We start from the raw sequence: 121,896 nt of genomic DNA, 5'->3' as shown, positions 1-121,896 counted from the left end.
GCCTGATAGATAATTTAATCATTTCAATAATATTATAGGTAAGAAAGATAAGACAATACTTTATTACAAAAGGAAATCCACAACATAGATTACTATGAGTAATTTCTGAAAGACTACATCGGAGGAGAGAAATTATAAACATGAAAAGGGATAAGTGCAAAAAATAAGCAAGTCCAACAAAGTACTTCAAAGAGTAAACAGGTTTTAATAAGAAACAATATCAAAACCATATTTTCTACGTAATAAAACTGTAAACACATAGGTAATTTTCCCCTCTTTCTAACAGCGATACCTATCGTCCAAGATACCAATCCTATGGCCACAGGGGAGCCCGGTATCCCTGCGGTCCTTCGCATGCGGAAATCATCACCAAGGCCACATAACCAGTTTCTACTACCGGTATCTTTATACTATAGACCTACAGCCCTTCTCCCACACCATAATGATTCTTATGCGTTTAGAATTAAGGGTGTTTTGTGCGTGGTTTGTTAAAAGATTGTCGGTGCGTCAGGCTGGGTCCACTTTGACTAATGTTGGAATGTAGTTTTTTAGTGGTGATAGGTTCGGCTTATGAGTGAAATCTAGGATTTCACGTTGGTGCATTTTTAGTGTTTCTAAGACAATGAATGTCTTTTATATCCGTTATATATCAAGCTTTTACGTAATATAAGATATTATTATTGTTGTTATAAGACTAATATTATTGTTTCACCAGTTTTAGGTATCTAGAGTGAATCGCAGTAATTTGACTTGTCTATCAAAATTAATGCTATTGTTTAATGTTATCTAAATATCTTTTCATTTTGTCTAAAATGACCTTGTTTTCAAATAGAGATACGATGGTGGTGCACCCGAGTCCCCGTTCTTCTATGGGAAATCAGATCTATTCAATAATATCCTACTAATATTACAAAAATGCGAAAGTTTGTGAGTATGTGTGTGTATGTAAGTTTGTTACGTCTTCACAAAAACGGCTGAACCGATTTTAATGAACTTTTTTACTTATGGATTAAACTGAAACCCTGGATTAACACATAGGCTACTTTTTATTCCGGAATTACCACGGCAAATCATTTTTAAGGCGAAGCGAAGCTCGCGGAGACATCTAGTACCTTCATAAGTCTGCCTCGACAGATAAAATCCACCTACAATAAAATTATACTGAAAATGAAGTACCTAGGTAGATTTGCAGAGGACAATATACCCCCACCATAGCAATAAGGTAGGTACCTACCCCAAATTGTATGGTCAATGAAAAGGGGGCTTATTGAGCGTGTGTAGTGAACCTCTTTTGTCATTTACCCTCGTGCCAACTGTTGTTCCTTGTGTCGATCCTACGGGGTCACTCTACGTTACGAAAAACCGAATTTTCGGAGCGATTCTGCGCTAACTAATACTCTACCTTTCTCTTTGCAACCGTAAAACTATAAAGTCCTGAAAACGGAAGTGGATTCTAACTAATTGCTACAGACCGTATTTAATCGATGTATTTATTAAATTAAATTATATTTATTAAAGGACAAATCCGTTAAAAATCCATACCCAAACGGTATTTTATTTTTAAATAACTGATAGTGATAAAAAGTCTTAGCAAAATCGCACTCTTTACTGTCATGACTTTATAGTTGGACTGAGGACTGTACCGATGGCACGAAAGCCTTTTTTTGGAAAGAAAAAGAAAGAAATTAGAAGTTTGCTTGTTTTTACCCGACTGCCGAAGGAGGAGGGTAATGTTTTATGTCAACGTAGATCAACCCTACTGTACGTGATTACGTTGTGAAGACCGTCCTATTGAGCACTCTTCATGGAAATATAATATGTACTTACACCTATCTAAGAATAGGAATAGAGATAGTAAACTTGATGAATTTATATTTAACTAATTAATCAGACAAATAGATAGGTGCATGCGCCTCGCGATCCCATAAGTAGATAAACTCTTGCGGCCTAATAAAAATTATAAGTACTAATGTTATGTTTTAAATTTTAACAATGAGATTCCGGTTCATGGTACAGCCACGGAACTATGACGACAGGTGCACCTACCTTGAACACAGAAAACTTGCCAAATTACCCCAAATGACCAATCAATTTGGGCAAACGCCAAATTATGAGAATCATTGAGCCTGATTCGTCTGCGATCGTAAACACTTCGCTTTAAATTCTTTTTAAATTCGGGCGTGAAACCCTCCTAATTAATTATAGTAGGCGATGTCGACTGAACTCAGCGTTCAAGAGCCTAATGGGTTAATTTCGACATTCCGCGCTTATGGCGCACATGACATGCACGCGATATGTGTCCGCCAGCAGTGTCGTAAATTCATTGTGTAGACGGAGCATGCGTTGAATTAGGCCGCCTCTCCCAGAAGTGCCCCCCCATTCTAGCCATTATCTCTAGTCTGAAACGCATCTTGAAAACGCAGCGAGTTGTAACGATCGCTAACGTCTAGCGCCATCTAGTAGAGGAGTTGCGAACTATCAAGCACGTTGGTGCACACATACAGTGAAGTAGTTAGTAGGGTTATCTATAAAAAAATCGTGACGCCATTTGTAGGGCTCGCATCGCACTGCGGAAATAATAATGCACGATATTTATAAAGGTCATACGACCCATTTGAGTTAGATATAGTTATGTAGTGAGTAGGTAAGTAAGTACCTAGTTTATCTCATCAAATTGAGTGAGTTATGGTACCGCTAAGTAGTTTGAAGGAAACGACGCCATTATAATGTAGGTCAGAATTGTTCTGAATCAGTATCAGGGTTTCATTTAAAAACATTTTCGTTCAGTGTTTAGCTAACCGCTGCCTAAACCATTTTTTTTTATAAGTAGGTAAGGTACCTACATTAGATCCTAGTAGTATTTGGAACCTGCCTAAAACATAATAATTATATAAACGAACGAAGTCGGTTAACGCATCGTTTAGTAGCTAGGTAACGTCTGCCTGAGGTCTCGAGTTCTATTCCCTGCCGAAGCACAACAAAATTACAGCATGTTAAGTACCTACTTACCTTCCTCCAATACCCTCGTTTGAGCTTTAATCCTCGGCCATCGAAGTAGAAAAAATCTTCTTCTACTTCCATGTCCTCGGCATTCCACATCCAGAAACCACCAGGGCCACCGATCCAAGTTCATCGTGTCGGGCCAACCTACCATCATCGCATTCTGAAAAACTCAAATGCTTGTACCCGCGCAAAGTTTCTAGACACCTGGCCCAAAAATCTACCCCTCCCCCGCTTCCCCGCGCGAGGCCCCGCTCTCGTCCTTTTGTAGCGTCAGCATAAGTCCGTCGCAATTTTATCGAAGAATTATCAGACGATTAACAATAATTATTTTTTTATCGCATACTTTTTTGTTACTACATTAACAAGTAGGTAGGTATCAACTTAAATACTTATATAAACAAATATTTATAAATTTTATTTGCGATGCGATGTCTATGTTTGCGAGTAGCGTCTGCCGATATTGAACTCAGACTGACCGATCAACAGATGTGAGGTTGCTTGTAGAGATTTGTCTGCAGATGCATTCGAGTACGTCTGCAGATGCATCCGCAGACGTGTAGTGGTGCCATTATATGTTTACGTTCTCGCAACAATTTTCTTAAGAAAATTATTTCTATTAGAACTGCGCAGTATGGCGAGGTTCATTATTTTTCTAGCCGAGTTTAATTATAAAAATACTGATAGCAAAGAGGAAGAAAAGAAATATTTTTGGTAATATCGATATTAGTTTTTTTGCACTCAGTACTAAAGACAAATGTCATTTAACCCAGGTGTCTAGTTATCTCGCCCGCCTAAAACTGTATCGTAGCGCCATCTGGCAAAAGGATCCGTAACTATTAAATCGATCTTTATGATTATTACCTGGCTATTTTTATATACATTTATATATACCTAATGAACACGGCTAGAAATACTTAAAAGGAAATTATGCTTATTTGTTTTCTAAAAGTATAGAAATCAAAGGTTAAAAGATAAATTATAACATTAAATTTATAGTTGAAACGAAACACACTTTTTCCTAATTTTTTAATAACATTGCCATAAATAAAATACGTTTATTTTTTATTTCGTATACTAAACAATATTTTTAGTAGAATATGAAATGTATTAATTTGATCATAACGAAAATAAAATTTTTACTAAAATATCATCAGAAAATATTTTTTTAAGTAAATCACTCTAAGAACTTCTATATAAAATTAAAATGATACAATTTTAATTGGCAGGCTGGCAACACCGAATTTTGACATTTCCTTCTGCTGCGAACTTGTGCCTTCTCGATAAATTCGCAATTTTTGCGTTGTTTAGAAGGTAAAAGATGACTTCTGTTGTTGTGAGGTCAGGGCATTTGGCCCCCTACTTCAAAGCCACATCCAGTGTAGTGAGCAATGGCCTGAAGCCTCTTGTGGCTGTCCCAACAACCTCTGAGAAGTTGGTGTCTCAGCCTCTCCCGAAAACTTCGACAGTGCAATCCCTGCATGGATCGCTGCCTATTCAAGGGCTGAAGGTCAGGAGTGGACCATCAGGTATGTATCTTTCTTTCTACCCATAACCTTGACAATGAAGAGAATAATTTTCCAAGATTTTGGTTACATAACGTTGGATAACACTTGTGGTTTCAGTGCCAACTCAGGTGCGTTTTGCGCACACTGACATCGCCGTGCCCGACTTCACGGCGTACCGCCGCAAGGACAACCAGGACCCGACCTCCAAGCAGGCGGAGACCAGCGATGGCCGCCACGGATTCACTTACCTCATTGCCGGAGGTCAGTAAACGGTTCTATAGCATTCAGTTGTGATAAGTGGTACATTATTTAGTGTACTTATAGTTTTGTTACTTTCAATCATAGCATGGTCTGGTCATATACTGAGCATAAAAAATAGTAGTCACAAGAAAATTTTGTTCTTGCACAATAACAGGAAAGTTAATACAGTTCTCTTGTATAAAAAACTAAACCTGCTCCCGTTGCATGACATCTTTATTGTGATCTGCATTAAATAGTAGCCAAATTTCTTTGTGGTGAGTCACAGTGTTGGTTTGTTTACAATGATACTGTAAACTTCATGTTTACCGAGTTATCATACATCTTAATATGTGTCTGAATAAGTACAATTAGACTTTTCCTTTTTATTCAAATCATTTTTCAACAATTGCGGATAGAGTGTTGTGGGCCACAAGAGGTCCATTGTCCAGCAGTGGAAAGATGATGTATTACTGCCTAATATTGTAATCTTACCTACACCCCATCATTCTCAGTCACAATAATAATTTGGTGCATTTTGTCTTAGAGTCACTTAGAGCGCGCCAGATAAGTCTGGGTGTTACTGCTGTGGGAAATTGCTTACCAATCATACGTAAATAGGAGATGAGGATAAATCTAACTATCTAAATAAAGAGAACTACGGCCTTATGAATAATTCAAAATAATAGAGATATAATTGATATTATGAAAGTAAAACCAATTTTGAATTTTGACAGACTTATTACTTATCGCACTGTGACTTACACATTTTGACACTTCTTTATTCTATGCATTCCAGGTGGTGTGATGGCCAGCGCCTACGCAGCCAAGTCTGTGGTCACCCACTTTGTATCTTCCATGTCGGCCGCCGCTGATGTGTTGGCATTGGCCAAGATTGAGATCAAGCTGGCCGAGATCCCCGAGGGCAAGTCCGTCACCTTCAAGTGGCGTGGAAAGCCGCTGTTCATCCGACACAGGTAATTATTTGAAATAAATAAGGTTTTCCACCACAAAAATGTGCGAATATTTTCGAACTATAAAGACAGTGTCTTCTGTGCATTAGTCAAGTTATGTGATTCCCAGTGAACATACAGTAACACAGCTACATTATGCACGTAGGCACATAGAAAGCTGACCAACAGTGTCAAATTAAGAATGTTTAGTTAGTGGAGACAGTCAGTATGGTACTCCTCAGTCCTGGTTAAGGATGTAGAGATGATTGGTAGGACAAGTCTCTGTTTTGCTAACCCACACTACAATATGGGCAATTTGATCCAGACAAATTGGTAGTTTCATACATAATTAATGCATATTCAAAATCAAATCTTGTGGCGAATGGCTCAGTATCACCATTTTCGGGCCTGGAGGGTCTAAACTCTAAACTAAAGGAAGCGTTGAGGACCACACATTAAAAAAGAAACATTTGAAAACTTATTATTGGCTGATTGATGAATAACAACTACTGCAGATAAACAATCTGTCAGTTCTGGTGAACCACATTGCTTTTATTTAGGAACTTGCCTTTTAAAATGTATTTAACTACTTACAAAAAATAACACATTTTCCCTAAAATTCCAGGACAGCAGCCGAGATCGCTGCCGAACAAGCTGTGGCTGTCGAATCCCTGCGCGACCCACAACACGACAACCAGCGCACGATCCAGCCCGAGTGGCTCGTGGTCATCGGAGTGTGCACCCACTTGGGCTGCGTCCCTGTAGCCAACGCCGGGGACTTCGGAGGCTACTACTGCCCTTGCCACGGGAGCCACTACGACGCATCCGGACGCATCCGCAAAGGACCCGCCCCGCTTAACTTGGAAGTCCCTCCGGTTGCTTTCATGGATGAGGGAACCCTAGTTGTAGGTTAAACGTATTTATTCACGGTTGCGCTCAGTAAGCGATCTTTTGCTGCGGGTTTTAGTAGTATCGGCAGGATATTATGTTAAATGCGGTGGGAAAAGATCGGTTGTTGGGGACAGACGGTAATCTACTAGACAATTTAATTTATGTAAGCGTAAGTGTTACTGTACGCCCATTCTGTACAATAGAACATCAAATGGAATAAAAGAATGTTACCTGAAATTTTTATTTGTTGTTTTTCTTAGTTCTGTGTAGGTGTTTCGGCTAATTTATTTTGAAATATTAATAATGTAATATTGAAATTAAATAAATAGTTGACGAGCAGTAAACTCTATCTTTTGAATACTTAAGAAGCATACCTAGTAATCCAAATAATAGGGACATTAGAATGAAATTTAACAGGAACAGCTGAGCCTCGGCCGATCCAGTTGCTGCTACACGGGTTCGTTATCGACATAGATAAACGTAACTTTATCTCGATTCTCCATAAATACGGCGCTGTGATTGGTGGAAAGCGCATTAAACTAGTTTGTCGATAACGAAGCCGTGTAGTAGCCGCAGATGCAAAAGAAGGATAAAGGGGCAAAGGGATCTGCTCTCGCCCTAAAGCTTCATACTGTTTACTCTTCTTATGCAATGCAAAATTTGCTCAATAATTGAGCAAATTTTGCAAATAATTGGGTAAACAGTATGGAGCTTTAGGTTAGAGTTACTGCTTAGCATAGTTAGCGGTAAGATTTATATAAGTTGGGCGACCTTGCATGGCATTTTCGGATCCCAACTGCATCGCTGTAAGGTTTCATAATTCATTTATTTTAATTTACATAGAGATTGGAGAAGGTGCATCTATTCGTTGCAATAGTTGAATGGTCTTGTTTTTAAAAATTATATAGGTATTTTTCAATTTATGTTGCCCTTGACCGCGATATCTGCATGCGGAGTGTGAGTTTTTACACCGCTCGAGAAGGGGCGAGTAAACATGAATTTCAATACAATTTTGCAGTAGGTTTCACTGCTCGATCGATTATGAAAAAACTACACTAGGTCCCTCTGTATCACAGTATCATCTTGAGACAGTGAAGTGTCGAAATACGGAGATAGAGTCCCACAACGCTAACTTTGCAACAGGTAAAAGATAGCCAACATATTTAAGTAAGGTCAACTGGGGCAATTGTGTGGTAGTTTTCGATCACTAAAAGTTATCAGAATATTGAGAGCGAATGTATGGAAATATCTAACTTTTAGAAACTGACGACTACTGAACAACTATTTCTGAACAAATTTATAGTATTGATTTCTTTGCTGGAATCTTAGAAAGGTTTCGAAATTATTGTTTTTTAAAATTTTTTTTTTTATTATGTAACTATGCAATAGGTAAGTTTTTCATGCAAAAATTAAGGTAGTTTTGTTCAGTAATTTTTTTATGCAATATTATGTCAGTTAAATCAGCCAAATAATAATTGACGCATTCACAGGGGATTTAGTAGAAATGGGGGAAATGCGTAAAATTTTTAATGACGCATTTACCCTGTGATAAATCCAGATGTTGTCAACCTTTTTTGAAAAATGAACAAAATGAACTACAACTACAACTTCCAACAAAAATCGTGTATTTTGTATCATTGCGTTATCCATGATAAAATGTTTAGGAATATTGGGTATTACGTTCGTTGGTTGTCTACATCCTAAACACATAAATGATAAATTAAAATGTGTATTTTGCCAAGGCCATATAAATCTTTGTTGTATGAACTCAACATCCATGTAATTAAGTACCACCATCTTACACGTTAATGGGCAGATAAGTACACTTATATTTTTTATCTGAAAAAAATTGATGTTCATATTAAAATGTGAGGATATAAAAAGGTTTTCCTTTTTGGGGCAAATGCGTGGCAGCAATCGCTTTAGCCCCATTACGGCTCGCGCATTTACCCCAAGACATAAAACATAACTTAGAAAATGGCAACATCATTTATTCGTCAGATAAAGCTATTTAATTGAAAATGATGGCATAAATAAGTAACCCAATGCATATTCCTTACAATCAGTACTACTACCTACCAGCGACCGCGACCAAGGCAGGTGCGGCGGCAGCGACGGCTGAGGCGGCTAAAAGGCGCAAGTATGCAGCCCTAGGACAAGGCTACATGTTTGTGCCTTTCGGCGTAGAGACGCTGGGTCCGTGGGGGCCGGATGCAAAACTTATATACAAGGAAATTGCGACACGGCTCATCGACGCCTCCGGCGACCAAAGGGCTGGCACATACCTTGGACAAAGGATAAGCCTCGCCATTCAGCGGGGCAATGCGGCCAGCCTCTTGGAAACCTTGCCAAACGACGGCGGTGACCTAGAAAATATTTTTTACCTATTAAGGTAGGTAGTGCCCTATGGCCTACTTATTTAATTTATTAAAATATATACCTAGTAGGTAGTTTAGTATAAGTAGATAAGGTACCTTCCAATACTTATGTATGTTTAGTAAATAAAGTTACCCATCAGTACTGAATAAAACCAATTAAATTGAGAAAACTTAAGATTAACTTGGATTTTTCACTCACCTGTCACAAAACCAAACTATTCACTCAACGTGCAATTCACAAAATGGCTGATTACTTGGATATGTTGACCACAACGCCATCACTACGCAATTCATTTAAAGTATTTAGTTTAAGCCTACGTAACTAGATGTCATTTTTCTTCTTTGATTAAGCCGTTTTCAAATGGGATCGAAAATACGCATTTACCCCATTGACGCATTTGGCCTAGATGACCATATTTTCTTTTAGGTAACAAGTTACTTACTCGCATTTACCTAAATGAATGAAGAAGAGTAAGAGACGGACTAAATTATCGTTGAAGAGAATATAATTATTATGTTGTCGCCTAAGGGCCGAAACTGAGTTAGGCGCGCGCACGCGCGTGTCATACAAAATTAATACGCGGCAGGAGCACGCGCTTGCTGCGAAACTCGGTTTCGGCCCTAACTATTGCACGATGCACGCGCCAAACGTATAAAACCACTGTTTCACAGTGCCTTCGTGATAAAGCCTTTTTTGGTTACATCGGCATCTATCCTAATTAAGACAATCTTCTTCATTAATTTGACTTTGAAAATTCAGGGCCAAATGCACAGAATATTCTAAATTGTATTTACATAACTAACACCTACATAAATCAATGTAAGTATTTAGATAAGGTTTATATTGCGGATCTATATAATATTTATTACATGAGTGAAGTAACATGTCTTTGAATAGGAAACCCCACCATTATAGTTTAACTTATAAGGAGAGGATCAAATGGTTAGAGATTAGTAAAGTATAAAATCGTCCGAAGTTGGACTCTATACTTTTATTTATTGAGAGTAGGTATTTCGCTTGTTATTATTTTTCTCGAGATATTATAAAGGAGTTTATGCAAATCCTATCAGAAGTGCCTTCTTATGCGCCCACGTGGTAGAAAACAAAAGCCTACCGCATTCCTGATTTTTATTTATGAGATCAGCACCATTATTCAACTTCATCGACTTCGATCGTCGACTAGGAAGGTCCTAACTAGCCTATTGGTTTCACTTTTCCAAATTAGGTTAACTATCGGGATATGCGGGATTCATCATCCAGCCATCTGAAAACTATGGGTTCTGCTCTCTGGAGCTAGAGTGTCCCAATGAAGGAGGGTGTATTTACAATAAGTAAACGTTCTTTAGAAGATATTCAGTCCTTTGCAACTCCAGATTTCAGATTTTATGTAAGTTTTTCTAACTCTTTACGTACTCATATTAGGTATTATTAGTTAGGTACTCATTTTGCGCATAAACCTGCGGGGCACTGGGCACCATTACCGGCATCGGCAGGACGGGATGATGCTTAAAACGAAAAAACGTTTAAGCCGTTTCGTTTGATGATTATTCTCTAAAAGACGGTCATACGTACCTCACTTCCTGCCTGTAAAGTAGTGTTTATAACTATTCTGTCTACCTCTTCACTCCAATAAATTTAATTAATTGTATTAGTTATTCAACATTTTAATTTTTATTGCCAATATTTGTTTACAGATTTATGCTTATGCGGCCTTCCGCACTGCCAAGAGTGGGGGTCATCTAGGTTTTAATCTCTCGGACTGACTGGAAACAAAAAGACCAGAGAAAGATCCCAAGCCAGACGCACACATCGGTGGCAATGAATGGCTACTGGCGGATCTTCACAAAATACAGGTAAAAGTTTGGATTGATTTCATGTTTGTAGCTAGCAGTAGCCTATGTAAATCCTGCTGATGTATAGAATTTTAAGGGCAAATTCAGAGTAATCTTCAGGAACGTTAGAGGGTAAGTATAAAACAGTTTTTTTCAGTTATCAGGAGCATTAAAAATATTATCAGCTGTTTGCATTCAAGATAAGTACAATCTTACTTCTTTCCCACCACATCAGTCCCAGGGTGACCCAAACCCAACAGCCAATATTACAGGCAATAAGCAAAACGATAATGTAGTTGTAACGAGTTTTATGCACGCCCGAAGTAATTCAAATGCCAAATTTGAGATATTTTATTACCAAAATACCCCAACAAAAGATTGATCCAATTTTCAAGTCCGACTAGTGACCGATTCGTCGGATGGTCCATACAAGGCAGTAATGCTAATGTCGCTATAAAACTGGGTACGATCTTCGATCTTCGGTCATTCGACGTTTGGCTCTTATCAATACTGAAGATGGCAGCTAAGGTATGTATTGGAAAACTTATTATCTTCGTGTCTTTATAAAATATTAATTTGTTAGGTAACTATAAAGTACAATCGTATAATTTATGTATATCACATTCTACAGCATGTTTTGTGATATATTTCGATCCTTCAAAGTACTAACCTGGATCGGAAAATTCGGAAAATAGGTTTACATTATGGACTTTTCTGTCGTATGCTGTGATTGATGACAATATTTTTTTTAAATGAATTTATTTTCATTTTTATAAAAACACAGCTAAGTAACTACTTATAAAGCTTTAAAAGTTATTTAAGTTTTCAGTAACATTCCTAAATTTTTCAGAATTTGAGAATTTTTTAATAATTTTATATATTTTTTTAAAGTTCAACTGTGTCTTTATAAACTACGTAATTTATACCTGTTTTCAACAAGATATCCTAAACAGTCTCCTATGTAAAATATATTAAATTTTGAGTGTACATTTGAATTTTGCCTAAACCCTTCCTTCATTGGAAGGAGACCCGTGCCCCAGCAGTGGGGACGTAATGGGTCGTGATGATTTGAATTTTGCACGTGCCGGTGGGTGTGTCGGTTTTTTCAGTAAAATGCTAGAAAATTTTACAAAAGTCATCATTGAAGTTGAATTTTATAGAGAGAGGCAGAAGTTTACGAAGAGGGTGCTAATGTGATTTAAATCTCTTTCAGCAATGAGGCTGTAGATACAAAGCTGAAGGTACATTGTGATTTAACCATAAAACCATACCATAAAGAAAATAATAATAATGATGGGGACTGTGATCAATAGCAGGGTTATACAGGTGATGCAACACCAAAAAAATACTAATAATATGGAAATTTGTACCGGCGGCACGCAAAAAAGTGAGCCAAGGTGTCGATTTTCACAAAATTTATAAAAGTGTCAATATCTCGAAAGTTAGTGAATTTTTACTGAGGTCATATTATGATATTCTGGCTACTCATGAGCTGGTCTATCAGCCCTCCAAGGCATATCGTTGACTTTTGGGACACCCTGTATAATATGGCCTAAAGTAGGTACCTACATAGATAAATGAAATGTAATTTTGAATGATTCATATTGATACGTTACCTACTTAATTATTTATTAGATGATCTAGTATCCAAATATAAACCTAGGTAAACGAGATAATTCACAAGGACGTAAATGAAATGAAATACTACACAGTGTGTAGGGTAGCCTGGGTACGGTTGAAACAATTTCAATAATATCGTCCACAATGTTGCCGTTTATAAGCCGAGCGATGATGAAGATATCTTATATAAGAGAGCGTGTTTCTACCTACCAAAAGGCATTGCCGTTTTATTACCAGCTACGTTATTTTTTTAGTAAAACCAAATCGAAATAAAAAAAGAATTTGTTTCAACCGTCCCCATACCAGGGACGGTTGAAACAGTGACTGGGGTCAGTTGAAACATATGCAAATGATACAAAAATAATACATTTGAACAAGTTTTAATCATCATTTATTGTAATTCTTAATAATTATAGCATTTTAACATCAGTCTTCAATGTTTTAATAAACTTAACGATAACTTTAATCACAGTCTTCAATGTTTTAATAAACTTAACGATAACTTTAATCAGCCTTAACCTAACGTTCTCAGTGACAATATTAAAACTAAATAATAAAAAAAAAACGTAGTTAACAAAAGCAACAGAACTAATAACACTTTTCAATTAAAATTAACCAAACAAAAATAAATTGTAAAAATTATCTTCATTGTTTTAATAAACTTAACGTTAACTTTAATCAGCCTTTACACTGTCAGTGACAAATTGACAATCTTAAAACTAAACATAAAAAATATAGTTAACAAAACCAACCTAAATTCCAATCCAAATTTAGAAAAAAGAAAGAAAATATAATGTTTTCAAGTCATAAATTTAACATAAACTAAGATTTGGGATTAATCTGAGTCACAGTTGTGGCAAACATAGCTAAGCCCACCTTCTGTGCACTCTTCGTGAGCCCATAGTTTACAAGAGGCGCATTGTATCCACTTTTCTCTAGATCTGCTCTCTGAATACGGTGACATACAAACAAGGCAGAAACATTCCTCTTCTTCTGATGATGATTCCTGCTGTGTATTATTTTTTGACCCCTTTGTGGTGATTTTCCTTGTTTTTACTCCATCAAATCTTTTCTTAACTTGCTTAGCTTTGGTCCGTTTCATTCTTATTTCATGTTCCATTCTTATCTCTTCTTTCTCGGGTGTATCAGTGTAAATAGTTGACTTCCTGAGTTTTCGCCCTTTTTTAGATTTCCTTGGAGGAGCTTTTGGTAAAGGTCGTATTTGTTCTGGTGAAAATACTTCATTATCTCTCAAACACATTGGTTGAGCACTTGTAGATGGTTTTGGCGAAGATTGCTGAACATTTATGCTGCTTTGACATCTAGGTGGTGTTTTAAAAGCTTGCGTTTGCCCTTCAGCAATATGTTCCTGTTCTGTTCTTAGGACTGGTGAACTATTTATAGCATAAAATTCAACCGCTGTCTCTACCGGTGGTTCATTACTCAAGATAGAAGGCGATAATGGCGGCGTTTCATCTTCAGTTGGCCTAGTATTAATTATAGGAGCAAACTCAGCCTCTGTAATATTTTCGGGGTTTGGCCTATCTGTTACAAATGCAGGCGCATAATCGAGTTCAGTAAATAGATTCCGATTATATGGGTAAATTCCCGTTTTACGAAATCCAGCTTGAATGTTTGATGGTGTAAGAGCAACTGGCATAGCAGACGCTACAATACCTGGGATGTCATAAATTGACATTGTCTTTCCTGGATTGTTACGCATCCATGCATCAGAGGTTGAATTTATAGCTTTCTTTAAAGGGCCGTATGCAGATCGATCAAGCGGCTGGAGCTTGTGTGAGCAATGGGGAGGGAAACTTAGTAAGACAATGCCATTGACCTTGCAAAAGTCCAGTGAGTTAATATGTATGTGCGACGAGTGGTTATCGAGCACAAGTAACACTTTATGTAAAGGGGATGCATTTGTATATTTTTTAAAGTGCTCCAAAAATTTTAAAAATGTCTCGTCTTGCATCCAGCCAGAGGGGTTTGCACCTCCAGCAGATCCTACGGGTCCATCTCTAACAAAATGTTCTTGAAAGCGCACTCTTGGAAAGACGAAGAAGGGAGGAATGACATTTCCGATGGCATTCCCCGCAAAGGCAACTGTGACAAGTGTGCCCCTTTCGGCTGAAGTCACAGAACCCACTTGTCTAGCACCCCGCCTTGCTACCACTCTATTGGGCTTCTGTACTGTGGTAATGCCTGTTTCGTCGGCGTTATATATATCTTGTGGCCCAAAATTATCGCGATCCATGACGATCGTCAGATTATCATAGAAAGCATCTACGTTGCTTTTGTTGAAGCTAGTCGCTCTTGAGAGGCTTGTAGCTTGGGCCGCCCGTACTGAAAGTTCAGGGTTTCTCCTCATAAACATACGAAACCATTCTTCACCAGCCACCAATTTGTCATCCCAAGTACGGGGTCGTGCCAATTTATACTTAATGGTAAGTTCGTATGCTAATTTTAGTACATCCTTTTTCGTAAGGCCGAAATATATATCTGCACAGCGAATCAAGTATTTTGAAAGGTCCCGCTCTTGCTGTTCATTGAAAACTCGGTTGTGTGCCTTGTACCCCATGTCTTGATTATCTTCTCCACCAGATGCATCTCGCTTTCTTACATACCTTAAGAGCGAACAGTGGTTTACTCCATGCTTCTCCGCAGCTGTCCGCAATGAATATCCTGCTTTTACATCTTCATAAGCGTTTTTGTACTGCAACAAGTCGATCTGCGCCCTCAAAGTCTTCCTTACACGTACTCTCGGCATCTAAAAAATAAGAAAATAATATGAACTCATTGTTTCAACCGTACCCACAAATATCGTTTCAACCGTACCCAACCACTCATTTTTTACTAAAACGAACACACCTCCAAAACAAAATAACCTACACAAAAACAAATTAGTGTTTCCGAACCCATAAAGTCTAGCAACAAAGTAGTAAAACACTTAAAACACAAATGCTAATATCAACGAAACAATTGGAAATAGAAAACAAAACAAAATACTTACTTTTGTCGAAAAAAATACAATGAGGCCACCTACACACGTGCACGGCGCGCGAAATGCGACGAAGCACTGTGATTCATGTCTGGACTCGCAAGCCGCGTCCCTCTCCCCTTGGACCCCTCGTCGTACCGCCCATAGTTTAGGAATTATTAGAGTTGTTTCAACCGTACCCTGTTTTAACCGTACCCAGGCTACCCTAGGTATCTGAAACTGGAAAGACGGGCCAAGATCGTATGCTAATTACTCACTATCGCTGTCGTACGTAATTCGCACTATGTTTATAAATATTTAATTGCCCAAATTGCAAGGATGAGACCGTGTGACATTTGTAGCTTTAGAATTAATTGATCCACATACAATCTTGTCCACTAAAATATATCTAGAATCAATTTCATTTCCTGGTGTGGAACGATTTCATAATAGGTCATTTACACGGGTGGCGAATGATCGACCATCTAAATCACACGCGGAGTTGTAGGAATAGAATAGAGTAAAGTCCTATTTATTTTGCACCATGAAAGAAAACATTAAAATCTTACAACTTATAAATAAAATAGTACTTCCTAGCTCTATGCTTAGAACAATCTCTACCAGCCAACCTTGTACTTACCTAAGTTCAGAATCAATTTGTGAGTCGCATTTAAAAAAAGCCGTAAAGGCGATGACACATTTATGTTTGTTGCAGTTAGTTACCCACGTGTTTTGTTTCAGTTTGCCCTCGCCCTCACGGCGTTGCTAGCCGCAGCGCAATGCGCGCCGCAAGCCGAGCTGGTGGCCGTGGCCCCCAGCGACAACCAGGCTTCCGGCTTCGCATACAACGTGGCCGACCCCAACACCGGGGACTTCAAGAGCCAGGTCGAGCACCGAGTGGGCAACGCGGTCACTGGCCAATACTCCCTGGTCGACCCTGACGGCACGAAACGTATCGTCGACTACACCGCCGACCATAACGGATTCAACGCTGTCATCAGGAGGGAAGGCATCAGTGTGCACCCGCCGACGGTGCCATCAGTGAACGGGGAACCACCTGTCGTTGGCACATCATCTGTCGCCAACTACGCGCCCCCGCTGTACTCTTCCATCTCAGCGTCTGACAACATTCGCTACGCTGCGTCCGCTCCCGTCGTCTACACCGCGCAAGCTCCAGTCAACGCGGTCCACACTCACTCAATCCCCAGCCATGTCTTCGCCACGTCAGCCCCCGTTACCGCGGCACCGATCGTGGAAGTGACCCCTGCCCCCGTCACGGCTGCCCCGGTCGTGAGGGTCACCCCCGCCGCTCCGACCGCCACCCCGGCCGTCCTCGTGTCCTCCCCGGGCACTCCTGCTGTAGTCCCCACCGCCGCTCCAGTCATCACCTCTTCACCCGTCCCGCAAACCGTGGTCGGACCAGCGGTTCAAGCCCGCGCGTCATTCGTCAACACTCAGCCTAAATACGCTGTTCAGTCTGCCTACGGATCCCAGGCCGCCTACCCGCAAGCCCCAGTCTTTGCTCAACCGCAGCAAGCGTTCGCTCAAGTCCCTCAAGTGTACTCCCAGGTGCCTCAAGTGTACCCTGGCGCGTACCAGGCAGCCCCTGGCTTCCCTCGCCCCGTGTACAACCAAGCAGCTCCTTACTACGCCAACGCGCCACAATACTACTCAGCCGCCCCGCAATACTACGGGGCTGCTCCCCAGTACTACTCCCCAGTCCCCCAGATCTATCCGGGTGCCCCGGCTGTCTATCCGGGCCAGTCGTTCTACCCGTCTCCCTACGCCGCTAATCCGTCGTTGTACGCCGGTGCTGCCGGATACTCTTCCCCGTACCCTTACTACAAGAAGTAAATAAAACCAAATAATACATACATACGTACCTACCTACATTCCCTCGAGCATAGCCATCCTATTTTGACTTAAATCGAAAAAGTATCGAAGTCGTGGGTGGCTGCGCAAACGATAACTATCGATCATGCCGTGACTCACATCATGGCATTAGCCGATCGATTCGGAAAAGGCATTGTTCTATTTATTGTTTGCATTTTCGTCCGCCGTGTGACATAATGTGAACCATTTAGGAAAGAGTGATGTTTTTTGTTGTAAATAATCCTAGTTTATAATAATATTAATAAATCACTTTAATGATATAAATATCGTTTCTTTATTATCTATTCGCGTGTCTCAATTATGATCTCTGTAATTTGTGACACAGGATGTGTTTTATTTTAAAGTAAAGGTCATTTTACGCATTATTAATTGGAATAAGTAAGTAGATGACTAGGTCTACACCTGCTCTGATTTAAATTGTATTTCTGTAAGATCAGAGCTGACCGGATATTTCAAATTTAAAACCATTAAGGGCCGATTCGACCAACGTCGAGTAACTTTTTACTCACGAGTAAACTACCAGTTACTCGGGAGTAAGCTGATTTTGCATTCTACCAAACCTGATAACAAGATAAGTAGCTTTTATCCCAAGAATAAAAAGTTATACCGCCAACATTGACCGTGTAACGAGCTTATCCGAGAGTAATTTTGCAATGGCGGCGGCACATCAGCTGATTAGAAAACCGTCATATGACATATCTGTCAAAGCAAAAACAAAAGGCAAATTCTCAGAATAACAACAGCGATTAAAATATGAAATCATAAACAATTTCATAGTATTATAATCCATTCAAACTAAGTTGGCATGTCATTTCTATTGCATGTTTTGATAACGCAGCTATTTTTATTTTAGTTGCAGTACAGTTTCGTTCCTCGTTCATTCAATTAACCATGGTATAACTTGGTAGAATGCAAATATACTTATCGCAGATATTTACTCGAGTATAAATTTTATTCCGGTATAGTTATTCTCGTGTAACGTGATGTTTGGACGAATTCACCCTAAGAATGACATAAGTAGTACCTACTTAATTTCCACAAATGGATGATGGGCCAAAAACTGCAAATCGTAGAGTGGGACGCCTTCCGGCCCACTGAACCGACATCCTTACTGAAGGCCGAGGACTGAGTGTTGTGGCGCTCCTTGGAAATGTTCAGCAATAGATGATTAATGACTCATGATGATGAAGGATGGTTCCTATCTATCAACTTTATATTATTATAGTAGTGGTACTTAGTACTTACCCTGCTTCCGATGACACACAACATAGTACTAACTTAAAAAAAAAAAACTACGCTAACTAGGGTTAGCGTAGTTTTTTTTTCAAGTATCCTATATATACGTATTTTAAACTTAACATTACAAGGTGTCAAGGGCGTACCCAGGTAGGAGCAGGGGGGGGCAGCTGCCCCCCCCCTAGAAGATAAAATAAACGTAAATTTTCCTGCCAAGTGGAAATTAAAAACGTGTTACTTACTGTGCGCAATATGAAGTGTTGGAAACAAAGTATCTTTTCTTTTTTGTCAGATATTTTGATTTAATATTCTTTTATCTATAATGTTTCAATATAACCCGACCGACCATCATCTCGGAACAGGTATGAGCTGCCCCCCCCTAGCTGAAATCCTGGGTACGCCCTTGCAAGGTGTACCTACTTATATAATAGCTCTGCGTAGTTTGGGACTGGATGGCCGAGATGTTCATGATCACAACGCGATTCTTTAATGATTGGTAATCATTGCATATATTTTTAACTAATTTGATATATCCACAAAATAATTACTACACTCGCGAGCAATGAAAAAGTTCAACTTACAATACAATATTCATGCCGGTGCAGGTATCGCCAACTTAAAATTTGGGGTATGGTGAACCTTGAAATTGTAGTAGGTACCCTACCTATTTAGTTGGTAAACTTCTTGTGCGATATTAAATAGATCATCATCATCATCAGCCAATAATCATCCACTGCTGGACATAGGCCTCTCCCAAGGAGCGCTACAACACTCGGTCCTCGGCCTTCCTCATCCAACCACTACCCGCCACCCGCCTAAGGTCGTCAGTCCAGCAGGCAGGAGGGCGTCCCACGCTGTGTTTGCCTGTTCGTGGTCTCCACTCTATTAAATAGATAGATAAGGATAAAAAGTCTTTATTCGGTGTCTAGCACCACTCACCAAAAAAACAATAATAACTTAAGTACACAAAAAATAAAACAAAAAAAAAAAGAAATAAAAATTAAAAGTGAAACAAACAAAAGAACATTAAGAATAATTAAAAATACATGTATAATAAATATATATAACCGTCCAGCACCGAAAAGGCCCGCGCCTCAGCTTACACCGCTACAGATGAGGTGGCATCCACCCACCTGACGCGGCACTGGTTTTCAGTCGCGTCCTAGAGGACTGTCATTTGACCTACTGTTATAAAAATATATTGTATATAGGTATACGGTTATACATAAATTTTATACTTAAATACCAATACAGATACAGATAGAGTATTTTTTATTTTACACAAGAACAGAATTTATAAAGCTTATAAATATCGTACATACTTTAATATTGCAGACGGCATCATTAGGCTTCATTAATGTAATCTTTTCCGATTAGGATTAATTTGGTGCTATTGTCACTGAAATATTTTCATTGCTCGCGAGTAGGTATATTACTATCACCGCCTAGCATAAACTTTATAGCAAAGAACTACAGAACATACATAGGAGTCATAGGATATAGAGGCAGTCACCGCCTATCAATGTATTCATAGCAATGAACCACAAAACTACTTTTACACTGTCTTATCATGATACCTGCCATCTATGTGTGCTTAGAGAATTTTAATAAGTTAGTAATAAATCTTTTTTTAGATGAATCTCTTGTCTCTAGAATGCACAATTTGCGAGATCTATGAGAATTAGCTAGAAATTAAGAGATTCACATCATCAGCGGGCATTACCGAGCTATACGATTGTGAGATTAAGCTTCATCCTACTGATTCAATAACCGCGAATTTTAATAACGTGTATGGGTAGGTAGGTAGGTACCTATGTGTTATTGTGAATGTTACTGTGTATGTATGTTACTCATCACGTAAAATCACGATCTAGGTATATATTTATTTATGAGCTCTAATTTTCTCGTCACTCACATCTGAAATTAGTTTTTGTCTGAGATCATAATTATATGTGCCTACATTCGATTCTATCATGAGATTCATGAGATACAAAAGAGCAGGTGCTACTTTCCCCACCTTTGAAATGATACGTAGGTTAATGTCGTACTTAGAGGTACTTACCTACTTGTAGTACTTAACTAACTGGTAATAGGTGGATCATACCCATTTTCGCCTACTATAGGTACTCCTACCTATCTATGATATGGAGTGGCGTAGGACGATAAGTAGTACAAAAGAAACTCACATACAATTTGCATTTGTTTTTTCTATTACAAACATAAAATGTTATGTACAAAGAGATACACATATACATACATATTTACACATCAACGGGTGGAACACATCAGGGTTTCTACATTGGCTTAGTTATTCACCAGACAGAGACTTGAGGGTGGGCAGCGTAGGTCAGAGGGGACGCAGCGTAGCCGTAGTACCCAGGGTGAGCAGCGTACCTGGCCACCACGGGTCCAGAGGACACGAAGCGGGGAGCGTAGCCAGCGGAGTACACTGAGGGGTAGCCGTAAGAGCCGTAGACTGACGGAGCATAGACGGAGTGAGCAGCAGCGTAAACCGGGGCTGCGGCAACGGTTTTGGCTACCACTGGGGCAGGGGCAATAGCGACTGGGGCCGGGGCAACTGCGACTGGAGCAGCAACAGCGACGGGAGCAGGGGCAACAGCGACCAAAGGTTCCTTGCGCACGACCGCGTTGAATCCGTTGACGTCATCAGCGGCGTAGTCGACGGTTCTCTTGGTGCCGTCGGGGTCGACCAGGGAGTACTGGCCGGTGACGGTGCCCCCGACGCGGGTCTCGACCTGGTGCTTGTAGTCGCCGGTGTTGGGGTCGGCCACGTCGTAGGCGAAGCTGGTGTAGTCGGTGTCTGCTGCCGGGACCACCGAGCTGTGGGCGGCGGCCGCGAGGGCGAGCACTACAACGAACTGGAAAGGAGAATGGGATCTAGTTACGAGTATAGTACATGTTAGGCTGGCTGAGCTGAAATCAAGGGGATATGTACAAAGGTTCCACTCGAGAGAGCCACGTACAGGAACTTCACCCCCTAACAGAATAGAATAGAATAGTACATGTTAAGTTTCTACATAGGTACTTTTACAAAATAAACACTTTACATCCTTTAGCACAATCTCAAATCATACCTTTTTATAAAAATTAATTATTTGTATATTTATTTTGCTATTGGCTGTTTGAGCCACAAACCTTCGACACGTCGCGGAGCGGTAAAAAAAGTGAAAGAAAAGAAACAAAACAAGATCGCTTTTTGTTTTGGCGGCATCGGAAAAGTAGAAAATTAGTGAAATTGGTGAAATTAGATTGTGGAATAATAACATAATAAGTATTAAGTATCATAAACTAGACTATAAGTAGTGCGGACATTGACGAAACGTATTATGAACTAAAACTGTAGCGGTGACATAATTATAATGAGAAAATTTAACTATGCAAACCGGAAATTTGGGGTGAGTTTAGAAATATTGTATACCAACTTAGAATCTTATAAGCATTTTCAACACAACTGAGGACGGTAATTTAACTGAACATACTGATGGTCCCTCGTCTCCTCGATCTTCGAATAATTTACAATATGCGTTAGGGTTGTCAGAGTCAGTTTTTGAGGTTCTTGCTTGAAATCAGATCATCATGTACACTCTTGATGGCGATATAATATTTGTTGATTTGAAATTGAATCTCAGATTGACATGTCAATCTGAGATTCATTTATAATTTATACGCGTTGTCCAGATGGACCTGCCGGAATATTGGATATGATCAGTACGTGTCCAGAATTTAACAGGTAACTCCTTAGACTAAAGTATGTAAAAATGCGTATAAGTAGGTACAATAGGCCCTATAGGTAACTATAAGGCTACCAAATACCCATAAGTTTTTACACAAGTGCCAGTGTTTTTAAGTGTATGAGTACTTTTTTTATTTTTTAAGAAGAAGGAAACAATATGAAGCTTACAGTATAAAAAGCCGAATATTTGATTCTAATCATTTGTCATTAAAAATATTGTACTGAAAGAAAAACTAAGAAAATTCACCGCATTAGTCACTATGTAAATCACAGTCACAGTCAAAGAAACCTTTTCTCAATGCTTCCTTTACAAGGTGACCAAGGTTCTAATCCCACCTACTACTAATCACTTCAATCACTTGACACTTAGTGGTAAATAATAGGAAATGGCTCACCTTAGCGGCCATGTCGACTAGATGAGATGAATTCCACTCGAAGAATGAATATCGATACATATTCCGATGAGCTTTTATATACGCAGCTTTGAGTACAGGCGTGGTTGGCTATGTACAGTCGGACACAGAGGTGGTGTTTAGCTATGGCAAATGTAGCGAAGCCTGGTGGGTGGTGTTTAGTTGTTGATATCCTGATTCGTATGTCATTAACCTTTTTTCACTGGAACTTTTTCATTGCTCGCAAGAGTCGCGAGTGAATATTCCGACCAGCTTTCTTTGTATCGTTTCTGGAGAATTCCGGGGTAAAATATACTGTATGCGATACTGATGTAGCCAAACATAAAATGTAAATTGTAATAGTATTTTTAAATGGTTTTGTATTTGGATGCGTTTAAATAATAAAATTAATAATCAAATATGCAAATATTTTATCATTATAAAATTATAGAAAGAGTACTTATATGGTAAATTTGTAATATTTGTACAATAAAGAAATAAATAAATAAATCAGAAAAAGAAAAAACGAATTCTGCCTAATTCTTACAAATTCAAATTCCTCCAACCATTCTTCTCGCCGACTGTACCAGCGCGTACGCATGCCGCTCGGTGATCTTTAAGAAATGCGCGTACTCATACATAAATGTGTGCTGTCTGTCGGTCTATATGTCAGGTGTAATGGCTATTGTCCTATTGCGGATACTGCGGAAGGGCAAGGCCGGGGAAAAACCGACCTTGCTCCCGTGAGAAATGGACTGAGTAAGTGGTAAGTTATTGTCATTTGTTGTAAAGCTCATTATCGTAAAGTTGGGTGATCTTAAATGGATCTGTAAGTTTTTTTTTAATGTTGGGAATTTCTCTGGGTTGGTAAGTGTAGGTTTTTTAATGACTGGTTCATGTTGGTATGATACATAAACTTCAGTAAGTACTTATCAAAAACACTTAGATGTTATGATGTATTCAAAGACGGGTATTCATTTAGTTTTTATTCGTCAGCATATATTTATTTTTAGCTGCGACTATTAGGATTATAAAATGGTTAATTGGGGAGTAACCGGTAGCATGAAAAAAATCTTCCTATGTAGAGGTGCGTTCTTGAATCCTCAAGCCTTCAGCCAGTATTATGTTAGCCAAAATTTGGTCATCTTCAAGGAACATCGTTTTACAGTGTTTCACCCCCTTTCAGCTGTTTATATACATGGTGAAGGTTTCGCGAATTTAGACATTCTGATTTCTTTTTCGGGCTTAGATATAACATGCTGCACACTTAGATTTCGACTTAGTAACCCTTTTTGCAACACCATGTATAGGTACATTATAGATAACATACATTATCAATACACTTACGAGCAATGAAAAAGTTTCAGTGACAATTAAATAGCACCAAAAACCTCTTAAACGGGAAAGGGTGAACTAAAAACTGTAATTTCATTGTAGTAGCGAGGCGTTGCGCTTGCGCAGCGCGTTGAACTCTAATGTTCTGCGAACTCTTCTTAATGCAACAAGATGAAATTAAATGTTTAAAATAATTTGCGTCATTTGTTTTTGACATTTTGCAAGTGGAACTTTTTCATTTCTCGTGAGTGTATTTTTGTCATTTTCCCATTTCTTATATCGCTATCGAATGGGTAATTTATATTCTAGTTTATTAAAGTACTGCATAGATAGAGTTCCCTAAAAGTTTATGATAAAGTTGTAATGATTATATTTTGATGTTCTGCAATGAGTAGCTACCGATTGTGTAGTTTGCGTTTTCTTCTTTTTTAGCCCTTATTACAAAATGTACTAAGGGTACAAAAGTGAAGGAGAATAGGTTAGGGGACTATAAAGTTAAATGTTCATAGGTATATTCATCTCAAGATTCACGACTCACGACCGAGCAATGAAATATTTCTCATTGCTCATCGTAGGTGGAACTTTTTCATGCTCGCGAGAGTTTTAATCATTCATCATGTACTTACATTGTTTGACAGTGAAATATTTTAAATGTGTGCATATTCAAAAAGTTACAGCAATAATTGCATAACTCTGTACTGTGGGGCGAGCGGGATAAGTCACAAATTGATGAGTATCATAGTATCTGTCATTCAGAATTAAGATCAATTGATTTTCCACCTGAGATGAGCATGTGTTGTGGTAAAATGTGTAAAAATACGGACCATATGAAAATCATTGATCGAATGTACAATAATATTGTTACTGTTATGCAGAAAGCTGCACTTCACTGTAGTAAGATTAGGAGCTGTAGTCGTAAGAAGTATGTCATTGGCTGGAACAAACATGTATCGGAGGCGCACAGGGAGGCTCGGCTGGCCTTTCAGACCTGGCAGCTGTATGGCCAACCTTCCACTGGGTACATACATGACTACATGAAAAACACCAAAAAGGTCTTTAAGAACAAGTTGAAGTGGTGTCAAGACAATGAGAATCAGATTAAGATGGATATCATTGCAACGAGTCATGATAATAAAGATTTTAGTAAATTTTGGAAACAGACTGACAGACTGAGTCCCAGGATGAGCCTTCCTGTAACTGTAGATGGTGTTTCTGATGGTACAGATATTGCTAACCTTTTCAAAAGTAATTTTATTGTTTCTCCTGTACAAACTGTAAATAACTTGACTCAACTTGGCGATCACCCCCGTGATGTGTCTGCTGATACACCTCATATACAGTATACTGTGAAGGATGTGACATCTGCAATCCATTGTATGAAACGAGGTAAATCTCCAGGACATGACGGGCTGAGCGTCGAACATTTGAAATATGCAGGTGTACACCTGCCCAGAGTACTCACGCTTTTGTTTAATTTTATAATTGGACACTCTTATCTGCCTAGGGATCTGATGAAAGCTATTGTTGTGCCAGTGGTGAAGAACAGAACAGGTGACTTGAGTGACAGTAATAACTACAGGCCAATTTCGCTAGCCACTGTAATAGCCAAAGTGTTGGACAGTTTGCTTAATAAACACTTGGACAAATGCTTGCGTCTGCACAGCGGGCAGTTCGGTTTCCGCGCAGGGCTGTCGACTGAGAGCGCCATTATGTGTCTTAAGCAAACTGTTCAATACTACACTAGTAGAAAGACACCGGTCTATGCGTGCTTTTTAGACCTTTCAAAGGCTTTCGATAGGGTGTCCTATAATATTCTTTGGGATAAGCTTGCGAAAGAAATGCCACTGGAGTTGGTTTCAGTTTTTCGCTACTGGTATGACAATCAAGTTAACACAGTTAGATGGTCTAATTCCAGCAGTGGCGAGTATAGGTTGGGCTGTGGGGTAAGACAGGGGGGTTTGTCTTCCCCTAAATTGTTTAACCTGTACATGAATGATCTGATAGGTGAGCTCAGCAGCACCAAAGTTGGATGCTCAATAGATGGCGTTATGATCAATAACATAAGCTATGCAGATGACATGGTGCTGCTGAGCCCATCGATCAACGGTCTCACGAGGCTTCTGGCAGTCTGCGAGTCGTATGCGGAAACACACGGACTTAGGTACAATACTAAAAAAAGTGAACTGTTAGTCTTTCAGGCTCCAAATATAAAAAAGAGACTGGTTCCTTCAGTCTACTTAGGAGGAGTAGAGTTAAACAGAATCACCGAGTTCAAGTACCTGGGTCACGTGGTCACGGAAACGCTCGTAGACGACCTGGACATGGAGCGGGAGCGCAGGGCGCTGGCGGTCAGGTGCAACATGCTGGCTCGCCGGTTTGCACGCTGTACTCGACAAGTCAAGCTGACCTTGTTCCGAGCGTACTGTCAGTCCCTCTACACGTGCAGCCTGTGGGTCAACTACACGCGCCGGGCCTACAGCGCGCTGCGCGTCCAGTACAATAACGCACTGAGGATCGTGTTGGGGCTGCCGAGATTCTGCTCCGCATCAGGTATGTTCGCTGAAGCCAGAGTGGATGACTTCTTTGCCGTCATGCGTAAGCGAGCAGCTTCCTTGCTATCGCGTACGCGGAGCAGCTCGAATGCTATCCTCAGTGTGTTGGCGGATAGGATGGATAGTCCAATTGTGAGGCATTGCGTAGGTGTACACATTAACCGAAATAAGAAATGAATATATTAATTTATTAATTCTATTTATTAATTCTATTTATTAATTCGATTTATTAATTCAATTTATTAATTCAATTTATTATTTCACTTTATTCAATCCAATTTAATTTACATTTAAAATGACATTTAAGTATATTTATTTATTATTTCGGATCTAATTTAATTTAATTTTTGCATGTACCTACCTATGATATTTATATTTTGACTAACAATTTTCGACATGTTTTACTAATTCACTATGGATGTTATATCTGAAAATAAATGTTTAATAATAATAAATAATAAACCCCTTAACAATATTCCAAATGTAGTAACACCTACTACGTACCTAAGTAATTACATAATGTACAAAAAATAAATTGGATAAGTAACCTTTAATTGTAGACTTGTTTCTAATTCTAATATACAGCTCAGTAAACCTGCGTAATGATTTTAGACCATTGCTAATAATTGTGATTTGCAAATGTCACATAGATAATAAAATAAGGAGGTAATTTTCGGCACAAGTGGTTTTTAAACTGGTCATACAGGAAATGTAGTTGTAAGTATTCGTTTTTTTTAAGTAAGTGAATTTATTGCCTATGAGAATAGGCGTTAAGATTTATGTTGGTGTGGTATTGTATTTTTTATTGGGCGCAATATAAATATGGCCCCCTTCATCTCCACTCACTATACTATTAGATAATATAAGTAATATTATTAAACTCTATAGGTAAGGGGAAAAGTTTCAATAGAAAAGTACACTTGGGATTATCGCTGACTATAGGGGTTCACAGTCACACATTGTAAGAGAAACCAACGAAATTAAATCGTATACCATTTATTGGCCATTTGCTACTTAACCTATATGTACAACTATATCACAAGCTGATGAGTAAATAATCATAATCGTTGGTTTTTGGTTCAGTTATTTAACAAGTTACATTCAGTAGTATCCTCCGTGGATGCCAGAAGCTCCGTATCCGTAGCCGAGACCGGCGTGAGAGTAGCCAGAGGAGTATGCGAGGGGAGCAGCGATGGCCGAGTGTCCGTAGGCCAGAGGGGTGTTGTAGGCTCCATGGGCACCGTAGGCTCCAGCGTAGGCACCAGAGTAGGCCAGGGGAGCGGCGTGAGCAGCGTAGGAAACTGGGGCGGCGTGAGCGGCGTAGGCGACGGGGGCGGCGTGAGCGGCGTAGGCGACGGGAGCGGCGTGAGCGGCGTAAGCCACGGGAGCGACAACGGCGTGGCCGACGGGCTCCTTGCGCACGACGGCGTTGAAGCCGGTGTGGGGGTTGGCGGCGTAGTCGACGACGCGGCGGGTGCCGTCGGACTCCAGTAGGGAGTACTGTCCGACCACGCTGTCCCCGTGCCGGGTCTCGTGCTGGCCCTTCACGTCGCCGGTGTGCGGGTCATGTACTCCGTATGAGAAGCTGTTGTAGTTGCCGCCGTGCACTGCGCTGCTCTGGGCAGCCACCACCAGGAGAGCGAATACTGCGAGCTGGAATTACATTGTGTTATTATTAATTAGGCTGGAGTGCCCAGCGTAAAACAGCTGATGCGGACCAAAAAGCTCCAGGGGCGGAAAGATTAGAGAAAAGAAAAATAATTAGTCATGGTTAAAGCTAGATGCATTATAGGGAAGATATTTTAAGGCTAATTTTGCTTTATAGTTAGCACAACACAGCTATATGTATATGTATAATCTAATTTCTTAATTAAACCATTATAGTAATTTATTTAATTCAAAGTACCTTTGAGAACATTTTGATTGTTGTTATTCAACGTCGGTGCGTTAACTGATGTTTTGGTTGTAAACTTTTTACTTTATATAGCTGCAGTCAGATATTACAATCAGTTTGGTACTAGGAAGGTTACTTGTTTGTAAGAATAGAGTATTCAGTGGCTCGGACACGCGGAAACCCCTTTCCTTTCGCTCATTAATTATGCTAAAATTTAATTGCGTATTTTTATGAACTACAACTTTGAAGGCCATTACAACAATAATATCATTGTGTAATAGGGTCAAAAATGTTTGCACCTCTAGTTTCCAAGTCAATGTAAGTTACATAGATGGTATTTAGTTAATATCATGAAATATAACGGTTTTCATAACAAGTTATACTTAACCTAAAATGTATGATCTTTTTAAAATATGTAGGTACGTAAAAGTATACAAAGTCATTTTATAATAATTAATATCGTAATAAATGTAATAATAGACCCAACAGAAATAAGTGTGAAATACTTTAAACCTATCAGTAGCATGCCATCAAATGACTTAAACTCTTCAAAAACTAGCCATGTAGGTATATATTGTATAATTTACATTGCTCATCAAAGATTTTATCAAGTCAAGGCTGTTGATGGCGACCTTGGCCAAGGCAAAGAAAATTATTAGCAAAGGTAATACAAACAGTAAGTTGTGGGCATGGGCAGTATCATTTTGTATTATTTTATCATGACACTAATTATAAATAAAGTATTTTAAAGTAATATTTAGGTAAGCATAAAGACCACTGTGTTTGTAATAAGAATCCTAACTTATAATAGTGAAGTTATAATTATATTATAAGTAGGTACCCGACATATTAAAATTATCTTTACCAAATATGAATGCATTGATTAATTGCCGGTATCTTTGTTATTTCAACAGTAACCATCTTAATTAGAACTGATAGACTTATGTAAGAAGCCAGTACTAACATGTTAACAAAGTACCTATATGCATTATGCACTCGAGAAATCCGATACAAATCTACAATTAACAGACAACCACACAAAATGTGCAGCAAATGATCCGGAACAACGCAACTTGTTTTTTCTGCTCAAAACCACAAGAGGTCAATATACCTGAGGTGAAAGGTATCTGCTAAGCTGAATTAAGTCGCTCCCAGTGTGCGCACTATTATTATAATGACTTCCTAGAGTGACCCCCAAATCGTACAATACAACGATATGGAGCGTGCAAATTGTTTCAATATAAATAGTAGCGGTAGCCGGGGTTGGGCAGTTGTGATTTGAATCCTATCAATTACACACGCATTAAAATGGCAGCCAAGGTAATTTATTGTTCAAATTAATATTATGATACAGTCAAAAAGTTAGTTTCAAGTACCAAATAAATTATCATGTTATTTAAAAAACTATTATATTATCTAGAATTTTAGTGGTTGTTTGAATTCTTCATAAACTTTGTACCCTACCTATTAATACAATACATAATTTAGCATACATAAAAAACTTCTATTTACATTTTCCTGTCCCTGGTACACTTTGATCTCGGCCTACCTCATCCAAGTCATTTAGCTATTATCAGGGTCCAGTAATTAACGAAGTATAAATTGATCAACAGTTCGCCGTATTCGCCCTCCTCGCCGTCGCCGCGCACGGCAGCGCCATCCACGGCGTGGACCAGTCCAGCTTCTCGTACGGAGTGCACGACCCGCACACCGGCGACGTGAAGGGCCAGCACGAGACCCGGCACGGGGACAGCGTGGTCGGACAGTACTCCCTACTGGAGTCCGACGGCACCCGCCGCGTCGTCGACTACGCCGCCAACCCCCACACCGGCTTCAATGCCGTCGTGCGCAAGGAGCCCGTCGGCCACGCCGTCGTCGCTCCCGTTGCCTACGCGTCTCACGCCGCTCCCGTGGCTTACGCCGCTCACGCCACCCCTGTCGCCTACGCCGCTCACGCCGCCCCCGTCGCCTACTCTGGATACGGTGCCTACGGAGCGTCCGCCTACGCCGCTCCTCTGGCCTACAACTCTCACGCCACCTACGCCGCCCCTCTGGCCCATGGTGCTGTCGCCTACGGAGCTCACGCCACCCCCCTCGCCTACGGTGCCTACTCTTCTCCCCTCGGATACTCTTCTCTGGGATACGCCAAATACTACTAAACGATAAGAACAAACGACTGTCACGCTGGCCGTGATTGAAAGATGCTGTGATCTAAAATGTTAATAAATGAGTTTTTATAGCGAATACATTTTCTTTTCTATTTTCATATCACTAGAAGTGTAAGTTAGTGAGTAAAAATATATTTATATCTTAACAAAATATCATAGTAGACTACCTAAATAGAGCAGTGGTTAGAAACTCTAATACTGTTGTGCCCATGGTCCTGATTACGATGCCCGGCTGAGGCAGCGATTTGTTGTATCTCGAGTTTTGTATTGACTAATAGATATTTGAAATATTTATGCTCACGACTGTAATCCCTGAAGGGGTAGTCAGAGGTGACTTGCAAGCGAGCCACTCGCTTTATGCTGTAGGTATTTTTTTTGTACTCACGTGATATGATGTAGGTCGCAAGCCGTATTGCTGGTTTTAATGAATGAGTACAATGTAGATACTTAGGGTGCACATCTAGAATGTAAAAGAATTGAGCATGTCTATGGCTGAAATATTTGTGAAGACCGGGTGGTGAAGCGCTTTGGTTAGATTATCCTGACTGCTATGCCGAAGGTACCGGGTTCAATTCCCGGCAGGCAGCTATTTGTGTAATAGACGGATATTATGTACACGGGTCTTGGGTATTAATATGTATCTATCTATGTATCTGTGTCTATGAAATGAAATGAAATGTGTAGATATATTATAACAACTGTCCGATACATAATATATATATATATTACAGGTTTTGCCTAGTTTGGGGTCGGATGGCCGTATTGAGATGCCCCCAAATCTATTTTTATAATATCGTTTTAAACACAGCCAAAATGTGGGAAATAAGTACCTATATAACATAACTAGAGTTCTTGAAAATAAAGTTCTTCCTTCTCGGCTTTTAATAAGCTTATAAGTAAAAAAATAACAGTGTATAAAGTTAGTATGTAGTAGTTAGTCGTTAGGAGACGGCACATGAAGAAGAAGAAGAAAGTTAGTATCGATGTGGACATACGACCTAAGTGTAATAAAATGGCATATGATCAACTATAAATGCGTCCCCAGCAGCAATGCAACTACGTACTGTAAAAATCTGAAAAAATATAAGTCTTGAATACTTACGGATGAATCCCGTGAATGAGTTCGTGGTGAACACTGTTTTTAACCGACTTCAAAAAAAGGAGGACGTTCTCAATTCGTCGGGATCTTTTTTTTATGTATGTTCACCGATCACTCCGCCGTTTATGAACCGATTTTGAAAATTCTTTTTTTGTTGTATTGGGTTGAGCTCCCAGGTGGTCCCATTTTTTTTCAGAATTTTATCTCACCCCCAAGGGTGGGTAAAGGGGTAAAAACAGGGTATGAATTTCCATTTTGGGCACATATTAACTGATTCTAATGAAATTAAGAACGTTAATATAGTTCTTATAACAAAAAAATATGATGGTGACCTTGAGCTGATCTGATGATGGAAACAGAAGGCAGTCAGGGGAACTCCTCAACGGTATATAGCAACTACTTCGTGTTTAGGCTTGAATGATTCGTATTGATTAGTAGGACTTTTTGGTATCATTTGCACCTTACTGTTGATTGAAAATTATTGCAAATAAACTAAAAACTATAAAATAAAATAATAATTAAAAAACCGACTTCAAAAAAACACTAAAATTTAAAAAATAATTTAAGGTTTACACAAATTCTACTCGTATGTGACAGTACAAATATACCTAAGCAGGAACTGTTCTTTTTTGAAGTTGGTGCCATATTTCTTCAGATTACTTTGTCACCGCATTTGTACTGTCACATACGAGTAGAATTTGTGTAAACCTTAAATTATTTCTTACATTTTAGTGTTTTTTTGAAGTCGGTTTTTTAATTTTTTTAATTATTATTTTTCATCAGTAAAATATTGTATTGAAATATGCGGATGAACCTACAAAAAACCTACGTAAAATTTTAAATACCACGATTGTAATCCCCGAAGAAGTAGGTTAGTCAGAGGTGACTCGCAAACGAGCCACCCGCTTTTCGTTGTACATTTATTTGTAAGTACTCACGTGATAGGTCGCGAGCCGTATCGCGAAAATTTACGAACTCAGAGATCAAAGGCAAAGTATATAAAAGCGCCATAGTGATGTTGTATGGGGCTGAGTGCTGAGCAACCAAAGTATGTGATGAGAATAGGTAGACTAAGAAATGAGTGTAATATAAGGGGAAGTATGAAAATGTCTCCTATAGTGGTGAAATTAAAGTCATCGCCTTTCTTGGTTTGGCCATGTCATGAGAAGAGAAGATGTTTATGCTACCAAGAAAGTGTTGGAAAGGAAGGCGTAATGAGAGGAAGACCAAGAAAGACGTGGCTTGATTGGGTGAAAGAAAATATTATTATGGGAGAAAGTGGAGTGAATGAGGATATGACAGAGGATAGGATAAAATGGCGTGACATGACGCACAAAACCGACCCTAAATAAGGAAAAGGTTAGAAAGAAGAAGAAGATATAGGGGAACCTTAAATATTTTTTTTTACTTTTAGATAAAGTTATTTACGTGATTTACATTAATTAAATAAACATTTCCATTTTTTAAAGAACAATGCTTAATCTGTATTTATTAACTCCATTTTCCAGAACCAATGATATGGGGGACGTTTTCATGACGTTTTGAGTTTGGCAGTTTTAGAGATGTCCGAGAGTAAAATTCTATCGACTTGTACCTATCGATATTTGTACGGGTCAATTTGTATGTGTCAGATTAAACACCGACATTGATGATCAGTTCATCTTGCAAACAATCTATCCGAGCCAAATAGTCACAGTCCTGTAATATAATTGTCTTTGTTCTATCAACCAAACTCAAATGAATTACAAACTCACGACATTCCGAGTTTAAAACAGCCTTTCTCGGCATTTTGACAAAAATAACAAACAAAATGACAAAAAACAGACCGAAATTTTCCAACATCAATAGGACCATAAATTAAACTTTACTCAAATTATACGAAGGATATCGATGAAATACATGAAGGTAGGTAGATTATTAATAAAATATGTTAAAATTGTTATTATTCTGAGAGGCAGCATGAGAGAGATATGCACTCTGATTAAAAACTTCATAGTTTGTTTTAAAGCTGTTGATGATAAAGTAAGTAAGAAATACTATATACCTACTTACTATAATACAATGTAAAAAATTCTAATATTTTATTAACCGACTTCCAGAAAAAGAGGAGGTTCTCAATTCGTCGGGATCTTTTTTTTTATATTTTTTTTTATGTATTTTCACCGATTACTCCGCCGTTTATGGACCGATTTTGAAAATTCTTTTTTTGTTGAATTGCATTGAGCTCCCAGGTGGTCCCATTTTTTTTTCAGAATTTTAGTTCACCCCCAAGGGTGGGTAAAGGGGTAAAAACGGGGTATGAATTTCGATTTTGGGCACATATTAACCGATTCTAATGAAATTAAGAACGTAAATATAGTTCTTATAACAAAAAAATATGATGGTGACCTTGAGCTGATCTGATGATGGAAACGGAAGGCAGTCAGGGGAACTCCTCAACGGTATATAGCAACTACTTCGTGTTTAGGCTTGAATGATTCGTATTGATTTGTAGGACTTTTTGGTATCATTTCCACCTTACTTTTGATTGAAAATTATTGCAAATAAACTAAAAACTATAAAATAAAATAATAATAAAAAAAATATAAAAACCGCCTTCAAAAAACCACTAAAATGTAAGAAATAATTTAAGGTTTACACAAATTCTACTCGTATGTGACAGTACAAATATACCTAAGCAGGAACTGTTCTTTTTTGAAGTTGGTGCCATATTTCTTCAGATTACTTTGTCACCGCACCAACTTCAAAAAAGAACAGTTCCTGATAAGGTATATTTGTACTGTCACATACGAGTAGGGGGGGGGGGCTTGTCGCTCACGTCCGTAGGTACAAACCCTAGTTACCCTACACGTGTCCCCTGGGTGGTGCTAACGAGTGACAACGCCGAATGTCGGGCGGCGGTAAATCGACCCGACCTCCTCTCCTAGCAGAGGCGGCGATCTCCCGCCGTAAAAAAGGAGAATCACCAACACGCCTGCCAAGCGCGGTGATTATGGCAAATAAACCTCCTGATGGAAAAAACAAAGCCCCGGCCCCCAGTCCCCGGCAGCCCCGCTATCCCGGACTCCGGTAGCGGTCACGGTAACGGCGGGGCAGGGGGTGCGAAGAATCTCCGGCAGAGAGTCGGCTACCAGCCCAACCGACCCTTGCACCTGGCAACATATAACGCACGGACACTGAGGGAAGACGTGAAGATAGAGGAGCTGGAAGAGGAAATCAGCAAGCTAAAATGGGACATTATAGGGTTATCCGAAGTCCGACGAGAGGGAGAGGATACGGAAATTCTCCAGTCCGGAAACTTGCTGTACCACCGGGAGGGCGACCAACTGTCCCAAGGGGGTGTCGGGTTCATCGTCAACAAGTCCCTCGTCAACAACATCGTTGAAATCGGAAGTGTGTCGGCACGGGTTGCGTACCTCATCCTGAGAATATCTAAACGATACTCAATGAAGGTCATACAGGTTTACGCACCCACATCCAAGCACACCGATGATGAGGTCGAACTTGCGTATGAAGACGTATCGTCTGCCCTGCGTAAGCTCACTACTCATTTCACGGTGGTGATGGGAGACTTTAACGCGAAACTCGGAAAACAAGAAGGCGGCGAGACGAAAGTGGGGTCACATGGATTTGGAGTCCGGAACCATCGTGGGCAAATGCTGGCTGACTTCTTGGAGAAGGAGGGCCTCTATATGATGAACTCCTTCTACAAGAAGAAGCCACAAAGGAAGTGGACGTGGATTAGCCCCGATGGGAAGACTAAAAACGAGATCGACTTCATATTGACGGATAAGAAGCACATATTCAATGATGTCTCAGTGATCAGTAGGGTTAAGACCGGCAGCGATCACCGACTCGTAAGAGGCACTTTGAATATAAACTGCAAATTAAAAAAATTAAAAACCGACTTCAAAAAACCACTAAAACGTAAGAAATAATTTAAGGTTTAGACCAATCCTAGGTCACAGTATAAATATACCTAAGCAGGTACTGTTCTTTTTTGATGTTGGTGCAGTGACAAAGTAGTTAATCTGAAGAAATATGGCACCAACTTCAAAAAAGAACAGTACCTGCTTAGGTATATTTATACTGTGACCTAGGATTGGTCTAAACCTTAAATTATTTCTTACGTTTTAGTGGTTTTTTGAAGTCGGTTTTTAATTTTTTTAAAATTATTATTTTATTTTGTTATTTTTAGTTTATTTGCAATAATTATCAATCAAAAGTAAGATGCAAATGATACCAATATGTCCTACTCGTTAATACGAATCATTCGAGCCCAAACACGAGGTAGTTGCTATATACCGTTGAGGAGTTCCCTTGACTGCCTTCCGTTTCCATCATCAGATCAGCTCAAGGTCACCATCATATCTTTTTGTTATAATAACAATATTTACGTTATAAATTTCATAAGAATCGGTTGATAAGTGCCCAAAATGGAAATTTATACCCCTGTTTTTACCCCTTTACCCACCCTTGGGGGTGGAATAAAATTCTGAAAAAAAAATGGGACCACCCCTGAGCTCAACCCAATACATCAAAAAAAGAATTTTCAAAATCGGTCCATAAATGGCTGAGTAATCGATGAACATACATAAAAAAAAAAAAAAAACATACATACAGACGAATTGAGAACCTCCTCCTTTTTCGAAGTCGGTTAAATAGAACGCTCCCGTCTAATGAAGTCCACGCTCCGCCCTACTCCTGCTCAAATCCAGGATCCCGAAAGCTTTCAGTCTGAGCTTTGCGACCGCCTGATATGTTTAGAGAATTGCGTTACAGTTGACGATTTAAATAATAGGTTTGTGGAAACTGTCCGAGAGGTAGGATCGAAATATTTTTCGTCCCGAACCAACCGAGGACCTCAAAAACTCTCAGATGGGACTCTGAGTCTCATAAGAGAACGGAGAGAAATGAGGTTGCAGTCTTCAGTTGATATGGTCGAATACAGACGTCTAAACAGACAGATCGCCAAAGCAAGACGTTGCGATATGAGACGCTACAATTGCAAGCGCATTCAAGACGCAATAGAGCAAAACAAGGGCTCCAAAGTCTTTGCTAGAGATCGACCTGTTCGGCAGACTCTGTTGACCCAACTGAAGACCGACACTGGCAACACCGTTTCATCAGTGCCCGAAATTCTGGGAGAAATTGAGAGATTCTACGGACAGTTATACACCACAACACAAAACCCTATTACCAGCGGTGCTCACGACAGCCGAGCGCCACTCACCCGACACTATACCGAAGATATTCCGGACGTCAGTCTAGACGAGATTAGTATAGCTCTCAAACAGCTAAAAAACAACAAAGCTCCGGGAGATGATGGAATAACGACAGAACTTCTGAAAGCCGGCGGTAGACCGATTTTAATAGCACTTCGGAGGCTGTTTAATTCCGTCATACTCGAAGGCACAAGCCCGGAGGCATGGAGCAGAAGTGTAGTGACTTTGTTCTTCAAGAAAGGCAACAAAGCCCTATTGAAGAATTATAGACCCATTGCACTTCTGAGCCATGTGTACAAGCTGTTTTCGAGAGTTATTACGAATCGTCTCGAGCAAAGACTCGACGACTTCCAGCCACCCGAACAAGCCGGGTTCCGAAAAGGCTATAGTACCATAGATCATATACACACGCTTCGGCAGGTTATACAGAAGACCGAGGAGTATAATCTACCTTTATGTCTAGCGTTTGTGGACTATGAGAAAGCCTTTGATTCTATTGAGCTCTGGGCGATGCTTCAATCCCTTCAGCGGTGCCATATAGACTATCGCTATATCGAGGTGTTGAGATGTATGTACAATGCTGCCACAATGTCAGTTCGATTACACGAACATAGCACAAAACCGATCCAGTTGCAAAGGGGCGTGAGACAGGGAGATGTTATTTCTCCGAAACTGTTCACCTGTGCACTGGAAGATGTTTTTAAGCTTGTAGAGTGGAAAAGACTGGGCATTAACGTCAATGGCGAATATATCTCTCATCTACGATTTGCTGATGACATAGTTATTATGGCGGAAACGCTGAAGGAGTTGGGCGAAATGCTCACAGACCTCAATGATGCCTCTAAACAAGTTGGGCTGAAAATGAACATGGACAAGACAAAGGTCATGTCGAACGAACATGTTTCATCATCGCCCGTAACTGTAGGAGGTGTCACCATCGAAGTTGTCGATCAGTATCCCTACCTAGGACAAGTGATCCGATTAGGTAAATCCAACTTCGATAAAGAGGTAGCTCGTAGAATCCAACTCGGATGGGCAGCGTTCGGGAAATTACGACACATCTTCACTGAAAACATACCTCAGTGTCTGAAAACAAACGTTTTCAATCAGTGCGTGTTGCCAGTGATGACTTACGGAGCCGAGACGTGGTGCTTCACCAAAGGGCTTATCCACAAGCTCAGAGTTGCTCAACGTGCTATGGAAAGGGCTATGTTAGGCGTGTCCCTGCGAGATAGGATTCGTAATGAAGAAATCCGCAGGAGAACTAAAGTTACCGACATAGCCAAAAGGATTAGCACGCTGAAGTGGCAATGGGCTGGCCACGTAGCCCGCAGAGCCGACGACCGCTGGAGTAGAAAGGTTCTGGAGTGGAGACCCCGTGTCGGCAAACGGCGTGTCGGTCGCCCCCCAACCCGTTGGTCTGATGATCTGCGGAAGGTAGCGGGAAGCCGCTGGATGCAGATGGCGGGTGACCGTTTGGGGTGGCGATCGTTAGGAGAGGCCTATGTCCAACAGTGGACTACAGAAGGCTGAGAGAGAGAGACATACGAGTAGAATTTGTGTAAACCTTAAATTATTTCTTACATTTTAGTGGTTTTTTGAAGGTGGTTTTTTTATTCGAATTCAGAACGTCGACTTTGATGAGTCCCGTCTCTAGTACGTTCCATTTTACCAAAGTGTGTACTCAAGAAATATATATTATCTGTGGTCGTTGTCAATAAAATGACAGATTTTGCAATAGTATTCATGCGTTAAATGGAAAATTTTAAAGTATCACCCATATCATTGGTTCTGGAAAATGGTATACCTAGCAATCAGTTTTTTTATAAGACCACGCCCCAACACTGACGTATAATTAATAAATCACCGATAAGGGAAGTTCAAAACGGGTGTAGCACGCCTCACAACTTACGTACCATTTCACTTAGCCTTCAAAGCTTTTAGAACACGTTGTATTCGTCCATGCTAGTATAAATACTAGGCAATATTTCACGATAACGCATTCTCAGTTTGTCATTCAGACTAAAAATATCAAAATGGTTGCTAAAGTAAGTTTTCTTCACAATTTCTTAAGGTGGATTAAAATCTTCGATCGATATATTTATGTAGTTACATTTGCCGTTCAACTTCTTCCGTTTTCTCGTAATAATATAATATTTCGTATATACTTAACAAAAATATATTGTATTGTTTTACAGTTCCATAAGTTTTCAATTATTTGCCCAACAGTTCGCAGTACTCGCCCTCCTAGCCGTCGCCGCCCACGGCAGCGCGGTGCACGGCGGCAACTACAACAGCTTCTCGTACGGAGTTCACGACCCGCACACCGGCGACGTGAAGAGCCAGCACGAGACTCGGCACGGGGACAGCGTGGTAGGGCAGTACTCGCTGCTGGAGGCCGACGGCTCGCGCCGCACCGTCGACTACGCCGCTGACGCGCACTCCGGCTTCAACGCCGTCGTGCGCAAGGACCCCGCCCTGGTCGCCCACACTCCCGTCGTGGCTCACGCCGCGCCTGCCGTCTATAGCGCTCACGCCGCTCCTCTGTCGTACGCTGCTGTCTCACCCCTGACTTACGGAGCTCACGCCGCGCCCCTCGCCTACGCGTCTCACGCCGCGCCCCTCGCCTACGCGTCTCACGCCGCTCCTCTCGCCTACGGAGCGTACGCCGCCCCTGCTGTCTATGGTGCCCACTTGGGATACTCCAAACTGTACTAAACCATGATTATACTGTATGATTTAACAAGATAAAAAGATGTGCGCTGTGATAATAGGATTGTAAATATAAACGAAAAACAATACCTACGTAACTCTTTTATTTTCACTATGATACTACTTAATAATCGACTAGAAGTATTAGCACAAAATTTGTGAGGGATATTTTTACTTTCGCCATAATATTTCAGTAAAATAGTATTCATAAACCGCAATATTTTTGCGATGGAAAATATAGATGGGGTAGTAAGGATAGATTCCATAACTTTTGGTAGCAAGTTTCAGCGTTCTTCTTCTTCATTATTAGACTTTCTTAGCTATAACGGTTTTAAACACTCACTATTGCAGGTGCGATTCCACGACCCAAGGTCTAAGGGTCTCTTGTAGGGTGACATGTCACGTCATTTCTAATTTAGACAAGAGAGATACAGAGACACAAAAAAAAGTTTCATATGTCGTGAACCCTCCCACTGCTGCGGTGAGTATGGGCATCGTATTTAAAATCATATTATATATGTCGCAGGCATCTGGTTTAATCTCCTGTTTGATTGAACCGCTATAATGCGGCAAGTTACTTGGCGACCCTCCTTGCGGGGTGAAAGAAGTGGCGGGGGCGAGGTAGCACGACATGCTACACACGTAGAAAAGTGTGCCCGGATTAATCTCGCGATAGCTTGTAACTATTTCTGACGTAAGTAAAATTTTATTCTATGACTGTTCCCGTAAATGTCATATTTAGCTTAAAATTTATAGTTTGACAGCATTAAAATTTGGATGTTTACCTTCAGAATATCTACCAATTTGAATTTATTTATGTAAAAGTGTTTTATTTTATAAATCAATTTCCATGTCACTTTCATGTTCACTCTCTGTTTGAACTTGTTCATCGTCGTCGTCATCCTCATCTTCATCATCGTTTTCATTAACTTCAATTATAAATCTAAGACAAAAACCAAATTATGTTTAATTTACAATAAATTATAAATAAACAATAACATACCTGTCCAATACATCGTCAAATACTCTATCAGATTTATAATATTCGTCTTAATTTTTTATGACATGGTCGTCACAATTTCTCCACTTTTTAGGCGAATAATTAGAGAAAAGCAACTCTAAGGCAGCGTTCCCACTACGCCGGACCGGCAGATCTGCCGAAAACCGGACACCGGACAGAGTGTTCACATTACATCGGATCCCGGAAGAAATTCAGACAGTCCTCAGTTGAATTTGGACCTGCGCGCACAATGGACGACGAAATTGTTGTGTTGTGGTGGTATCTTAATAGAAGGCAAAATAAAAGAAAACATTGGGTACACCCTATTTTACGGGAAAGATTTTCCATTCTTTTCATTTTACATCCAGGGGCGAGGGGAGCACGAGCGGGGCGAGCGAGATACCGGCACAAACTCGTTCACATTACTCCGGGCCCGGTCGTTCTACCGGCAATTCGTAGTGACAAAACGTTCGGTAGAAATGCCGGGCTCGGCAAAAATGCCGGACCCGGGATAATGTGAATAGCTTCATATAAATTGTACAGCCACTAGCTCTTCCGGCAGATTTACCGGCGCGGCAGATCTGCCGGTCCGGCGTAGTGGGAACGCTGCCTAAGTCTTTTATCTCTTTATCTAAGTTAGAGTCAATCGACGTTCTTGCGAGCTCGCCTTTCACGTACCGCCACACAAGTTCAATAGGATTTAATTCCGGGTGGTATGGGGGTAGGCGAAGCACGATATGACCATTTTCTTTCAAAATTTCATCAATTTTGTAAATTTTCTCTGTGTTTTGCTCATTAATTACTTTCATTAAATCACATAAATTTTGGTTGCTTTCCTAGTTACAAGAACTGACAACTGACGCACTGTCATATGGACTCTTCGTCTTTGTTGTTTACTTTTTCGTATCTGACTGCGCAGTACCAACCTTTAGCCGCGTAGCATGACTGATCCGGTACGCTGTTCTACAAGAAGCCCCTATATTGAGACATTATACGATTTGTTGTTTTTAACGTTATTTTGTTGACGAATTATAGATACCTAATAATAATATAATGATAATATTAAAAAGGCCTCAACACTCATCCTAAGACTAATTGGTCTCAGGATCAATGATCTCATGTGGGTCGCACTCAAATTATGACAGACTATATAAGACATGTGGCCGCCTCGGCTGCGCGGCCGAGACTGCCGTAACAATGACATGCAGTGCACGCGTTGCCCTTCCCCGCTACCCTCCCGCTACCCGCTGTCGTCTTGGGTACCTCGTCCCCTCCGCGTCTTTCACCCCGCAAGGAGGGTCGCCAAGCAACTTGCCAATCTATAGCCCGTTCATTGGATGGCGCTATTCAGTTGTATGACTAGGCCGAACGTTGATTGTACAAGCGTCGCAAAACGTCCAACTAGTTAGCGGACTTAAAATCAGTCAGGTGGTGAATAAAACAAATATGGCGTCTAACAGCGAACAGCTGACACAAAAAACACTTGAATTGTATTTTTTTGCAAATAAATTAGCTTTAAAGTGCGATATTTATGTTAAAATAGTGTGACAACATGGATTTACCTATTATTACACCGCCGGCGGATAGTTTCAAAGAAAAAATGTGCTGAAACTGGATAATTATGAACAACAATATCAAGGTACGTTTATTGTTATTGTTTCGTTAATTTGTGAGATGAGCTTTGTAACATACTCTTTTTGTTGACTCTTGTCTGGTCATGTTCATCCTAACCAGACATTAAAAAGTTGCTATACTATATCCCATTTAACGACTTCGCTGAATAACGTTCAGTCAAGACGTGGGACGTTACAGTCAACCACTTGACGAGTTGTTCTTTAGTCATTCAACTGAGTAGCGTCATCCAATGAACGGGCTAGCGGTTCAATCAAACAGGAGATTAAACCAGATGCCTGCGACATATATACAAGCTCGGATGCAGATCGGAACGTAGGTACAACACTACTCTTAATGTTTCATTTATTGCAAACCTGTGTTTCAAGCAAGCCGTAAACTGATAATCATCAGCTCGGTAACATCTTCGGACTTCCCAGCACTATATCACATTAGCGATACAAAAGTCAATTAATTCAGAAGTAAGCCTTCGTATCTTGTAGTAAATTTTCTCCTTACGGAGAGAGCAATCTTACGTACGACCCACAGGTGCAAGCAATGCAAAAAAGTACATAAACAGTGTATATTTTTCCAGTTTCCTAAGTATTATAACAAAATGAAAGTATTACCTAACTACATGGATCACTATTTTATTCAATTTTTATTCTCTATAATTTTTCTATTCTCTATGGGGGTGCAGCATCTACCTGCTCCTGGCTCTCTCGAATGGAACTTTTGTCCATATCTAAACGGTCTTCCTAAGCTTGGACCATATCACACCATACTGGTCCACTGCGGGTGGGTGGGTTCACATATCTAGTTGGGCTAAATCTAAATACGCAGGTTTCCTCAAGATGTTTTCTCACCGTAAATGTGACACCGAAAAGAGTGAATGATCTTAAAATTAAATAATTCAACCAGCATCACTGGCGTGAGAAGCGGGCGCGCGCGGCTAACACGATTGAGCTACCAGCGCTCGCTCCATGGATCACTATAAATAGTATCTATTTAAATTGACAATACCTAAAAATCAATAACTCATTTAACCAACCAAAAAACGGTAGAGGCTATCAATTATATTGAAAGTAAATAAAATGCAAAAGTTTCATATTGTTTCTCGTTTATATTTACAGTTTTATTATCACAGCACACATCTTTTTAACATCATGGCTTAGTACAGTTTGGAGTATCCCAAGTGAGCGCCGTAGGCGGCAGGGGCGGCGTACGCTCCGTAGGCGAGGGGAGCAGCGTGGGACGCGTAGGCAAGGGGAGCAGCGTGAGACGCGTAGGCGAGGGGAGCAGCGTGAGATGCGTAGGCGAGGGGAGCAGCGTGCGACGCGTAGGCGAGGGGCGCGGCGTGAGCTCCGTAAGTCAGGGGTGAGACGGCAGCGTACGACAGAGGAGCGGCGTGAGCGCTGTAGACGGCAGGCGCGGCGTGGGCCACGACGGGAGTGTGCGCGACCAGGGCGGGGTCCTTGCGCACGACGGCGTTGAAGCCGGAGTGCGCGTCAGCGGCGTAGTCGACGGTGCGGCGCGAGCCGTCGGCCTCCAGCAGCGAGTACTGGCCGACCACGCTGTCCCCGTGCCGGGTCTCGTGCTGGCTCTTCACGTCGCCGGTGTGCGGGTCGTGCACTCCGTACGAGAAGCTGTTGTAGTTGCCGCCGTGCACCGCGCTGCCGTGGGCGGCGACGGCCAGGAGGGCGAGTACTGCGAACTGGAGAAAAAACATATGAGTAAGTACCTAATGGATCGTCCTGAGGATGGAAGGTGGACAAAGACGGTCACCAAATGGAGGCCTAGAGACGATCGGAGAGCTGTTAACAGACCACCTAATAGATGGTCAGGCATTCCTTGAGAGGTACCTCAAGGAATCCATCATTAGCAGCTGCCAATAACTACCGATAACTTGGCTGACACAATAATATGGTCGTAAAAATTAGGTCGATCCCACAGGATCGGCCTATGTCCACAGGAAAAACTTGACATTATTATTGACGATAGAGTCTATAACTGGTATTCAATACTAGATTCAACTTATTAATCCGGCACTTTGAAGTATAGAGCAAAATACTCAGTAGAACACATTGTACTTTTATATCACCATTATTTATATTTAGATCTAATTACCTTAGCGACCATTTTGACTGATTTTTCTTTGCACAGTGGACTGTGAATGATTAATCTTGAATTATTGTTACCCTTTTATATTCATTGGCTCCTGTACATTCATTCGAGCTAATAATAGGAAGTGAGAGACTGGTAAATGGTGTAAGGTCACTCGTTCTACGTAAGTATTTTAAGAAGTCCATTTCGACAATGTACCCGGTGGAACTATGCGGATATTGGAATGACCAATGGCCGAGGAGACGGAAATGTATTGTTGTGTTTATGTTAAACAAAGAACCTAATACTAAATGGTAAATAATAATTTAAACATTGCCACGTATACGGTGTTATACAGTAGTATAGTAAGCAGAAATGAGTTGAGTCAAATACTCATTATTTAGAAATAAAAAAAGATCTATTTTTTAATAAGTAAAGTAATTTATAAAAACACGATAACTATACTCAGGTCTGTGGGTAAAAATTAAAAGTAAAAATTTAGAATTTATTTACAGAATCCTTAACAAAACCAAATATTTACAAAATCTGTTGACTGATTCAAGCACGGACGAAAGGAGCAGCGGAGTATCCGTAGTAAGGCGCAGCAGTGTAGGGGAACGCTCCGGAGTAGGCATAGGGGTACGCTGCAGAGTAGGCGTAGGGGTACGCTCCGGAGTAGGCGTACGGGAAGCCGGCGGGGTAAGCGTAGGGCGCGGCGGGGTAAGCGTAGGCGGCGGGCGCGGCGGCGACGACGGCCGGGTCCTTCCTCACGACGGCGTTGAAGCCCTCAGCGCCGGCCGCGTAGTCCACGGTGCGCCGGGAGCCGTCGGCCTCCAGCAGCGAGTACTGGCCGGTCACCTGGTCCCCGGCGCGGCTCTCCACCTGGCTCTTGAAGTCCCCGGTGAGCGGGTCCGCCACGCCGTACGAGAAGCTGCTCGCGTCGCCCGCCGCCGCCGCCGCCACCAGCGCCAGGAATACTGCCAGCTGAGGATATGAAGGTGGTTTTAAAAAATATTTAATGGTGGAATTTTATGGTGGTAAGGAGCGGTGGTAGCTCAGTCGGGTAAGCGCCCGCTTCTCACGCCAGAGATGCGGGTTCGAATCCCGGCGCTGACATGTACCAATGAGTTCTTTTCTGAATTTAAGTACAATGTATACCATCGCTCTTACGGTGAAGGAAAACATCGTGAGGAAACCTGCATATCTAGCCTTAGCACATCTAGATATGTGAACCCACCAACCCGCAGTGGACCAGCGTGGTGGGAAATGGTCCAAGCTTAGGAAGGCAGTTTAGACCTTGGGGATATGCACAAAGGTTCCACTCGAGAGAGCCAGGTGCAGGTACTGACACCCCCACAGAGAATAGAATAGAATAGAATAGAATTTTATGGTGGAACTTCCCAAAGGCAGGTTAATCCAGTCCACATAAACATAAACATGTTAATATTGTTATACATATACAAGCTATATTAGAGAAAGAGCGAGAGTTATGTGTCAGGTATGCAATCTTTCTACATACTCGTAATATGCAGAATAAATAAATAAATTTCCGATAGTGATCAAAATTACCAGCTAAGTCACCCTCTTTTGAATTTCTATTCCGTTATTCCAATACCCTGTTTATAAAAGCTACTTAACATGATTATGAATTAAAATTATTTTAATTACCTTCATCATTTTTGTAGGTTTGTATTGAGATAGTAGTGACTACAACAGTGAATCCTGAGTATCTGATGTCCACATTTCAGTTTTATCAGTATTTATACAATCTAGGATGTTTACGTTTTATCATCTCGTTTTTTTTTATTAGGGTTCCGTAGCCAAAATGGCAAAAACGGAACCCTTATAGTTTCGTCATGTCCGTCTGTCCGTCTGTCCGTCTGTCCGTCTGTCACAGCCGATTTACTCGGAAACTATAAGTACTACAGTGATGAAATTTGATGGGAATATGTGTTGTATGAACCGCTACAAAAATATGACACTAAATAGTAAAAAAAAGAATTGGGGGTGGGGCCCCCCATACATGTAACTGAGGGATGAAATTTTTTTTTTCGATGTACATACCCGTGTGGGGTATCAATGGAAAGGTCTTTTAAAATGATATAAAGTTTTCTAAAAAACATTTTTCTTAAAGTGAACGGTTTTTGAGATATCAGCTCTCAAAGTCGTAAAAAGTATGTCCCCTCCCCTCTATTTTTATAACTACGGGGTATAAAATTCTAAAAAAAATAGAGGTGATGCATGCTAATTAACTCTTTCAACGATTTTTGGTTTGATCAAAGTATCTCTTATAGTTTTTGAGATAGGTTGATTTAACTGTAATTTTGCTGCTACGGAACCCTTTGTGCGCGAGCCCGACTCGCACTTGGCCGGTTTTATATTACTGACTTTAAAAGTCAAACTTGTAAACCATATCTTTTCTCGGCCGAAGCACCCTTTAATTTAACGGCCTTGTGATTAAAGTGAACGAAATGTCAAATTGTAAGTGTACTAGTTTTCTAAAATTAGATCTAATTAAAACAAGTACCTACGTAATACTTAATTAGAAAAAAATGGTCACTTATATGACTATGGTGTGAAATATTCTGACTGTAATGTAAGTCAAAGGTAACTTGCACATGATTCATAATAAGTTGTGCTGAGAACATAGAGATGTACAAGTACGTTTAGTAAATGAAGAAATGGCTGACAATGACTGTAACGCATATAAACACATAATATCGTAGGTACAGTCAGCTGCATAAATAGGTAGGTATACACTTTTGCACCTTGAAAACTGAAATTTTGAAACTCACAAACTGACAATTATTCATTCATACAAACATTGACGGTTTGTTAACAAGGTAGTTTGACATGGTACAAAAGTGTACAGCTACTAATGCAACTGACCGTACATCATACCCGACATAGACATAACCAGACTTCTGAGTTCGAATACGAATTCTCGCGGTATTACCTATTTCTCAGGTCTATTATCATCAAACCTTATTGCATGCAAATATAACAATGGAAAAAGTACTTTTCTTATGAAAAAATATTTGGTAAAATCAAGTATTCACTGAGGTGTGGACTGTGGACCCCTGGATGAAGGTCACGAATAATGCTTTACCTAGTCAAATCTTTTATAAATTCTTGTATATAGTTTACTGAAAGTCACTATAAAATAGCCTAATATACCTACGTACAAAATTATGCTAACGATTGAAATCCTCGTAGGGGTAGTGAGAGGTGACTAGCCACCTGACGAGACAGTTTGCGAACCGTATTGTCGATTGGAATGCTAATTTGATTTAAAGTGATTAATAGAAGTACCATAATAACCATACCATTATCTCTTATTACCCAATGGACGATGTTGTCAGATAAACATCAAAGCAGGGAAAATGTCAATTGTTTGTTTACAAGGACTTAATAAGAGATAGCGCTTCGCCCTGACTTTTAACGTCTTTAAGACTAGTTTGCTACTTTTTTTTCCAACAAAACGAGATTGATTGTAAACAAACATTGTTTAACATAATATATAAAAAGGGACGATACTGTAGTTTTTGTATCAGATCCTTGGGATTCACAAACGTAGTCACAACTACACCACAACATACCTACAACCTATGTTGTGGTGTAGTTGTGACTACGTTTGTGAATCCCAAGGATCTGATACAAAAACTACAGTATCGTCCCTTTTTATATATTATGTTAAACAATGTTTGTTTACAATCAATCTCGTTTTGTTGGAAAAAAAAGTAGCAAACTAGTCTTAAAGACGTTAAAAGTCAGGGCGAAGCGCTATCTCTTATTAAGTCCTTGTAAACAAACAATTGACATTTTCCCTGCTTTGATGTTTATCTGACAACATCGTCCATTGGGTAATAAGAGATAATGGTATGGTTATTATGGTACTTCTATTAATCACTTTAAATCAAATTAGCATTCCAATCGACAATACGGTTCGCAAACTGTCTCGTCAGGTGGCTAGTCACCTCTCACTACCCCTACGAGGATTTCAATCGTTAGCATAATTTTGTACGTAGGTATATTAGGCTATTTTATAGTGACTTTCAGTAAACTATATACAAGAATTTATAAAAGATTTGACTAGGTAAAGCATTATTCGTGACCTTCATCCAGGGGTCCACAGTCCACACCTCAGTGAATACTTGATTTTACCAAATATTTTTTCATAAGAAAAGTACTTTTTCCATTGTTATATTTGCATGCAATAAGGTTTGATGATAATAGACCTGAGAAATAGGTAATACCGCGAGAATTCGTATTCGAACTCAGAAGTCTGGTTATGTCTATGTCGGGTATGATGTACGGTCAGTTGCATTAGTAGCTGTACACTTTTGTACCATGTCAAACTACCTTGTTAACAAACCGTCAATGTTTGTATGAATGAATAATTGTCAGTTTGTGAGTTTCAAAATTTCAGTTTTCAAGGTGCAAAAGTGTATACCTACCTATTTATGCAGCTGACTGTACCTACGATATTATGTGTTTATATGCGTTACAGTCATTGTCAGCCATTTCTTCATTTACTAAACGTACTTGTACATCTCTATGTTCTCAGCACAACTTATTATGAATCATGTGCAAGTTACCTTTGACTTACATTACAGTCAGAATATTTCACACCATAGTCATATAAGTGACCATTTTTTTCTAATTAAGTATTACGTAGGTACTTGTTTTAATTAGATCTAATTTTAGAAAACTAGTACACTTACAATTTGACATTTCGTTCACTTTAATCACAAGGCCGTTAAATTAAAGGGTGCTTCGGCCGAGAAAAGATATGGTTTACAAGTTTGACTTTTAAAGTCAGTAATATAAAACCGGCCAAGTGCGAGTCGGGCTCGCGCACAAAGGGTTCCGTAGCAGCAAAATTACAGTTAAATCAACCTATCTCAAAAACTATAAGAGATACTTTGATCAAACCAAAAATCGTTGAAAGAGTTAATTAGCATGCATCACCTCTATTTTTTTTAGAATTTTATACCCCGTAGTTATAAAAATAGAGGGGAGGGGACATACTTTTTACGACTTTGAGAGCTGATATCTCAAAAACCGTTCACTTTAAGAAAAATGTTTTTTAGAAAACTTTATATCATTTTAAAAGACCTTTCCATTGATACCCCACACGGGTATGTACATCGAAAAAAAAAATTTCATCCCTCAGTTACATGTATGGGGGGCCCCACCCCCAATTCTTTTTTTTACTATTTAGTGTCATATTTTTGTAGCGGTTCATACAACACATATTCCCATCAAATTTCATCACTGTAGTACTTATAGTTTCCGAGTAAATCGGCTGTGACAGACGGACAGACGGACAGACGGACAGACGGACATGACGAAACTATAAGGGTTCCGTTTTTGCCATTTTGGCTACGGAACCCTAATAAAAAAAAACGAGATGATAAAACGTAAACATCCTAGATTGTATAAATACTGATAAAACTGAAATGTGGACATCAGATACTCAGGATTCACTGTTGTAGTCACTACTATCTCAATACAAACCTACAAAAATGATGAAGGTAATTAAAATAATTTTAATTCATAATCATGTTAAGTAGCTTTTATAAACAGGGTATTGGAATAACGGAATAGAAATTCAAAAGAGGGTGACTTAGCTGGTAATTTTGATCACTATCGGAAATTTATTTATTTATTCTGCATATTACGAGTATGTAGAAAGATTGCATACCTGACACATAACTCTCGCTCTTTCTCTAATATAGCTTGTATATGTATAACAATATTAACATGTTTATGTTTATGTGGACTGGATTAACCTGCCTTTGGGAAGTTCCACCATAAAATTCTATTCTATTCTATCTACAAGAACCGCGAGTTTTATCTGTCCTTCACAACTAAATAAATAGTTTTTCGAATAATTTTCCCTCAACCACACGATAAATGGATACGGATTAATTTAGGAGCTAATAATAACAAAGCTTGTTTGCATTTATTACTTAAATGTTTGTAACATGAATACCGACCGGCAGTGATAATCAAGTGTAATTACCCGCGGACCAGATGACCTTCTAAGATATTTCTACTATGTAATAATATCAATAGACGTTGTATATACCTATGTACGTAGGAGGGAAATGTGAAGTTCAATATTAAACATTGTTACGCCCAATGTATCTGTAATCGAGCTTGTTATAAACCTACCTATGTTTGTATTGTAAATAAAGTAGTACAAACTTGAAAGTATAATTTTTATTGATTCAGCCTTTTAGGGCTTCAAAAATATTCCGATAAATTTCAATAAGGCCCTGGAGCGTTGCTTTTTATTAAAAAGGTTGTATTAATATTAACATGGCAGAGTAATGAAGACATAACTTTTTTTAGAACAAAACGACTCGTTAACATTTTGCTCAATCAATACTTGGCTGATACCTTTCTAGGTGCATCGCCAGCCTTGTGTTTACGATGATTAACAAAAAAAAAGAGATGGAAAGAAAGCAGTCTGTGAGTATAAAACGGGACGACTTTAAAATCGGGACATCAGATTCACCATATCCGCTGAAGTGGCTACATCTAGAAACTCTCGAAAATGGTTGTAAAGGTAGGTGTGAACTCATGGTTATCTTTTCTATAATACCTAATATTTTTAAATTTGTGTTAAAAATATTTTTTTCCATGCTAGGTACTAATAAAAGAAAAAAACTAAAGATCCTAGTTAACATTACCAGAAGTTACACATTTTCTATACAGCCTATTTAAACATGCATACTGGATATTTATGCACCAAAGATGAAAAAATATAGAATTTAAAAAACCCTGGGCAGTTAACGCCTGACGCTAATCTGACCTAAAACTGCTTTGACCACGTCGGCACACCTTTGCCCAGCTCTTGCTTTTATTGGAGAAGAGAATTAAACCTCTAATCATTCAACCTCTTTCAGTTCGCCCTCCTCCTCGCCGTGGCCTCCGTGGCTCTCGCGACTGACATCACCAGTTTCAACTACCACGTGGCCGACCCCTACACCGGTGACTTCAAGAGCCAATCAGAGAGCCGAGTCGATGGCAACGTCAATGGCCAGTACTCACTCCTAGAGTCCGATGGGACCAAGCGCACCGTGGACTACAACGCTGGCTCCCAAGGGTTCAATGCCATTGTCAGGAAGGAACCAGCTTACTTCGCCGCTCCAGTGAAACCAGGCTACGCGACTTACCCGGCTTACCCCTACAGTTACCCCGCGGCCTACAGTTACCCTGCGAGCTACTACTCCGCTTATCCCTATGCGTACTCTCCGTACTACGCCAGCAGATTCTACGGATACGCTCCGTTCGCCTTCCGTAAATGATTTGAATTGTGATGATAATTATTGGTGTTTGTAAATAAATAGTTTTTTTCTCTATTTTGGCTTATGTTCTATTAATGTTTACATCAATTAATTTATTTTATTTAAAATATAGGTAGATATACTTAGGTATAATCAGATCATTAACACATTGAAATACTTATAGCAGATGTAGTTTAGTATTAGGTATAGGAAAAGAAGAACATAATATTCAGGCAGGAATAGATATTAGTTTAGTCAGATATTATCAGTCATTGTTATGACTATATTATTATTATGGTCCTGGTTGTGCCCGAAGAATAATGTTGGGCTATATATATAGCCCCCTACTACACGGTGCCTACACTAGTTTAGTAACTAGAAAAAAGTGCATGAATAAGTACGTACACCTTATAACTTATACCATGAGGGAGTAAAGCTACACAAGGTATAATAGGTAATAGTGTTGTATCAAAGACCAGTAATGCATATTTTGATCAGAAGCATAATTAATTTACATTAATTATTGAAAGTATCACACATCAAAGAAGTGCACTGTAGCGCTGCATACAAATGACATATTACAGTTGCAAACAAATCGGTAACTGTGATTTTTCGACAGTCAACGCCTAACCGCATTTTTATTGATTATTGATATTGAGACAATAATTAAGAATTTATTTGCTGCAAAATAGTGTGAGCTTCTCGTTTTGAATAAATGTTTCTGGGAACTTCCTAATTAATCAAGTTTTACGGTTGCATAATGGTAGCACTGTGACATGAGAATCTAAGCCCATATTATGATAGGTGATCAACATGCGTACATATACAAGGTACAGTAGATCTAAACAAGACATGCATTAAGGAATTTCGGGGTCATATAGGAATGGTGGGGTGGGATACCATAAGTTAGTAAAGTTCCAATGACATAGCACCAAATACTCCTAAACGAATAAAAACTAGCTTAAAGTCGACGTCTGCAATATTGTAGTAATACACTCACGGGCAATGAAGACGTATTTTAATCAAACATTTAATTTAGAACAAAATACGAATGTTTTTAGGTGGTAATATCCTGATGCTCTGTAAAATGTACTTCAATGTTGCAGAAGGCGACATTAAGCTAGCCATTTCCGTTTAAGAATAATTTTGTGCTTTTCTCACTGGAACTTCTTCATTGCCCGTGAGTGTATTATGTACATAGTAGTAAGCTTAAGTGGCAGTGGGCTGGTGACATCTGTCGAAGAACCGATGACCGATGGGGTAAACGTGTTCTGGAGTGGAGGCCGCGACTAGGCAAACGTAGTGTGGGACGCCCTCCGGCTAGATGGGGTGACGACTTGCGAAAGGTGGCTGGTTATGATTAGATGCGGAAAGCTAAAGATCGCATCCAGTCGCGTGCTTTGGGAGAGGCCTAGGTCCAGCAGTGGACTGCTATAGGCTGATGATGATGTACATAATAATATTATTGGCTTCTAGCGCATCAGAATATTACCAACTTAAACCTTAAAATTTCGATCAAATTTTAAAATAAATGTTTGAAAAAAATAGGCTCGTTTGGTATCGGAATATTAAAAAGGAGCGGTGGTAGCTCAGTCGGTTAAGCGCCCGTTTCTCACGCAAGAGATGCGGGTTCGAATCTCGGCGCTGACATACTGTACCAATGAGTTCTTTTCTTAAGTACAATGTATACCATCGCTCTTACGGTGAAGGAAAACATCGTGAGGAAACCTGCATATCTAAATTTAGCACATCTAGATATGTGAACCCACTAACCCGCAGTGGACCAGCGTGGTGGAAAATGGTCCAAGCTCAGGAAGGCAGTTTAGACCTTGGGGATATGCACAAATGTTCACTTGGGAGAGCCAGGTGCAGGTACTTACACCCCCACATAGAATAGAATAGAATAGGTACAGGAATTTTCTTGTGAGTGGAACTTTTTCATAGCTGGTGGGTGTATTAAACTGTAATTTCCATACTTAACTAGTAACTAAACGAGCATTTATTGAAACATTTTTTTAAACGGACCCTCTAAAACCTCTCGTATGTTTGTGATCTAAAAGGACAGTGATAGTTTGGCACATTGATTCCAAGAATACACGTTATCGTTACCTTTGCCACATTCTAGCACACCTAGTTACCTGTACTGCCTAGATACCTAATTTATAATTATGCTCTAGTTATCTTTTAACTGAATTACTAAATGACCTTCTTTCAAAATACCAAGAATTCATTAACACCGTCACAACGACATCGCACTTCTAATGGTTGAGCTATGTCGAAATAAAAAAAAATATTTTTTAGTTTAGAATTTATTTACAAAACTCTTAACGAGACCAAATATTTACAAAATCTGTTGACTGATTCAGGCACTGTAGAAAGGAGCGGTGGAGTATCCGTAGTAAGGCGCAGCAGCGTAGGGGAACGCTCCGGAGTAGGCATAGGGGTACGCTCCAGAGTAGGCGTACGGGAAGCCGGCGGGGTAAGCGTAGGGCGCGGCGGGGTAAGCGTAGGCGGCGGGCGCGGCGGCGACGACGGCCGGGTCCTTCCTCACGACGGCGTTGAAGCCCTCAGCGCCGGCCGCGTAGTCCACGGTGCGCCGGGAGCCGTCGGCCTCCAGCAGCGAGTACTGGCCGGTCACCTGGTCCCCGGCGCGGCTCTCCACCTGGCTCTTGAAGTCCCCGGTGAGCGGGTCCGCCACGCCGTACGAGAAGCTGCTCGCGTCGCCCGCCGCCGCCGCCGCCACCAGCGCCAGGAATACTGCCAGCTGAGGATATGAAGGTGGTTATAAGTATTAATAAGATTATAATTAAGAAGCATGCATGTCTTAGATTTTCCGACTTTCAACCTTAAACAGTGATTGTCCTCGAATGATGACTGTGAAATTATGGTCTATACATGTATTTAGGGATGTAGAGTAACATTTAATAAAGCTGAAATCCAGATTAGATGTCGTGGATTGCATAAATCGGAATTAGGATATACAATTGTGTAATTTAGAGGGAAATCTATGAAATTTATTAAGTTACTGGAAGAGATACCAATATAATTATTATACTATTTGAAATTAAAGTAAATAAATAATATAGGTGTACCTTAGCAACCATTTTGAAGAATGTGTAACCTATTCTTCAAAATGGTTGCTAAGGTACACCTATATTATTTATTTACTTTAATTTCAAATAGTATAATAATTATATTGGTATCTCTTCCAGTAACTTAATAAATTTCATAGATTTCCCTCTAAATTACACAATTGTATATCCTAATTCCGATTTATGCAATCCACGACATCTAATCTGGATTTCAGCTTTATTAAATGTTACTCTACATCCCTAAATACATGTATAGACCATAATTTCACAGTCATCATTCGAGGACAATCACTGTTTAAGGTTGAAAGTCGGAAAATCTAAGACATGCATGCTTCTTAATTATAATCTTATTAATACTTATAACCACCTTCATATCCTCAGCTGGCAGTATTCCTGGCGCTGGTGGCGGCGGCGGCGGCGGGCGACGCGAGCAGCTTCTCGTACGGCGTGGCGGACCCGCTCACCGGGGACTTCAAGAGCCAGGTGGAGAGCCGCGCCGGGGACCAGGTGACCGGCCAGTACTCGCTGCTGGAGGCCGACGGCTCCCGGCGCACCGTGGACTACGCGGCCGGCGCTGAGGGCTTCAACGCCGTCGTGAGGAAGGACCCGGCCGTCGTCGCCGCCGCGCCCGCCGCCTACGCTTACCCCGCCGCGCCCTACGCTTACCCCGCCGGCTTCCCGTACGCCTACTCTGGAGCGTACCCCTATGCCTACTCCGGAGCGTTCCCCTACGCTGCTGCGCCTTACTACGGATACTCCACCGCTCCTTTCTACAGTGCCTGAATCAGTCAACAGATTTTGTAAATATTTGGTCTCGTTAAGAGTTTTGTAAATAAATTCTAAACTAAAAAATATTTTTTTTTATTTCGACATAGCTCAACCATTAGAAGTGCGATGTCGTTGTGACGGTGTTAATGAATTCTTGGTATTTTGAAAGAAGGTCATTTAGTAATTCAGTTAAAAGATAACTAGAGCATAATTATAAATTAGGTATCTAGGCAGTACAGGTAACTAGGTGTGCTAGAATGTGGCAAAGGTAACGATAACGTGTATTCTTGGAATCAATGTGCCAAACTATCACTGTCCTTTTAGATCACAAACATACGAGAGGTTTTAGAGGGTCCGTTTAAAAAAATGTTTCAATAAATGCTCGTTTAGTTACTAGTTAAGTATGGAAATTACAGTTTAATACACCCACCAGCTATGAAAAAGTTCCACTCACAAGAAAATTCCTGTACCTATTCTATTCTATTCTATGTGGGGGTGTAAGTACCTGCACCTGGCTCTCCCAAGTGAACATTTGTGCATATCCCCAAGGTCTAAACTGCCTTCCTGAGCTTGGACCATTTTCCACCACGCTGGTCCACTGCGGGTTAGTGGGTTCACATATCTAGATGTGCTAAATTTAGATATGCAGGTTTCCTCACGATGTTTTCCTTCACCGTAAGAGCGATGGTATACATTGTACTTAAGAAAAGAACTCATTGGTACAGTATGTCAGCGCCGAGATTCGAACCCGCATCTCTTGCGTGAGAAACGGGCGCTTAACCGACTGAGCTACCACCGCTCCTTTTTAATATTCCGATACCAAACGAGCCTATTTTTTTCAAACATTTATTTTAAAATTTGATCGAAATTTTAAGGTTTAAGTTGGTAATATTCTGATGCGCTAGAAGCCAATAATATTATTATGTACATCATCATCAGCCTATAGCAGTCCACTGCTGGACCTAGGCCTCTCCCAAAGCACGCGACTGGATGCGATCTTTAGCTTTCCGCATCTAATCATAACCAGCCACCTTTCGCAAGTCGTCACCCCATCTAGCCGGAGGGCGTCCCACACTACGTTTGCCTAGTCGCGGCCTCCACTCCAGAACACGTTTACCCCATCGGTCATCGGTTCTTCGACAGATGTCACCAGCCCACTGCCACTTAAGCTTACTACTATGTACATAATACACTCACGGGCAATGAAGAAGTTCCAGTGAGAAAAGCACAAAATTATTCTTAAACGGAAATGGCTAGCTTAATGTCGCCTTCTGCAACATTGAAGTACATTTTACAGAGCATCAGGATATTACCACCTAAAAACATTCGTATTTTGTTCTAAATTAAATGTTTGATTAAAATACGTCTTCATTGCCCGTGAGTGTATTACTACAATATTGCAGACGTCGACTTTAAGCTAGTTTTTATTCGTTTAGGAGTATTTGGTGCTATGTCATTGGAACTTTACTAACTTATGGTATCCCACCCCACCATTCCTATATGACCCCGAAATTCCTTAATGCATGTCTTGTTTAGATCTACTGTACCTTGTATATGTACGCATGTTGATCACCTATCATAATATGGGCTTAGATTCTCATGTCACAGTGCTACCATTATGCAACCGTAAAACTTGATTAATTAGGAAGTTCCCAGAAACATTTATTCAAAACGAGAAGCTCACACTATTTTGCAGCAAATAAATTCTTAATTATTGTCTCAATATCAATAATCAATAAAAATGCGGTTAGGCGTTGACTGTCGAAAAATCACAGTTACCGATTTGTTTGCAACTGTAATATGTCATTTGTATGCAGCGCTACAGTGCACTTCTTTGATGTGTGATACTTTCAATAATTAATGTAAATTAATTATGCTTCTGATCAAAATATGCATTACTGGTCTTTGATACAACACTATTACCTATTATACCTTGTGTAGCTTTACTCCCTCATGGTATAAGTTATAAGGTGTACGTACTTATTCATGCACTTTTTTCTAGTTACTAAACTAGTGTAGGCACCGTGTAGTAGGGGGCTATATATATAGCCCAACATTATTCTTCGGGCACAACCAGGACCATAATAATAATATAGTCATAACAATGACTGATAATATCTGACTAAACTAATATCTATTCCTGCCTGAATATTATGTTCTTCTTTTCCTATACCTAATACTAAACTACATCTGCTATAAGTATTTCAATGTGTTAATGATCTGATTATACCTAAGTATATCTACCTATATTTTAAATAAAATAAATTAATTGATGTAAACATTAATAGAACATAAGCCAAAATAGAGAAAAAAACTATTTATTTACAAACACCAATAATTATCATCACAATTCAAATCATTTACGGAAGGCGAACGGAGCGTATCCGTAGAATCTGCTGGCGTAGTACGGAGAGTACGCATAGGGATAAGCGGAGTAGTAGCTCGCAGGGTAACTGTAGGCCGCGGGGTAACTGTAGGGGTAAGCCGGGTAAGTCGCGTAGCCTGGTTTCACTGGAGCGGCGAAGTAAGCTGGTTCCTTCCTGACAATGGCATTGAACCCTTGGGAGCCAGCGTTGTAGTCCACGGTGCGCTTGGTCCCATCGGACTCTAGGAGTGAGTACTGGCCATTGACGTTGCCATCGACTCGGCTCTCTGATTGGCTCTTGAAGTCACCGGTGTAGGGGTCGGCCACGTGGTAGTTGAAACTGGTGATGTCAGTCGCGAGAGCCACGGAGGCCACGGCGAGGAGGAGGGCGAACTGAAAGAGGTTGAATGATTAGAGGTTTAATTCTCTTCTCCAATAAAAGCAAGAGCTGGGCAAAGGTGTGCCGACGTGGTCAAAGCAGTTTTAGGTCAGATTAGCGTCAGGCGTTAACTGCCCAGGGTTTTTTAAATTCTATATTTTTTCATCTTTGGTGCATAAATATCCAGTATGCATGTTTAAATAGGCTGTATAGAAAATGTGTAACTTCTGGTAATGTTAACTAGGATCTTTAGTTTTTTTCTTTTATTAGTACCTAGCATGGAAAAAAATATTTTTAACACAAATTTAAAAATATTAGGTATTATAGAAAAGATAACCATGAGTTCACACCTACCTTTACAACCATTTTCGAGAGTTTCTAGATGTAGCCACTTCAGCGGATATGGTGAATCTGATGTCCCGATTTTAAAGTCGTCCCGTTTTATACTCACAGACTGCTTTCTTTCCATCTCTTTTTTTTTGTTAATCATCGTAAACACAAGGCTGGCGATGCACCTAGAAAGGTATCAGCCAAGTATTGATTGAGCAAAATGTTAACGAGTCGTTTTGTTCTAAAAAAAGTTATGTCTTCATTACTCTGCCATGTTAATATTAATACAACCTTTTTAATAAAAAGCAACGCTCCAGGGCCTTATTGAAATTTATCGGAATATTTTTGAAGCCCTAAAAGGCTGAATCAATAAAAATTATACTTTCAAGTTTGTACTACTTTATTTACAATACAAACATAGGTAGGTTTATAACAAGCTCGATTACAGATACATTGGGCGTAACAATGTTTAATATTGAACTTCACATTTCCCTCCTACGTACATAGGTATATACAACGTCTATTGATATTATTACATAGTAGAAATATCTTAGAAGGTCATCTGGTCCGCGGGTAATTACACTTGATTATCACTGCCGGTCGGTATTCATGTTACAAACATTTAAGTAATAAATGCAAACAAGCTTTGTTATTATTAGCTCCTAAATTAATCCGTATCCATTTATCGTGTGGTTGAGGGAAAATTATTCGAAAAACTATTTATTTAGTTGTGAAGGACAGATAAAACTCGCGGTTCTTGTAGATTTGGCACGCTTTGAATGACTACGCTTCTTGATGGTGGTAGAATGGTTTGGGGCATTGTTGACATTGGCTCTTGAACAGGGTTTCTTCGATCTGATTGGTCAGCTTCGATACTTTGAGTGGAAGATCCTCGGGGACGTTCATTTTGGACTTGTTCATTCATTCTTTCATCTACATTGGGTTTTGCTGCATCATTGCTCATGTTCTCTTGACGTCTGTCATTTTGACATTCGCTGCAGACTGGAGTGCCGTCGTTGCTGACTGTTGCTTTGAATCCTTCACGATCATCGGCTTTGTACTCTACGGTTCTGGTCACACCATCAGGTTGGAGTAGAGAGTATTGTCCGAGGACCGTGTCTCCTCGTCTGGCTTCGCTCTGACTCTTTATGTCTCCGGTCGTGCGATCGTTCACTTCGTATGCAAAGTTGTAGTTGACGTTTTCTTGTGGGATCCGAAACAGTATGGTGGGTAGATACGCTTGGTGTATGATTGAACATGTCGCTGACAGCAGCAGGGCAGAAATCAGGGTTGCCTGTAAATTAGAGAGAGTGGTTGGAATTAACATGATATTAATTGTTAGAGCAAGTGGGAAGAGTTGATATTCTGCACTATATTTTTTAACATCAATATTTTAGGGTATTCTACTCCTGATTTTTCTTGAGTTAGTAAGTACTACAGTACCACTTAAAACAATTGTGTAGGTACATGATAGCCACAAAGCTTACCTGATGCAGCATCTTGATAATGAAATCTATTTAAAGTATAATTCCTATAACGATCACGATTTAAATGCTATCCAGCAGGAGACAGAATGATAATGATTGAAAATCGAACTTCTCACAATTTATATGTAAGGGATTATGAAAAACAATACTTGGTGTGCAATACTTGGTGGTTTCGTATTTCCCTCGGGGACATTCTAATCTCAAGTAGGGCATAGGTCTTGTTCCTAAGAGGTAGAGTTAGATAAAATATAATTAAGTATTCAGTACTTCCAACAGCTGTTCAATAAGGTAAGAGATTTCGACCCCTTTGAATAAATAGCTCCGTGGAAAAATTCATGATGAAGTGCTTAGTTATTATTTAAATCCTAGTATGCTTCCCCACACTGATTCTCATTTTCAAGAGCACCTTTATAATTACAAATAGGAACCACATTACTTGTAACCACAGCAAGTTGCACAAACCAAATCCATCAAACAGTCGGACGCGCAATTAACAAAACCGTTACATTACATCACAACAAATCATACACATATCATTTTAAGACAAAACTCATCTTCTCACATTATGCATTATGCAACGTTTGCATGTGAACTGACCATTATGGATTCAATGTCTAGAGGGTCATTGCCACGGCCAAAAAAGACCAACTTAAAAACGTGACGTAATGGAACAACTTTCGTTCAATGTTTGTAAACATTAAGGGCCCGTACAGGGTGACGTGCCGCGCCAATTTTGGGTTTTCAATGCTCTTCACACAGCACACGCAGTGACACGCACACATGTAAGTTTGCACAGTGGGTCGATAAACTTTTACTCGCCAACTTTATTGACAATTATGTTCAAGTACATTTTGGGTGATTTTAGGGTAAGTAAGTATAATTCTTACTTACACTGGTAGGCACCAGGAAAGAGTAGAAGTTAATAGGGGTGCCACTTTACTCTATACTCGGAACCCGATTAGCTTTCTCAAACAAATGTGGTATTTACTTGTAGAAAGGTAACTAAAAGTATTAAAGTGTAGATAATAAGTTTCGGGCATCCTCCAGCCAACTGAACCCCGACGACAAAGCAAAGTAAATACATAGTGTCGCAAAAGGGCTATACTAAGCCAAAAGGGGATGACTCAAGGGGTCATTCTGAACAACTTTTGTTCTACGAGATTTGCAAATTCGCGAAAAAAAATATTCGTTTTCCATGGTAAAAAGTCACATGTCCAACAAAGTTTCTATGAAAAAGGTTTTTTTTTGTTAATTTCCAAAACTCGTAGAGCAAAAGTTCAGAATGACCCCCTGTCTTACTCCTTTTTACCCGACTGCCGAAGGAGGAGGGTAATGTTTTTTGATTGTATGTATGTATATATGTATGTTTGTCTGTTTCTTTGTTCCCTCCTGTAGCCTAAACGGCTTGATAGATTTTGATGTATGAGGTATTGTTAGAAGCGTATTGATGGCGCGATGGCTATAGGCTATGTGACGTTCCATTAAAATGTACATAGCGCCCTCTTGAGGACATAACGTGATGATCGAAAAAATAATAATTCAACTTTGCCGTGTAAGGTATCAAATGAAAGGACTTGATTTTCACATTACAAAAATATGCATATTGAAGGTATTTAAATAACAACACCAAAATTATTGAAATAAAAAATGATCATGAACTACCTACCGACGTAAAATTTCATAAAATAAAAACAACTAAAAAGTTACAAATAAAAAAATACAATTATAAAAAACTAAAAACCTGACTGTACGCTAAAAACATGAAAACGAGTCCCAATGTTAATGGAAAGTATCGCAGGCGGGGACCAACTTGACCGCCACTCAAGGCCGTTTTCTAAGTAACATTCAGCTAAATGGTGAACCCTCTGCTGGTATAATTTGTTTATATACCGCTTTTTCAATACCTGTAAGTACATTTTTTGGCAGCATAATATTTTTACTTAATTTTAGGGTTTCGAACGTCAAAAGAAAAATAGCAACCGTTATAGGATCTCTTTGTTGTCCGTCTGTCTGACTGACTGTCTGTCACCGCCCTTTTTCTCAGAAACGGGTAAAGATATCAAGCTTATATTTCGCATAGATGGGGAGTACCCCAAAAAAAATATTATGGTACTCCCTGTCCCACACAAGTAAATTGGGGCTTATATTTTTTCCAGTTATTTTGATGTGTATCCTTTTTTCTTCTTTGTTGTTTTGTATAAGTATGTGTTTCTTTTCTTTAAATCTGTATTTTTTTGTTGTTGCTGTCTATGTGTCGAAAAATGTATCTTTATCTTCAAATCACGCCATCTATCGTTTGTTTTTTTTGTGGCTACTGTCTATAGAAGAAATTCCGTCATTGACAATTTTACGTTACGAATTTATTTTATTTTTATTTTTACATTTTCGTGGAGAATCAACAGCATTTTGTTAATAAATAATTATTACTTATGAACACATAACAAATTGATGCCATTAACAGAATGAACTTAGTAAACCCAGTAAGGCCTAATTTCACACCATTCGGTTAGGTTAAAAATACCTCGGTTTGGTTACATGTTGGACCGTTAAAGTTAGTGAGTGTCCCACCATGCTAAATCACGGGGTTAACTCCCTTGATCGGGTGATAAACTTGATTGCTGCTGTGGGGTTCCGCTAAGACTTGGTTAAGACCGGTAACCAGGCAACGGGTTGTTTACTTGTCACTCATTCTGTCAGGATTCAAGATGGAAAAATGAACAGAGCCTTTGATAAATAATATACGAACTAGATGTTGTGTGACATAAAAAATTAAGCGAAATACTGTCTGGGTTTTATATAATGTCAAACCGAGATAAAAGTTTTAATTTAATGTCTTAACCTAAATTGGAACCGCAATATAGAAACACAAATTGATGGCCCTACCTGGAAATCGAACCCGGGATCCCTGGGTGATGAAGCTGAGCTTCTACCACTAGACCACAGAGGTAGATATAAGAAGTTAAACCTAATGACTTGATGAGAACTATTGAATTAAGCGAAAAATCTACTAACAAAATATTTTAAAATAAGACCTTACTTAGAAATTGAGGTGTTATTTGTTGAGTCCTTTCTTTTGCACTGACACTCCATCTAGTTCGTTGTATTGTTTTTCAAAGGGCATGGCGTAATAATATTATTTTCAATGACGGATGTCAAAAAACAACCTCGGTAGAAATAGTAACCATGGCAACCTCAAAACCAAAAAGTTTGGTTGTTTGAGGTTGTTTGAAATCACAGAGACATAGACAACAAATTTCAATGAATATGACAGAATATTGAGTGAAGTGTGAGGGAAATGAGTGAATGATACACATAATGCTGGATTTATGAATGGTCTGTTAGATTTTCGTCGTGGGACTCATCCAGTTAACAAGGGTAATAATCCTTAAACGCGTCGTCAGCAAATCCGATATTGAGACTGTAACTAACAGAATCATGAGAAACCAGGTCTAAACCTAACACATCCAGAGGAAAAACAAAATCTCTTTCTCTCTCTCTGAAAAACATACTTAATAGCCCAAACTCGATGCTTTTAGCTATTAACATCTTTGAAATAAAATTGAGCCACCACCGTGTTACTGCCCTCACCAGATCCTCACGAGACCATACCTCAACCAGCACCAAGAGACTGTATTTTTGAACCCTAACCTAATGTTCGTGCGTATTGTCATCACTTAGATCCATTCGCTATATTCCTGCTCCTCATCAGACCTTTACGAGACTGTAATATCACGAGAATATTGCACACTATCTAATTTAATTTAATGTATTGAATATACTGGAAGAATTATGCTTCCTCAATTTCAAATCAAATTATGTTGGTGTCATAAAAGTTGAAAAAGTGCAATGACAACCAATGTGCAGTGATTTTGTATCTGTACACGATAAGATCGCGAGCTGTCAGTGCTGCCTAAACCGACGTGACCCTTCTTTGGAGGCCAGCGGCCAACTGAGTCAAACGTCACTTGTGTTTATGATTTTATAACACAGAAAGCCGCCATAGATATTTGTATGAAGATTTGAAGGAAAAAAATTGCTCAAGTTTGGGATTAATTTACACAAAATAAGTGTGTGTTTATTAAAAAACAAGGTATTTAGCGCCTAGTCCAAGCCTTTAACTTTATAATATGATAAAAATCATATGAAAATTCTTAATAATTACGACACAGTTGTTACAATACGGGAGTGTGATTGACTGGTTTTTCTTGATATTCTGAAATTAATTTACAGTTAACCATAATCATTTACTTAAATTCGAATGATTCAGCACCTAGCTAGACTCTTCAACTACCTGTGTGATTTTTTTCAAGGCTGTAGAGCATCATTTACTACATAATTCTATGACAATGCCAACCCTCGATTCCCTATTGCAGACCCTTAAGATGAGCTCGGGTGGTTGCCTGTTCGATTTTGGGCTTGAATACAACGGCGTTGGTTTGCTTTTCGTTTGTTGGTTTTTTGCACAGGTCGTTTAAAGAAGATTTGTGTTTAGGTCTTTTCATGTTTACATATTATAATACTTACAATACTTACATATTAAATCAAAACCGCTAGGACCAACCATATTTCAGTCTACCTGCGGTCCCAATGCGCTTTTTTAAATTTAAAAGAAGGATGAAAGGAATAATACAACAATATTATATTTTTACAACGCATCTATGCTGTAGAATCTAAATTCTAAATATCAATAGGACTACTTTGTTAGTTAAAATTAAAACTAAAACCGCTACTTTATAAATTATTTATCGCAACCTTGCACTACATAGCAGTTAATCTTATTCAAGAATTAAATCGTCTCGATTACATCTCAAACGTATAACAGGTACTTCAGTAAGTACTTAAGTTACATAAATATTCAAGTACCTACCGCGTATTGCATAATGTAATTCAAATTGAAACTACGTCACCGTATTATGACTGTATCCTTCATGCCCTTTGAGTAAGTTAGTCATTCGATATATCTATTATTTATTAAAAATATAATAAATATGGCAATCAATATTGATACTGTTCATGTTCACCTCTTTATGCACCGTGCCCCAAAAAAAGGGTCTCCGCTCGTCATTCTAAACATGAACGTAATTTTTGTTCCAAATAGTTTGAAATTTCGTGAACAAAAACAAGAACACCATAATCTCTGACAGTCCATAATAGTCGAATCACCACAACTCTCCATCCTCGGCCTTCCTCATCCAGCCATACTGGCTACCTGTCTAAGGTCGAGCTGATGGGCGTCCCACGCTACGCTTGCCTGTTCGAGTGCCTCTTCAAGAATTATCCATTCAATGTTTCAACTTAGGCAAATCATTCATTCGCCACGTGCGTATTCGATACCGCCCTTTAAATAACAAAAGCGTAGTCGAGTACCTTAAGGGGCATTCCATAGTGACTGGTGGGACTGTTTACTCCAGAATTGCTATTGTTTAGACCTGTAACTTTTTATTTTAATCAAATAATATGATTAAATATATACTGTATAGTAGATAATGAACCAAGTAATGTAATGATTACCAAATTAATAACCCATGTACATTTATTGGTGATATATTAACGGTTTAAGGAGTGTGACTGGTGGGACAGCCAAAAATACCTCAGCCCCGACCTCTGCTCCGTCAAACGAGATTTTAGTCCAAATACTTAACATAGCAAAATGTATTTGAATGTGCTATTAAATGATTAAATATATTAAGGGTGGGTTGCATCAACATCCCGGTTATCGTAATAGTTAAGGTTAAACTTAGCAATGACAGAGTCGTTACAGAGACGTGAACTATAAACTATGAGCAAGCTTTGTTTCTGCAAGAAATATAGACCAAATAAATTGTGACTGGTGGGACATGAACATGACCCAAAAAATCGTACCACATGTTCAGATTCAGAACAAAAAGACAACGTATGAAACGTATGTAAAAAAATACTTTCCTGCTTTTTTCAGAAAAAAAAATAACAGAACATGTAAATATGTATATCTAATATTGAATTAACAATAAAATTATCTTGATTAGATTAATAAAAAAATATCTCATTTTCCCATTACCCGTGGAATGCCCCTTAAGCTAATTACGTAGTAGCCATTGAAAATTATAATAGGAGGAACTAACATATAGAGATATTTAAGTTTACTCTAGCTTCACAAAAATTTTACGAACTTCAACTGTCATACCATTCGCACGTTTAATACACAGAGATAGAGTCGTGGATAGCGTAGCAGCCAGTAGCCCTCTGAAAAGGTATTTATCATACGCGTCCACTAGCTCTATAAGACGAAAAAGGAAGTTTCGGAGACACCGACTCTATTTCGTTATAATAGTATTAAACGAGCCGATTGCAGAATTAGTTTTTCGTCAGTATAGAGTAACCCGCGTATACTGGTAGCGGCGTCATTTACAATCAAGTAAACATCACATTTGGGCACAACACATAAACTTAGCCTAATACCATGAAAATAGGGCATAAATTGCAGCGGTATTTGTGTCCTCGCTAGTACAAGTAGGCTGCGCGCGCGCATGAGTCACAGACAGTGAGTAGTGAGTACTCACGTACTCATGTACTCAGTGAGTAGTTGAGTACAGACGGATTGAGGCGGAATGCGGAGCTGCCGACGACTGGTCACTTGAGTAGGGATAGCAATGGCAGTTTTACTTTAAAAAAAGTTTTTATTTTACTGCTTCAGTTATTAGCAGTTTAATTTTTTTATTTAAGTAGTTTGTGAATTAGTCTCAATAATATGAATAAATACATGAATATTAAATAAGTAGTTAACAAATTTAATCTGCAGTCCATGTTATGCCTGCGAAATTTCAGTGCAAATAAAATGTCACGTTTTGACATAAGTACTATACTACATATTATGGGCGACGGCAAGGTGCATCTTACTAAGTATATCGGGATTAGTATCATATTAGGATTTAATAATAAATACTAAGGCCCTGTTTCAAATGGTTAGTGTATACCTGTATATTATTTGGGTTAAAATCTCTTTGTCCAATATAGCATTGAACACAAAACCTTAATTCCATTGCTATCGCTACACTCTTCGCTCGCCCGCACACTGGGAGCAAGGTCGCGCCGCCTCCGCCAAAGCAAAACTTTTATTGACGTAACGACACTTCCATTCAATCACTTATTATTGTATACCTAGTACTTATAAGCACGTATTAGCTTCTGATTCATTGGAAGTCGAAAATAGATTTATTGTACTAATAAAACTTAGAAAATTTATTGACACAAAGGTAGGGCCCATATTTTATTATTGTGCAGAAAGAAGAAATTTATTTATTGTATACTAGCTGTTCCCGCGAGCTTCACTTCGCCTTAAAAAGTTTTCCCGTGGGTATTCCGGGATAAAAAGTAGCCTATGTTCTTTCCCAGGGTCTATACCATATGTATACCAAATTTCATTCAAATCCGTTCGGTAGTTTTGGCGTGAAAGAGTAACAGACAGACAGACAGACAGACACAGTTACTTTCGCATTTATAATATTAGTTAGAATTAGAATTAGTTAGAATTAGGATTAGGATGTATAGATACTACGCCTGGTTAATTCATTTGTGTAGAAGAGTATTTTAACTTTTTCCTATAAGTATAAGCTAAGATTGAGCTTTTAAGCTATACATTTATACTATTGATTATGTTTACTATCTCACCTATACCTACGGGGTCATCAACTCATCATCATTCATACACCAGGGACATGCAAATGAAGCTACGCCTTTATTTAATATAAGGCGGGCTTCTATGTTGCTAGGAAGTAGTATATTATTATGTATGTGTAAGTAAGTAGGTACATTATCTTCCTATTTCCGATGTTTGACATAGATGATGCAGTATACCTAAAGGTGCGTGCACAATAATAGGGGTGTTATAAAATTAACGTGTATGTGCATTTGTGTATCTGTCTATGGTAGTATTTAAATGCAATACGTGTACATCTTCCTCTTCTACTCAATAAGTCTCTCATTCACCCAAAGGTTGCCTGGAAGAGATCGCTTTTAGCGATAAGGCCGCCTATTGTGCTTACTCCTTTTGTAATTTAATGTATGTTGTGTGTTTTGTTCAATAAAGTTATATTGTATTGTATATTGTATTGTAGTGTATCTCCGGAACGGCTTAACAGATTTTTTTATTTATTTTCCTCCGCGTTCAACAAATCTCCCTCACCTTTCCCGAGATCTAGATTCCCTGTCTCTTGCTTTTGTTTCAACATAAGTGTTTACTCAGAGGTAGGGTTGCCTCCCGATCGTCGACATTCAATAAAATTAGTTTATCGATAGTTTGTCGTTTAGGTTAAGTCAATAGTATCGATAATAGACAGCCTATATGTATGGTTATTTAAGATGCTATATATGCCATAGTGTCGATAGTAGATAACAATATTGATAATTAAAAGCACCAACGCTAAAAACCCCGAAATTCAACACTAAAAGTCGCATAGCTTTTGACCGGTTAAGACGATTTTGATAAAAAACGGCTAAGCACACTCAGGTTAACATTAACAAAATGATGACCCAAAAAAAACAATCGAAAGTCAGTTCAGCCGTTTGTAAATGCTAGGCCACCTCTAACAGATACACAGACACGTTAAACTTATAACTCCACTCTTTTTTTTGTCGGGGATAAAAAATCATCAGAACCGCTCCCACTATCGATATGTCGATATCCGAACATCACTACTGACGGCAGGTGCCCTGAGTGTGACATTTCACTGTGGCCTCCGCAGCTTCCTGCTTCGGATGAGAGAAAGGCGATGTAGTTTATATTTTTTCTATAAATACTCCGATAGGTCCGATAGTAGGTTTTGCTAGGCCTTTCTTTAACCCAAAAAATTATCCTAACTAATATTATAAATGCGAAAGTAACTGTGTCTGTCTGTCTGTCTGTCTGTCTGTCTGTTACTCTTTCACGCCAAAACTACTGAACGGATTTGAATGAAATTTGGTATAAATACGGTCTAGACCCTGGGAAAGAACATAGGCTACTTTTTATCCCGGAATTCCCACGGGAAAACTTTTTAAGGCGAAGCGAAGCTCGCGGGCACAGCTAGTAATTTATAAATCGGTTCAGCCGTTTTGAAGCTACGATACCACTCCTACCACAGTATACAGATACAATACACACAGACAAACAGTCACGTTTAGTTTATATCACCCCTCTTTTATTGCCTAGCGTAAGTTAATTAAAGAATAAGGTATATTGTATAAGGACGACCGAATGGCGTAGTGGTTAGTGACCCTGACTACTGAGCCGATGGTCCCAGGTTCGATTCCCGGCTGGGGCAGATATTTGTTTAAACACAGATATTTGTTCTCGGGTCTTGGATGTGCCCGTAAAATGGCAATAGGCCCGCCCCTTATTACATTGGGACTAACATAACACTCTGGCGAAAAGTGGGTGCAGCAATGCACCTCTGCCTACCCCGCAAGGGAGTACATTAGTACAAGGCGTGAGTGCGTGTTTTTTTTTTGTATATTGTAATAATTGTAAATAACCTACATACTGTTGTAAACTATTTACCTACGTGCGATATGTTGAGAATTTAAGGCATCCCTTAGATCCTGCTGTGGTAATTACGATGTAGGTATGGTTTCCACATACGAAGCTGTCCGGTTCTCAATTATTGTTATTTGAATGTTTATTACTTACTTAACTACTGTTGATTGCTTTACACACGATCTGCAATGAAGAAAATTTAAAATATGTTAGTATTATGAGAAATAATGCTGAGAGCACACATAATATTAAATTATGTAGGTATATGGAACCTAGAGGTCTAATCCTATGATAATACAATAAGGTACCTAAATGATTTTCAACTTACCAAAACCACGTAGTTTACAATTTGACGACCGAATGGCGTAGTGGTTAGTGACCCTGACTACTGAGCCGAAGGTCCCGGGTTCGATTCCCGGCTGGGGCAGATATTTGTTTAAACACAGATATTTGTTCTCGGGTCTTGGGTGTTGATATTTATATTTAGTATCTATCTCTCTATGTATTTGTGTAGATATATCAGCTGTCCGACACCCATAACACAGGTTCTACCTAGCTTGGGGTCGGATGGCCGTGTGTGAGATGTCCCCTCATATTATTATTATTAATACAAAAAGTAAAAGAAATACCCATCATAATGATGTCGATTCTGAAGGCAGAAATTCAAATTTTAACGCTGTCAAATTAAAAAATTTGCTAGCATAAAATGACATTTACGAAAACAATCATAGAGTCGAATTTTAAACAAAGAAATTAAGGTTTTGACAGGTCTAAATTTAGAATTTCCGCCTTCAGAATCGACATCAATATCCCAATTATTTTAGAATGTGAATTACCAAAATTAATTCATCAAACATAATAATATGAAGGCCCTGTTTCACAATGTCTGGTTAGTGGCTACCTGTGAGGTAAAATAGGTACACGGTGTCTCTCTCTGTTATATTTTTTTGACAGTGACAGCATGTATTTTATCTCACAGGTAGCCACTAACCAGACATTGTGAAACAGGGACTAAGACTTTTTCGTTTGATACATATACCTAAGTATTCACAACAATAAATAAGCATAATATTTGAATTGACTCAGAAATGAGCACCCTCTATCAAAAAGCTAAGCAAATAAGGAACAAGCTTTCTAATAAGCTCTCATACTGTGTGCTAACTGCTGATTCTACTGCTCAGTGCAAAGTTCAGAATCAAAATCACAGATGGCGTTGTTCACTGAATTCTATTTTTAACCTGAAACATTCACGCATGCGCTGAACGTTCACTTGTTCTATTTCCGTCCCCCTGGCGGGAACAATCTATTTTCACCTGACTGTTGGTTGCTCCTACCCGTTTCTTATCCCCTGGTACTTTCGGGACGCCACTGTCGACCGTGACGTAATAGACAAATGCTGACATCACGTCAATGTCATTTCAGCATGTCACTATGACGTTTCATGAAATATAATTATGTGAAAAAGGAAAATTCGCATCAAAGTTGATGATTCGATTTATTTTAGTATCGCAATTTTTATTTGTGATTTTGTAAGGCTATGTTTTTCCCTATTTTAGATAATATGTTTTCTATTTTTAAAGAGACAAAAAACTAAATGTTAACAAACATTTTAAAAATAAAAAAATAGTTGCGCTTTTGTTTTACGTGAAAATGTATTTTGGATTACGAATTGATCTGAACTTTGTTTCATATTGACCTGTCAGTCACTCTGCTAAAATAGGCCAGAAATTGTACATTAATTTCCCATTTCAGATTACAGAGCTTTCAGTCGCTGAAATTGTGCGCTGTGAATGGCGGATTTCCTTGAAATTTCAGTAATAAGGTTAGGAGTACCAGAGCTGCAGAGAGAGGCAAGTGGTTTCCTTCACCCGACGATTGCTCTGAAAGAAGCTTTTGAGAATTTATGACTATCGCCCGTAATAGCCTTTTAAGAGATTCCCCGCGGTCCCGGAATAATAATGAGGGGAGTAATTTGTACTTAATTTATATTTATGATTGATAGGTTTAAAATTAATATTCTTCACGCACCGTCTGAATTAAGACTACCATTCTCTGTTTCCTTCTTTTGTTTATTAGGTAGCTTTACTGTAAATAGGATTTGTTAATAAGGAAAGATTGCTAATAAAAAGATCATTTAAGTACCTACCTACCTACCTATTTTGAATTTTTTTGTGATGAAATAATCACTCAACGTTAACTACGGCGGTCGACTTTTCAAATTAAGAACATCTGCAGGCTGCCTAAGAGTAAACTTTTATTACAACCTCTAAACTAAAAGCATGCATAAGCTTGTTGCTCCAACTAGTGCACGGCAACTACTAAACCTATGCTTCTCTACTACACGAAACTATCCAACCCAACTTTTCAGACTGCTTGGCGCTTCCCGATTTAGCGTTTCACCCCTCTCTTTTGCTCGCACGCGCCCAATCTATTTCTGGTTTGGTCACACGCAAGCTTTCCAGGCTTTCCCCGGGCATGCGCAGGGCGTCGCGACGCACGTGCGGCTAGCCTCCTGGTGGTTTCTGCTCGCCTGGTACAGGGCGCGCCTTGGGCGGGCGCCTCGCGCCGACGTCGGCCTCTGCCGCGCCGCCCGCCCTGCTCAGAGTCATCGCCGCCCGCCGCCGACTCGGTCCTCCAATCAGCTGAGCTAAAAGTTCCCGCGCGAATCCAACTGCATACATAGTAGCGCTCGGCACTTTGTCATCGCTCCCCCCTGTATTTTCTCCCCAAAAGTTTCTTGCAAAGTTCTGTCCCTGTTTTTGAGTTTAAGGGTTGTTTTTTTTAATAAGTTTTATTTTATTTTACTAAAATTCGTGGTGTGTTCTTTTTTCAATTTTAAAGTGTAAGTGTCCAGTGTGTGTGCAGGTTCGTCGGCTGATGTAGATCGGGTTGCGGCTGCAGCAGCGACTATCAATCATGAGGAGACACCCTACCATGCCAGGTACATACCAACATACTTGAGTAGCTGCTCTAGCTCTTACTACATACGGCTGTAAGGAGAAAATTTCCTTGACATGTGGCAAAAATAAATTTGTGTAGGAAAATGTATTGTTTGATCGAATGATCGCTTTATTTGTTATGATTGAGCCCCGTCTCGTGTTGAGGGTATAGGGCTTTTTTTAATAATGTTTTATTTTTGCGAGGGGAATTGAACGTCAACTCGTCAAGTGGGATTTGGAATGTAATTGATTTCTTGTTGGGAAATAAAATAGCATATATCTCGTAATATTTTTGAGAAGCAGGTAAGATTGCATGATTTTTTACGCACGAAGTACCAGTCGCAAGTTTTTCAAAAAGCGCACATCGGACTGTATGGTGGTGAGGATTTAGGACAAGGTACTACTGCAGCTTCTACATTCTAGGTAGGCTAGGTTGAAGAATGAAGAGGGCGTAAAAAGTGGCAGTTTCAAAATCGCTTTTCGCTTTCAAACGGTGGTACTTAATTTTTTTTTATTGGCGGCGCTCGCTGCGCCTAAAAGTAGTTTTGCGTTAAAATTTATTATAAAGCTAACGTTAGTAAATTTACCAATTTATTTATAAAATAAAGTATGATCAACTTCGCCTAAATTAACAAGTAGGTAAAGCATTTTGAAGCCGTTGTTTTTACACAGCCTGAGAAATCTGAAACCTCAAGTGGCATCCGCCCACCTGATGCGGCACTGAATTTCAGCAGCAATACCGAAATTAATTTAGAATTTGAGCACTTCCTCACACATAACTTCTTATACCTTTGTATATTAAAAACACGGGCAAATTTCTACATGCCGGTACTTTAATATAAGATGGGAAGAACCTCACTCATAATTTTAATTAGTCAACATCTGTTATCCGGCTTTCCTCCGGTTTTTCTTGTCAGAAGCCAAAAGTATTTGTTCCATTCTTAATTAAGTCGAATCAGAAGTTTCGTTGAAAGTAAATAGCAAAGTTTCCGGCGAAAATAAACAAACTTTTTTAGAATTTGTGATGTCTCAAACAATAAAAAAAACATTAGGTATTCTCGTTCAAAAGAGGTCGACATTTTGAAATTTAAAATTGGAACTCAAATAAAAAGAGGGATAGTAGATAGCAGAAAAATAACCCGGCTCTTTCGTTGTTCCCTAATTTATACTGGTAATGGTTAATAATGATAGTAAAGCAAAAACAAGGGTTATATAGGTTAAAGTTTAGATTATTGGGGGTCATAAAGATACATTATTATTTTATTTGGTTTGTTTTGTCATAACTTTCACACTATTTATATCAGTATAATTATGTCAGATGAGTTCGAATCTCTTACAAGAAATATTCTAGAGGTAGTGATTATTATAATGAGATTATAGAAAATGCTTATATTTATACCACGATTTTAAATAAGAAGATTTGGATAGTGTATTTAACTGGCTCTATCTTTTAAATCGTGAGTATATATAAGAGTAAGAGTGATATTTCAACAACAGTTCCCATCCACTCGACTGTACGTAATGCATTCTCAAGTGAAGCGGCTGGCAAATAGAATTAAAGTACGACTTCAGAAAAGTTTCTAAACTATAGCTAAGCGATAAGACCGCCGTTTTGTACCTATGTGTTATAATAATTTATGTTATTTATTTTCTTGTTGTGTACTTATCCTTATCCTTCCTAACTAATATTAAGGGCCACTTGCACAAACATTTAAATCTAGATTTAGTCTCAAATCTCGATTTAAGAAACGTCAATCCATATAAAATTTGACACTAAATCGAGATTTAACACTAAGGGCCACTTGCAGAAACATTTAAATCTAGATTTTGTGTCGAATCTCGATTTAAGAAACGTCAGTCCATATAAAATTTGACACTAAATCGAGATTTAACACTAAATCTAGATTTAATATGTTTCTGCAAGTGGCCCTAAATCTAGATTTAATATGTTGGTGCAAGTGGCCCTATGAATGCGAAAGTAACTGTGTCTGTCTGTTACTCTTTCTCGCCAAAACTACTGAACGGATTTGAATGAAATTTGGTATACACATAGTCTAGACCCTGGGAAGAACATAGGCTACCTTTTAACGCGGTATTCCCACGGGAAAACTTTTTAAGGCGAAGCGAAGCTCGCGGGAACAGCTAGTTAAGAATATTCTATATTTATATCTATTGTTACAGGTTAAAAAAAATACTCTAATGTATGTACCTAACATAGGGCCCCTGTTAAAGTTGACTTTTATTTGAAAGATAACGCACATTACTGTTTACAAATTAGCTCATTAACATGAGGTTCTCAAGCGTTGAATTAGCTTTCTTATAATGTAATTAGATACGTATGCTTCTAATATTTCATTAACTTTGACTCCCTAAGCCAAAAAAATAAATAAAAACATACTTAATGCTTTTAGTAAAAAATCTACGGGATTTTCAATTTGCGAAAACAAAATTAATTACATCTGCATACATTATCTGTCAAAAGTTTCACGATAGTTTCCGCTAGAGGCGCCAATTTGTATGTAACGTAAACTATTATAGTTTTCGATAAACTATCAAACCTGACAATGATCATTGACTAGTTACTGGGACATTATAACTCAAAACTACCAAGAGCTCCTGTAGACCAGCGTGATGCTTAATGGTCAAAGCTTAGGAAGAAGGGGATATGCACACAAGTTCTATTCTAGTGTGGTAGAAGCAATAACTATATTATTACTTAGTATCACAAAATAGGTAAAAAATATATCATTTTATTCGATATTATTATAACAATAAAGTGATCTTATTCAAAGAATAGTTTCGAGATCTTACACCACAAAATACCTACATTGGTAATAAACTAAATTATTCCATTATTTTTCTTCAGCGCAGTCGGATAAGAAGTGGTCTCCAATTATCGTATGGAATGTACAATAAATATTATTTTAGGCGACATGTGGCGTTCCTATCTAAATATCGCCGCCAACTAAAATATATCCACGGAAATGGTGAAATAAAGATGACTTTTGGTGTCGGAGCTTTTTGAGCAATTATAATAATAATATAGACTGTAATTGTTTACCAATATGGCAACATGGTTTTAAAATACATGAGGAACCCCAATATTTTACGTAATAATTTGTGAAACTATGATAGGTATTTAAAGCCAGACGAAACGGTAATAAAAAATAAAAAAAACGCACTCACGCCTTGTACTAATGTACTCCCTTGCGGGGTAGGCAGAGGTGCATTGCTGCACCCACTTTTCGCCAGAGTGTTATGTTAGTCCCAATGTAATAGGGTGCGGGCCTATTGCCATTTTACGGGCACATCCAAGACCCGAGAACAAATATCTGTGTTTTTAAACAAATATCTGCCCCAGCTGGGAATCGAACCCGGGACCATCGGCTCAGTAGTCAGGGTCACTAACCACTACGCCATTCGGTCGTCTACTATAAAACATAAAACAAATAAACAAAAATATTACGAAACGGTAATATTTTTGTTTTTATCTGCCAACTGCATACATTTATGGAATCTTGTTTACGCTTGTTATCGCTAGAGGCGCCACTTTGTATGTAACATCAATAATCCAAATTCGACCACCCGTTAAAGTCACCCGTTATAGTCACTACGTGCAAAAACAGAGCAAATAACTATACGCTTTTTGTTTACTGTCAAACCATTTTTAGTACTACCTAATGACTACCACTGTACCAACATCATTGAATTAAGTCACAAATCTTCCAACCGAGCTAAGTAATCCTAACTTAATATTATAAATGCGAAAGTAACTGTGTCTGTCTGTCTGTCTGTTACTCTTTCACGTCAAAACTACTGGACGGATTTGAATGAAATTTGGTATACATATGGTCGAGACCCTGGGAAAAAACATAGGCTACTTTTTATCCCGAAATTCCCACGGGAAAACTATTTAGGGCGAAGCGAAGCGCGCGGGAACAGCTAGTATTATAAATGCGAAAGTAACTGTGTATGTCTGTCTGTCTGTTACTCTTTCACGCCAAAACTACTGAACGAATTTGAATGAAATTTGGTACAGATATGGTCTAGACCTTGAGAAAAAACATAGGGTACTTTTTATCCCGGAATTCCCACGGGAAAACTTTTTAAGGCGAAGCGAAGCTCTCGGAAACAGCTATAACTTAAATATATTTGACATTGTCCACGAAAGTGCTATTTTGTTGGATTCAGTTTTCAGATTTCTTAAAAATCTATGTAACCATCTTATCTGGTTCCATCTTCTGAATATTTTTTTTAAGAAATGAAGGAATGTTAACGATTTTTTATATAAATTTGTTTGTTCAATTAATAAAATTCCACACCTAAAACACCCAATATTCTTCAAACGTAGGTACCTACTTATGGAACGATAATTACCCAAAGCATTTTGTTAGCGTTTAAATTTACCAATGCTATTCTTTACTAATATCAAGCTACTTATTTCATCATAGGTCCGGCCGGATTACTAGATGTAGCTAGGAGTTGTTCTTTAGTTCATTTAGTTTCTATATTGTCTGTGATTCGCATTGACTGGCCGGTCACTGGATTCATGCGGATTCATTCAATTCAAGATGGCAGGAAAAAACAAGGATAACTTTTAAAAGACTTCTGTTTGTTATTAGATTCCTTTTTGAATAGTTTGTGTTCCTTATAAAAGTATTTTACTTCAAACTTCCTGAGTGTCTTATTTTCAGCATCTTCTATAGTACCAAGCTAACATTTCAGAATTGAGATGAGTAAGTCTACGCTCACCGGTAAGTGAATTTATTTCTGTGCTTAGTTATGAAAATTGTTATGGATATAACAATATGCAGTTTCTATGATTACTGAAAAGTAATTTACGTATTATTAACCACTATCTTAAGAAATTAATATCACGTAAAGTCCAAATAAGGTTATAAAAGGTAAAAACGCGATCATCACGCTATATTCGGCGAAAATTTTATCATTGTGATTAATTTCATTATCGAAAAGTGCAAAACACAGCTTTATAAGGTAGATTTGTATTAAAACTGTTGTCTTGCAAACAGCAACAGTGAATGCAAAGTACTTTACTTTACTTTATTTGAAATATCGCGTGCGTATTAGGCCTAAATGCAAAATGGAGAATTCGCAATTCCTCCCATTATTGTGAATTAGCAGTAGCAACTGTAGCAAGTCAATAATTAATAATCATAAATTTTATTTCTCTTTGATTTAATTGATCAAGTAATAACTGAATTTTTAGCATGAACTGACGATGTAATATCCTACAGAAAAAAAAATCTTAATACCGCGATGTAATATCCACCATGGAATGCCAACCCTACTTTAGAGTATTGTACTCTATATCATTTAAGCGTGATCTATAATCTATAACACTAATAGAGTACGCTAAAATAGCCTTTTTTTTTACACATTTTTACTAGTCATATAATATTACGCAAAAACACATAATCAAAACCAAAAAAAGTCGACTATTTACTTTGGACGATCTTGAACGCAGCCACTTATGTCAAACGTCAAATGTCACATGTGACAAGTTATTTTGAGAAGTTTTTGAGGTTTGTTTTGTTTGTGACTTTGGTTTTGTTTGTTTGGAATACTTTTATCCATTCGTTATAACGTGATTGATGAACATTGATAACGCCGATCAAGCATCCTGTACTGATAATAATAACGCAAGTACCCCATCTAAAAATCGAAAAGTTTTGACGAAGAAAAAAAAGGACACAGAAGTACACACAACTTTGGGAAAATGAGTTTTCATGGCTAAGAAAAGACTCAGAAAGTGATACAAATGCAAAATCCATAATCTGTGGCGAAGTTTTCTCTCTATTCCATCAGCTGGAGTTGTACACGTACGTAAGAGTGTTTGATTTTTCTTCTGTATGCTATCTGTTGACGAAAATGTTTTGTGTGTGTGTATGCTTTTATTGGTGCCTTAGTGAAGGTGCATGCATCATCTATTTAAAATCTTTTCAGATATATCATTTCATTATACCCGCATGCTTACATTATTTTCTGTCATTTTGTTTTCTTATTTTCGAATCAATTATAAAAAAAAATACAACATATGAATTAAAACTATACATTGAATGCCTCACCATTGAGACAATAGATAAACAATACTCCAATATACCTATTAGTTATCATACCACCCAGGCGGTTCAACCTGGCTCACAAACTGTAAAATTTTGTTGAACTTCTTTCTTTAGGAAAAACTTTTAACAGGAAAGATAAAGATGTCCTAATAATATAAGTTATCTATATGAAAGTCAAATACAGAGATTAGTCGAGAACATTAAATTACCATTTAGTACCTATTTAATCATGACCTGTAACAGCTGTATTGCATTTTAACGTTACATTCATTTATTATTGTAAAGGTTTAGCATTACATTACTAACTTTCTTGCTTCAGAATATTATTGTGGATAGTAAGTAAGTACCTACCTGTATTTTAAACAAGTCAGGATATAAACAATGTCCAAAAGGATCAAATAGCACAGTCTATTCTGTGTAATTCATAGATATTCACATCGCAACAGGCAGGTCAAATCAGAAGTATTAATTAATACTATTAGTAATATCTGCAAAATCCAAGACGTATAATGTATTTTTTCTTGCTTGGCGCGGATCTTGAGCGGCCTTGGAGTGTCTTTTTATTTGAATTAATTTCAAAACAAATTTATGAAATGAAACATAAATACACATGAAATGCATAGAATGATTGATTTCGTAATTAAACCATTTATTCAATTCTTTATTTGTGAACATAGGTAATGTATGAATAACAGGTGTTCAGCAGAATATTGAGATCTGAGAGTACAAATCATGCACACATGCTATTTCCATAATTTAAACATTAGGTACAATAAATAATGACTTAACGAATTGTGTTAATACAAGTACAATAATGCCTCAATTAATAAATATCAATGTTGAATAACATTATTAATTTTATAATGTCATAGTGTATCATCAGTCAAATATTTATGTATAATAATGAGCATTTTCCTACTAGTAACTCATATAATTCCTTTTGAAACAAATCATAACTTAAACTGTGGACCTCCACAGTACCTAATTGGGAACTTCATTAAAACAAATTTTGGTCTCATACACAATATGTTATTTCTTCATCAATGCTGTTTTTACGACGGAAAACTTACGTTATTAACATATTGTGAACTACCTTATTAATCTGTTAAGAGTCTGGGAGACTTTGACAAACAAACATTTGTTTTACAAAAACCGCAACTTCATATATGTATAAAGATGGAAAAGTAAGTATTTTGGCTGTAGTTAATTTGTTTAATTGTATTTTTATTAAAAAGGACACACAAAGATTGTTTACCTTTTGTGCTGAGTGAGAGTGAATGTACATGCAATCACCCATTTTATGACATATTATTATCCGTATTAGTTTCAATATGGGTCTTTTCCAACACCTTTAAGAAGGCTGGACGTCTCAGACAACTTTTAAATCTGATAACATTATTTCCGTAGTTTAAAAACATTAAGTATAAATACATGTTATTATTCTGTTAGTAAATACCACTAGGTCCCTAAGTTTTGAATACTTTATTCATGATCTGCTAAATAAATATAAATTACCATAGGTATATTACAACTTTAATGTTTATGAAGTGTTATATTTTGTATTTTTAAGTACCTACTGCTTTGTTGAGTTTTAAGGAAAAGTCGTTATATCGTATAGGAGACTATGATAATGGAAATTATATGTATTTACTTAGAATTAAAACTAATGTAACACCAACATAGTTGCAATGATAATAATTTATATTATGATCATAAGCAATTTTAGAAAACAATATTTGTATTCCTAGACTTAGCAAAAGCCTTCATCTTTATTAGATAAACTTAAACGGGATTATATCCCATGCATTATCATGATACTATCTTACAAATGTCTAACAACAAACAAATTGCGGAACCTGGAATATTCTCTCTCTTCTTTATTGGTTTTCCATGACTTGTTAATACTAAATATAAATAAAACTAACTATTGACCAGTTTCCATACATAACAATGCTCAGCCTCACATTGATTTCAATCTAAAAATGCTTACATTTTGTGAACTTTAAAACTCAAACTACAGTGTGAAAATATCAATTATGCTCTGTCCATTATATTATTGGTTTTTGGACAGTTGAAATCCCATACATTTTTGACGACTAAAAGGAAAACCAACTTTACTTACCAGACATAAGGAAGCGTCATAAAAAAAAAACAAAAACATAGTGGAAGCTATATAAGTCTCTCGAGTTGATAATCACCTTGGTGTGAATCACATAACGTCAACAACACAGATATAATTAAAAACTATACCATAGGTACTATTTGTTTATTTATTTATTAATTTATTTAAATAAGGAACACGACTACTGACCACATATACAGTCTAACTATAGTCATGGAAGTAAAGAGTGCGAATTTGTGGAGACTTTATGTCATTGCCTGTTGAATACTTACAGTTACAGTTAATTATATTAGGAAATAAAATAGCAATTGACTATATCGTTTAACGGATTGGTGCTTAGATGAAGGTAATAGATCAATTTAATACGGTATTTTACAATTAGTTCGGATCAATTTCAGTTCTGGACTTTATAAATAGACTGTAAAGCTTTTGCACAGTCAGTCATCACATCAGTTACTTTAAATATCCCTGTAGGAACTGCCAAGAACCCATCTCATACTATTTGGGCATAGAGCAGTAATTAAAACAAAATATTTCAAATCTATTTTATTTCCTACATTTCAAATATATATTTTATTTGTGACGCCGCTGGCTTGCTGACGTAGAGGTTCAGAATTAATTATACATGATCTTACTTTGCTGGCTTTATTTACAAAAGGAGAAGTCAAACAAAGTGACATTATCCTATATATAATCAAATATTCTATATTCAAAACTCGTAATAAGCCCACGTCCTCATAATATGGCGAGGTTGACATAGTACCTACATACAAATTTCATTCCATTGGGCCTATCATATATAAAGATAAAAATTCAATAAAACAAAATTAAAAAATAAACACCCTTTACATAAAAACGTAGAAATGATTTGATGAAACCTACTTTCAAATACAATTAACCTAACAGTCCTCCACTATTCATAACAAGGTGAATGAAATACTCTAGATCAATCTGAAGGCAATGACGGAAACAAAAAAAAAAAAAAAAAACGAAGTACTTATAAAGAAATGGTTTTAAGAGTCTTTATTGTACTTATCTACAAATAAAAATAGTAGGTTAAATTAATGCACTGTACTTTCTTTGAATATGCTGACATCGATGAAATTTATAATGAGATAGGATATTTAATCAATATTTTGCACATATTAAAAAAAAAATTAAGTATACAGTAGCGATAGCGGTCACCAAACTAAGCTTGGTCTGTATCTTGAGGTACCATTGGTATCTAAGTATTTTCTAGTTTTAATTATGCCGACACTGAAAAGGCTGTTAATTAAAGGTCACAGAAAGATAGCTATAAGCACCTACTTGTATTTACCTCTACATATTTTTATTTTATTTAATCCTTTATTGCACAAATATAAAAATAAGTGTACAAAGGGTGGACTTAATGCTACAAGCATTTTCTACCAGTCAACCCACAGGAGGTGTTTTTACCTACTTATATGTGTTTACTTACTTGCTGAATGCTTGATTGTAAATTCTTATCATGGCATGCTAATTATTACCATGCACCATGTAATATGCACAAATATTGTCATGTTATGTAATGATACTCTCAAAAATTTATACTCTTGATTTTGCAACTCATATGCATACTAACTCTAATTATATTATATTCATTTGATAGAAAACTTAATACTTAAGATACGGTCAATTTAAAATAATTAATATAAAATTCCACGAAACTTTAACTAATTATAATATAATCATGTTACAATATAATAGGAATGCCATTACATCAACTAATTTATATATGAATAATTCATAATTAATTCGTGGCAACTGTAACACTTAACTTTTATCCGTGTCTCAAGCAATTAAAAACTTGTAATTGGCTATCATTATTTCAAAATTCTTATAATAAATTATTCGTTAATTTCCCTGTAAATAGATAAAGGTAATAAGAACTATTTATGATAAAAGTACATAATATAATATTATACCTTACTTAACTAGGTTCATTATTAAGCTGTGGATGTAACTTATTACTTGCGACTAATATGCAATTTATTTCTCACTTTTCTATTCTAATTCCTGTTCTTGTTTTAGGATAGGAATATTTACATATTGTATGATGAATATGATGATGATAAAGAAAACGATGATTTAAATATGAAGATATAATTGGAATAATCATAAAATGAGAATATGCATATAAAAATCTACATAATGAGAATGGCTGAGGGTCAGCATTGATCTATTAAATCAAGATCGTTAAAACACTTTAATATAATTACAAAGAAAAGGCCGATTTAATATGGAGACACAAGAATATAAGACATAAAATGAAAGGATTGGAATACCTACATTATGAGAATATGGAAAGAAAATACTTACATTTTATACACATAATACAAGAATGTATCGGAATATTAAGAGAATGGCTGTCTAAAGCTCTATTAAATCAAGATGGTTAACACACTTTAATAAAATTACAAAGAAAATGTTGATTTAATATGAAGACACAAGAATATTAGAATTAAAATATAATAATTTGAATACATTATGAGAACATGGAAAGAAACTTACATTTTATATACATATATTATGAGAATGGCTGTCTGAACAGTATTGTCCTAATAAATCAAAATGTTTAACACACTGTTGTTATTATAATAAATGATGATTTAAATATAAAAATACAAGAATATTATATATAAAATAGAAGAATTGGAATATATTTTGATACTAAGATACCTGCATTATAAATATATTATGAGAATGGATGACCGAACAGTATTGTTCCGATAAATGAAGTTGAATGGTATGCTGAAGTGCAAGCGGTGCTCACACAAGGATGTGATTGGTATGCCGAAGCACAAGCGGTACTCACTGAATGATAATACACACACTTTAATATTGTTATAATAAAAGGTGAATGGTATGCCGAAGTGCAAGCGGTGCTCACACAGGGTTGTGAATGGTATGCCGAAGCACAAGCGGTGCTCACCTAATGATAATTAGTATATAGTGGCTGGTATGCCGAAGTGCAAGCGGTGCTCACACTGGGTTGTGAATGGTATGCCGAAGCACAAGCGGTACCCACTATACTATTTATCTGATAAAGAGTAAGTATGTTGTCCGAGTATATGTGGCTGGTATGCCGATGTGCAAGCGGTACTCACACTGGGTTGTGACTGGTATGCCGAAGCACAAGCGGTACCCACAATACTAGTGACATTTTATATGTAAACTAAGCCTATATTTCTTATAATACTCTTATTAAGTATAATAATACTTTCTTTCACTTTAATGTTACTCAAAATAAATAAAGATTATGTTTAAATTTTAAAAATTATATCAGAAACAAAATCATATCAATATTCAAATAATCACTATTTAATTTACCTACTCGTACGAATTAATTTGATTTATTCTGCTACGAGGCCATTGTCCAGCAGTAGAAGACTAATAAGGAGGCCACTGTCCAGCAGTAGAACAATAAACAAAAAAAAAAAAAACTAATATATAATTTGTGTACCTATTTCAGATTCTGAGGAACAATGAACATACAGTGTAGCCGACCAAAAATTCACCTAGCAACGTTGTAGCGTAGCAGACCAGCGTCAGACCAGCATTAAGTACATCAATAAGAACAGCCGGAATATGGTTTACTAATTACTTATAGTCTCTTTGAGTTTTGTTTTAATTATGATTGCTAAGTGCATTTAATATCACCGCATAGATATAATAACTTTATTAATTTTGCTAATTCATTCAGTTTGTTAACATAAATTTAGAACTTGTTAGTTAGTGTTCGAATGGCCGACAGGGAATGGGGACATTCCCAATAACAGGACGGCCGACTGTTAGCGTTTAAATTTACCAATGCTATTCTTTACTAATATCAAGCTACTTATTTCATCATAGGTCCGGCCGGATTACTAGATGTAGCTAGGAGTTGTTCTTTAGTTCATTTAGTTTCTATATTGTCTGTGATTCGCATTGACTGGCCGGTCACTGGATTCATGCGGATTCATTCAATTCAAGATGGCAGGAAAAAACAAGGATAACTTTTAAAAGACTTCTGTTTGTTATTAGATTCCTTTTTGAATAGTTTGTGTTCCTTATAAAAGTATTTTACTTCAAACTTCCTGAGTGTCTTATTTTCAGCATCTTCTATAGTACCAAGCTAACATTTTTAAATTATAAAGTGATGGATAACCGTAAGCAATATTTTGGTAATCACGATTACCGTTTTACTTTGACTTTGTAAAATAATTTTCATTAACATTGCTTCCTCTTGGGTTTATGATTTCTAATATCGTTTGACCCTTTCTTCGTTCATTACCTTTGAAATGGAAAAAATAATTTTCATAATGTACCTACCACCTACCTAATCTACCTACAAAATGGATAATGTTTTATATATTTAGGGGCCCATTTACATTTATAATTATAATACAAAATAGAATTAACTCACATTAACTAACATTAACTCAAATTAACATACCTACCTCCTACAGTAATCATATTGATGAAAGCGATCTCTTCCTGACAATCATTGGATGTTATAATAAATATTGATTAAGTAATAAAATAGATGGCATAGATATTTCTAATTAGTTGAAAGTCTTTTGATTTTTTCCATAGATCATTCTTTAGCATTACTAATGTAATAAAAAAATAAAATAGAAATATGCCTAATCTGTCAGAAAATTATTAAAGAAATTTAAAATATCAACTTCTAATACTATCACGATGAAAGAACATAAAACCTCGCTCATAAAATGCCGCCATATCATGTGATAGGACCAAATGCACTTTTCATGCATTTCAACTATCATTGGTGACTTGGTGAGCTATGTACCTACCTATATAAGAACTTTTATTTCTTTTTAGACATACGAGAATGATAAAAACGTGCGGTATATTATGTATAAAAAACTCGCAAGCAACGAAAAAGTTCCAATGAAACACACGAAACTATTACTTAAGCTATTTTTATTGGAATTACAAATCATTTATTCAAGGTTATAATATAAATTAACATTTAACTAATGAAGCCTAACCTAATTGTATATAAAATTATGAAAACTGAACTAAAAGATAAAATTTTACAAGTTGGGCACTTTCGAGCCAGGAACGATACGAGGCGGCATCTTTGACTAGTTAGACTAAGTTTGAGGCGAATACTTTGAATTTTTATTTATTTAAATTTTAAATGTATTTATTTCTAAATGAAAAAAAACCTTAATGACGCCATTATGTTACTGTGACTTTTTCATTGCTCGTGAGTGTATTTTAAAGTCAAGATTGTAGAGGGTCTGAGACCGAAAATACCCAAAATATCTCAACCGAACCTATCCTATCGGTCTGCCGTTAGGTAGGTATGCGAATATTGAAAAGCAATAAACAGCGAACCCCGCCTGAAAGCTAATCCTATGCAGGAAGCCTTTATTGAGGTCATTTTACACCAAGCACTCCTCTAAAAGGCTTTATGAGGGCACAAAGATGAGATATACAAAGACATAGCCGACAAAGTTGTGCTTATTGCTCTATACAGACATTGTGGTTGAAGATAATAATAATAATATAATGTAAACTCATCAAAAGTAGACGAGCTCTCGACAATCTGGAACCACGAATAGGAAAACGTAGCGTGGGACGCCCCTAGATTGCACTGGAAGCTCGCTGGATTGAGGACCATAGACAGGTAGATGGTAGTGGCTGGATAAGGAAGGCCGAGGACAGATTATTGTGGCTCTTCGTGAGAGATAAATTTGTTTGGGCGATAGAGAAGGTAATGGGAAGTATTTTCTTCTGTGAGACCTATGTCCAAAACCCGAAAATTCTTGAAATAGGTACCTAGGTATATTTTATTTTCTAGTTTTTACTTCCCATGACTTCCTATCACCGAAAAATAACTGTCGATTCATGTGCCGACCAACCTGTATACTACATTGGGGCATTATTTTAATTGGCTAATTAGCAACAATATCCGATAGCGCAATTTCATGACTTTCCAAGCCCAGTTTCTGAATGTTTCAGCAGAAGCTGGTTTCATCTGAATACCACCTTTGATTATTTCGTACCCACATGAGTTTTTATGTCGACATAAAACCTTGAGTGGTGGTCAAATTGATTGCGTAAGTAGACAGACCGTTCAGATCTTTATATTCTTTATATTAGTGTTTTTTCTACTGATTGTTAAGTATAAAGGTTATCCTGAATGGTATTGCGAAGTGGTTGGTACTGCCGGAATTTCAACTGGACATTCTCAGTAAGGTATTATACGCACTAGTAACTTTTTTGAAAATATTTCAAAATCTTTACCATAGAACTAATGGGCAGGTAAAATATTATACAAGCCTAATTAACCCGCGGACAGTCGCGCGTGGGTCGAAAAGACCCAGCTCCCTATATATACCTCTATAACTTTTAATATATTCGATATTACTAGCTGGCGTGCTTAGTACCTTTAAGTTACCATATAGGCTAGCCGCACTCCCTTCCCCGACCAGATTACTCACGGCACTTGGGCAGCACGGACGTTAAAAGTGAGTATGGGTCTTTTCGACCCAATAGCGACGCTTTGTGTTAGTATTATTTTTGTGATATTTTTTTTATTTTTTTCTTTCAGATATGTCACGTAACCTTTTAGACGATCGTTGTAGAGATCACATTGCATTTTTATGCATTAATTGTAAACGGAATATGTGAAAATACCCCTGAAAATACATATAACATTTTGATACAACTATTGTAATGCGTGGAATACGCACGCGGCGGGAAAATGTCATGCGATTCCGCATGCTTGATCCGCAAATCCATGCTATAAAATAATAATAAAAAAAATAAAAAAAACCGACTTCAAAACACCACTAAAATGTAAGAAATAATTTAAGTTTTACACAGATTCTACTCGTATGTGACAGTACAAATATACCTAAGCAGGAACTGTTCTTTTTTGAAGTTGGTGCCATATTTCCTCAGATTACTTTGTCACCGCACCAACATCAAAAAAGAACAGTTCCGGCTTAGGTATATTTGTACTGTCACATACGAGTAGAATCTGTGTAAACCTTAAATTATTTCTTACATTTTAGTGGTGTTTTGAAGTCGGTTTTTTAATTTTTTTAATTATTATTTTACAGTTTTACAGTTTTTAGTTTATTTGCAATAATTTTCAATCAAAAGTAAGGTGCAAATAATACCAAAAAGTCCTACTAATCAATACGAATCATTCAAACCGAAACAAGAAGTAGTTGCTATATATACCGTTGAGGAGTTCCCCTGACTGCATTCCGTTTCCATCATCAGATCAGCTCAAGCTCACCATCATATTTTTTTGTTATAAGAACTATATTTACGTTCTTAATTTCATTAGAATCGGTTAACATGTGCCCAAAATGGAAATTAATACCCTGTTTTTACCCCTTTACCCACCCTTGGGGGTGAGACAAAATTCTGAAAAAAAATTGGACCACCTGGGAGCTCAACCCAATACAACAAAAAAAGAATTTTTTAAATCGGTTCATAAACGGTGGAGTAATCGGTGAACATACATAAAAAAAAACCAAATATCCCGACGAATTGAGAAACTCCTCCTTTTTTTGAAGTCGGTTAAAAAAACCATGTTAAAAACACTCTGAGTCAACCCGTTTCGGCTTGCTAAACCATTTTGGTGATCATTTCTGACGTGGTCCTTCACCTCGAGCTCAGCTCTTTCCATCGAGAGAGACTATTTGCGGAAATGCAATAATAATTTCCATTTCATCCATTATTTCCTCAATGACCATACTATTTTCTTTGGTTTCAGGTAATTTCTCTTGGGACACGTCGATACCTGTCTAGTTGCGATATCTGGGGACGATTTATATACAGGGCGGAGTTTTATCAGTGATGTAGGTAAAGCATGGTCGATTTTTCGTCTATCATCATCAAGGTATTCGGTATTCTGTCGTGTTTTTTTATTATTTTGTACAAACCAACTTAAAATGTTGTTAGTTAAATAAGGGGCATCACGGTAAGAAGAAAAAGAACTGCAAAATTTTAAATACTACCTACGTAGCCATTCCATATAATAATATGTAGGCTATTCCAGGAGCCATTGTATAAATAACCATTAAAAATAGTAAGTATTTTTAACCAGGACATAAAAGATGAGTTTTCATCTGTATTTACCAATTTTTTTTGGTTAGTTCTGGAGACAGGATGGGGAATTCTCAAACTGGCTTGCAATCTACATCACACCTCGAAGGTAAAAGGAAGGAAACCCACAATTTGTGATTCTTGTCGGGACTTCGCCTAAAAAAAAAAAAAAAAAAAAAAAATGAAAAAATATTTATTCAGTATACAAAGTCTCAGAACACATACAAACTAAGTTACATTTATAACAAATTTAATCTTACAAGAATTAATGGGTAACGTTGAAGACCAAGATAGGTGTAGACCTGAGTTTTGGCCTCCAGCGCCGTCCGCCAAGCAGAGTGCAGAAATAATTCAAAGAGAAAAATAGAATACATGCTCAAGATATCAAAGACACTAACTTGCACAGCACACAGTGTGATTCAAATTTAACATTTTAGAGAATAAAGCTTATAGTTATTATCGATGTGATTTAGGTATACTTAGGTAGGTACATATCATAATATATATATATATATATATATATATATATATATATATTTTTTAAAGAAAGGTATAGGCCTAAGAAAGTAGGAAGTGAATTACGAGCAGAGGAAGAAAAAAGTCTCTTCCTAAACTTTTCCCCTGATGGAATTTGTTCTGACTTTTTCGTGTACAAAAGTTATGTGCGGCTTTTTAATCAGCGAACTCCCAATGTAGTGATTGTTATTTGAGTAATATGCTTTGCTGGATTAAAACTAATGTTTAGTTGCGGGATCATAGAGAACACGATATAACTAGCTAAGTTGCAAAACTGGTATACAACTAGGAGTCTAAACCACTTCTGTTCTACGACTGTAGGTAATTCGCGAAAAAAATCAACTAGGTATGTCGATTATTGAACACTCTGTATACGTAGATCACATTCCAAGTTAATTTGCTACTTGAATAGTGTCTTTGCAAGCAGTTAACCCGACTGGGTGCCTTTGGCTTGTTGATTGCTATCTTGTACGTTTACATTGTCTTGAAATTGAATGGACATTGTCAACTGTGGTGTCTATTAGCGGTCTTTGTAGCACCTTTTACACAAACTATTTGGTAAACTGAAGAGATGTGATATAAAATGAACACGAGAAGTTTGATGAAGACTACGTGTGTATTGTTGTTTAGGTACTTATTTATGTATGTTCCATCATAAATATATAAGGTTGTGCTGCTGCCTCTGTGGTCTAGTGGTAGAAGCTTCGCTTCATGGCCCAGAGGTCCCGGGTTCGATTCCCGGGTGGGACCATCAATTTGTGTTTCTAAATTGTGGTTCTAAGTTTGGTTAGGACATAGAAGGCTGATCACCTGATGTCCGAAACAGTGAAACGATCCATGCTGTCGGATGGGCATGTAAAGCAGTCGGTCCTGCGCCTAGCTCTCTCCAGTCGTGTCGGTCAATCCATCCCATTGGGCTATGAGAGTGATGGAACAGAGAGTGCTCCTGTGTACTGCGCACACACTTGGGCACTATAATCTACTCCTGCGTAGATGGCTGATCTCAAAATGAGATTGGCCGCCGTAGTCAAAATTCGGCTAGGAGGACATTATTATATTATTATAAGGTTGTGGGGATGGAGTGGGAAGATCTAGCAGCCGCTGCCCAAGATCGAGTCAGATATAGAAATCTTCTTAAAGCCCTTTGTCCCTGCTGAGGGACGTCCGGATGGATGTACGAGATACATTTACGAGTGCATACATTCATGCTCACGACTGTAATCCCCAAAAGGGTTGTCAGAGGTGACTCGCAAGCGAGCCACCCGCTATTCGATGTACATTTGTTTTACGTGATTGGTCATGAACCATATCGCTGTTTGTAATGAGATATTGGTATCGTACTTACGATACACATCTATAGAATCTAGATGATTGTGCTGGTTTCCATTCGATTTTTCCTTCACCATGAGAGTACGTGATATAATTTCTACTTAAATTCGTTATATCTAAAGAATAATTTATTGGTATATACATGGTACAATCCGAACCTTCGGCCGCAAGAATGAGAGTCCAACCTTATTGGTTACGCCACCTTTATGACGGTATTAGCGTTTTAGCATTCATACAAGAATAATTGACACGTCCAAAGTAGAGCGTTCTATTTTTGTCGGAGAGAATCCTATTTTTGTCGGAGGTCAAAATAGAAATGAACCGTTTTCTGTTTCAATAGATACCCTAAAGGAGACGTGCCATTTTCGATTATTAATACACATTTCAAAGTTGTCGGTGTTACAAAGTTATCCATTTGATCAGAACTGCCAAAGTTAGACATATTATCGACGCAGAGAGTCGACAAAGTTGCGATCTCGGCGTGCATCTCAGCGCTACATAAGTGATAGGTCGAACTTGCACCATCAAGCTTACATTCAGAATCACAATTATCTTCATGATCATTTGTGTGACGGCTGAATGGTGCAGTGGTTAGTTAGTCACTGCTATGCTGAAGGTCCCGGGTTCGATTCCCGGCTGGGGCAGATATTTGCTTAAAGACAGATATTTGTACTCGGCTTGGGTGTTGATATTTATATTAAGTATGTATCTATCTGTGTATGTTTTTGTGTAGATATATCTGCTGTCCGACACCCATAACACAGGTTCTGCCTAACTTGGGGTCGGATGGCCGTGTGTGAGATGTCCCCACATATTTATTTATTCATTTTATATTTATTTGTATAGGGTGAATTGGGCATGCAGATAGGAGTTTTTATAGCGATAGGGTGTATATTGTATGACCATCATTAGTTCGTGATCATCCCGAGAAGCGCCATAGCCACTCTGTCTTCGGCCTTCCCTATCCAACTAGATCATCTATTGCAATGGTCATTGGTCCAGCGGGCCAGAGCGCGCCCCACGCTTTACTGGTCGATTAGTGGTCTCCAGCCTAGAAATCATCTACACCAACCGTCAATAGTCTATATCAGAGAGATCAAATCAAAATATAATGAAATATGCTTCGTTCTTTAATTGCTTAAATATTTTCCGCGCGATACCAAACCTTATTTTAGAAAGTAGGTAAGTTGGTTGACAAATACTTAGGTACTTTTTTGGATTCAATCTTGTTCTTATGAATTTCCGTGTTAGCAACTACTATACTTTGTTAGGTCCCATTGCGTGTAAAAAAGCCATGAAAAACATAGGAAGTTTATAAAAATTATAACTTTATGAAGAAATGGGCAAATTATGTAAGATTTGATCAAATCGTTTATATTGCTTTTATAACCCTTAAAAGTGTAAGCTGTTACAAAGCTAGAGATTAAATAAGTACACCCGCGTAAAAAGAACTAGTTCTATTGGATTTTATTCAAACAAAAAATATACACTAACGCATGAGCGTTACGAATAATTAGCAAACTATAAGAAGACTGAACAAATTTTGATGAAACTTAAAAGTTTTGGCGGCTACTGAGTCACGAACTTAATATCTCTTTTATCTTTTTCGGTCCTGTGTAAAATATGGACGTAAAAATCTGCTAACAAGGCGCCAGATTTCAAAGGTGTGTAAAATATTCCAAGGAGACAAAAAATTAACAAGCCTACTTTTCGCAAATCTGCTGCGTCCTAAAAAAAATGTCACAAGGCATTTTCGCGATCTGACTCGGCACAATAGAAAAAGATTTTCCTTTTTGAATTACTACCGACTGAAGTTCTTTTGTAAGAATTCCTGTACAAAAAGCCTGTTTTAAACAATTCATCAAGTCGATTAAGTTAACAAATTTAGTAGGTAACAGGAAAGTCGACTGGCAATTAATTACATCCACTTTCATACGGAAAATACATTTTATTTCATCTTCGTGTTAAAAAAATCTGTAACAACGTACTTATATTTTCTTTTGGTTTATGCATTGGTTACAAACATTAGGTATTATTATTGAAAAACATTATATAAAAAAAAATCTTTAACGGCATAGGGCATAGAGTATCTACATCGATTAGGTAGAAACTTCGATTCTCTTCAAAATATATGAAAAAAGACAGCGCCATCGTGTTTCTACTTTTGGATCTTATTTATTTATTTATTTTAACACTTTATTGTACACAAAAAAACAAAAATACATAACAATTTATAAAACACAGTAAAAGCATACAATGGCGGGCTTATTGCCAAAAAGCAATTTCTTCCAGCCAACCTTTGTTGGTGGATAAAAGAGTTACTTACGAGCTATTAAGTTACAGGTACAACAACAGTTACAACAAAGAAAATTAAAAATTAAGACAGTACTAATATAATACAGCCTACAATTCTTGTTGCTCAATCTTAAAAATACCTATACCTACTTAAAACATTAATACAAAATAAGCATATAAATAAATACCTACTAAGAAAAATACATAAGTACCTACTTTAAAATATAATGAAAAATATATATAAAATATATACCTAATATTGTAATACATAAATAAATATATATAACTATATCTGCCAACCTAAGGTATTGAAATAGTGTTTCTTCACATTGTTTTTAAAAGTAGCCAGCGATGGCGATAGTCGTACGCTCACTGGTAAGGAGTTCCATAGACTTGCAGCCTTCATAGCGAAAGAATCACTGTAGGATGCCGCATTGTGGTTGGGTATACTCAACAACTTGTTTTCTTGAGACCTCAACTCTCGACCATGGGAATGAGAGCACAAGAAAGAAAACTTGCACTTCAGGTATGCGGGAGATGAGGGGTTGTTTAGCACGTTATATAATAAACTAAGGATATGAGTATTCCGGCGAAGGCGAATAGGAAGCCACTTCAGTCGAGCACGGTACTCAGAAATGTGATCGTATTTACGTAATCCGAAAATAAAACGGATACATAAATTCTGGAGACGTTCGAGTTTGTTGAGTAGCTCTTCAGTGAGGTCGAGATAGCTTACGTCAGCGTAATCAAGAATTGGGAGCAGTAGAGACTGCGCCAACGTAATTTTAGTCATAAATGGTAAAAAGTACTGCAAGCGCTTTAAAGAATGAAAAGAGGCGAACATTTTCCTGCTTACAGCATCAACTTGGGGAATCCAAGAAAGGGTGCTGTCCATGATCACGCCAAGATTTTTTACCGAGGTAACGTAAGGTATGTCAATTCGATCATACCTGATCCTCGCCGCTGTAGCAAAGTCTATTTTGTTAAGCATTCGAGAGCTGCCAAGAACAATCGCTTGTGATTTCGAGGGATTGAGCAACAAACCGAAAGATTTGACCCACTTGGAGATGATCTCAAGATTATCGTTTATGAGACTGACCGCTGTATTCAAGCTTTCAGGTGGTACACCGGTATAGAGCTGTAGATCGTCTGCATAGAGGTGATAGAGAGAGGTAAGTTTGCTAGCTAAGATGTTGATAAACAGCGAGAAAAGTAAAGGAGAAAGAACGCCGCCTTGAGGTACGCCAGCAAGAACTGGACACCAAGAAGAAGTCTCGGTGTCAGTACGTACACACTGCTGACGCCCTTTGAGATAAGTCTCGAACCAACTTGTTACTGCCGGAGATACATTAAGAGAGCGTATAATACCAAGGAGTAAGTCGAAGTCCACCGAGTTGAATGCATTGCTAAAATCCAGCAGAGCCAAGACAGTAACATTCTGATTATCAATGTTGTATCTGATATCATCGGTGACTTTTATTAAAGCGGTGACTGTGCTGTGGCCTGGACGAAAGCCAGATTGATAGGAGTTCAGAAGTTCGTTGCCGGAGAGGAAGGAGGAAAATTGCTCAAAGACAAGACGTTCTAGAACTTTTGACAGAAATGGAAGAATAGAAGTGGGGCGGAATTGGGTTAAGGACGTAGGACTCGGAATTTTTGGGAGAGGAAGAATGAATGCATTCTTCCATAGACTTGGAAAGGAACTGGACATCAGAGACAGGTTCATTAAATTGGTAATGTGTGGTAAAATTATGTCTAGCACTGAATTAATCATGTTGGCACTAATATCATCAGTACCAACGGCCTTGCTGGTGATGGCAGAAATACATCTCTTAACGTCACGGCCAGTAACAAGTTTGAAATTAAAAGGGGGGCAGTCAGGGACAGGCATGTCAGAAAGGTGATTGAGTGTCTCGGTTCTAATTTGATCACTTAGGATCAAAGGAGGTGTAGAAAAATGCTTGTTAAGTGCAGAGAGGTTAATGTCGATATTGGATGTTGCCTTTATTTTCCCTATGCCCAATGTTTTAAGAAAATTCCATAACTGTGAATTCTCACAGTTTTCTATGGATGTGTGGATGTAACGGCGCTTGGCATCCCTACACACTCTATTGCAGCGATTTCTCAGCTCTTTGTACGCACATAAGTTGTCATCAGTTGGCTGCTTTTTGTATCGGTACTTGGCGTGATCGCGTTTGGTCATGAGTCCCTTAATTTTATCTGTAAGCCATGGAGCAGGTAGCTGTTTGACTCGAACTGGACGAAGGGGAGCATGTTTATCGAACAGATTGGTGAGGAGAGAGTTAAACAGCTCAACCCTTTCGTCAATATTGTCGATGTCGTTCAATCGTGCCCATTCAATGTCTTTTGCATCCTCAAGCAGCCGCTGTATATCCATGTTTTTAAAATTACGTTGGAGAATAGTACGCTTTTTGGGCTTCGGAGTGCGGACCTTGTACGAAAGGTAAAGAAGATCATGGTATGAAAAGCAATCAGCTGTGAACTGACCGTGCTTCAGGACATGGTCTGGAGAGGAAACGATGATGAGATCGAGCAAAGTCGGTTCAGAGTTGGGCGGATGATGGGTAGCTTGAAGGGGTAGAAAATGTAAATTTTTTGACTGTACAATAGACGTCAAAGAATTGGAACGTGAATCGTTTTTCAGTAGGCATGTATTAAAGTCACCCATGATTATCGTACTATCAAACAAGGGAGAGAAGTCATCGAGTAGTTTCTCGAAAGAAGAAAAGTAATTAATCGTCATTGACGGGCTGTAACAAACTCCGAGAAGCATCCTGGTGTAGCCCAGACGAACTTCTATCAGAAGGTGCTCGGCTTTCTCAGAATACTCACTCGGAGATTTGCTGACGATGGTATAGGGTATGTGACTACGGAGATATATAGCCACTCCGCCGGCGCGTTTGTTAATACGATCATTACGGATGAGCTGAAATCCTGGCAGTGGGTAAAAAGAAGAGTCGAGAGAAGGTTTCAACCACGATTCAGAGACAAGAACTGCATGAATGTGGTTGTTATCAAAGGACGTAAGCATATCGGAATAGTGTGCCGGAATACTCTGGGCGTTAATATGTACTACATTCAGTGTTTTATGGCAGTTAGAAAACTCGTTGTTGAGATTCGATGATAGCGAAACGTACGATAAGTCACAAGACTCAGATGAAGCAATGGAAGAACAAGATAGAAAAGTGTCGTCAACGTCACTATTGGCAGAATCATAAATACTCATATTAAATATTAAGAATAAATAAATAAAAAATAGATATTAACTATATAAATACAGATCAAGCAACTACCTAATTTAACTACCTAAAGTCTAAATATTAACTATACCTTACAATATTAACAATACTAATATACCTGCACGGTAAATTGCCGTACCGGCCGAACTTAGTATGCGAGACTAAAATTTAAACATAAAGAACAAATTTAAAAACTATATAATGTTAAAAACTATCGCATACGTTACTGACATTCGTTTCAAATATAAAAACGTATAATGCCAGAAACCTCAGAATACGTTATTTCGCAACAAACAAGTATCGACATTGACAATTTTAACCACAGATTAGATTGATGTAAACATTAATGACACTGGCAACATTGGCCAATTGAGCAATTGTCAATGTCAAATGAATAAAATAAACAAAAAATCGAAGGTGGAAATGCAAAAATAAAAATTAGAATACCCGCAAAACACTTCACAACTGAAAACTTTTCAGTTTACACAATTTTCATGAAGATAGTCACTTCTCAGCGCTTGTCCTTGGACACAGTGGCCTTACTCCTCGTCACGGGAGCCCCTGCCGAGGTTGCTGGCTTGCTGGGCTTGGCCACAGCCTTGTCACTTGGTGTCCTCGCGGCCGTCGTGGTCGTCGGAGCTGCTGCAGGATGCTTCCTGCAGAGCTCATCCAGCTGCGCCGCCGACACGATCTTGACGCGGCTGTCGTCGGGGAGCTTCAAGTACACGGCCCCGTTGGCCGTCCAGCACGCCCGGATGCCGAAGTGCTTGCGAGTGCGACTGTACAGCTCTTGCCTTGTCCTCGTCAAGAACTCCGATACCACAACAGAGCTGGTCTTAAGGCGCTTCTTGTTAGACCAAATGGCGGCCTTTGTGGACAGAGAGGCTAGCCTGACAAGAACAGGACGCGGTCGCTTGGAGTTTGGGGCACCCAATCTTATGCACTGTTGCATAGCTGACTCCTGAAAGTCTGTGATCCCCATCTTGGCCACAGCTATGTTTGAGATGACTGCAGGAAGGCTTTCATTGGCATCCTCTGCTATGCCAGAGAAGAGCAAGACCTTGCGACGACTGTGACAGTCCAGCTCGTCCACCTGTTGCATGAGACCAACGATTTGATCCTGAAGCAAGCGAAAGATATCCAGGACAGATTTTTTGAATGCCTCGAAGTCCTTAGTTAGGCTCTCAAGACTACTCTTATTCTCCGGTGTACTAGATGCCTTGAGCCTCCGCTCATAATCTTCAATCCAGGTCCCAAGCACCTTCTCAATACCTATCTGCTTGTTAAGTATGTCTTGTGCAGTGGCCATAGTTATGTGCTGTGTTGTGATTACAGGGAGTAGGCCGGCAGGTGAGTGCAGTTTATTGTTACTGCATACAGTAGTACTATGGACTTTTAGTTGCAGTAATAGTAGTCTGATGTTGTTGACAACAATTATTGGTTGTCTTTGTGCATATAATTGAATCAAAAATTCTTATGAAAATAGATTAGACTGTATTTAATTAATTATTAATTATAATAGTTAATTAATTGACCTGCGACTTTTTTTGCTGCTACCTCCCAAAAAAAGGATCTTCATTATTTTGAGTTTATAAACTAGTCCAGTTTCTACCTTAACAATTTCAACTTTCGAATTTTAGTCTCGAATCGAATCCGCGTTTCTATGTGATCGAAATAATTCAAAAATCGAATTCTTGCTTTACGTTGCAATAAAATTGCGGGGTATATTGAAATTTATTTCAGTACTCGTGCTCGGTAGTTTAGTTGGTTTCTCAGACGCGTCGTCGCCGCACTGTCCTTGTTATTAAGATTATAGATATTTTAAAGTAAAGTAAAACTATTGTGTGTCGGAACAGAATGAAGTTGCTGCCATTCATAGTGCTTCGGATTAGTTTAACAAGAGTGTATGAATGATACATGGGAACACCCAAATATTCCGAAAAACTTTTTTCCGAATTTGAAAACACCGAATATGTAATTTACGAAATATTGCAATACCGATTTTTTTAAATGCCGAATTCTAAAAATCACGTAAATTATAATTTCGAATATAGGGTAACGTAACGTACCTAGGGACATTTTCGACTACCCCAACTTTGAATGAAGCTATCGCAGCGTACAACTAAGATATTAGTGTGAAATTTTGTTTATTCGGTAGGATATATAATCTATTATCACTAGTATTTGTGCTAAAGCTTTAGTGTGGCCAGATTTTATTAAATTAAGATAAAAGTAAAAAGGCTTGTTTTGACCCAAGGTACGTTACACGTTTGTACCTTGGGACACTGTTTCCTATAGCTTTGTACTATGGAAAATGCAAACTTCTAAATAACGCCTTATATCTCTGTTCTTATTGATTTACTGCATCTCTCTTCTGTCTAGTTTCACTCTGGCACTAATAAGAACAGAGATATAAGGCGTTATTTAGATGTTTGCATTTTCCATAGTACAAAGCCATAGGAAACAGTGTCCCAAGGTACAAATTTAATCGTGTCCCAAGGTACAAAAAAGCAATATTTAACCAAAATTTAAATATCTTTATTTTTAATTAATAGGAATCTTTCAGAAAATTGCCATGTCATAAAATTAAATAACTGAAAAGTTATACGTGACATCCATGTCTTTATTTTGAGCATGCCTCAATGAGATAAAGCAACACAAAAAACTATACAAAAGCTACTTTTGACTCCAAAAAACTTCATATTGTCTTCAACACACACTCGATGCTGGTATGATCACGAGACTCACTAGTTTTGCCAAGCGAGTAAAATACTATACCTAGGGTAGAATTTTAATGTGTTTATTTAGCCGGTTTTTAAAATACAATCAATGTCCCGAGGTACAAGCGTCCCAAGGTACGTTACGTTACCCTAATAATCACGAAGATTTGTTATTACGATTGTCAAATACACGAACGTTAAAAAATACAATTACTTAAGCATACGAAAAATAAAATACCGATTTATTATAATCACGAAAAATTCAAATCCCGATCGAAAATGTGATAATTCGTGATTTTGACAAAAAAAACGTAAACGTCTTAAAAACCTTACACCAAAACCTAAAGATAGGTGCGACGACGAGCAAAGCGAGGAGGAGCGTGTTAGGTGCACATAGATATCGAAAAACAAAGCGGAGCGCAGCGAAGCGGAGCGGAGCGTTTCAAATATAGAGCAAAACAATTGCTCGGAATTTTATGGTGTTTAACCTTAAAAACCTTAGCACCTAAACCTAAAGATAGGTGCGACGACGAGCAAAGCGAGGAGGAGCGTGTTAGGTGCACATAGTGAAAAACAAGCGGAGCGCAGCGAAGCGGAGCGGAGCGTTTCAAATATAGAGTAAAAATATTGTAAATAGAAAACTATTTGTAGTATTTGTTGTTAAGTAACACAACAAAGCAATAAAATTGCTCGGATTTTTACGGTGATTAACCTTAAAAACCTTCGGACCTAAATCTAAAGATAGGTGCGACGACGAGCAAAGCGAGGAAGAGCGTGTTAGGTGCACATAGATATCGAAAAACAAAGCGGAGCGCAGCGAAGCGGAGCGGAGCGTTTCACATAATATAGCTTAAAAAATATTGTTAAATTGTATATGGATTATGCTGTTAATAAACACACTATTCTTAATAACTATTTTTTGTTAACTAAGATACATTCGGGAATTTGTATTTTCGGAATATTAAAACTTCGGGATTCGTAATTTTAACAATTCGTTACAATAAAAGGTCGTATTTTTAAAACATCGAAATAATAATATTCGGAAAATTAACTTTCCTCATTTTAATAAATACCTATGTGGTTTGAAATTTCGTTTATTATGTTGTCTGAGCCTATCTGAAACCTAGTTAAACATTGTGGGAGATATGGCGTTTCGACTTTCTCCGTGTTCGGCATCATAAGGGTCACAGTGACAGTTAAATAAAGTCCATTTTTCTATCCACCTTTAATTTGCAAGGTGCGGGTGCCTATATAAATAGAGTGAGTCGCCCGCGCGCCTCAGTTGGTTTTTGATTTTTGAAGTGAACACTTCGGCAAATGGCCACGGTTCTCGTCGGCTTCGCTCCGACGGGGAAAAATATAATATTGAATTTGCGGAGTCCTCGCTGCCGGGAGCTGTAGCGTGATGCGGACCAGGCGGCGCGGGGCCTGCCGGCTGCTGCGCACGCAGCCATTGCTGAGGATTTCGCAACGAAGGTTTGAGTTGATAAGCCGTGAGTAAAATGCTATTATTTACTGCTTTTAAAAGCTCAGCCACTGGTCATAATGCTCCGGCGCTTGGGGTTTTTATCACACGCAGTAGGGTCGTGGTGATGATTGATCACATATTCCGGTCCTACTAGTGGCGCTTGAGCTAGATACTTACATTAATGACCGCTTTAAGTAAAGCATATGTTAATTTTATACAGGAAAAAATAATAAAAATATATTTTTCTACCCTCAATTTCTAATATTTTTAGAAAACAGTTGATAAAAATTTTGCTATTACAATAATGCACTTGATTAAAGCTTATGTAAGGTTTTACAAACAGGAGCTTTCCAGGACCGTCATAGGATTTTTTACAGGAAGCACGTGGCTCCGAGTTTCAGTATGTTGGGACATTGTGGCATGTGCGGCGAGTAATGTGATCCGCCGGTACCTACCCGCTGAGGGTAGGCAGGCCGATTCGGTGAAATTGAAGTTTCGTGTAACCTGCACCCGGCCCTGTGCTCCTGCGCTGGCCGCCGTCTTGTGGCACCTGCATCGCAGCGTACACCCGCCCCTGCGCTCCTGCCCTGGCCACCGGTTCGTGCCACCTGCATCGCAGCATACACCCGGCCCTATGCTCCTGCGCTGGCCGCCGTCTCGTGCCACCTGCATCGCAGCGTACACCCGGTCCTGGCCCTGGCCACCGGTTTGTGGTACCTGCATCGCTGCATAGACCCAGCCATGCACTCCTGCCCTGGCGGCTGTACACCCGGTCCTGGCCCTGGCCACCGTTTTGTGCCACCTGCATCGCAGCGTACACCCGGTCCTGGCCCTGGCCACCGGTTTGTGCTACCTGCATCGCTGCATAGACCCAGCCATGCACTCCTGCCCTGGCGGCTGTGTTGTCCCACCTGCATCGCTGCGCACACCTGGCACTCCTGTTCTGGTTGCCAGATCCAAACGCCCCCTGTCTGGGAAGAGATTTTATGCTCAGCGGAACCGCCTGCACTATTGCTAGCACGGTCATCATCATCATCAGCCATCATTATGAGTGACTTATTTCGAAGGTATCGAGTAGCGTGCGCTATTCATCAGTGATTTTGGCATATGCAGACGAACGTTTACTGCCAAGGTTGGTCATGTTAGCCATACAAGGGCACACCAAGGAAGCCTGAGTAACCACCTGCAGTCGCCGTAGCCGCATCGGCATGGATGACGACAAATCGGGTAACGTGCACCGCTTCTAAAAGTGTTATAGCACTTCAATTTGATGCCTCCGCTGAGGTAGGGTATTCTATTAAAGCAGCTTTCTTCTGAACTGCCCAAAGTGACCTGTAGACTGCTCCTGGGGATAGTTGTGCAATCAATTTTTTATTTCGATGTCTCTGCTGAAGAAACTGTCTAATGCAGCTTTTGTTCTAAACTGCCTTAAGATCATTGGACTGCTCATGGGAATGGTGACGCACGGTAAGTACAGGAGCGTTACTCTATACTGATGAGAAACGAACGAACGAGAGCTGTCGTGCAATCGGCACGTTTAATACATACAAACAGATAGAGCGGCTCGCGCTGCAGTGCACTGAAAGTTCGTTTTTCGTCATATAAAGTGACCCCCCAGACACTATCTTAAGTGTCATGACACATCGGCAGATTCCAGCTTTGAGTCTTTTCTTTTCTCGGCTGTGAGCAAAGTGAATCCCACCGGCGAGTGTTCAACCTAAAAGCACTGAGCTAATTCCTGATTTCGTGAAAGTCGCTGTTGCTATACCATACCGCTTCACAAGTTACCGAATTTATTATGATCCTACTGTCGGGTGATCATGATCGGAGTGTCATCGCGGTTTCTGAGTGGCACCATATTAGCTGTCTTCCTTATGTCCCAGTGGATTGTGAGTGTGTATCCGAGCTCTTTGTTGAAAAATGCGTGAACCTCCTACGCAGCAGCTGTCTACTAGTTGTGTATCGAATAAATCGAGTAACGGTGCTCTTGCACGAGACGACTACCTTTTGGTAAAATTATAACGTCCACTATTCTGGGAACATGCATATACCTACTGTGTACTGTGTATCACATCACGTGTAGCCGCAGCCCTACTCAATGTACGGGGCTAGATAATAAACAATGGCAGTCGTCATTAAATTTCTATGAATTTCAAAGGTCATCATTTGGAACACAATCCAAAGGGTGAAAGTACCTATTCATGCCTAAACGACTTCTCTATTGAAAAAATATTATTAATTCGATTCTGGCGCAAACGTTTCGTAACTATTTTTCAACACTGTATCTGCTGAAACTACTTAGACTGACTGGTTAAGATGCAGACGTGCCGTTTTCACAATTCCATTTTGAGTAATCCTCAACTGTTTTATGGATCTTTCAGTTAGTTACGTAACTAGTTACCAAGTAAAAAAAAAATACTTGTGTCATGCTCGTACTCGCATCTCATTTAAGCCTCTAGCTGAAGGCTAAAACTGGTATATATATCTACTAAGCTAGTACAGAGTTATAACCGGGCAGCGGTGACATGGTAGCTGCTTGATTTATTAGAGTTTGCTGAAAACTTTCTAAATAAGTAATAATTATTAGTCATAATATTAACTCTTCGCAGTTCTTTCAGAATGCAATACCAGGTCGCTGAAGTAGGTAACCTTCCTTAGCTGGACAACAACAAGCCTTTTTGTTTTAAAGAGTGTCACAGTTATTCGCCGTTCCACTGTCATATCGATGTCCAAGGACTTTTTCGTGGGTATAGCTAACTACCTAAGTTTACCTATAGATAGCCGCAAGCTATCTGCTGTTGGCGAACTGTCAGTTCTGATTGATAAGTCAGGCTCGAGGTGGCTCGTCCAACTGTCCATGTTCCCGCCACCATGATTGTTGCTTTCACAGATTAGAGAGTCTATAATACAAATACAAATACAAATCGTTTATTTGGTGCTAAGTAAAAGTACACACAAATGCATCTTATCTCTAGTCCCTACACTAGGATTCCCTGTGTTGTAGGGGCTAGCTTTCACTCTTCCAATTTTACAAACATTTAGAATATATATTAGAGTGTTACAAGAAAATATGTACAATTACAAGTACAGTTAGTAACTAAGTAAAATAAAATAAAATAAAATATCTATGTTGGCTGTCGTTGCATCAGGTCTGATCAGGTACAACTAACATCTTTACGTACCATCTTTATTTAATCGAGCTATTTTATTTTGTTTTATCTAGGTTGACTTAATGGTTTCAAAATCGAACCTACAACAATGTAAGTAGGTACCTACCTACGTACCTTTGAAGTTGCAACAAGGCGAAGCCTTAAGGTTTTGGACGAGACCTGCCCTTAGTGTTGACGAACATACCTAAAGGTGACCTTGTTAATGTTTTTCATATGAAGTACTGAACATTTTACTTATCCTGGTGGCATGACGCATGACTGATCATTTACTTACCCAGCTAAGACATGTTAGCCGGGTTTCATTTATCAACTATTACAATTGTTATTGTTGTGTAAATCAATCTTTATTTATTGATGTCATCTACCAAGGAATGCTGCCAGAGCTCATAATATTCACACATGATGATACAGAATGATAGTAGCCCACAAAATCGGTGCAAAGGCTTATAAAATAACTTTCCTTCCTAGTTGGACTGCACAGGAACTCGTTAACCGCCGAGTTAGTTAGAATAAAAAAAAATTAGACTGTGTGTTACTTGTCAATCTAGAATATGAATATAGTGACCTGCATCATGTTTTGAAAAACTGAATACTTAGTTATCCGCCAGTGTCACAGCCTTCATCTAATCTTTTCCAGTAGCTGATGAGGCTGAGATATTTAGTAAAATTATCTTCCCTTCAAGCACCACTCCTCGTTCCAAGGACTAGATGCCGCGCCAGGTGTTGCAGGCCGTGTCGTCGTACAGGGCTGACTGAGCAGGTCCTCGAGGCTCCAGGGTCGGCTGCTGCATTTCTGAGGTCAGTCCAGAATTACATACCCTAGTCAGCATGTGCTGACCTGAGCCCCAGCGGCCTGGATCGATATTCAAAATTTTACAGCTTTTAAATATTGTTGCAAAGTATTTCACTGGTTCCATCCATTCGGCTAGTGTATGTTAAAAATATTGCCTTGACAATAACAAGATTTTGATCAATAATTACTTATAAGTATTGCTTTCGAAGAGGCACTGTGTGTATCCATATGTATAAATACCTACCTATATGTATAGGTACATACCTTCCATAACTTTCTGACAAGTCAGGAATAATAAGGAAGTACTTAAGTCTTATGTATACTTATACCTTTCTTTTTAGTATATCTATTACTTACCTAGAAATCTATGCATTATAAATTTATAGATTCAAATATTTATCTACTGATATACTCATCAGTAGCTTATGGGTCACAGTTGGTTTTCTCTCCACCATGCGATAATAAACACATCTCACAATGTTTAACTAGGTTTCAGATAGGCTCAGACTACATAATAGACGCATTTTTCCTGAAATAAAAATGACATATTATGTATCTAGCCTATCTGAAACCTAGTCATTTCTGCATGGTGATATTACAACTGAGGCGCGCGGGCGACTCACTCTATTTATATAGGCACCCGCACCTTGCAAATTAAAGGTGGATAGAAAAATGGACTTTATTTAACTGTCACTGTGACCCTTATGATGCCGAACACGGAGAAAGTCGAAACGCCATATCTCCCACAATGTTTAACTAGGTTTCAGATAGGCTAGATACATAATATGTCATTTTTATTTCAGGAAAAATGCGTCTATTAACTATTCGTGATTTTCGTTATTCGGAAACTTGAAATTCGGGATGGTGAATTATTCGGAACTATGAAATTCGTAATATTAAAAATCGTTATTTTCATATTCGTAAAAAAGTAATTCGGATTTATGTAGTGTACCCTTATACATATTATTTTGTGAATCATAATGGATTTCTTCAGTGGTTGTGATTGGACTGGCTGGATATGCTTGCAAGAATCTAAGGTGAATATTTATTCTTCATTCAAAGGTTGTCGGTTAGATATTGCTGTAAGCAATACAGCCGCTATTAGCCGATATTTTACTGTTTTTCTTTTTAAGTACACTTAAGTGTTTTTTTTTTTTTGTATTTCCAAGTTTTTTTTTTGTGCAAATTAAAGTTTTTATTGTATTGTAGGTAAATAAAAAAAAATGTAGTGTGCTGAATGGCCTGGGTGCGCCAGACGAAGGTATACCTAAACATAAATCAGTTTATACATCACGCGGGAAAGGCTTCGTGCACTAGTTAGATAAATTGTGAAACTTACAGTCACATCTGGTTATACCAGCTTTAATGAGATTAAAAAGTAAAAGTTTCGCATCCATTTTAATCATCGCAGGTCTATGGGGAAGGCCGGGCTTTGTGGCATATCGAGAGCTACTTTTCAATAGTTTATTTATGAATTTATTTTATCTCAATGCTTTTAAAGTGCAAATACATAAAATGTGACAATTGCAATAAAAGCGGAATTCCAGACCGTGTCAGGACACTCTAGCACTCTACTTACATTATATTAATTATGCTCACGACTGCTCACGACGCAAGCGACACCCGCTTTTCGCTGTATTTGTGATGGGTCGCGAGTCCGCCAATTGAAAAATAAAACTTCTGTTGAAAAGCGTATTCCACAAAACTGCTAGCTGCATCTTATTTGCTAGACCTACCTGTTGCTGAAGAATATGATCAGAAAATTATTAGGTACTTACATAGAACAACGTGGACTCGGGTGTATTTGTATCACTTTTTACAAAAAGTACAAAGGCTGGACTTGACGCACTTGACGTTATAAATCACGTTAATCAGTAACGTGATCGCCGTCGTCGTCGCTCCATCAAGTCACCTTGTGATCTTTGTAAGGGGAAGTTAGGGCGTTTAATGACAAGCTGGGAAAATTTACCGGAATCTTCAATCAGTTGGTAAATTTTGTGAGATTCGCTCGCACTGGATTCAATAATGAATGGATTTTATGTTAGTCCTAAATTAAATGAGGAACACGATGAGGAAAGCCAAGAACAGCTCTTATTCTATCTATCTAATTAATAGAAGAGGCGTTATTATCACTATTGTACTTTGTTGATTAAGTAATTGACAGTATATGAATTAATAACACCGTGCTACTGATGTTAATAGTAATTTCTGCAAAAGTTGTTGAATATGTATGGTTATCTTTTCCTGAACAGCCTCAACATAATGTATCTATATGTGTAGATATAACAGCTGTTCGATACCCATATAACAGCTATGCCTAGCTTGGGATCGGATGTCCAATTGTCCGTATGTGAGATGAACCCACATACATATTATTATGATATATTTAGCTAACAGTAGCATGATAGCATCCCTCCTTAACACCAACCTCCCCCCCTCTCCCCTCATGATCAAACTTCATCCGGGGGGTTAATTACGTTCATTTATCAAGGAGCCGACGTGAGGCAATGTGACCAAGTTTCAGGTAACTTCAGCCAATGACACACTAGCTCACTGATGGTTCTTAATATGAGATAACGAGCAAATATACAGGATGTTAAATATTAGATTCGGGTTGAAAATTGGGATGAAAAGCTCACACAAATTTAGTACGGTAGATACTAAATTTTACACTATAGAAAGAAATTCAATCATGCTTTACCCGACTGAGTAAAAAATAAAAATCCAATATATTTTTCAAATGATTTCCCCTTGTATGTGCGGCCTGGAAGTGACTTTCCTTGTAAAGAGACGAGATCTGGTCGCGATCCACTTTTTGCTATATACAGGGTGGTTCACTTAAAAACGGGTCAGAAGTAGAACTTTTTAAATCGGGAATGATAGATAAAAATAAAATTTGCCACCATACAGTTTTGAGTTTTCCAGATTTAAATATTTACTGTTATAAAAAAGCCAGAAGTTAATTTTATGTACACAAATCTTTAAACGTTATGAAGTAAAATATATATTATTAGTAATAAATTACTTATGTTTGTAAAATACGTAAGTAAATAATAAAAACCATTAAATTTTAATCATTTGTGTTCTAGAACACCTAGATTTTCGTAGTATGTTATTCGGTACCCTTTTTATGCAAAAAACATAACCCTTTTGCCCGCATAGTAGGGTAAAAAGGTTATTTTAATACAGAGCCATCAGCGGCTCCCATCATGAGCATACACATAGCAGGACGGAAGAATAATTAAAGGACCATGTTTATACATGTACCTACATATCGCGGTAGAGTACGCAACCACTGCTAGTGGATTCAATGATAGTATGTTGGTACAGTCAATTGTGCAGCGATTATAATATTCGAAACCTCTCCGTTTACGTTGCGTTTCGTGAACGGTCACTGTCAAAATGTACGTAACGCAAATTTGTCAGTTCCAAAAGTGACATTTGTTTTTTCCATGTTAGGTGGAATTTCACCAAACGCTAAACGTATTTAGTAGCCTGTAATACGTCTGTCAGTACAAAATGTATTTAAAATTTTATTTAAATACTATTTTATATACGTTTAGCGTTTGGTTAATGTTACCCTTAGTGTAGTTTCGAAAATAGTATCGAATCCTGTGATCGCACCTCTGAACATATTAATAATCCTCCTGTGAATCAGCAGATCTCCTGTGATGCATACAAGCTTCATTGATGAAGAATTCTTCGCAGCATGTGCTAGTTTTCACCTGTGATTGAAAACACAAACAACATAAAATGTATTAAAGAAAAACATAGAAAAGATACTCAATAAAGGTTAAAAAATGCAGTATGTATTTACATTCATAATAATTACAAACATAAATCGTAGAAATGAGGAAACATCTGGAAAATATTTACATTGAAGAATCGAAATACATACAAAAATTTATTGCGGTATTGAAAAAATGTTTATAAGTCGTGTCGACGCATATTATTTTTTTACGACTCAATAATTTTAAGTTAGTTTTTCTGATTAAATTTCCATTTTTTGTAAGTATTTCTAGTATATTATGTTAATCCAGGGTGTCAGCTACGTATTACAAACTGCAATGTCATCATTTATTTATCCGTTTTCGCGTGAAAGAGTACCTACTTAACAATCATCCATGAATCCATACTTACAAACTCTCTCGCTTAAAATACAATACAATTTCACCTACCTTTGCTGTTCCATAATGTCACTGGAACTTCTTCATTGCTCGTGAGTGTTACAGCATAGCACCCGTCACTGCCACTTCAGCTAAAAAAGCTAAATCGGCAGTTCATTATTATTATTAACGAGCTTCTCAACAAGTGCGTAAGTGACATAGTTCCATCTGAATGAAACACCAGGCATAGCCACTGCATAATTTATGTCTCTGTGACCTTGTTCAAACAAATTACATACCGCTCTGTGCGTGACAACGGCGCTCAAGCAGACATTAGGAGGCCTTATTAATATAACGTCCGAGAGATATGCTCTAACTTCTAATTAAAGTTCTTTGCAGTGTGATACTGAAGAATGAAGAATCCTACTCGCAGCTTATGGAAATACTCTCCATGATATTAAAATTTCTTCATTAAAAACGCGGCCTAGTGGTAGTCGCGTGCCCAGGGTTCCGTAGCATGGTAGCTTGCAATAAAAATGTGCTATATTTTTGGCTAGATTAAAAATAAATTGAAATCTTTTACATGGTTGTATAAGAAATCCCAGGACACTGCAATCGTGAAACCAGTAAAACGCACAGGTATAGGTAAACCGTTATTATTCAAATAATTTGACCAGAACTCAGACGTCTGTTCTCGTTGCGTGCTCCAAACAAAGTGAGCTGCCAGCCAAGCTTTCAGCCTTTATATAGCAAACTCTTCGCCGTGCGACATTGGTGTTACCGGTTAAAACTTTATTTTGTGAACGAATACAGATGCTTAAATGAAAAACAAAGTGTGAAATAGCCCAAAACCTAACATTCGACCATCCTGACGACATGCTTGTCCCCAAGCATGCTGACAGGCCTTGTCAACCTAACATTCGGTAACTCAATTAGTTGGATGCACGCAACAAGACTAACAAAATTGGATGTAAAAAAAAAACACACAAACTTATGGTAACTTAATTCCAATCTCAATAAAATAATAGAAGAGAGTAAAACAAATAAAAATAAATTGTTTCTTTAAATTACTAACAAAATATAGAAAAGCCTCTATTAAACCTCTTTAACTCCTCTACATTATAAAAAAAACTTCATTGTTACAAGATTATCATTAATACATAAGATACAATATAGGTATATCTAAATTCAATCATTTGCTCCGCTGATGCCTGCGAACCCTCCTTCTCACAGGCAACAACGAAACAATCTTGTGAACCCTCCTTCTCACAAGATTAAAATTATCATAATATAATAAATCAATTGATTCATCACAGTCAGTGAGCCTGTTTTGCTGATACCCATGAACCTTCCTTCTCACAGGTAACAGTCAAAACATATCCTGTGAACCCTCCTTCTCACAGGATTACTACACAATACTCATCATGAATCAACCGAACTACCAAAAATCGTCCTGCTGACACCCATGAACCCTCCTTCTCACGGGTAACAACAAAACAATCTTGTGAACCCTCCTTCTCACAAGATTTCACACATATCAACGACTGCAGGCAGTGAACCCTCCTTCTCACTTGCCTACAATAATCAATATTTAGCCAAAAATCAAAATCACAAATTATCGTTTAAGTTATTGTAAGTAGGTAATCTGAGTTAAATATATATAGATTAGTCTAATACAAACATCAGTACATTAGTATAAATAATAAGTAAATCATCTGTTACATACTATATTTACAATCAATCTTATTTCTCCTATCTTATCGTGGTTATTTTTACTAGGTTACTACATATAAAATCATTTACTTATCACTTAAGTTATCATCCTGATCACTTTCCTCGCCACTCTCATTGACATTCAAAGCAGCCACATGTACCCAGGGCATCATTCGATCGGAGGCTACTGTAGTCTTGCGCTTGTTTTTGGTGCTGTTTAAGCCGGGTATAGCAGCAACCCTATACCGGTCGTTACCTAACGCTGACACTACCCTATACGGCCCTATGTATGATGGAATGAGCTTTTTGCTCTTTCCATCGTTACTGAACGAAGTTCTAGTAATCTTCACGAGCTCTCCTTCGCTGTAAACGCGAGCAGGGCGCCGGTTTTTGTCATACCTTTGTTTTTGTTTGTGTTGGTCATCGTCAATTTTATCCTTAACGTTTTCACGAATAGTTGTTAAATTTTCGTCTTCCTGAGCCTCACGAACAACTTCATTAAGTATCGGTCTTATTTCTGAATTCATTTGTGGCCCAAACATGACTTCAACCGGCGTCCTCCCCGTAGCTTTGTGGCAAGTATTATTAATACCCCATTGCACCCTGCCTACTTTATCATCCCAGTCTTTTTCATCAAAATTTAGGTTTTGCGCCGTTAAAGAGCTTAAAATTGTACGGTTATATCTCTCGACCTGTCCGTTAGCCCGTGGACAGGCGACCGCGTTTAGGACATGTCGTATACCCTTCTCCGAGCAAAAGTGCTTGAAGGTGTACGAAGTGAAACTTGTACCGCGGTCACTGATAATTCTATCAGGATTCCGGAAAGTATAAAATATGTCTTCCAGTACTCTTATTGTGGTTTGGCTTTTCGTATTTCGGACTGGCTTAATGAAGGTGAACTTTGTAAACGAGTCTACTATGACCAACAAATAACAGTTTCCTCTCTTTGAGCGTACGAAGGGCCCAAGGTGGTCGATATGTAAAGTATTGAATGGTACTTCCACTTTGTTAATTGAGTGCAAAAGACCTTCGTTAGTACTACATTTCTTAGAGTAAGCGCACTCAAGACAGGCTTGAACGTACTTTTTGACGAACTTGGACATTTTTGCAAACCAGTATGTCTTTTTTATGCGTTCTAGGGTTTTCTCCACGCTAAAATGTCCAATTTCGTCATGGTTCATGCGACAAATCTGCCACCTTGCACCCTTTGGTACAACCCAGCGTAAATTATTTTTGTCACCATCCAAGTATCTGTATAATTTATCATCTTTAATAAGATAATTGTCCCTTATATACTTGAGACCTTCTGCATCCATATCATGGCTTAGAATGTCACGGATTCGGCTAAGTTCCGAATCTCCCAATTGTAATGTCTGTAGCCAGTCATCGCCACTAATGGTCATTACGCTGGGATACGTGTCGCTAACCGCATCAGTGGTGGAATCGTCAACAGCAGGATTTCGTGACAGAGCGTCCACATGGGACATTTTGGCACCGGCCCGATATTCTATCGTGCACTGATATTCCTGGAGGAGCAACCACCATCGTGCAATCCGTGGTATCAGGTCACGTTTGGAAAACGTTGAGCGCAGCGCGCTACAGTCCGTTACAACTTTGAAACTCTTGCCGAGGAGGTACACTCTGAATTTCTTCAGAGAACTCACCACGGCAAGAGTCTCAAGTTCATACGCGTGAAAATTCTTTTCTTCAGGCGATGTTTGTCGGCTGTAATAGGCGACGGGTCGAAATGTATCGTCACCATTACGTCGTTGCATCAGTATACCACCAACGCCAACTTTGCTGGCGTCGGTGTGCAACTCAGTCTCGGCTTCGGGATCATATATTGCCAATATTGGCCGACCAACTAGCTGGTCCTTCAGTGTCGTGAACGATGTTTCTTGCTCATCCGTCCATGACCAATCAACATCTTTCTTTAAAAGTTTGTTTAGTGGAAAAGACAACGCAGCAAAATTTCTAACAAATTTTCTAAAATATCCGACCAATCCTAAAAATTGACGCACTGAATGTGGGTTAGTTGGGCGAGGGAAATTCACAACGGACTCAATCTTTTTGTCTCCAGGGCGAACACCAGCGACACTAATTTCATAGCCTAAATAATTTATTTGGCTTTGGAGAAAATCGCACTTGGCTAGATTTAGAGTGAGATTTGCCCTCTCTATTAATTTCAAGACATTCTCCAATCTTTCCAGGCACTCCTCAACGCTTTTCCCGTATATGAGGACATCATCTATGTACGCAGTCGCCTCGGTGAACCTGGAGGATCCGAGCACTTTGTTCATTAACCGCTGGAACACGGCTGGTGCATTTGCCAATCCGAACGGCATACGGTTGAACTCATATTGACCGTCCGGAGTGACGAACGATGTAAGAGGCTTTGACTCTTCAGCAATAGGGACTTGGTAATATCCCGATGCCAGATCAAGAGTTATAAAGTAGGCTTGTCCTGAGAGGCGTGCAAGCTCATCCTCGATCACTGGCATAGGGTAACGTTCTTTGACGGTTACAGAATTTAAAAGCCGGTAGTCTACACAAAGTCTCTGTTTTCCGTCCTTCTTACGTACCAGAATTATAGGACTGGCGTACTCTGAGACTGACTCTCGGACAATCCCTGCGTCAAGCATGTCGGCCACCATTGTCCTAACTTGATCTCGCTCCTGGTGCGATAGCCTATATGGGCGGTAGACAACGGGGCGCTTGCTATTTAACTCTATATTCATTTCGGTTAGACTTGTACAGCCCAAATCTTTCAGGGACTCTGCAAAACAATGCTTGTATTTCGTCAACAACTCAAGAAGCCGTTGCTTTTGGTTACCATCAACCCCGTCACCTACATGTACCTTACTAGAGTCTATGGTAGACCCTTCATGCCCCGTCAAATCTGTAGGATCCGAGCAAATTCGTTTAACAACTTGAATTCTCGTTCCTCTACTCAATACATCGCCTTCGCCAATGACACAGGACTCTGTTAAGGGAGTGAGATGAACATACAACTGCCCTAGCTTAACCTGGTATACTCCACCAGTAAGGGCGAACTCATGATTGGGTTTTCCCACTACCCTGCCACTTAACAGTATGTGTCCGTCAGTGGTGGTGCTGGCAGATGCTTTAACCATAGCGGGTCCGTATATCTTGGTTGTTGATATACTCGAAATGCTCACGTCAGGGGTATCTAAATCTTCACACCGTGCAAATGGTAAGTCATTGTTAACGCAATAGAATTTAAGATTGTCGGCGTTCTTTATGACAAGTATATGGGGTTGCTCGGTGAACGTTTGTCCAATTAGTAAGGGACAGTCCAGAAATTTATCTTCCACCACGTGACATATTATATCCGCATTTACGCCATCAACGCCCACAGTCACTTTTACACCGCCAAAAGAGCTGACAACGGTATTGCCAAAACCCTTTAATGGGGTTGGCGGTTGATCACAGACAAGCCCTAGAGACTTTGCGGTAGTATTCTGGATAAGTGAAACCTCACTTCCAAAATCCACGAAGGCTTTTGTCGGTACTTTATTAATCAGGCTCTCCTTAACAAATTTGGAATTAGATTCGGATGTCATTATACGCATGGTTTTAGGAGCATTACCTTTACCGTCACTCTCCTGCTTGTATGTACAAGTATCTACGTTATGGCCGATCCGGCGGCACTTAGTGCACATATTCAAGGGTTTTGGACACTTTAAATATGGGTGCCCTTTTTCTTTACAATTAAAGCAGAAGAGTTCTCGATTTGAATAAGGTGCGCTCCTATATTGTCTTTGATTTGTTTGGTTATTAGTGAATGATTCGACATTTTTGGATTTAAAATTAGAACGATCAAAATTTTGTGGCGCAGAGGTCTCCTTGTTTGTCATCAGAAAGTGAAGAAGTTGATCAGGTTGAGTACAACATAGAGCGTTAGCACTAGATCGCATAGTTTTATCATTTAACCCGTGGATAATACATTCTACAGCGCGCTTGCCTTCAATATCGCACCGATTTAACAAGGCCAACTTTTCGTAGTAATAAATCTCTAGGGGTTCATTGAATTTACTTCTTCTCTTAAGCATGTCCTCCAAGGATTGGCCATAATTCTGCTCAAACGGGAAAGCGTTAAGTAATTTTTGTTGCCATTCGGCCCAGCTGAATAGTATAGAATTGAGGCTTTCATACCACAACTTGGCCAATCCTTGGAGCTTCTGCATTGAGAAATGTATGGTCGTTTTCTCATCCCAGCCATAGACAGTGGCACACTCATTTACTTTTTTAATCCAAATATCGATTCTTTGACCCTTTGACGAAGGGTCAAAATCAGGAAGGATATTTTGGTGATTGATATTATTTGAATGTGATGAAGTCGGCACTGTCAATGGCTGGGATTGCCTGAATGAATTAATAATGGACATAAGGTCCTTGGAGGTAAACGTTGGACTATCTGACCTGCCGCAGCCCTTCAGTCTTGGTGTGCGATGCTCGTCGCGCTGATCTTCTCGGGAGCGTTGGATCTCCGGTTCACGCTCGCGGAGGTTGCTTCTCTCGCGGACGCTGTTGACATGCCCTGCATCACGCTCACGATGACGCACTTCCTCACATCGTTGACGGCTGCGTGACTCTCTTTGCGTCACGCTTTCTCGGCGGTAACTGCGCTCTCGACGCAGCTCATCCTCGAGTGTGCGTACTCGTTCACGCTGCAACTCCAGCTCTTGCAGTCGCCTCAGCTCAGGGGTACGCAGCCGGCTGCGACTTCGGTAGTCTCGGCTTCCCCGACGGGTGCGGCTGCGACTGCGTCTCTGGGACTCCCGGCTGGGACCCGCTTCTCTTCGGTCGGGCGTTGTTAGGCGCCTCCGCGAAGCTTCGTCGCCTTCAGGCATCGTATTCGGCACTCGAAACAAAGAAAAATAAACGATATTGAGTAAAAAAATAGGTTAATCACGCAAATTAGCAAAAATGTGCTTTTGTAATCCCCCAAATAGCAATCGTTACCATAGAATCTGTCATAAAAACTGTCAAATGTCAAATATTTAACAAAAGTGCGGGTATCTCGAAAACGGTGCGTCGTAGCTCAAAAATAATGAAATTTTTGTCCACCTTTTACAATCCCTTTCATCATAATCGATATAAAATATGTCATAAAAACTGTCAAATGTCAAATAAACTGTCTATTAACTTCAAAGAATGGACCTTTCTCAGCTTTGCTCAACCACGTGTTTAATTTCGGTGTATTGAATTGTCAAAACTAAAAAAATAGAACTGTATTTTGCAAAAAGTGTAAAAACATAATAAAATAAACGTGTGTACATCCCACTTCTGAAGTATAAGAAATCCCAGGACACTGCAATCGTGAAACCAGTAAAACGCACAGGTATAGGTAAACCGTTATTATTCAAATAATTTGACCAGAACTCAGACGTCTGTTCTCGTTGCGTGCTCCAAACAAAGTGAGCTGCCAGCCAAGCTTTCAGCCTTTATATAGCAAACTCTTCGCCGTGCGACATTGGTGTTACCGGTTAAAACTTTATTTTGTGAACGAATACAGATGCTTAAATGAAAAACAAAGTGTGAAATAGCCCAAAACCTAACATTTGGTTAACACTATGATTTTTATATTGTTTGTAGGTAAAGTAGGTATACCTATCCTAACTAAGACAAAACTTTCGGAAAATTTACTATGTATGGATACTTTAAGATCTATCTAGGTTTTTTTTGCTACCTTGATGATGATGAAGTCAAATCCAAGAATAATGGGGAGTAGTAGGAAAATCTTTATGCGTTCTGTTTTTGCTTTTCAGCTACGGAATACTAAAAACATTGAATCCGTCCACGGATCTACGATGTCCAAACAGAAACACGGTCACAATGTTCATACGTTAAACTTTGATAGTAACTGTTGATTTAGTTTCTAGCTTCGATTGATTGCGAGCTTTTTATTTTAACGCGCGCAGTATTGTCATATTCTTTATGTATTTTGATTGTATTATGTCCAACGTAAAAAAGGTTAAGTAAGCATAATATTTTAAGTGTGTAATACAGTGAATTATGAATTAATATGTACTTATATGTAGTTACGTATTTTATATTAGGTATATTTGGTAATTATTATTAAGTGACTTGTTTTATTTTTGTAGTATTAGTGTTGTTTTCTTTTTGCACACCTTATAATAAAATTTTCTTGCACCTCCTGTGGGTTGACTGGTAGAAAATGCTTGTAGCATTAAGTCCACCCTTTGTACACTTATTTTTATATTTGTGCAATAAAGGATTCAATAAATAAATACATTTGAACATAATAGCTCGATATAACGGAAGTAAGTAACTATATATGATGTGAACATACGCGGCGTTTTTATTAGATATGCCTTTTGAAATTGGAAGCGTATTGTTCTTGGCGTAATATACAGTATTGAATGTCGGCGGAAGTACGCCAAATAAAACGGCTATGATTCAGTAAACGCGAATGAGATTACATGTGTGAGTGTGTTTCGATTGTTTCTCGTGATTTGATTGGCTGATTGGATTGGAAAGGCCTTTTTCTCTCAGTTATGAGTTCCACGTTTTAGGTTTTACGTTCTCGTCATACTTAACGGATACAAATTTATTTATTTTATAAATATTTTATTTACCTACATGTTAACAAGTTTTTCATTTTCATTTTTGAAATCCTGACGATTTTCATGAAGTTTATATACATCTAGGAGTAGAGGGTATTGAAGACAATAAATCAATATAATTATGTACTTATAACTGACTTTGATTAAATAATCATTTAAAAAAATATATTTTCGCTTATTGAAAAACTGCAACTTTTCATCATAAGAATAGGAAAGTAAAAGACAATTAGCCGTGGAACGCGCTTATTTTCCACAACACTGGTCCACTGTGGGTTGGTGACATAATTTATCTATTCAGATAATTGTATATACAATTTACAACGCGATCAGGTACTTACATACTTACATAAATGAGTTTGTTTGTTGGCGGCATTGTGTAAGTGGAACCTTTTCATTGCCCATGAGTGTATTTTATAATATTCGTTGCAATAAACTTTGATTGCATCAAAAGTAGCCAGTTTATTAGATCTGCACTAGGGATAGGGGATATGCACTACAAAGGTTCCAGTCGAGAGAGCAAGGTGCAGACACTGACACACCCGCAGATAATAGAATAGAATAGATTATATTATAGCAGTAACTGGCCCTCCCTTATGGCACAGCAAAGGCCGGCAGCTTTCTATCGTTTTCGGGTCACGAACGCGTCATAAAGTGTGGGATTGTCCAATATTGTTCATATTTGTTTGCTCTCTATTAAAGTAATGGCCGCCGGCGCTTATATTGTCCATCTTCATCAATAAAACCTTGAGGGGCGGCAGTAAAGCTTAGCGTTATAGTGGTTTGTTAAGATTTGTGATATATTTTTATATTTATTTGAACGCCCTGGGTACTCCTTGGGATATTTTCTTGATAGTGCATGATGCAAAGATGTGGTCGAGAGTGACTTTACTTAAACTCGGATCAGTCTCATCTTTATAATTAATGAGCTTTTAGTTAAGTCAGGAGTTAATAATGTTCTATGTCCCCTGGTTGAGTGGAGGGAATGCACATGCACAGTGACACCATCACGACCGGCGATTTTCCTCCAAGACTTCTCCGCTTTGTGCACTAACTGCGCATATCTGTTTAAAACGGCTACGCTTTCTTTATCCTTAGTTCATAAAAAATCTTGTTTTACTATACTCAGCATCAAATAAGCTGGCTGTTGACGGAATTTTGATTTCAAATATTTCAGTTTACGGATGTTGCTTATAATTGTGTATGGATTTACATGAAAGTCTGAAGCGGTCACAACTCGGTCTTATCAAGAAAAGGGTAAATTTATAAATTGACAAACCGTTTAAACTTACGTTCTAGACTGTATTGATTAGGCAATTAGCTGGTAGTTTATTTTTAGCCTATTATAAAACTTATCAATTTAAAACATCCCTTTGTGACTGAAAACCACCATTATTTACCGGTGTACTGGAAATGGTCAGTCAATGTTGACTAAAGTATTGTCAATAAAATATTCAAGTGAATTGCTGTTAGTACCTACATAAATACTAAGTTTAAGCTAATAGATACATAACTCATAAATGTAATAAGCGGCGTAGGTCCCCAGATTTAAATTTTATTTTCTTTGCTTGTACACATCTGAGAGTTGGTTTTATAATGCGTTTCTGATATAACAGAAAATATATCCTGTTGAAGGGTTTTGTAATGTATTTATAACTGTGTGTCGTTGTGTGATACGGCTCGCGACCTATCACGTGAGCACAAATATGCAGCGAAAAGCGGGTGACTGGCTTGCAGTCGTGAGCATATGTATGTATGTTATAACTGTGTTTATCGACTTACTGAAATGTTGCACCATGTAAATTTCTACCAGAGGTCTGCAAATGGAAGCAGCGGAGAGAGAGAGCCATTTTGAATATGCATCCTGCGCTATTGTGAAGCATCTTGCTTGACGAAACACACAATTTCAGGACACATTTGCACTAACCAGACTCTGTCTCGTTGTATTAAGCGTACCGATTGCATGGCAGCTCTCCGAGCGATGTTTCATAAAGGAAGAGTAACCCCCTTGTGCCTCAGTTGCTGATGGTTGGAATTCTGATGAGTTGTTTGTTTTGGTTGTCTATAGGTGCAGTCAGCAAAAGAGGTAGTCATACCTTCTCACCTGCCGTTGCACGGGTTCGTTATCGACTTAGTCTAATCGTCACTATAAACGTGATTTCACATAAGTACGGCGTTGTGATTGGTGGAACACGCATTAAAGGAGTTTATCGACATCGATAACGAACCCGCCTATATTTTCATATTAAAATCTACTGATGAATTAAAGCTGAATTTGAGTCCGTTAAGTTGATGTCCGTTACTTTGGGAAACTGCCAACAAAAAATAGAATTCATTATGGGATATACTTACAATATTATCATAATGATGCCTAATGTCTTCCGGGCGTTGCTACATCATAAAATAGATTTTGTAAGTTCCTGCTGCTTACCAGAGTGATGCGTTAGGGCGCTAACATAAAGAATCGGGTTCCCTGTATATACCATGGTCATGTAGGTATATATCCCTGTATATATCATGGTCCAAAGTCATGGAGCACGAAATCAAAGCTAATCCTACCTGTCACCCATTCATCAACTGCTCTTCGACAGGGTTTAGTTCTTAATCGCTAATTAGTCGTTGAGCTGATGAATGAACCAACGCATTACAACATGGCTGTGCTACTGTGGTTATACAGTGTGTTAAAATAGATTACGAACCACGCAAGTTTTATTCACTCTATCGCAATTTTTTTCTCTGTATTAGTATAAATCAGACAAATAGACACTCTGCGCCAATATTGTAGGCTTTCTGTGCAGTTTTAAAGGTTGTTTTAATTAAAAAACTTAACGTAAGCAAAATAAAAATTAAAAATGTGCCAAAAGTATCAGAAATAAAAAAATAATTGAAAAAAATAGAAGTCAAAAGGTTTTTTTGAAAAAAAACTTAAAAGTCGAATATCTCGAAACGGTTCAACTTCGGACCAGGGTACATCATGGTCAAAATAGTTTGTAACCACCCCTACTATCACCTCCTGAAAGGATCCGGTCTACTTACCAATAACCCTGTATAAGCAATGTAACTTCTGTTCTTCTTCTTCGAATAATAACCAACTGTACTAATATTTGCTATCAACACTAGACCTCTTGCTAGGATAGGACCACTATTGTGATTACAAAACCTAAAACACAAATATAAATTCTTATGTAAAGCACTAGATTTAACTTGAAATTTTAAATGTGACCAACATGTGAATTTTTCTTCACATGTATAGGTACTTAACTATTTCATTTGTTTTCAGGTAAAATCATGTTTATGCAGAGCGCTGCGGAATCGGCATAAACTAAGTTACCATAAGGATGGATGAGGTAGGTTCCTACTTTAAAAAATATGCAAACTTCCTTTATTTTACCATTTTATAGGTACTATAGACAATTTTTTGGCCGCTGCACCAGTCTTTTAAAGGAAAAATCTACTAACTTTATAATTCTGTTAAAAGAAACGCGTGTGTCTGAGCTACCACTGCTCTTTAAAAGTTAATTACATACTTTTGGATAAGCATTGGCGGTCGAATGGCGTAGTGGTTAGTGGCCCTGACTGCTATGCCGAAGGTCCCGGGTTCTATTCCCGGCTGGGGCAGATATTTGTTTAAAGACTGATATTTGTACTCGGGTCTTGGGTGTTGATATTTATATTTAGTATCTATCTATCTATGTATTTGTGTATATATATCAGCTGTCCGACACCCATAACACAGGTTCTGCCTAGCTTGGGGTCGGATGGCCGTGTGTGAGATGTCCCCACATATTTATTTATTTTACCTTGAATAGATCTTCTGAATACTTACCTAGTCTTTGCCAATAAAATAGTAAACTTAAGATTGCATGTAAAGGGACTTACTGTATACCGTATCTAGGTTACTGAAATCGGGATAGGAAATCGGTAGGCAATTCTATCTTGATCACAACTTAAACTGGAATTCATAATAAAACGCCGCACTTTGAAATCCAATAAAATCAGCCAGTTTTCTACGACCACTTGTAGGGAAACCCACATAAAACATCTTGAGAAGAAACAATTCCCAGGCAGTTGAAGTAGTACCTCGAGTTTAGGTATATGCCAACCAACAGGGAGGGATTCAGGATCTTGGAGAGAGGGTAATATACCAATATTTCACGACAACCCTTTCGTATGTATTAGGTAGTTACCACTCAGCTTTGGAATTTACTATGGTTGCGTTTTGGTTGGGCCCAAATGATTACAAAAAAAAACAATTAAATTTCAATTTTTTTTTCATTAATATCGGCGAAAATTGGGTGCAGTCACCCATTACCGCGGAAATAATCCCAAGTGTGTTTAACGCTAATGTAGTCAATTCTGAGGGCACAAAAAGCTTATTTTAGGAATACGAAAAAAAAATGTTTAAGCCATTTGTAAAGCTTATTTTTTTAATCTATGCGTTTCTAATCATTACTGATACATCTATATACGTACGTAATTACGTCGCATCACTACTAAAAATTCGTTGGGTCAAGTAATTGACAGGAGTTTGAAAGAAACACGTTTATTTAAAAGAGCAAACCCCCTCTTCCCTGAATCCGGCTCTGAGAATCAACCCCAGTTTATAGGCTATCGGGCGCATATTGCGTTGCTGGAAACATTCAATGACTTGTATTTCGACGAAGAGCCTTCAAAATAGTAGGCAGAATATTGCTGTAAGAAGGTTGCAATGTTCTGTCGAAAAGTAATGTTAAGCTGTTCATTACTTAAAAATACCTCTGAGCACTGAAACAAATACGTCGTTATTAAAATATTATAGATAGGTAGATAAATCATTTATTTGTTCAAATTAAACATAACACATGAGTAGTTACAACAAATTAGATAGGTACAGCTAAATTATGGGAAATGTGTGTGTTGAAGCAGACCAAAAGGGAAGCAACTCAGCGCATATGTTTGCCCTTAGGGACAAACCACTGATCTTCAATTACCTCCCATGTATTGTCGTGACTTTAAAGTAGTGGTAGTTAGAAAATGTGTTCAGAATGACGAGCTTAGGCCTTTCCGCTTAGTTTACTCGTACTACACTACTTTTGCAATCCCATCATACAAACT

General features: G+C 38.4%; 13 protein-coding genes and 1 long non-coding RNA gene across 15 annotated transcripts; 7 read left to right on the top strand and 7 right to left on the bottom strand.

Moving 5' to 3' along the window:
• Positions 1 to 4,242: 4,242 nt before the first annotated feature.
• LOC105389382 (cytochrome b-c1 complex subunit Rieske, mitochondrial) lies at positions 4,243 to 6,826 on the top strand. Its single transcript, NM_001309085.1, is given in 4 exon segments — positions 4,243 to 4,529; positions 4,626 to 4,769; positions 5,545 to 5,722; positions 6,324 to 6,826. Coding segments are annotated over 4 exon segments (819 nt in total). The 5' UTR covers positions 4,243 to 4,321; the 3' UTR covers positions 6,613 to 6,826.
• A 4,372-nt stretch (positions 6,827 to 11,198) lies between these two features.
• Positions 11,199 to 17,557, top strand: LOC105389400 (cuticle protein-like). The gene is made up of 2 exons (XM_038121172.2): positions 11,199 to 11,328; positions 16,142 to 17,557. Exons 1-2 carry the CDS (start codon positions 11,317 to 11,319, stop codon positions 17,252 to 17,254), a joined length of 1,125 nt encoding a protein of 374 aa, XP_037977100.2. The 5' UTR covers positions 11,199 to 11,316; the 3' UTR covers positions 17,255 to 17,557.
• Positions 13,218 to 15,630, bottom strand: LOC119691891. The gene is made up of 2 exons (XM_048630596.1): positions 15,434 to 15,630; positions 13,218 to 15,190 (listed from the first exon to the last, which is right to left on the bottom strand). Exon 2 carries the CDS (start codon positions 15,188 to 15,190, stop codon positions 13,256 to 13,258), a length of 1,935 nt encoding a protein of 644 aa, XP_048486553.1. The 5' UTR covers positions 15,434 to 15,630; the 3' UTR covers positions 13,218 to 13,255.
• Positions 17,558 to 20,719: 3,162 nt separating the features above from the next.
• Positions 20,720 to 22,807, bottom strand: LOC105397364 (cuticle protein 7). Its single transcript, XM_011569376.3, has 2 exons — positions 22,679 to 22,807; positions 20,720 to 21,408 (listed from the first exon to the last, which is right to left on the bottom strand). Exons 1-2 carry the CDS (start codon positions 22,736 to 22,738, stop codon positions 20,842 to 20,844), a joined length of 627 nt encoding a protein of 208 aa, XP_011567678.3. The 5' UTR covers positions 22,739 to 22,807; the 3' UTR covers positions 20,720 to 20,841.
• Positions 22,808 to 25,998: 3,191 nt separating this feature from the next.
• On the top strand, positions 25,999 to 26,739 carry LOC125489944. Its single transcript, XM_048627589.1, has one exon. It carries the CDS (start codon positions 25,999 to 26,001, stop codon positions 26,737 to 26,739), a length of 741 nt encoding a protein of 246 aa, XP_048483546.1.
• Positions 26,740 to 27,542: 803 nt separating this feature from the next.
• On the bottom strand, positions 27,543 to 28,584 carry LOC105397365 (larval cuticle protein A2B). Its single transcript, XM_011569377.3, has 2 exons — positions 28,469 to 28,584; positions 27,543 to 28,215 (listed from the first exon to the last, which is right to left on the bottom strand). The coding sequence occupies exons 1-2, from the start codon at positions 28,478 to 28,480 to the stop codon at positions 27,664 to 27,666; spliced, it is 564 nt and encodes a 187-aa protein (XP_011567679.3). The 5' UTR covers positions 28,481 to 28,584; the 3' UTR covers positions 27,543 to 27,663.
• A 1,071-nt stretch (positions 28,585 to 29,655) lies between these two features.
• Positions 29,656 to 39,753, top strand: LOC105397367. The gene is made up of 4 exons (XM_048627587.1): positions 29,656 to 29,776; positions 30,070 to 30,612; positions 38,877 to 38,996; positions 39,178 to 39,753. Exons 1-4 carry the CDS (start codon positions 29,765 to 29,767, stop codon positions 39,664 to 39,666), a joined length of 1,164 nt encoding a protein of 387 aa, XP_048483544.1. The 5' UTR covers positions 29,656 to 29,764; the 3' UTR covers positions 39,667 to 39,753.
• Positions 39,754 to 43,384: 3,631 nt separating this feature from the next.
• Positions 43,385 to 46,172, bottom strand: LOC105389379 (cuticle protein). Its single transcript, XM_048627583.1, has 3 exons — positions 46,043 to 46,172; positions 44,939 to 45,358; positions 43,385 to 43,985 (listed from the first exon to the last, which is right to left on the bottom strand). Exons 1-3 carry the CDS (start codon positions 46,049 to 46,051, stop codon positions 43,443 to 43,445), a joined length of 972 nt encoding a protein of 323 aa, XP_048483540.1. The 5' UTR covers positions 46,052 to 46,172; the 3' UTR covers positions 43,385 to 43,442.
• Positions 46,173 to 49,781: 3,609 nt separating this feature from the next.
• LOC105389378 (larval/pupal rigid cuticle protein 66-like) lies at positions 49,782 to 55,608 on the top strand. Of its 2 annotated transcripts, none has more exons than XM_048629077.1 (2): positions 49,782 to 49,911; positions 55,146 to 55,608. In XM_048629077.1, the coding sequence occupies exons 1-2, from the start codon at positions 49,903 to 49,905 to the stop codon at positions 55,545 to 55,547; spliced, it is 411 nt and encodes a 136-aa protein (XP_048485034.1). In that variant the 5' UTR covers positions 49,782 to 49,902; the 3' UTR covers positions 55,548 to 55,608. The 2 variants fall into 2 exon arrangements, with proteins under 2 accessions (XP_048485034.1, XP_011558777.3); XM_011560475.3 differs by lacking the exon at positions 49,782 to 49,911 and adding an exon at positions 54,798 to 54,817.
• On the top strand, positions 50,217 to 51,714 carry LOC125490283 (larval/pupal rigid cuticle protein 66-like). The gene is made up of 2 exons (XM_048629095.1): positions 50,217 to 50,951; positions 51,292 to 51,714. The coding sequence occupies exons 1-2, from the start codon at positions 50,940 to 50,942 to the stop codon at positions 51,691 to 51,693; spliced, it is 414 nt and encodes a 137-aa protein (XP_048485052.1). The 5' UTR covers positions 50,217 to 50,939; the 3' UTR covers positions 51,694 to 51,714.
• Positions 53,974 to 54,780, bottom strand: LOC125490281 (larval/pupal rigid cuticle protein 66-like). Its single transcript, XM_048629087.1, has 2 exons — positions 54,765 to 54,780; positions 53,974 to 54,436 (listed from the first exon to the last, which is right to left on the bottom strand). Exons 1-2 carry the CDS (start codon positions 54,774 to 54,776, stop codon positions 54,035 to 54,037), a joined length of 414 nt encoding a protein of 137 aa, XP_048485044.1. The 5' UTR covers positions 54,777 to 54,780; the 3' UTR covers positions 53,974 to 54,034.
• A 2,259-nt stretch (positions 55,609 to 57,867) lies between the features above and the next one.
• On the bottom strand, positions 57,868 to 59,335 carry LOC125488456 (larval/pupal rigid cuticle protein 66-like). Its single transcript, XM_048630461.1, has 2 exons — positions 58,631 to 59,335; positions 57,868 to 58,290 (listed from the first exon to the last, which is right to left on the bottom strand). The coding sequence occupies exons 1-2, from the start codon at positions 58,640 to 58,642 to the stop codon at positions 57,889 to 57,891; spliced, it is 414 nt and encodes a 137-aa protein (XP_048486418.1). The 5' UTR covers positions 58,643 to 59,335; the 3' UTR covers positions 57,868 to 57,888.
• LOC105389376 lies at positions 59,331 to 60,105 on the bottom strand. Its single transcript, XM_048627576.1, has 2 exons — positions 60,094 to 60,105; positions 59,331 to 59,900 (listed from the first exon to the last, which is right to left on the bottom strand). Exons 1-2 carry the CDS (start codon positions 60,103 to 60,105, stop codon positions 59,331 to 59,333), a joined length of 582 nt encoding a protein of 193 aa, XP_048483533.1.
• Positions 60,106 to 76,909: 16,804 nt separating this feature from the next.
• Positions 76,910 to 84,824, top strand: LOC125490351. Its single transcript, XR_007267620.1, has 3 exons — positions 76,910 to 78,362; positions 82,780 to 83,798; positions 84,221 to 84,824. It is a non-coding gene; the product is annotated as an uncharacterized LOC125490351 (long non-coding RNA).
• The last annotated feature ends 37,072 nt before the right edge of the window (positions 84,825 to 121,896 follow it).

The sequence above is a fragment of the Plutella xylostella genome, chromosome 4 (assembly GCF_932276165.1).
Source record: "Plutella xylostella chromosome 4, ilPluXylo3.1, whole genome shotgun sequence".
Classification (NCBI taxonomy): domain Eukaryota; kingdom Metazoa; phylum Arthropoda; class Insecta; order Lepidoptera; family Plutellidae; genus Plutella; species Plutella xylostella.
This window is presented reverse-complemented; position numbering and strand designations above follow the sequence as displayed.

What these genes read in the sequence shown, in the direction of transcription:
- LOC119691891 (XM_048630596.1), bottom strand. Translation starts at nt 15,190, where the DNA reads ATGCCGAGAGTACGTGTAAGGAAGACTTTGAGGGCGCAGATCGACTTG.
- LOC105397364 (XM_011569376.3), bottom strand. Translation starts at nt 22,738, where the DNA reads ATGTATCGATATTCATTCTTCGAGTGGAATTCATCTCATCTAGTCGAC. An exon ending in TAGTCGACATGGCCGCTAAG is followed by an intron (nt 21,409 to 22,678) that starts GTGAGCCATTTC and finishes TCTCCTTTCCAG; the next exon opens with TTCGTTGTAGTGCTCGCCCT.
- LOC125489944 (XM_048627589.1), top strand. Translation starts at nt 25,999, where the DNA reads ATGAATGATCTGATAGGTGAGCTCAGCAGCACCAAAGTTGGATGCTCA.
- LOC105397367 (XM_048627587.1), top strand. An exon ending in TGGGATACGCCAAATACTAC is followed by an intron (nt 30,613 to 38,876) that starts TAAACGATAAGA and finishes CATTTCACTTAG; the next exon opens with CCTTCAAAGCTTTTAGAACA. An exon ending in ATATCAAAATGGTTGCTAAA is followed by an intron (nt 38,997 to 39,177) that starts GTAAGTTTTCTT and finishes TTTGCCCAACAG; the next exon opens with TTCGCAGTACTCGCCCTCCT.
- LOC105389379 (XM_048627583.1), bottom strand. An exon ending in CCGCTGCTCCTTTCGTCCGT is followed by an intron (nt 43,986 to 44,938) that starts GCTTGAATCAGT and finishes TTTTTTCTCCAG; the next exon opens with TTCGCAGTACTCGCCCTCCT.